The following is a 136,469-nucleotide window of genomic DNA, read 5'->3' as shown; positions in this document are numbered from 1 at the left end:
GCCGAATAACACCCTCTTCTCCTGTTTTCTGCCATATATTTTTGGCCTAGTAGAAACTAGCAGCAAGCATGATCATTGGCATCTAATATGATAGCTGATACGTTGATTTTGACTTTTATGCTGGAGTTTTTGCAATTTCCGTCATTTTTCCGTTCCCGTATTTTTTAAGAAATTTGTATGGGGATGCAATTTTTGACAATTCGCTCTTTTTTCTAACACTTACCATTAAAAAAGTACGGGAACACAATGAAAAATTGCATTGTAACAAAGTAATTTAAATTTTTTTCACATTGTTTACAATTTTTGATACTAAAATTTTTTGTTGCAGCAATTGGCCATCTACCTTGTTTATTGTTATACGTGAAATGTGTTGCAACTTTTGGTACTTTTTTAGGCAAAACAGGGTTGTATATCATGTGTACTGTGATTTCGATGTTGATTTCGCTGAAATCGCGAAATGAGATGATTTCATTTTTGTGAATGCGAAATCATGATAAATTTTGCATGATTCCGCGCGAAATCACGAAACGCCTTCGAAATCACGAAACGACGATGAATGTAAACCAAGCACTATACTATGCCAACGTTCCCAAGAAAAAACTTGACTTGACGAATTGAACCCACGTTCCTAATAAAGCGGATCAAATTTATTGTAGGATTTATCAGAATGTTCCATTTTACTAAACTTAACCAAAAAATTACGCAATATTTGCATGGGTAGTACAAATTTTCAATTTTATTTGATTCAAACCTATTCTGATGATCGCAAAAATTGGACACTTTTTTGTAAATTTTTTATTAGAATTGGGATATTTTCCGTAAATATGGCAACACCGTCAAGTTTTTTCTTGGGAATGTTGGCATAGTATAGGACTCTCAAAAACTAAGTAGTATGGATCTGTAATACGAACACATCAGAAGATACCTTAACATATAAAAAGAAAAAAATCAAACCTATTCAGATGACCGCTAGTGTACGTAATAATATGACGATAAAATTTGTGAGAAACAAAAGCTTATGTCATTCTGGATATGTCGTGTGGCTTTAACGATTGTTTTGAGTTATTTATGTGCCTAAAGTGACTCCAAACTTTTTTTCAAAAAGCTCATCTATAAAAATTTTAAAGCTTTTTGTGCGTGAGCTTTTTTCCATCGAATCACCTTGCAATTAAGATTTTATCTAATCTTATGCAAAAGCTCATCAAAATATGACACGGGGATGTGAGGGTGTAAAAAAGTCATAACCTTATTATTTACATTTTTCAAATAACTGTAAACACAAACACACAAAAACAAACAGAAGCGGAAAAATAGAAAAAATATTAAATAAAAATAAAATGGACTAATCTTTGATTTAATATAAATTATAAGCGAAATATTTTTCACTTGCAAATAATTTCAGATCATTAAGCTTAACTCTAAACGAGAAAATTAATAAAATCATTAAAAAAATGATCTTCGCCCTAACAGGCAAAATTTCAAAAAATAAAAAATAGGCTGAGCCCGGCTGGGATTTGAACCCACGTCCTTGAAAACATATCAAAAAAATGTTGTCACGGCGTGTTAGCGTTCAAAGCCAAAACTCATAACTTCAAAGGCATCGCAAAAAGCGGTTGTTGTGAAGAAAATACATTTCAAAACGGCCAAATATCCGTTAATGTATAAAAACACATTTGCATTTGAAAAACGATAAGTTCTAGGACAGAGAAGCCATTACATAGTCGATACGTCCGAAGATTTGCTTTACCACCAATGAAACCAGGTAACGTAATTTGGTGACTATGTGGGTTCGAGTCCATGGCTTTCCTTTTTCACTTGCAAATAATTTCAGATCATTAAGCTTAACTCTAAACGAGAAAATTAATAAAATCATTAAAAAAATGATCTTCGCCCTAACAGGCAAAATTTCAAAAAATAAAAAATAGGCTGAGCCCGGCTGGGATTTGAACCCACGTCCTTGAAAACATATCAAAAAAATGTTGTCACGGCGTGTTAGCGTTCAAAGCCAAAACTCATAACTTCAAAGGCATCGCAAAAAGCGGTTGTTGTGAAGAAAATACATTTCAAAACGGCCAAATATCCGTTAATGTATAAAAACACATTTGCATTTGAAAAACGATAAGTTCTAGGACAGAGAAGCCATTACATAGTCGATACGTCCGAAGATTTGCTTTACCACCAATGAAACCAGGTAACGTAATTTGGTGACTATGTGGGTTCGAGTCCATGGCTTTCCTTTTTCACTTGCAAATAATTTCAGATCATTAAGCTTAACTCTAAACGAGAAAATTAATAAAATCATTAAAAAAATGATCTTCGCCCTAACAGGCAAAATTTCAAAAAATAAAAAATAGGCTGAGCCCGGCTGGGATTTGAACCCACGTCCTTGAAAACATATCAAAAAAATGTTGTCACGGCGTGTTAGCGTTCAAAGCCAAAACTCATAACTTCAAAGGCATCGCAAAAAGCGGTTGTTGTGAAGAAAATACATTTCAAAACGGCCAAATATCCGTTAATGTATAAAAACACATTTGCATTTGAAAAACGATAAGTTCTAGGACAGAGAAGCCATTACATAGTCGATACGTCCGAAGATTTGCTTTACCACCAATGAAACCAGGTAACGTAATTTGGTGACTATGTGGGTTCGAGTCCATGGCTTTCCTTTTTCACTTGCAAATAATTTCAGATCATTAAGCTTAACTCTAAACGAGAAAATTAATAAAATCATTAAAAAAATGATCTTCGCCCTAACAGGCAAAATTTCAAAAAATAAAAAATAGGCTGAGCCCGGCTGGGATTTGAACCCACGTCCTTGAAAACATATCAAAAAAATGTTGTCACGGCGTGTTAGCGTTCAAAGCCAAAACTCATAACTTCAAAGGCATCGCAAAAAGCGGTTGTTGTGAAGAAAATACATTTCAAAACGGCCAAATATCCGTTAATGTATAAAAACACATTTGCATTTGAAAAACGATAAGTTCTAGGACAGAGAAGCCATTACATAGTCGATACGTCCGAAGATTTGCTTTACCACCAATGAAACCAGGTAACGTAATTTGGTGACTATGTGGGTTCGAGTCCATGGCTTTCCTTTTTCACTTGCAAATAATTTCAGATCATTAAGCTTAACTCTAAACGAGAAAATTAATAAAATCATTAAAAAAATGATCTTCGCCCTAACAGGCAAAATTTCAAAAAATAAAAAATAGGCTGAGCCCGGCTGGGATTTGAACCCACGTCCTTGAAAACATATCAAAAAAATGTTGTCACGGCGTGTTAGCGTTCAAAGCCAAAACTCATAACTTCAAAGGCATCGCAAAAAGCGGTTGTTGTGAAGAAAATACATTTCAAAACGGCCAAATATCCGTTAATGTATAAAAACACATTTGCATTTGAAAAACGATAAGTTCTAGGACAGAGAAGCCATTACATAGTCGATACGTCCGAAGATTTGCTTTACCACCAATGAAACCAGGTAACGTAATTTGGTGACTATGTGGGTTCGAGTCCATGGCTTTCCTTTTTCACTTGCAAATAATTTCAGATCATTAAGCTTAACTCTAAACGAGAAAATTAATAAAATCATTAAAAAAATGATCTTCGCCCTAACAGGCAAAATTTCAAAAAATAAAAAATAGGCTGAGCCCGGCTGGGATTTGAACCCACGTCCTTGAAAACATATCAAAAAAATGTTGTCACGGCGTGTTAGCGTTCAAAGCCAAAACTCATAACTTCAAAGGCATCGCAAAAAGCGGTTGTTGTGAAGAAAATACATTTCAAAACGGCCAAATATCCGTTAATGTATAAAAACACATTTGCATTTGAAAAACGATAAGTTCTAGGACAGAGAAGCCATTACATAGTCGATACGTCCGAAGATTTGCTTTACCACCAATGAAACCAGGTAACGTAATTTGGTGACTATGTGGGTTCGAGTCCATGGCTTTCCTTTTTCACTTGCAAATAATTTCAGATCATTAAGCTTAACTCTAAACGAGAAAATTAATAAAATCATTAAAAAAATGATCTTCGCCCTAACAGGCAAAATTTCAAAAAATAAAAAATAGGCTGAGCCCGGCTGGGATTTGAACCCACGTCCTTGAAAACATATCAAAAAAATGTTGTCACGGCGTGTTAGCGTTCAAAGCCAAAACTCATAACTTCAAAGGCATCGCAAAAAGCGGTTGTTGTGAAGAAAATACATTTCAAAACGGCCAAATATCCGTTAATGTATAAAAACACATTTGCATTTGAAAAACGATAAGTTCTAGGACAGAGAAGCCATTACATAGTCGATACGTCCGAAGATTTGCTTTACCACCAATGAAACCAGGTAACGTAATTTGGTGACTATGTGGGTTCGAGTCCATGGCTTTCCTTTTTCACTTGCAAATAATTTCAGATCATTAAGCTTAACTCTAAACGAGAAAATTAATAAAATCATTAAAAAAATGATCTTCGCCCTAACAGGCAAAATTTCAAAAAATAAAAAATAGGCTGAGCCCGGCTGGGATTTGAACCCACGTCCTTGAAAACATATCAAAAAAATGTTGTCACGGCGTGTTAGCGTTCAAAGCCAAAACTCATAACTTCAAAGGCATCGCAAAAAGCGGTTGTTGTGAAGAAAATACATTTCAAAACGGCCAAATATCCGTTAATGTATAAAAACACATTTGCATTTGAAAAACGATAAGTTCTAGGACAGAGAAGCCATTACATAGTCGATACGTCCGAAGATTTGCTTTACCACCAATGAAACCAGGTAACGTAATTTGGTGACTATGTGGGTTCGAGTCCATGGCTTTCCTTTTTCACTTGCAAATAATTTCAGATCATTAAGCTTAACTCTAAACGAGAAAATTAATAAAATCATTAAAAAAATGATCTTCGCCCTAACAGGCAAAATTTCAAAAAATAAAAAATAGGCTGAGCCCGGCTGGGATTTGAACCCACGTCCTTGAAAACATATCAAAAAAATGTTGTCACGGCGTGTTAGCGTTCAAAGCCAAAACTCATAACTTCAAAGGCATCGCAAAAAGCGGTTGTTGTGAAGAAAATACATTTCAAAACGGCCAAATATCCGTTAATGTATAAAAACACATTTGCATTTGAAAAACGATAAGTTCTAGGACAGAGAAGCCATTACATAGTCGATACGTCCGAAGATTTGCTTTACCACCAATGAAACCAGGTAACGTAATTTGGTGACTATGTGGGTTCGAGTCCATGGCTTTCCTTTTTCACTTGCAAATAATTTCAGATCATTAAGCTTAACTCTAAACGAGAAAATTAATAAAATCATTAAAAAAATGATCTTCGCCCTAACAGGCAAAATTTCAAAAAATAAAAAATAGGCTGAGCCCGGCTGGGATTTGAACCCACGTCCTTGAAAACATATCAAAAAAATGTTGTCACGGCGTGTTAGCGTTCAAAGCCAAAACTCATAACTTCAAAGGCATCGCAAAAAGCGGTTGTTGTGAAGAAAATACATTTCAAAACGGCCAAATATCCGTTAATGTATAAAAACACATTTGCATTTGAAAAACGATAAGTTCTAGGACAGAGAAGCCATTACATAGTCGATACGTCCGAAGATTTGCTTTACCACCAATGAAACCAGGTAACGTAATTTGGTGACTATGTGGGTTCGAGTCCATGGCTTTCCTTTTTCACTTGCAAATAATTTCAGATCATTAAGCTTAACTCTAAACGAGAAAATTAATAAAATCATTAAAAAAATGATCTTCGCCCTAACAGGCAAAATTTCAAAAAATAAAAAATAGGCTGAGCCCGGCTGGGATTTGAACCCACGTCCTTGAAAACATATCAAAAAAATGTTGTCACGGCGTGTTAGCGTTCAAAGCCAAAACTCATAACTTCAAAGGCATCGCAAAAAGCGGTTGTTGTGAAGAAAATACATTTCAAAACGGCCAAATATCCGTTAATGTATAAAAACACATTTGCATTTGAAAAACGATAAGTTCTAGGACAGAGAAGCCATTACATAGTCGATACGTCCGAAGATTTGCTTTACCACCAATGAAACCAGGTAACGTAATTTGGTGACTATGTGGGTTCGAGTCCATGGCTTTCCTTTTTCACTTGCAAATAATTTCAGATCATTAAGCTTAACTCTAAACGAGAAAATTAATAAAATCATTAAAAAAATGATCTTCGCCCTAACAGGCAAAATTTCAAAAAATATTTAATAGCAATTTTTCAGATTAGGAGGGTTGGCGTTTTTTTTTTTTTTTTGTTTGGGATGACGACTTCTATTTTGTTTTGCAATATAGTCAGGCTTAATCCCATAGTCGTTGTTTTAATATTTTATTAAAACAACTTTAATTTATTATTTTCAGATTATTTTTTGCAGTATTCCATTCCATTTTTAATTTTCAAGCATTTTTTTTTTGCAAATTCGCGTATGTATACGTAAACAAAGATCAGCTGACTGGCATCTTATATCATTTTAGACTAGTCTAAACAACTAGGATTTGAAAGTTGGATTTAGAAATCGAGTCGATTTAAAATGACTAGTCTAAACGGGCTATAGCCCACCTGATTGTTATCTTTGTTGTCAAAAACATTATTGTGATTTAAAGTACGAAGAAACTCAAATCACAACAATATAAAATCTATTATGTTTGTTGTCAAAAGTAGTTAACAGAACTCTGAATGGCCGACCTTCTATAGGCCTTGGACTAAACATGTTTTTTACATGGTACAATTATTACAGGTAAAAGCAAGTCCCAGCTGATTAGGTTCACCCGTAATACTAGTGTCAAATACAATTGGTCTGTTCCTTTACTTTTGAATATAGTAAAACCGGCAAAAGTAGTAAAAGTTGTAAAATGCTCCCATATGAATTGTATTGTGTCTGAAGTAAAGGAACGCTTTTCGAGTAAAAAGTGGTAAAACTTGAAGATTCTTGCACGTAAAGGAACAGAGCTAATATGTATGAAGTTTATGAAGTTGTTCTTTTCGATAATTGTCAATTAATATTTATATTTTTTTACTTTCTGATAAACAAACATTAAGCACATATTTTTGAAGTTATAGACTTTACGAGTAATATGTACGTGCGAACTTCGAATAAATAGATCCACAGGATGCAACTTTCGAATAGTTCAGCAATCTGTAAGGATGGTGTAAGGGAACAAAAGGCCGTGTAAAATGGTGTGTCAGGCATTGGCGGATACAGGTCAGTGCTATATTTATTTAGGGTCAAGTGGGTATTTATGCACTTAAAAATATCTCATTGCAGACAAGGATCTGATGGAAACATGAATGAAATCGCAATATATTGGATGCACTGCGAATTATACGGAATAAGATAATTGCAGAGTATGGTTAAACTTCTATTATGGAACCTCAGTCGTGTTTTTTGGTTATGACGAAGCAGATTTGTTCAAAATATCCCTAGTATGCCCCTCTTGCTAAGGAAGAATTATCAGAACAGCAGTTTCGTCTCAAGTGTTGCTGTGGTTGGCATCACGAAACCAGTCCTATGTGGTTGTTGTTTTTAGCTCGCTTTTTTAGGAAGTGGGTCTCTGAAGTTGCGAAAATTCCATTGCTAAAGGCCGGCTACTTAGAGAAAAATTTACAATTTAAAAGATATTTTGTTCCCGTGCCTGAAGTTAATTTTTTAAATTACCAGCTATTGGTTTTACTTAAAATTTGTGATTACTAAAGGGAGTAACTATTGAAAAACTGAAAAAAAATTATGCCTAAAAGACCTCAAGAGGTCTTCCGATGTCATATCAAAATCTCAAGAGCTATTCTGTTCCCATAGAAAACCACAAGAGTTGTGCTGTTGTCTATGGAAGACCTCGAGAGGTCCTCCATTGCCCTTAGAACACATCAAGAGGTATACTGATGTCTTTTGAAGACCTGAAGAGGTCTTCTGTTGCCTATATAAGACGTCTACATAGTAATCTTCTAATGACCTTAGAAGACATCAATAGGCCATCCTATGGTTTAGAAGACCTGAAGAGGTTTCCGATGCCCTATGGAGACTTCAAGAATTCGCACTATGCCCTTAGTAGATCTTAAGTGGAGTTCTGTTGCCTACAGAAGACCTCAAATGATCTTCTAATGCCTTTAGAGGATCTCAAAAGTTTTCTGGTGCCTTTAAAAGACCTCAAGAGGGCTTTTGCTGCCCATAGAGAACACAAAAGGGTTTCTGGTGATTTTAGAAGACCTCAATAGGACTTTTGTTGTCCATAGAAGACCTCAACAGGTCATCCTATGGTTTAGAAGAACTCAAAAGGTTTTGTGGTACCTTAAGAAGACCTGAAGAGGTCAAACGATGCCCTTAGAACACTTCAAGTGATCTTCCAATGCATTTAGAAGAACTCAAAAGGTTTTCTGGTGCTTTTAGAAGACTTCAAGAGGTCTTGTGTTGCCCATTCTATGCTTTAGAAGAGCTCAAAAGGTCGTATGTTGCTTGTGGAACAGCAATGGATTAAACAGAACATAAACCCACGTTCAGATTTCGTAAATCTGAACTTACTATAAGGCACGTTGAAACTCTCCTTTCGTTACACCTGTAGGATGAAAATAGTGAACCCATTTTGCATCTATGAACTTTAGCCAACAATTTTTGGGGATAATGTCCAAACACACTGATTTTATTTAAAACATACATATGTACATACATAGAAGAAAATATATTTTATATATCGAATTGAGATGTTTCATTTGTTTATGCCGCAAATAAAGGCCTCGGCACATACGGCGCGTTGAGTTTCGCGATGCGTTACGCGCTGCTATGTCACACGCGTTAGATTTTGCTAACGCACATGAGACGCGCCACCAACACACCACCAAAAAACATATGTTTTCTGAATGCAATAGTATGTGTGACGCGCTGACAATTAAAAATTTGTTTGAAAAGAATATCTGGAAAATTATTTATCTTGATGGATATTTTAAAAATACGCAATTATGCAAATATTGCCTACGGGTTATATGAGTCTTTGAAATGTCTACCAAGACCATGAAGGTTTTGGGTGAGGCCTCTCTTTGAACGTAGGGATGAGGACGGCTTCTTTGCTCTGGACTTTGAAAGACTATACAATACTGACTTGGAACAATTTCAACTTTTGGTAAGAATGACGCCCGCAGTATTTGATGTCCTCTTCAATATATTGGAATCTGAATTAACCAAAAATTCAAATAGACCCACAATTTCTGCAAAGTGTCGTTTGTTTTTAACGCTAATGTAAGTTAGTAAAATATTTTCAGCCAGTTTCTGTATGTCGAAAGAAGAATGTGTGCGAATGAAACACGCCCGAACTTTAGTTTTCGAAATAGTTTTACCTTTGCTTTTGCTTCAAAACAAAAAACAAATTTGAAAAAAAACACAAGAGTTTGGACGTGTTTCTTTCGCACACATTCTTCTTTCGACATACAGAAACTGGCTATTTGTGTTTTTTTAGTATAACTATATGTACTTACTTTTCCAGATATCTGGCAAATGGGGATAGTGTAAGCTATTTATCCGTGACATTCAAGATTGGAGCCTCAACAGTGAGATATATAATAAAAGATACGTGCCAAAAGATTTGGGAAAAACCCTCGACTCAGTACCTAGAAACTCCATTGACAGCAGACTGGTCGAAAATGGCGGAAAGGTTTGAAGAAGTATGGAATTTTCCACATTGTGTAGGGACGATTGATGGAAAACATGTATACATAAAACCCCCCCACACAATTCAGGATGAATGACGTTTGAGCTATGGAATTGACAGTTGAAATCGAGTCGATTTCGTAAATGTAAACTTAGCATAAGGCTAGGAACAGTTATAACGATATACATTTTTTTATAAAGTTCAATACATGATATGTATTTAAATAAAAGGTAAAACAAACAGAAGATCGACCAACTCTAGTAAAAAAATCATTGCTCAAATTTGTCTGTTTTTAGGAGGGAGATGATGGTGTACTAAAAACTGACAATTGGAATAATGTATTATTGGTTTACTTAAGTTTTAGAGAAACAGTCATCTAGGCAATAAATATTTACTTTAATGGTATAAAAAGTAACTTAAAAAAACATTATATATAGTCAGTCCATTAGTATATAAAAGGTACAAGTTCAATTCAAATGATATGTTTTATACTAATGCTTGGTTTACATTTACGAAATCCACTCGATTTCAACTGTCAAATCCATAGGATAAACGTCAAATGAAATCCAGATGAGAATTCATTTGACGTTTGAGCTATGGAATTGACAGTTGAAATCGAGTGGATTTCGTAAATGTAAACTTAATCTAAGTCTATTAAATATATAATATATGTATTTATTCTTTCTGCAACAAGATTTATTATTTCAACTTCTATTATGCTTGTTTTACATTTATGAAATCCACTCGATTTCAACTGTCAAATCCATAGGTTAAACGTCAAATGAAATCCAGATGAGATTTCATTTGACGTTTGAGCTATGGAATTGACAGTTGAAATCGAGTGGATTTCGTAAATGTAAACTTAGCATTATCCTTCTAGATTTGTCATCCATCGTTTTTAACATGGAATCAATATACCTATAAAATCCATTATTTGTTAATTCTCCTTCCATGTTCACTTTGACTACGCTATTAAGGTTTCCCATTACTTCGCAAAATTTCTCGTGGGCTTCATCGGTTTTACGCTTCTTATTTTTTGGAAGTTCAGTAGGAGAGGTTTCTGGAGTTGCCTGCGGCAACACTTCAAATTAAGTTTCATAAGAACTTTCAAAGTCCTCAGTTAAATACTCTTCTACTTGATAGGAATCGAAATTGCTTGTTGTTCTAGAAATACATATAAAAATATTACATTTCAAAAATATAGAAAACATTGTAAATACTTGCATTTAGGTAGTAAAAAATCATTTAATAATGCATATACAAAGGATTTGGGAAGGATATAGTCGACGATGCCGACTACGTTGACATTGAACTGATGTTAACATATCCATTATTTAATTTATTTCAATTCAGGGGCCTAATTATGTGATTCGATATCGAGTTGTTTCGACCTGAGTACTCGAAAGTTGGGATGACAACATTCGTTATCGAGTAAAATTATCGAGTAATTGAGCATAAATTTGAGAGTAATTTCTCGAGGCCAAATTACCTATCGTAAACAAATAAAATGAAAGATTTCCTTATTGTATTTTTGTTTAAAATGTAAAAATTGTTGTTTGTTGTCGTTTAATAGAAGAAAAACGATGTTAGTAAATAATTGGCAGCATTTTTTAACAAGAGAAATTGGGAAAGTCCTTTGCAGTCGTTTTGAGAAATTGTGATAAATTTAGAATTAAAATGCATGCAATCATTAACCAAAAATTACTTTTGCAGTTGTTAAAAAATAATTTGAAAAATAAGCATTTCTGGAAAAAAATATTTAATATTAATAGCCTTTATTGTATAAGGGAAGTACATTTTAAACATTTCATCCCCCGTTGTTTACCAAAGGAAATATTCTCTCAGAGAGGTTAATGCAAAACATCCACCAAACTCTCTCTCATTTATTTTGAGAGAGGATTATTAAGGTAGATGTATCAGCAATCCGTTACAACAATGTCAAAAAGATTTTGCAAGAATTAATAATTTCCTTATTTTCATAGTGTTGGCGTGATACCACTGACCGTCGATAGCTCAGGGATGAAAAGAGAAGAAAATAAAAGACAAACACGAGTGTATAAGTTTCAAATATATTTTCGGTTTATTGTTGGTATAGGGTTTCTGCGAATGAGAAACATTACCTTTTGTATGTGAAGCTACGGACGAAAGCAATAGGAGTGTGACTCCTTCGAAAGTTTAATAGCAAGTGTAGTTGCAGGTGGGCAGAATAACGTTCACAAGGCCGTGACATCAACTACGACTGCAGCATTGGAAAGCGCCCCTCTGCATCCGAACTGAGCGAATGTGACTTTTAGGAGAGAGTGTGGGAAAGAATGAATATTCTCTCCCAGCATCCGAACCAGGCGAATATGACTCCTAAAAGAAAGGCAGAGAAGATTTCCCCATTGAGCTCGAAGAGCGGCCAATTAATGCGGTTAATTGTAATACTGCAGAAGGGGAAACAAAGTATCGAACGTATACATTGGCGTAACCAATGTATCGAACTTATACATTAGCCGCCCACCTTGACGCGCTATCTGCAAGGCAACAGGGTTAGACTAAATTCGCGAGCAAACTTAAACTAGAGTTAGTAGGTTGTAAGGTGTGATTTGATTTAGAGGTACGTAAATACAGTTTCAATTGAGCATTTGAAATTTTACAAGTGAGTGCGAGTTTTCGATATACTAAACAACGATTTTGTTAAAATGGTTCGCTTTGATCGTCTATATAAGTCTACTATGAGGTAGTGGGCCGGTGAGAATATAACCGAATATAGTTTTCTGAGCCACCAGCGAATTCGAAACGATGTGAGGCGACTCAGGCGACAAAATTTTGGAGTAGAGATCAGCGCCCAATAACAAATCTATTGGCTTGTCTTCGAATGTATCTGCTAATTCGTAGGGAGACAATTTAGTACGCAGATTCGAACTGGAAGACAACGACAAGAAGTTTTTCGAGATGTTAGGTGAGACCAACACATCCGTATGTAGGATACTTGCAGAATTTTTGGGTGATGTTAAATTCAAGGAACAAATTTCGTTTGAATTACTATTACTGTTTACTTCAGACAGAGTGACATTAGCAGGACGTGTTTTAACTCCAATTGTTTCCTGTAGTCTCTTTGTGACAATAGAGACTTCCGACGAAGGATCAATTATTGCTCGAACAGAATAATTCTTACGATTATGGACGACATTTACAATGACAGTTCCCAAGAGCGCATCTCTATTTCTTGTTGAGTGCAGAACTTGCCGGTTGACAAAACAAGATTTAGAATTTTGAATGGAATATAATCTACTAGAAGTGGAGTCCGAAGGAATAGAAGGATTGGATGAGGGAAAAATCAACGAGTTTGTCGAAGTGTTAAGATGTTTGCCACGATGGAGTAGCGTGTGATGCCTACCTTTACAGACCGAACAATTATGTTTGCTATTGCATTTTTTAACTTGGTGTCCATTCGAGAGACAGTTAATACAAAGGCGATGTTTTTTAACAAACGAAAACTTGTTCTCAAATGAAAGTTTTTGAAAGCGAGAACAGTGTCGAAGCAGATGATCTTGATTTGTGCACATCACACAATAATGGTTCAACAACGATTTCGGGGAACTTTTAGATGGGAACTTTTTAGAAATTGAACAAATAATTGTTGATTTTTGTGGAGATCGACGAGGTTGAGAATGTGATTTCTTATGAGGTTCGACACCAATTATACTATCAAGACACGACAAGGTTTGAATTCTATCGGTAAGGAACGAATCTAGTTGTTTCCATGTAGATAGAGAAGATTTGTCTTTGATAGTTTGTTCCCAGAGAGCGACAGTGGTTTTTGGTAAACGTTGTAAGCAAAAGTAAACTATTATTGGATCCCAATGATCCGTTACAACGTCGTAAACAGACATAGCGGAAATGCAACTATTGATTCCGCGCTGAATTGTTTTAAGACCAGAGATAGATTCCTTTTCTATTGCGGGAAGGCCGAAAAGAAGATTAATGTGAATATATACGAGGATACGTTTATTATCATACGCAGCCGACAATGCCTTCCAAGCCAATTCGAAACTACGCTGGGTGAGAGGAAATTTCGAAACAATTTCCCGAGCCTCACCGCTGGTTTTTTGAACTAAGTGACATAATTTCTCAATGTCGCTCAAGCGAGAATTTTTGATGAAAATTGTACTAAAGAGGTCTCGAAAGGTTGGCCAAGAAATAAAATCTCCACTAAAGACTTCGATGTCGATAGGAGGCAAAACTAAATTGTGAGAAGGTGGATCGATATGAGGGAGACGACTAATGGAGTGTGGTTGGGTTGAAAGCGATGATGCGAGTGATTCGCTGGGATGTAAAGGAGAAGTTTGGCTTTCTTTACAATTATTTGACACAAAGGGTTTTGTGTTCAAACAAGTCGATCGGGGAACAGACGTACTCACTGGGAGTTCCTCCGAAGGTGAAAGTGGTTGAGGAACCATTGGTGGACTGTTTTGTGGAGTTGGTCCATTCAATGATGGAGAAGACTTGGACGATATTAGCTCGTCTAGCTTCTGATTTATTGCCGAAAGGCAATGTTGATAAGCCCGAAAGGAGCTGTCGTATTTACCCTCGACGACATTTTTGTCAGAGGGTTGAGGACTCTGTGATGTCGCCAGATGGTCAAGACACTTCTGATGAGTGCTTTTGAACGTTGTCCATAATTGATTAAGCTCGGAACCGTATATTTCGAGATTAAATACGGTGTGCTTATCAGGATTAAGTCGTTCGAAATACGCATCAAATTTAATAAGAGCGTCGGCAGCTCGAATGAAACGTACGAGGGGAGTTATGGACATAATTGCAACAAATTTAGAGAATGGGGACGAAAGAGGGAAACGAATCAGTTCCAAAAAGGTATGTGGGCTCAGATGTTTAGGACAAGACTAACGAGTCCAAGCGTCGCAATTTTAGAAAAGCTATAACTATGGAAATACTTGAAGACTACTAGAAAATGCGAATCCTACTAATTGGAAAGAAAAAACCAAGGAAGTACAAACGAGTGTGAATACTCAACCAATGAAAGGGTCGAAAACTATTCTAATTTGCGACAATGAAATATAAAATGCAAAATTCCACCAGTAGAGTACGCGAGTAGACAGCAAAGTTCCAAGAAGGATAAGAAATTGAACACAAGTTCCGAACTGGGACAATTTGCCGACTATAGAATATAGAAATTATCGATATTGTTTCTAAAAGAATTGAAGAATGGCGACAGATATGTAATTCCCAACTGAGAATTTAGCGCAAGCAACGAAAGGCAAGAAGAAAATCTCCAAAAATTGCAAATTTTGCCAAATGTTGTACCCAAACCTAGCGTGCAGGGTGTAGGGTACAATGAACAAGACGTCAAAAAAGCCAAACAAATTTCAAGAACGAGATTTCTAAACAAAAGCAGCGGATAAAAATCGAAAAATGATTAAATTGGTGGATTTTTTAAAGTTATTTGCTTTGACCAATGATAAAATGTACCAGTACCGACTGTAGGGTACACGATTTGTAGATGCAAGATTTTTTTTCAAAAACGACTAATTTGTATAAACAATATAGATAAATAATATCGATATTATTTGCAATTCAATTCAACCAAATTTAATATAATTTTATTTTTGTATGGCAAATCTGGTCAGATTTGACCAGATTAAGCAATAAATCCTCATAAAGTGAGTTAACCCGGCAAAAAACTGTAGTGTAACCGCACTATAAGATCGATTCGGTGAAAAAAGTTTCCGCGCCGATTGTAATTACTAAAACCCTTTTGATATTTTTTCTACTTATAATTTTAAATTTGCTTTGTTTGAATAAATATTCATAGAAAAAATACAATTCTCACAGGCAAAGTCATTAAAAACGGTCTGTAACTTTCGCGAATTTGTTGCAAATGACACCATATTCTCTTGTCCAATAGGTACAATAAATATAAACATAAAATTCACGAGTTTATAAAGAAAAAACAAAAATTGCAATAGTGTGAAAAATTCCTAAAATGCTCCGAAATGGCGCGATTTGAGAACAAATTGGTCCAGAACGCTTTGATAATGATTTTAAATTAGATTACAAAAAAATAAAAATTTTAATTAAAAACTATATGTTGTCATAAAAGCTAAAATTAAAAAAATGCATTACTGAATTTCAATGCATTTGATGCGGAAACTTTTTTTGCGATAGAGAAAAATTTACACCGTATTTCATAATAGTTTTCCATGCTCTACACAGCTATGTGGTGGTATTTTTGATATTTGCAAAAAAGTGCAAAAAGTTATATCCCTAATATACACTAGCGATCATCTGAATAGGTTTGAATTTTTTTCTTTTTATATGTTATGTTACAGTTACACCACAGCTTTTTGCCGGGTTAACCCACTTCATGAGGATTTATTGCTTAATCTGGTCAAATCTGACCAGATTTGCCATACAAAAATTAAATCCTCTCACGGCTGGGTTTATTTTAAATCCGGCACAAATCCATCAAAAATACAGTGTTGTATTCGGTATTTTTTAAAAAAAATCCAACTCTTCTCAAAATTACCAAAAGTTGCAACTGTTTTTGCAACAGAGTTTGTCGTGTTTTACACGTTTATGATTGGTCGCATGAGATTTTATGGAGTTAATAAAACTAAGTTATTTGGAAATCATAAAATTATTAATTTTTTTTCATTAGACACTTTTTTAACAAAAAGTACGATTGATACCACGAAACAAAAATGTATCCCTAGGTGTAAAATATACCATTATGAGCAAAGAGGGGACGATATCTCACACGAGAAATTGTAAAAGTGTAACACACGACTTTATTAGTTATTTTGTATGTATACGTAAACAAACATCAGCTGACAGTTTATATCCTCGAAAAGCTAAGTGTAACCAGCAAAGATTAACCCACTGGATCTATTAAACCCAGTGGGTTAACCTTCAATAGTGTAACCGGGGTATTAAGGTATCTCCTGATGTGTTCGTATTGCTGATCCATACTATTTACTTTTTGAGAGTCCTATGCCAAGTTTACACTTGCGCTCTAAAATCCACTGGATTTCACGAAATCCTGAAATACACCCCGGTGTTTACACTTATTTTTTGTTGATTTCGAACATATCACAATGATCAAGGTAGATGCATATGCGCAGCTGATCGAACATGAATTTTAAAAACAAGTTGTTGTAAATTAAATTAATCATCAAAAATATACGACAATATAGAACTTTACAACCTTATTTGGAAAATAATCTTAAAATTATCTATATATCGTATTAATTGTGTATAGTACTAACAAATGAAAAAATAAAAAATAGCTTTATCGTTGAGTCATCATAATAATAAATGTTGATAGATAAAAGTTGTGCTCAGAACCTGCACAATATTAGTACTTGCAGTAGTTTTCCCGTTTAGTGCTAAAAATGCGTTCCCGTACTTCGAAATCTAGCAAGACTTGCACTCTCTTTAAAGCAGAGAAGAGCTTCTTTGCAAAGAAGTATAGTGAGGGCGCCCACTGAGTTGTTTTTGCATTTGCTTCTCTCTCACTTACAGTGTACGTGAATTAAAACACACGATATATATCATGTGGTTGTTGTTTTCTTCACACATACTAAAACATTGATGGAAATTCTAGGGCGACCATGCTTTAAAGAAAAATAGCGCCGAATAACACCCTCTTCTCCTGTTTTCTGCCATATATTTTTGGCCTAGTAGAAACTAGCAGCAAGCATGATCATTGGCATCTAATATGATAGCTGATACGTTGATTTTGACTTTTATGCTGGAGTTTTTGCAATTTCCGTCATTTTTCCGTTCCCGTATTTTTTAAGAAATTTGTATGGGGATGCAATTTTTGACAATTCGCTCTTTTTTCTAACACTTACCATTAAAAAAGTACGGGAACACAATGAAAAATTGCATTGTAACAAAGTAATTTAAATTTTTTTCACATTGTTTACAATTTTTGATACTAAAATTTTTTGTTGCAGCAATTGGCCATCTACCTTGTTTATTGTTATACGTGAAATGTGTTGCAACTTTTGGTACTTTTTTAGGCAAAACAGGGTTGTATATCATGTGTACTGTGATTTCGATGTTGATTTCGCTGAAATCGCGAAATGAGATGATTTCATTTTTGTGAATGCGAAATCATGATAAATTTTGCATGATTCCGCGCGAAATCACGAAACGCCTTCGAAATCACGAAACGACGATGAATGTAAACCAAGCACTATACTATGCCAACGTTCCCAAGAAAAAACTTGACTTGACGAATTGAACCCACGTTCCTAATAAAGCGGATCAAATTTATTGTAGGATTTATCAGAATGTTCCATTTTACTAAACTTAACCAAAAAATTACGCAATATTTGCATGGGTAGTACAAATTTTCAATTTTATTTGATTCAAACCTATTCTGATGATCGCAAAAATTGGACACTTTTTTGTAAATTTTTTATTAGAATTGGGATATTTTCCGTAAATATGGCAACACCGTCAAGTTTTTTCTTGGGAATGTTGGCATAGTATAGGACTCTCAAAAACTAAGTAGTATGGATCTGTAATACGAACACATCAGAAGATACCTTAACATATAAAAAGAAAAAAATCAAACCTATTCAGATGACCGCTAGTGTACGTAATAATATGACGATAAAATTTGTGAGAAACAAAAGCTTATGTCATTCTGGATATGTCGTGTGGCTTTAACGATTGTTTTGAGTTATTTATGTGCCTAAAGTGACTCCAAACTTTTTTTCAAAAAGCTCATCTATAAAAATTTTAAACCTTTTTGTGCGTGAGCTTTTTTCCATCGAATCACCTTGCAATTAAGATTTTATCTAATCTTATGCAAAAGCTCATCAAAATATGACACGGGGATGTGAGGGTGTAAAAAAGTCATAACCTTATTATTTACATTTTTCAAATAACTGTAAACACAAACACACAAAAACAAACAGAAGCGGAAAAATAGAAAAAATATTAAATAAAAATAAAATGGACTAATCTTTGATTTAATATAAATTATAAGCGAAATATTTAATAGCAATTTTTCAGATTAGGAGGGTTGGCGTTTTTTTTTTTTTTTTTGTTTGGGATGACGACTTCTATTTTGTTTTGCAATATAGTCAGGCTTAATCCCATAGTCGTTGTTTTAATATTTTATTAAAACAACTTTAATTTATTATTTTCAGATTATTTTTTGCAGTATTCCATTCCATTTTTAATTTTCAAGCATTTTTTTTTGCAAATTCGCGTATGTATACGTAAACAAAGATCAGCTGACTGGCATCTTATATCATTTTAGACTAGTCTAAACAACTAGGATTTGAAAGTTGGATTTAGAAATCGAGTCGATTTAAAATGACTAGTCTAAACGGGCTATAGCCCACCTGATTGTTATCTTTGTTGTCAAAAACATTATTGTGATTTAAAGTACGAAGAAACTCAAATCACAACAATATAAAATCTATTATGTTTGTTGTCAAAAGTAGTTAACAGAACTCTGAATGGCCGACCTTCTATAGGCCTTGGACTAAACATGTTTTTTACATGGTACAATTATTACAGGTAAAAGCAAGTCCCAGCTGATTAGGTTCACCCGTAATACTAGTGTCAAATACAATTGGTCTGTTCCTTTACTTTTGAATATAGTAAAACCGGCAAAAGTAGTAAAAGTTGTAAAATGCTCCCATATGAATTGTATTGTGTCTGAAGTAAAGGAACGCTTTTCGAGTAAAAAGTGGTAAAACTTGAAGATTCTTGCACGTAAAGGAACAGAGCTAATATGTATGAAGTTTATGAAGTTGTTCTTTTCGATAATTGTCAATTAATATTTATATTTTTTTACTTTCTGATAAACAAACATTAAGCACATATTTTTGAAGTTATAGACTTTACGAGTAATATGTACGTGCGAACTTCGAATAAATAGATCCACAGGATGCAACTTTCGAATAGTTCAGCAATCTGTAAGGATGGTGTAAGGGAACAAAAGGCCGTGTAAAATGGTGTGTCAGGCATTGGCGGATACAGGTCAGTGCTATATTTATTTAGGGTCAAGTGGGTATTTATGCACTTAAAAATATCTCATTGCAGACAAGGATCTGATGGAAACATGAATGAAATCGCAATATATTGGATGCACTGCGAATTATACGGAATAAGATAATTGCAGAGTATGGTTAAACTTCTATTATGGAACCTCAGTCGTGTTTTTTGGTTATGACGAAGCAGATTTGTTCAAAATATCCCTAGTATGCCCCTCTTGCTAAGGAAGAATTATCAGAACAGCAGTTTCGTCTCAAGTGTTGCTGTGGTTGGCATCACGAAACCAGTCCTATGTGGTTGTTGTTTTTAGCTCGCTTTTTTAGGAAGTGGGTCTCTGAAGTTGCGAAAATTCCATTGCTAAAGGCCGGCTACTTAGAGAAAAATTTACAATTTAAAAGATATTTTGTTCCCGTGCCTGAAGTTAATTTTTTAAATTACCAGCTATTGGTTTTACTTAAAATTTGTGATTACTAAAGGGAGTAACTATTGAAAAACTGAAAAAAAATTATGCCTAAAAGACCTCAAGAGGTCTTCCGATGTCATATCAAAATCTCAAGAGCTATTCTGTTCCCATAGAAAACCACAAGAGTTGTGCTGTTGTCTATGGAAGACCTCGAGAGGTCCTCCATTGCCCTTAGAACACATCAAGAGGTATACTGATGTCTTTTGAAGACCTGAAGAGGTCTTCTGTTGCCTATATAAGACGTCTACATAGTAATCTTCTAATGACCTTAGAAGACATCAATAGGCCATCCTGTGGTTTAGAAGACCTGAAGAGGTTTCCGATGCCCTATGGAGACTTCAAGAATTCGCACTATGCCCTTAGTAGATCTTAAGTGGAGTTCTGTTGCCTACAGAAGACCTCAAATGATCTTCTAATGCCTTTAGAGGATCTCAAAAGTTTTCTGGTGCCTTTAAAAGACCTCAAGAGGGCTTTTGCTGCCCATAGAGAACACAAAAGGGTTTCTGGTGATTTTAGAAGACCTCAATAGGTCTTTTGTTGTCCATAGAAGACCTCAACAGGTCATCCTATGGTTTAGAAGAACTCAAAAGGTTTTGTGGTACCTTAAGAAGACCTGAAGAGGTCAAACGATGCCCTTAGAACACTTCAAGTGATCTTCCAATGCATTTAGAAGAACTCAAAAGGTTTTCTGGTGCTTTTAGAAGACTTCAAGAGGTCTTGTGTTGCCCATTCTATGCTTTAGAAGAGCTCAAAAGGTCGTATGTTGCTTGTTGAACAGCAATGGATTAAACAGAACATAAACCCACGTTCAGATTTCGTAAATCTGAACTTACTATAAGGCACGTTGAAACTCTCCTTTCGTTACACCTGTAGGATGAAAATAGTGAACCCATTTTGCATCTATGAACTTTAGCCAACAATTTTTGGGGATAATGTCCAAACACACTGATTTTATTTAAAACATACATATGTACATACATAGAAGAAAATATATTTTATATATCGAATTGAGATGTTTCATTTGTTTATGCCGCAAATAAAGGCCTCGGCACATACGGCGCGTTGAGTTTCGCGATGCGTTACGCGCTGCTATGTCACACGCGTTAGATTTTGCTAACGCACATGAGACGCGCCACCAACACACCACCAAAAAACATATGTTTTCTGAATGCAATAGTATGTGTGACGCGCTGACAATTAAAAATTTGTTTGAAAAGAATATCTGGAAAATTATTTATCTTGATGGATATTTTAAAAATACGCAATTATGCAAATATTGCCTACGGGTTATATGAGTCTTTGAAATGTCTACCAAGACCATGAAGGTTTTGGGTGAGGCCTCTCTTTGAACGTAGGGATGAGGACGGCTTCTTTGCTCTGGACTTTGAAAGACTATACAATACTGACTTGGAACAATTTCAACTTTTGGTAAGAATGACGCCCGCAGTATTTGATGTCCTCTTCAATATATTGGAATCTGAATTAACCAAAAATTCAAATAGACCCACAATTTCTGCAAAGTGTCGTTTGTTTTTAACGCTAATGTAAGTTAGTAAAATATTTTCAGCCAGTTTCTGTATGTCGAAAGAAGAATGTGTGCGAATGAAACACGCCCGAACTTTAGTTTTCGAAATAGTTTTACCTTTGCTTTTGCTTCAAAACAAAAAACAAATTTGAAAAAAACACAAGAGTTTGGACGTGTTTCTTTCGCACACATTCTTCTTTCGACATACAGAAACTGGCTATTTGTGTTTTTTTAGTATAACTATATGTACTTACTTTTCCAGATATCTGGCAAATGGGGATAGTGTAAGCTATTTATCCGTGACATTCAAGATTGGAGCCTCAACAGTGAGATATATAATAAAAGATACGTGCCAAAAGATTTGGGAAAAACCCTCGACTCAGTACCTAGAAACTCCATTGACAGCAGACTGGTCGAAAATGGCGGAAAGGTTTGAAGAAGTATGGAATTTTCCACATTGTGTAGGGACGATTGATGGAAAACATGTATACATAAAACCCCCCCACACAATTCAGGATGAATGACGTTTGAGCTATGGAATTGACAGTTGAAATCGAGTCGATTTCGTAAATGTAAACTTAGCATAAGGCTAGGAACAGTTATAACGATATACATTTTTTTATAAAGTTCAATACATGATATGTATTTAAATAAAAGGTAAAACAAACAGAAGATCGACCAACTCTAGTAAAAAAATCATTGCTCAAATTTGTCTGTTTTTAGGAGGGAGATGATGGTGTACTAAAAACTGACAATTGGAATAATGTATTATTGGTTTACTTAAGTTTTAGAGAAACAGTCATCTAGGCAATAAATATTTACTTTAATGGTATAAAAAGTAACTTAAAAAAACATTATATATAGTCAGTCCATTAGTATATAAAAGGTACAAGTTCAATTCAAATGATATGTTTTATACTAATGCTTGGTTTACATTTACGAAATCCACTCGATTTCAACTGTCAAATCCATAGGATAAACGTCAAATGAAATCCAGATGAGATTTCATTTGACGTTTGAGCTATGGAATTGACAGTTGAAATCGAGTGGATTTCGTAAATGTAAACTTAATCTAAGTCTATTAAATATATAATATATGTATTTATTCTTTCTGCAACAAGATTTATTATTTCAACTTCTATTATGCTTGTTTTACATTTATGAAATCCACTCGATTTCAACTGTCAAATCCATAGGTTAAACGTCAAATGAAATCCAGATGAGATTTCATTTGACGTTTGAGCTATGGAATTGACAGTTGAAATCGAGTGGATTTCGTAAATGTAAACTTAGCATTATCCTTCTAGATTTGTCATCCATCGTTTTTAACATGGAATCAATATACCTATAAAATCCATTATTTGTTAATTCTCCTTCCATGTTCACTTTGACTACGCTATTAAGGTTTCCCATTACTTCGCAAAATTTCTCGTGGGCTTCATCGGTTTTACGCTTCTTATTTTTTGGAAGTTCAGTAGGAGAGGTTTCTGGAGTTGCCTGCGGCAACACTTCAAATTAAGTTTCATAAGAACTTTCAAAGTCCTCAGTTAAATACTCTTCTACTTGATAGGAATCGAAATTGCTTGTTGTTCTAGAAATACATATAAAAATATTACATTTCAAAAATATAGAAAACATTGTAAATACTTGCATTTAGGTAGTAAAAAATCATTTAATAATGCATATACAAAGGATTTGGGAAGGATATAGTCGACGATGCCGACTACGTTGACATTGAACTGATGTTAACATATCCATTATTTAATTTATTTCAATTCAGGGGCCTAATTATGTGATTCGATATCGAGTTGTTTCGACCTGAGTACTCGAAAGTTGGGATGACAACATTCGTTATCGAGGCCAAATTACCTATCGTAAACAAATAAAACGATGTAATCGTAGTACTACCTCTTTGCTGATTGGCTTAACTGACAACATAAGAAAGAGAATTAGTGATGGCGGTTGTTGTGTGCTGTTGTCGCTTGACCTTGAAAAGGCGTTCGACAAAATTAACCATGCTGCTTTGGTTGAAAAGCTTTTTGAACATTTTAAGTTTTCGTCTTCTGCATGTATGCTTATGTATTCGTATTTGTGTGGTAGAAAACAGTATGTTGCTGGTAAGAATTGTATGTCTACCGTTTTATCTGTGAGTAGTGGGGTACCTCAAGGTTCAGTCTTAGATCCCTTATTGTTTATAATGTATGTTAATGACGTGTTTAGTCGAATTAGCAGTAGAAATTGTATGTCCTTTGCGTTTGCTGACGATCTGCAGCTCCTATTTGTTGGTGATTTTGTCTTCTTGGATGTTCTGCAAAATACAATAGATTTTACTGTCAGTCTCTTAGTGGAGTGGATGTCCAACAATGGCCTGAACATTAATACAGGAAAAACTAAGGCGATGTATTTCGGTCACATACCAGATGGTGCAATTTCGGTTACCATTTATAACAATCTTATAGATGTCGTTAGCAAAATAAATTGCTTGGGTTTAGTGATTGATAGTAACTTGACATTTGAAGCCCACGTCAACTCGGTGGTGTCTAAGGTTAACTTTTCTTTGAGAAAGTTATACTCGTTAGACATAGTGTTGCCCCGTGAAATAAGAGTACGGGTGGTGCATTCATTGGTGATGCCAATATTTCTGTATGGCCTTGAGATTTTTAGTGGTTGTCGTGGTTATGTGTTACGTAGATTGCGTTTACTGTTCAATAGGGTCATTCGTTATGTTTATAATTTACGTAGGCAGCAGCATGTTTCATCATATGTTGAGTGTTTTCTTGGATGTAGTTTTAGAAATTTTGTTTGTATTAGAAGTATTTGTTGTTTTTATAAAATAATTAAACAGCAGGCCCCATTATCTGTAGTAAGTTTATTTTCTTTTGGGAGATCTACAAGGAATATGCTAATTATGTTGCCGCGTTTAACCTCTATATTGGAAAGATCATTTCTAGTAAGAATTGCTCGCATGTTTAACGTCCTTCCGCCACCCCTTAAGGTGTTTAATTGTTCCTTAGGAAGTTATAAGAAAAAGCTTTTTTTGTATGCTCAGGTGATTGAGTTTTAAATGATTTTATGCTACGGATGAATGTTATTGTTATAATGTTTTTACTGCAAAGCTGGGTTCAATTTAATTTTTTTAATTTTTCTTCTCTCTTGATCGTAATCTTGGTAATAGATTTAATTTGTTAGAGTAGTAAGACATTTGTTTAATTTTATGTAGTACTTTTATTATGATTCAATTTATATTTTATCAATTAATTATGTGCACTTAATTTTTATTTTAGATAGGCTGGAAAGGAGTCAGTTTTTTATTGTATGTATACTATTGTTACTAATGTTGGTTTTATTCCGAAGAAATTTTGTTATATATTTTTTTTCGTCTAATGTTATAGTTTAAGCTAGGCTTCAGAGTAGTTTAAGGTTTCGTCGTTTTGCGTAACTTGTTATGGCCTATTGAGGCTTTGTTACAATGAAATGTGGAAAATAAATAAAATAAATAAAAAGTTAAAACAAAATACGTATTATTAAAACATAGACTTGACAAAAAGTTGTTATCGGTAGAAAAATTTCAATTTCATATAGTTCAAGTTTTTCTTTTGTCATTTTAGGAAGACCGACTTTCAAGAAAAACTTATAACTTACACACTGTGTCAAATTTGAAACCAAATTTATTAAAGTTATGTATAATTTTTTTCCAAATACAAACTATCACAACGAGTTTTTATAAAAAAAATATTAAGATCAACCTAAAATTTAAAAAATATTAAACCGAAATTAATTTTACAATTTTGTTTTTTCTTCTTATTATAGATTTGCTTAATCCTATGTATATACACATACAATATATATTCATTATGTGTAATACATTCGCTTTATACATTTGAAAGATTTCCTTATTGTATTTTTGTTTAAAATGTAAAAATTGTTGTTTGTTGTCGTTTAATAGAAGAAAAACGATGTTAGTAAATAATTGGCAGCATTTTTTAACAAGAGAAATTGGGAAAAGTCCTTTGCAGTCGTTTTGAGAAATTGTGATAAATTTAGAATTAAAATGCATGCAATCATTAACCAAAAATTACTTTTGCAGTTGTTAAAAAATAATTTGAAAAATAAGCATTTCTGGAAAAAAATATTTAATATTAATAGCCTTTATTGTATAAGGGAAGTACATTTTAAACATTTCATCCCCCGTTGTTTACCAAAGGAAATATTCTCTCAGAGAGGTTAATGCAAAACATCCACCAAACTCTCTCTCATTTATTTTGAGAGAGGATTATTAAGGTAGATGTATCAGCAATCCGTTACAACAATGTCAAAAAGATTTTGCAAGAATTAATAATTTCCTTATTTTCATAGTGTTGGCGTGATACCACTGACCGTCGATAGCTCAGGGATGAAAAGAGAAGAAAATAAAAGACAAACACGAGTGTATAAGTTTCAAATATATTTTCGGTTTATTGTTGGTATAGGGTTTCTGCGAATGAGAAACATTACCTTTTGTATGTGAAGCTACGGACGAAAGCAATAGGAGTGTGACTCCTTCGAAAGTTTAATAGCAAGTGTAGTTGCAGGTGGGCAGAATAACGTTCACAAGGCCGTGACATCAACTACGACTGCAGCATTGGAAAGCGCCCCTCTGCATCCGAACTGAGCGAATGTGACTTTTAGGAGAGAGTGTGGGAAAGAATGAATATTCTCTCCCAGCATCCGAACCAGGCGAATATGACTCCTAAAAGAAAGGCAGAGAAGATTTCCCCATTGAGCTCGAAGAGCGGCCAATTAATGCGGTTAATTGTAATACTGCAGAAGGGGAAACAAAGTATCGAACGTATACATTGGCGTAACCAATGTATCGAACTTATACATTAGCCGCCCACCTTGACGCGCTATCTGCAAGGCAACAGGGTTAGACTAAATTCGCGAGCAAACTTAAACTAGAGTTAGTAGGTTGTAAGGTGTGATTTGATTTAGAGGTACGTAAATACAGTTTCAATTGAGCATTTGAAATTTTACAAGTGAGTGCGAGTTTTCGATATACTAAACAACGATTTTGTTAAAATGGTTCGCTTTGATCGTCTATATAAGTCTACTATGAGGTAGTGGGCCGGTGAGAATATAACCGAATATAGTTTTCTGAGCCACCAGCGAATTCGAAACGATGTGAGGCGACTCAGGCGACAAAATTTTGGAGTAGAGATCAGCGCCCAATAACAAATCTATTGGCTTGTCTTCGAATGTATCTGCTAATTCGTAGGGAGACAATTTAGTACGCAGATTCGAACTGGAAGACAACGACAAGAAGTTTTTCGAGATGTTAGGTGAGACCAACACATCCGTATGTAAGATACTTGCAGAATTTTTGGGTGATGTTAAATTCAAGGAACAAATTTCGTTTGAATTACTATTACTGTTTACTTCAGACAGAGTGACATTAGCAGGACGTGTTTTAACTCCAATTGTTTCCTGTAGTCTCTTTGTGACAATAGAGACTTCCGACGAAGGATCAATTATTGCTCGAACAGAATAATTCTTACGATTATGGACGACATTTACAATGACAGTTCCCAAGAGCGCATCTCTATTTCTTGTTGAGTGCAGAACTTGCCGGTTGACAAAACAAGATTTAGAATTTTGAATGGAATATAATCTACTAGAAGTGGAGTCCGAAGGAATAGAAGGATTGGATGAGGGAAAAATCAACGAGTTTGTCGAAGTGTTAAGATGTTTGCCACGATGGAGTAGCGTGTGATGCCTACCTTTACAGACCGAACAATTATGTTTGCTATTGCATTTTTTAACTTGGTGTCCATTTGAGAGACAGTTAATACAAAGGCGATGTTTTTTAACAAACGAAAACTTGTTCTCAAATGAAAGTTTTTGAAAGCGAGAACAGTGTCGAAGCAGATGATCTTGATTTGTGCACATCACACAATAATGGTTCAACAACGATTTCGGGGAACTTTTAGATGGGAACTTTTTAGAAATTGAACAAATAATTGTTGATTTTTGTGGAGATCGACGAGGTTGAGAATGTGATTTCTTATGAGGTTCGACACCAATTATACTATCAAGACACGACAAGGTTTGAATTCTATCGGTAAGGAACGAATCTAGTTGTTTCCATGTAGATAGAGAAGATTTGTCTTTGATAGTTTGTTCCCAGAGAGCGACAGTGGTTTTTGGTAAACGTTGTAAGCAAAAGTAAACTATTATTGGATCCCAATGATCCGTTACAACGTCGTAAACAGACATAGCGGAAATGCAACTATTGATTCCGCGCTGAATTGTTTTAAGACCAGAGATAGATTCCTTTTCTATTGCGGGAAGGCCGAAAAGAAGATTAATGTGAATATATACGAGGATACGTTTATTATCATACGCAGCCGACAATGCCTTCCAAGCCAATTCGAAACTACGCTGGGTGAGAGGAAATTTCGAAACAATTTCCCGAGCCTCACCGCTGGTTTTTTGAACTAAGTGACATAATTTCTCAATGTCGCTCAAGCGAGAATTTTTGATGAAAATTGTACTAAAGAGGTCTCGAAAGGTTGGCCAAGAAATAAAATCTCCACTAAAGACTTCGATGTCGATAGGAGGCAAAACTAAATTGTGAGAAGGTGGATCGATATGAGGGAGACGACTTATGGAGTGTGGTTGGGTTGAAAGCGATGATGCGAGTGATTCGCTGGGATGTAAAGGAGAAGTTTGGCTTTCTTTACAATTATTTGACACAAAGGGTTTTGTGTTCAAACAAGTCGATCGGGGAACAGACGTACTCACTGGGAGTTCCTCCGAAGGTGAAAGTGGTTGAGGAACCATTGGTGGACTGTTTTGTGGAGTTGGTCCATTCAATGATGGAGAAGACTTGGACGATATTAGCTCGTCTAGCTTCTGATTTATTGCCGAAAGGCAATGTTGATAAGCCCGAAAGGAGCTGTCGTATTTACCCTCGACGACATTTTTGTCAGAGGGTTGAGGACTCTGTGATGTCGCCAGATGGTCAAGACACTTCTGATGAGTGCTTTTGAACGTTGTCCATAATTGATTAAGCTCGGAACCGTATATTTCGAGATTAAATACGGTGTGCTTATCAGGATTAAGTCGTTCGAAATACGCATCAAATTTAATAAGAGCGTCGGCAGCTCGAATGAAACGTACGAGGGGAGTTATGGACATAATTGCAACAAATTTAGAGAATGGGGACGAAAGAGGGAAACGAATCAGTTCCAAAAAGGTATGTGGGCTCAGATGTTTAGGACAAGACTAACGAGTCCAAGCGTCGCAATTTTAGAAAAGCTATAACTATGGAAATACTTGAAGACTACTAGAAAATGCGAATCCTACTAATTGGGGAAAGAAAAAACCAAGGAAGTACAAACGAGTGTGAATACTCAACCAATGAAAGGGTCGAAAACTATTCTAATTTGCGACAATGAAATATAAAATGCAAAATTCCACCAGTAGAGTACGCGAGTAGACAGCAAAGTTCCAAGAAGGATAAGAAATTGAACACAAGTTCCGAACTGGGACAATTTGCCGACTATAGAATATAGAAATTATCGATATTGTTTCTAAAAGAATTGAAGAATGGCGACAGATATGTAATTCCCAACTGAGAATTTAGCGCAAGCAACGAAAGGCAAGAAGAAAATCTCCAAAAATTGCAAATTTTGCCAAATGTTGTACCCAAACCTAGCGTGCAGGGTGTAGGGTACAATGAACAAGACGTCAAAAAAGCCAAACAAATTTCAAGAACGAGATTTCTAAACAAAAGCAGCGGGTAAAAATCGAAAAATGATTAAATTGGTGGATTTTTTAAAGTTATTTGCTTTGACCAATGATAAAATGTACCAGTACCGACTGTAGGGTACACGATTTGTAGATGCAAGATTTTTTTTCAAAAACGACTAATTTGTATAAACAATATAGATAAATAATATCGATATTATTTGCAATTCAATTCAACCAAATTTAATATAATTTTATTTATAAACTGCAAAAATGCCGAAAGTAGGGTGCCTTAACCGAAGATAAACAACAACAAATGGTATTGTAGCACCACACGAAGTAAAAAGCAAAAAAATCTAATCGAAAATATTCAACAAAAAATATAAGAAAAAATAAATATTTTGAGACGATATGTCCCACTGTGCGAGTGTCGACTACGAATACCTCACAAAAGGTAGTAAAACACAAGCAGAGAAATGGCTATGCGTGGGCAGCGAAGCTTCCACTCATGTACCGACGCTACAAACGACCAAACAGTGATCGACAGCATCCCAGCAAAATGTTCGATGCCAAAGATGCTATTCAAGAATGGGTGCAAGTGAAATGGAATGTCATTTTTTCAGCATCTTCACTCATTCTTTTTACAAGAGCGTGACCCCCAAAAGATGCAATTCATTTTCAGATCCTAAGCATGTCATCTTTACTAACTCGATGGAATGGCATCTTCAACAATTCTTTGGAATGGCATCTATACCAATCCTTTGGCATGCCATCTTAACCAATTCCCAAGAATAGCATTTTCACTTCTTTGGCATGTCATTTTCACCAACCCTTTGGCATGTAATTTTCACGTCTTGTTTGGAAAATGGAAAATGCTGTATTGGAAAATGATTTTAATTTTTTTATTTTATTAATTCAAAGGAATTAATGAAATAACTATAATTTATTTATCATCATAAAGTTTACATCTATATTTGCAGTTTGTTCTCGTTGTTGTAACAGTAGTTAATATGTTTGTATTCTCATTTTTCTGCTTAATCTGACTCTTGGTCTATCAGTCGTAAGAATGTGGCTATTTCGCTATTTATATGGTTTGGTAGGGCAATTGAAAAGGAGCAGTGTGTCGTGGGGGCCTGTGCTGTATGCTGGGCAGATGTTTTCCACGGTGTCATCAGTACTTGCCCTATAGAAATTTTGACGGCTGTACCATCCCGAGCGTATTGTCCCAAAACTACTCTGGTTTGTCCTGACAGCTGGCGCTTCTCAGCTGCGATAGATGGTGGATGTTCTCCAAGGACCGCATTCACACGATAACTGTTTACTGCATCTGCGACTGCATTCGTGTGAATGCTACTTAAACCTGGTTGAAAGGCTTGTTGATCAAGAGGTTCTCTCTTGTAACGTTAGACTTCTCTTTCTAGATTATGAAGACCCCCTGACTGCCTGGGCCTGTGGTCTGAATTCTGCTATCATCGACCATGACATTCAACTCTATTGTTCCCAACTCGGCCGCCCAGGTAGTGAACAGAGAGGCCGTAGATTTATTGGCTGGTATTTGCATATTCCTCGCGTGGAAAAAATGGTAAGATCAGACAAAAAGGAGCTCAGTCTTTCACAAATGTCGTCAGGGAAGGCACCTGACGCCAAGATAGTACAATCGTTCGCATACGTTACGATCTCAATGCCGTCTGCAGCGTTTGGAATTCAGAAGAGGTTTTCTTCACTCTACGGGTCTTGGACTTCTTGATCCTAATTTTTACGTACTACTGTCATCCACACTTAAAATTTATTATCCAACGTTTCAAACTTGGACGGTGCGTAGTCTGCTCGATGACATCAAACAACGAGGGTGCTTGACAATATCAAAGGGCTTTGCTAAATCAAGTGTCACTATCACTGTTCTATCATACAGCTTGCTCTGAGTGAGTCTTCGGCTAATATGGAGATGGCCTTCAGCGCAGTTGTTGTGCTGCTTATGGATCCTATGCTATTGATCGGCAACTGGAAAGTTATTTCTGATGGTGGAAGAACTAAAGCCACAAGGGTCCTTGCTACGGGCGACAAAATCGGCCTGTAAGATTCACCTTTGCTGGCATCCTTTTCGGGCTTCAGTAGCTGGCCTATTTTCCAGACTTCGGGAACGATGTGTTTGGCAAGCGACAGGTTGTAAATTTAAGGGAGAAACTTGACTTTTGGCTGTCCCAGCTGTGGCAGTCTAAATTTAATTTGTAATTTTATAACAAAATTTTTGGAAATGTATACACTTTTGTTTTGATGTCGCTACATGTAGGGATGTACAAATCGACTTGTTTTTTTTTTTTTTTTGTAGTGATCTGTACAAATGATTCAAATGCTGATGAAAAGATCGGATCTTTCACGACTTCCTTTGCATGGGTTTAAATTCTAATGAAAAGATCGGATCTTTCTCGACTTCATTTGAACCAATGCAAAAGATCCAGTGAAATCATGGCATCTCATGGAACCACTTCCATAAAATTTTGCTGGGATTTTGTTGGTATGTTTACAATGTAATCTAACCGACGCTTTATAATTGTGCGTGGAAAGATGTACGTTGTTATTGCAATTAGAATGCAAATTCTCAAATAGGAATATCAATACTTCCAGGAGAATAAAAACGAATGCGTTTGGTTGGTGAAGAACGAACTATACAACAAATAAACCAAACGACCGTATGACTGTAGCAATGTGTGTTGTTATTGCAAATTTGCTAATGCAAATTCTCAACTAAAGGGCTTCGTTAGAAAAGACCTTGGGGAATAACAACAACAATAACAACTAATAAAAGATAGTGCAAATTGGGTTAGAAACGAGATTTCAAAAATAGCAAAGTACTTGGAATGCGATGTTATTTCTCACTCCTGGCTGGGGATATCAACAAGAAAGCGGGGGTGTCATAGACACTTTGAGTGAGAAATAAAACGAACGAAACGTATAGCGGATAATTGTAGTGAAATTGTTGTAATTATTTCTCTGAAAGGGTTTTGCCTTAGAAAACAGAACCAAACGAGAAAAGTAGAAAACAACAAATTCAAAGGAACAGCACTGCTAGAACTGATCTCTGAAAAGATCAACGATAAATGGAAATTTGTTGTTGTGTTTACTATTAAAGTGTTTTATTTTCGAAAATAGAACCGAAATAATAAAGGGACAACAACAAATTGAAATAAGCAGCACTGTTGGCGAGGATCACTACAATTACTGCTACGACTAAGTGAGTGGACTGTATATGATTTGAAGCAATGGACAATTTTACAAGGCGACCAATGCGCGATGTAGCGAACAATTTTAAACCGAAAAAATATATTTTTTCGTGCGACTTGGAATTCAAAAACAACAACACTCGCGGGTTTGCTCAATTTTTGCACAGAAACTGATTTACGTACCTGTGTTTGGTTGATGGTAATGAGAGATGATGTTGTGATGACGATAGCAAATTGTTGTAAGGACAACAACAACGAATTTAGTTATCCAAGATTCTTCTCTCCTTAAACAAATGTAATTTGTTCAGCGGGCAACAACAAATGGCTTCGACTGGAACAGATCCGGCTCGATTGGATCAAAATGTTGGCGTGATACCACTGACCGTCGATAGCTCAGGGATGAAAAGAGAAGAAAATAAAAGACAAACACGAGTGTATAAGTTTCAAATATATTTTCGGTTTATTGTTGGTATAGGGTTTCTGCGAATGAGAAACATTACCTTTTGTATGTGAAGCTACGGACGAAAGCAATAGGAGTGTGACTCCTTCGAAAGTTAAATAGCAAGTGTAGTTGCAGGTGGGCAGAATAACGTTCACAAGGCCGTGACATCAACTACGACTGCAGCATTGGAAAGCGCCCCTCTGCATCCGAACTGAGCGAATGTGACTTTTAGGAGAGAGTGTGGGAAAGAATGAATATTCTCTCCCAGCATCCGAACCAGGCGAATATGACTCCTAAAAGAAAGGCAGAGAAGATTTCCCCATTGAGCTCGAAGAGCGGCCAATTAACGTAGTTAATTGTAATGCTGCGGAAGGGGAAAACAATGTATCGAACGTGTACATTGGCGTAACCAATGTATCGAACTTATACACATAGCACAACTTCATTCCGAAATTATTATTGAATGTATTGTTCAACAAATTCCACAAATATTTAAATTTTTCATTCATAATTTTGTTTTTCTTTTTTGGTTCTTGCTTTCAAAAAACACCTAGTTTTACATCTACCTTCATAATATTCCCTATAGTACACATAGGTTTTCATAGTTCGATTACCGGTTACTCTCGAAACATTCGATTAACGATTTCGATCGAATCTCGTCATGCCGCTTTTTTATCGTGTCGAAATCTTTTTAACGAGCAAATACTCGATCGAATCGAATCACGTAATTAGGCCCCAGGTTAGGTTCAAATCATGGTAGAACTACCAGGTAGTGGTATCACACCAGCTGATCGAATATGAAAAGTCAAATCCCTTTATAAAAAAATTATTTTTGTTGTAATTTCTCCAACAACATAAAGAAAGTTTTGACATAACATATTCAAAATTTTACGATGCCATACCTGGGGCTCAATTCTGTTTCTATGAAAATGTGAAATGAAAACTTTTATAAAGGAGAAAACTGTCGAATGAAAAAAATTATAAAGAAAATATTTTTCATTTCAAATTTTCATAGGACAAGAATCCAGCCCCTGGGTAATTGTGCCATGGTTCAAATGCAAACATTCAAAATTGTAACCTTTACCTCTCCTGTGTTCAACCCCCTCCAGAATTGAGATCGTAACGTATGTGTACGTACGATCTTGATGTCATTTGTGGAAGGCTGAATTCCTATTTGACTGATCTTACCATCTTTTTCCACGCGCGGAATATGCAAATACCCACCACTAACCACATGGACGACAGAGGTGAGAACAGGGTTGAATGTCACGGTCGATGGTAGCAGAATTCCGACCACAAACTATCCCAAAATTCTAGGAGTCACATCCGACAGCATGTTCCCGTCGTCCGTGCATAACACGACTATTTGTGACAAGCCAACGATACAAGAGAGAATCCCTACATCACAATGGAAAAATATTCAAAGCTGTCACAACTACAGCAGGGTGCCTCCTCATGTCTGCCTTGGACCATCTACATGAGGAGACAAAGATTCTTCCTGTATACAACGAAAGCATACCATTGTGATGGTGGGCGCTACCGTGAAAGCCATCCTAATCACCGCATGGTTGATATAACACCCCACGTTTGGCTCAATTACGATCTGGATGGTGCAGACGTCTTACTAGGCGTTTACACCAGACAGTTTGTCTTCAAATACAACTCTGATTTACTAACACATACATACATTTGTCGTTTGTCTCCCAGCTGTCCATCATTTTTTCACAGACAGTAGGGAAGACAAATTTTTTACATTTTTGTGAAAAAGAAGTGGGATGATAATTCAAATGTGCTGAAAACAAAAGAACATGTACAAAAGCAAAATATGTAAACGGAAAACAAAAAGAAATCGACGATTTTCATTCAAAATTTTACAACTGTTTTTGCAGTTGTCGGGACGAATACGTCACACAGGCAAGTTGTGGGATTTTGACAATCAATACATGAAGTCAACTGTCCTGTCATTTGTAAACGCAGGGTTAGTATTGGATTGCTGACACCGTACAAAAGCATGCGGAAGATGCCCGCGCGTTACTCTCCACCTTTTCAACTGCCTTACTAAACCTACTCAACTATCTCCTGTGGAATTGAGTCACAATTCATCATTGTTTTCAAAATTTCACATCTGAGGAATGTTGGGAAATGGATTCAAAATCCTCCTACATACACATGTATTCAATTTTGCCCATCAGATAAATACTCCAATTGTTTTAAAACTGTCGCAGTGTCAGCAGCATGTTTCTTCGTCGAGTTCTTGTGATCTTCGATTATGGTATTGATATCAAAACTTTTTGGTATGTTCGATTGCTTCTTTCCAGAAGCTCTCTAAAATCAGCTTCCGATGAATCACTTATATTGTCCTTAACCACCGTTACAGCATGACGCAAATTTATAACTTTGCAATTTAGGTAAATGTGGCATTTCCAAAGTTTTCAGTGCACGCAGATATTGATAATACTGCTTTTTGGAAGCCTGCTGGAAAAAATTATTTAGCATTCTAAGGAGAGCTGACATTATTGGAGAGCATCTATGGCCGAGGCCAGATTTGACTCAACTTGTCTTGCCTTAACAAATTCATTGATCTGTTGTAATGATTTATCCACGTTTGCTCCTCCACGGCCAGCAGATAGAAACCCTGATATGAAAGATTACAAATTCTTTCTATTTCTTTAACTTTCTTTAACGTAACATTTGACATATTTTCCTATTAGTCCATGAAATTATGCGTCTATAGATCGAGTTCCATAGAAGAGTAAAATCATGAAATTGCTGTAGTGGGGAATTCAACCTAAGAACACCTAATTTCATGAAATTTTTTAATGAAATTCACTCTAGTGTGGACCGGGACTTACAAAAAATTTGTAAACATCTGCGTAATTTCGGAACGAACAGTTCAAATTAATTATTCCCAAGAAAAAATTATTGGAACTAAATCTGGCTCATTCGTTCATCTAGTTCCTTCAATTTCGGAACCAAGGCCTGTACAAGGGCGCACCCACCTTTAGTCGAATCTTTAACTTAATTCTTGAGTTTCCGACAAAAATCGGTAACATTAAAACGCAAGATGCACAAAATTCCAAAAAGCTTTAATATAAACAGTTGCTCTGTTCCAGAACCTGCAAGAAGCTACTATTTTTTTTTGTTCGTTTAATCAAAATGTGTATAAATTGTTACTGGATGTTGTTCGTTTACTCTACAGTACAATACAAAAGACCTTAGTTGTTTACAAGAAGTTACTGGACATGTACAAATTATTGATTAAACGACACACCTATTGTCTGCCAAGTCATCGCGAAGTGTGGTACGTGTGAAATCAATCGGTTCATCTTTTCAAGGTCTAGTGAGTTATCACTCACTCACTATGCCAAGTGATCCAAAATAAATGGCAAAGAATCTGCGTAATTCTAGGACAGTGGAATGTAATTCAAGTGACGGCAATAAGTTGGACAGAAAACAATATTACTTTGTTCTATATATATAGTAGCACCCTTTCTTTTAGAAAGTGGGCCTAGGGCGAATATTTCGCGCTGTCACGTACATCGGCAAAACAAACTTACGGTCTCGGCTGCAGATGATCGCGTAGGAAGGACATCGAGGCGGAAAACTTCCAATCCATATATTCGGAAGCTTCACTCCCCGAAGCCAGCTTCAACTCTTCCTTCACAAACCGGTCCCTCAGACTCTTCCACCTTGTCTGGCACTGTTTTACTGTGAAAATAAACAAAAATAATAGAACAAATTTTAATAAATTTTTCAGCATTTGCCACAGCGTCCCATGCCTTTTCCTTCGAGAATTTATTTCTATATGCCTTTGAGGATTTGTCGTATATGCATGTGTGTTGCTGGACGGCATTTATCAGGGCTTCTTCCATTTTCAATTAAATTATTTGTTATTTTTCCTTAAAAATACAAGCGAAAGGCAGAAAATGAAATGAACAATAACTACAACAATTTCCAATTTACGCCATTTTGATTTGTAGCATATGATCACAAAATGTAAACAAACAAATGTCAAAAGTGAACGCGCGTCGTAACGCATGGAGTTAAAAAAATGTTAACTTCCGTGCGTTTCAAATTGCGTTGATCAGTGCAACCATATGGATTTCCATAGTCGATGGTCAGACTAGCAAGGTTTCTTGAAACCAATTTCGTTAAAATTTCTTTTCAAGTTTCGTTAGTGTCCACACACGTTAACGTGAAATTTCAGATTTTTTCGTGTCCTCTTTATTTTACCATTCGCGTTTGTTGTGTTTCTCATACCAATAAAAACAAAACAAACATAAATAAACTAAAAACAGCACAAAATAATTAACATTTATAATTAAATTAATATTAATACATAGTTAAATTTTCACTATTTCATTAATTTAATGTTTTTATTAAATCTTTTTATGCTTGCTTTGTTCTTAACGTTTGCTTGAGAAAATAAAAATGAAAGAAAATGGAAGAAAAAATCTTGCAACGAACAACAAGAAGAGGCAACACAACAAACACAGAAAACCATCTACACGGGTTTCACTACTTCATACCCCTCGCCTATAAACTTGACGTCGCCATGTTGAAATCGTGCTAGTCTGACCATCGACATATTGTTTAAAATGCCGTGCGTTAACGCGTGACATGAAATAACGCTGACGGACCGTATGTGCCGAGGCCTTAGTGGGTTAATGTGAGAAATATGTCAGGTTTAACTTAAATTGTTTATGCTATTGATTGCTATAATGTGAAGTTGAAATCAAATATTGTGCTAAACCTATCTAATTTGGCAACAATTTCATTTTTATGCCTAAATTCAAGGTTCCTACTCCAATTAACGGCTAGAATATGTTTCTTTTTGTAAATTTTAGAATCATTTTTGATTATTAAATAGAAAACATATTCCTTTTATGCATAATGTTGATATTTGAGGAGGAAGTATGGTAAATGCCAGTTTTAGTGTCCGTTGATATATGTCCTGTGTCGACATTTTTAGACATTTTGTAAATTATCAAAAATAATATTTTAAAAAGAAAATTATAATCATTTATATATCAAAACTTATAGTCAAGATATGCTAATATTCTTACCAAAAATAATATTTGAAAAAACTTTAATGATGTCGATATGAGAACATTTTGAACAAAAACGTGGCGAAGGCGCCCCATGTTACCATATATTATTGATCAGCATAAAATTCTTGTCGGTATCGATCCATGCTTTCATATAGCCCCCATAGAACGGTACCTCCCGATTTTCGGTGTTTTGAAGGTTTTAGCTTCATTATCACAGAGAAATGGCTGAAATTTGGTACTTAGTCTACGTTGGTGGTATAAAACTTTCCCCCAGAACTTCGTCGGTATAGGTCCATGCCGTCAGAAAGTCCCCATAGAACGGTACCTCCCGATTTTCGGTATTTTGAACGTTGTGGCCTCAATATTCCACCGAAATGGCTGACATTTGGTATTTAGACTTCGTTGGGGGTACTCAAACTTCCCCTTTAAATTTGTCGGTATAGGTCCACGCCTTCATATAGCCCCATGGAAAGGTACCTCCCGATTTTTCGTATTTTGAAGGTTGTGGTTTCAATATTCCACCAAAATGACTGAAATTTGGTATTTAGTCATCTATGTGATATAAAACTGTTCGCCAGAAATTTGTCTGTACAGGTCCACGCTTTTATATTGCCCCATTTCCGACTAAAATTCGTCGGTATAGGTCCACGTTTCGATATAGCCCCCTCAGAACGGTACCTTCCGATTTTCGTAATACTGAAGATTGTGACGTCAATATCCCACCGAAATGGCTGAAATTCGTTATGTAGTCTTCCAAGAGTTATAAAATATTCCAGAAGAGTATTATGTTGCGTGGCTTATCAAATTCTCAACACTTTTTTTTGCACGTCTACACTCTAGCAGCCACAGATTTCAAAATGAACCCGGAAACGGCTAGTAGCTGGTCTGGAGGTAAAAAGATAATGCCAAGTTCAGGGTTGTATTTGAAATCACCGCCTTTATTTTAGACGGGCGACAAAAAAATACAACTCTGCTTCAGGATGGGGTTAAGTAGTATAGGTACCAAAGAAAAACAAATAAATTTTGAGAAAAATACGAAAAATCTAGGAAAAAAAGGAAAATGCGCGTCCTAGGTCCTATAAAAGCAGCAACATCAAGAAAAAAGCATTCATTTGGATTTTGGTGCGAGAAAAGTAAAGCCCGTTTACACCTGTATTTGAAATAACCTAGATAAAAAAGTACACTTTTATTGTGACGGATATTTTTTATTGAAGATTGGAGAAAACGTTTGTTTTAATGTACATGTTTTGTGTGATAAATCAAAGAAGTAAGTTGAGTGAAAGCCAGTATTATTTTTATGTGGATGTTGACCGGGTTTTTATTTATTTTAAGTTATCGCCAACATCGCAAAAAGACCACGATCGTCGGCCTCCTCAACAAACATCTTAGAGGGGGTCGTCCGAAAATTTTCCTGTGCTACAATTTTTGTCACTGCTGGGAATTTGTTCATGACGGGAACCAATAGTGGGGAATCCCATATAAACCCTGGTGAGAAGATCCCGTAAAAAATCTGGTACGACCACAATATTTGATCCTTGAGACCATAGCTGATGTGGTTAATCGCCAAAACAAAAGAGCCCCAGGAAAGAAAACAAAACACAGACATTAACTTTTATGAAGCCAGGTAAAAAAAGAATGATTAATTTACCCACCTGATTTGTTTGAAATATTATTTTCGTGAACCCAATATAAAAAGAAAAACTGAAAAGAAAAAAAAAAACAAGAAAATTCGTTAGTGAAATGTACTTATAAGGAAACAGGCACCACAATCCTAAATACCAGACTAACCTAAATTTATATATATTCGAGACTTTATTTTATTATCATTTATTTTATTATCTAAGTAATATTAAATTTTTTCGTAGCTAATTTAACTTGTAATTTTTTTTTATTTTGAGGATTACACTGTGATACAAAAGTGGACAAAATTTTTTTGCAGGATTTCTGATGCACAAATTCGGTTTTGTGGGAGTCCATAGAAGACGAAAATACCTTTGGTTTCTTTGGGTCACTTCGGGTTTTGATTTTATAACGGTAAATGTAGTGAAAAATGGACTTTCTTGGATTTTCAAATTTAAACGGACATTACTTCTTTTTCCCACAACCGATTTGAACACAATGTTTTTCATTATAAAGGGGAGAGTAATGCCTTTCGAACAAGCCGTAGATTTTTAAAATCGGTTAACAAATGGCTAAGTAATAGTGGTTTAAGTGTAACAAAAACGCATTAAAAAACAGTAAAATGTTTTTTCTTGTGCTCTAGGCTGCGTAAAGACACCTAACGGTACAATTATTTACTGTTAACAAGTAGGAAATTTAGTTTGCTTTCCAAAATGGGAAAAACCAACGAAATCGGTTGAAAAATAAATGCGTTATGGCATTTTTTGTGTTTCAACTTTTTTCATATTTTCATTTATAAAAGATGGGTATTTATAGCATGTATGATTCTAATTGTGATTATCCTGCTTAACAATTACGTGCAAGGTATCAATGTTTTATAAAGGAAAATATGAAAAAAACCAAAAGGTTGAAACACAAAAAATGCCATAACGCATTCATTTTTCAACGGATTTTGTTGGTTTTTCCCATTTTGGAAAGCCAACTAAATTTCCTACTAGCTAACTGTAAGTAATTGTACTGTTAGGTGTCATTTACGCAGCCTAGAGCACAAGGAAACACATTTTACTGTTTTTTAATGCGTTTTTGTCACACTTAAACCACTATTAATTAGCCATTTGGTAACCAATTTTAGAAATCTATGGCTTGTTCGAAAGGCATTACTCTCCCCTTTATAATGAAAAACAGTGTTTGCAAATCGGTTGTGGAAAAAAGAAGCAATGTCCGTTTAAAGTTGAAAATCCAAGAAAGTCCATTTTTCAGTACATTTACCGTTATAAAATGAAAAACCGAAGCGACCCAAAGAAACCAAAGGTATTTTCGTCTTCTGTGGACTCCCACAAAACCGAATTTATGCATTAGAACCCCTGCAAATTTTCACTGTAGCACAGTGTTATTAACAACCGAAAGTTCCTTATAGTGAGAGTAGGGTTACCCTAATTACTGAGAGTGTTGGTTTTGTTGTTTTGAGTATGTTGATCATCCTGTAGGACAATAAGTGAAAATCCGTATCCCTTCTAAGAGAGCTTCTTTAGGCAGGCGTTAAAGGAAAGTTAATATACCCTATAAAAGCTATTAGAGAATAACTCTGAGTAAGCAGAAGGTTATCCGAGTCAGTGGCTCACAACAACAACATTTAGAATCGGTGTTAATGTTTTAATTTAAAAAAAATGATAACTTTAATATACAATGATTTTTATGTTTGATTTGATGAAGACAAAAATGATTTGCTAGATCATTAATGAGAGAAGGAAATAGGGAGGTATGTTAATGTAAGGTAAGTGTAGGTGGGGTAAGGGGCCCTTAAAAATGAATGATACCCGGAACCAAGGGTCAAGGTTGGGTTGGCAGAGTGGGGGAACAAACCCAGCAAGTTCCCTGGTCACATGTGTGTGTAGTGTTTGTGTTGTATTTGTGTATGTTTCTTTTGTTAAATCCCCCTTTCAATTGTGCATCCCCGTGTGCTTGGTGGTAGGGTTGGAACCGACCCTGGGAAGAGTTGGAAGAGCTATGAAGGCCACCACCAGAGCAGGTTTAGAGGCGGTATGTAACAATATGGCGCCCAAAGAAAAGATAAGGCATAATAGCCAATAATTCGTAGCAAAATAACAACAGCCAACTTCCAAACGCGTATAGAACACTGAAAATCCCAAACGAAATGGTCGTAATGTCAGAAAAAAGTAAAATTTTTGTAATCAGTGCAATAATACCTAAGCACGTAGCAATAACCCATAGAAAAACAATATATAATAAAAGTTTATCGCATCTTCTAATGCGGCTTGTAAATGTTGCAACCATTATTTCACATAGAAATAATGTTAAAAGTGCAATATGTAGTCTTAGGGATTAGAAGATTAGGATATGCGTTCCATATTTCTGTGTCAGGGCAATATCTCTTGTTTCGTATATTGTAACAATGATTGTATTGTTTTTATGACCTGTTTTTTTGTTTACGTTTAATTTTTTTTTTGTTAGTGTGTTTCCAGTCAATAGTTAGAAGTAGCACCCTTTCTTTTAGAAAGTGGGCCTAGGGCGAATATTTCGCGCTGTCACGTACATCGGCAAAACAAACTTACGGTCTCGGCTGCAGAAGATTGCGTAGGAAGGACATCGAGGCGGAAAACTTCCAATCCATATATTCGGGAGCTTCACTCCCCGAAGCCAGCTTCAACTCTTCCTTTACAAACCGGTCCCTCAGACTCTTCCACCTTGTCTGGCACTGTTTTACTATGAAAAAAAAAAACAAAAATAATAGAACAAATTTTAATAAATTTTGGTTTGTCTTTACCTGGTTTACCGACAGCATTTGCCACAGCGTCCCATGCCTTTTCCTTCGAGAATTTATTTCTATATGCCTTTGAGGATTTGTCGTATATGCATGTGTGTTGCTGGACGGCATTTATCAGGGCTTCTTCCATTTTCAATTAAATTATTTGTTATTTTTCCTTAAAAATACAAGCGAAAGGCAGAAAATGAGATGAACAATAACTACAACAATTTCCAATTTACGCCATTTTGATTTGAAACATATGATCACAAAATGTAAACAAACAAATGTCAAAAGTGAACGCGCGTCGTAACGCATGGAGTTAAAAAAATGTTAACTTCCGTGCGTTTCAAATTGCGTTGATCAGTGCAACCATATGGATTTCCATAGTCGATGGTCAGACTAGCAAGGTTTCTTGAAACCAACTTCGTTAAAATTTCTTTTCAAGTTTCGTTAGTGTCCACACACGTTAACGTGAAATTTCAGATTTTTTGTGTCCTCTTTATTTTACCATTCGCGTTTGTTGTGTTTCTCATACCAATAAAAACAAAACAAAACAAACATAAATAAACTAAAAACAGCACAAAATAATTAACATTTATAATTAAATTAATATTAATACATAATTAAATTTTCACTATTTCATTAATTTAATGTTTTTATTAAATCTTTTTATGCTTGCTTTGTTCTTAACGTTTGCTTGAGAAAATAAAAATGAAAGAAAATGGAAGAAAAAATCTTGCAACGAACAACAAGAAGAGGCAACACAACAAACACAGAAAACAATCTACACGGGTTTCACTACTTCATACCCCTCGCCTATAAACTTGACGTCGCCATGTTGACATCGTGCTAGTCTGACCATCGACATATTGTTTAAAATGCCGTGCGTTAACGCGTGACATGAAATAACGCTGACGGACCGTATGTGCCGAGGCCTTAGTGGGTTAATGTGAGAAATATGTCAGGTTTAACTTAAATTGTTTATGCTATTGATATACCACGCTATAATGTGAAGTTGAAATCAAATATTGTGCTAAACCTATCTAATTTGGCAACAATTTCATTTTTATGCCTAAATTCAAGGTTCCTACTCCAATTAACGGCTAGAATATGTTTCTTTTTGTAAATTTTAGAATCATTTTTGATTATTAAATAGAAAACATGTTCCTTTTATGCATAATGTTGATATTTGAGGAGGAAGTATGGTAAATGCCAGTTTTAGTGTCCGTCGATATATGTCCTGTGTCGACATTTTTAGACATTTTGTAAATTATCAAAAATAATATTTTAAAAAGAAAATTATAATCATTTATATATCAAAACGTATAGTCAAGATATGCTAATATTCTTACCAAAAATAACATTTGAAAAAACTTTAATGATGTCGATATGAGAACATTTTGAACAAAAACGTGGCGAAGGCGCCCCATGTTACCATATATTATTGATCAGCATAAAATTCTATGTCGATTTAACCATGTCCGTCTGTCCGTCCGTCTGTCTGTTGAAATCAAGATACAGATCGCAATTTTAAATATAGAGAGTCAATATTTAGCCCAGAAGTTTTTATTACTGGTTGGTATTGAAAATGGGATATATCGGTCCACGTTTTGATATAGCCCCCATAGAACGGTACCTCCCGATTTTCGGTATTTTTAAGGTTTTAGCTTCATTATCCCACCAAAATGACTGAAATTTGGTACGTAGTCTTCTTTAGGGGTATAGAACTTTGTCGGTATCGATCCATGCTTTCATATAGCCCCCATAGAACGGTACCTCCCGATTTTCGGTGTTTTGAAGGTTTTAGCTTCATTATCACAGAGAAATGGCTGAAATGTGCTACTTAGTCTACGTTGGTGGTATAAAACTTTCCCCCAGAACTTCGTCGATATCGGTCCATGCCGTCAGAAAGTCCCCATAGAACGGTACCTCCCGATTTTCGGTATTTTGAACGTTGTGGTCTCAATATTCCACCGAAATGGCTGACATTTGGTATTTAGACTTCGTTGGGGGTACTCAAACTTCCCCTTTAAATTTGTCGGTATAGGTCCACGCCTTCATATAGCCCCATGGAAAGGTACCTCCCGATTTTCTGTATTTTGAAGGTTGTGGCTTCAATATTCCACCAAAATGGCTGAAATTTGGTATTTAGTCTTCTATGTGATATAAAACTGTTCGCCAGAAATTTGTCTGTACAGGTCCACGCTTTTATATTGCCCCATTTCCGACTAAAATTCGTCGGTATAGGTCCACGTTTCGATATAGCCCCCTCAGAACGGTACCTTCCGATTTTCGTAATACTGAAGATTGTGACGTCAATATCCCACCGAAATGGCTGAAATTCGTTATTTAGTCTTCCAAGAGTTATAAAATATTCCAGAAGAGTATTATGTTGCGTGGCTTATCAAATTCTCAACACTTTTTTTTGCACGTCTACACTCTAGCAGCCACAGATTTCAAAATGAACCCGGAAACGGCTAGTAGCTGGTCTGGAGGTAAAAAGATAATGCCAAGTTCAGGGTTGTATTTGAAATCACCGCCTTTATTTTAGACGGGCGACAAAAAAATACAACTCTGCGTCAGGATGGGGTTAAGTAGTATAGGTACCAAAGAAAAACAAATAAATTTTGAGAAAAATATGAAAAATCTAGGAAAAAGAGGGAAAATGCGCGTCCTAGGTCCTATAAAAGAAGCAACATCAAGAAAAAAGCATTCATTTGGATTTTGGTGCGAGAAAAGTAAAGCCCGTTTACACCTGTATTTGAAATAACCTAGATAAAAAAGTACACTTTTATTGTGACGGATATTTTTTTATTGAAGATTGGAGAAAACGTGTGTTTTAATGTGCATGTTTTGTGTGATAAATCAAAGAAGTAAGTTGAGTGAAAGCCAGTATTATTTTTATGTGGATGTTGACCGGGTTTCTATTTATTTTAAGTTATCGCCAACATCGCAAAAAGACCACGATCGTCGGCCTCCTCAACAAACATCTTAGAGGGGGTCGTCAGAAAATTTTCCTGTGCTACAATTTTTGTCACTGCTGGGAATTTGTTCATGACGGGAACCAATAGTGGGGAATCCCATATAAACCCTGGTGAGAAGATCCCGTAAAAAATCTGGTACGACCACAATATTTGATCCTTGAGGCCAGTGCTGATGTGGTTAATCGCCAAAACAAAAGAGCCCCAGGAAAGAAAACAAAACACAGACATTAACTTTTATGAAGCCAGGTAAAAAAAGAATGATTAATTTACCCACCTGATTTGTTTGAAATATTATTTTCGTGAACCCAATATAAAAAGAAAAACTGAAAAGAAAAAAAAAAACAAGAAAATTCGTTAGTGAAATGTACTTATAAGGAAACAGGCACCACAATCCTAAATACCAGACTAACCTAAATTTATATATATTCGAGACTTTATTTTATTTATTTTATTATCATTTATTTTATTATCTAAGTAATATTAAATTTTTTCGTAGCTAATTTAACTTGTAATTTTTTTATTGTGAGGATTATTAACAACCGAAAGTTCCTTATAGTGAGAGTAGGGTTACCCTAATTACTGAGAGTGTTGGTTTTGTTGTTTTGAGGATGTTGATCATCCTGTAGGACAATAAGTGAAAATCCGTATCCCTTCTAAGAGAGCTTCTTTAGGCAGGCGTTAAAGGAAAGTTAATATACCCTATAAAAGCTATTAGGGAATAACTCTGAGTAAGCATAGTAAGTAAGTAAGTAAGAAGGTTACCCGAGTCAGTGGCTCACAACAACAACATTTAGAATCGGTGTTAATGGTCCATAATTTTTGGATATAAGTGTTTATATGTTTTAATTTAAAAAAATGATAACTTTAATAAACAATGATTTTTATGTTTGATTTGATGAAGACAAAAATGATTTGCTAGATCATTAATGAGAGAAGGAAGTAGGGAGGTATGTTAATGTAAGGTAAGTGTAGGTGGGGTAAGGGGCCCTTAAAAATGAATGACACCCGGAACCAAGATCAAGGTTGGGTTGGCAGAGTGGGGGAACAAACCCAGCAAGTTCCATGGTCACATGTGTGTGTAGTGTTTGTGTTGTATTTGTGTATGTTTCTTTTGTTAAATCCCCCTTTCAATTGTGCATCCCCGTGTGCTTGGTGGTAGTGTTGGAACCGACCCTGGGAAGAGTTGGAAGAGCTATGCAGGCCACCACCAGAGCAGGTTTAGAGGCGGTATGTAACAATATGGCGCCCAAAGAAAAGATAAGGCATAATAGCCAATAATTCGTAGCAAAATAACAACAGCCAACTTCCAAACGCGTATAGAACACTGAAAATCCCAAACGAAATGGTCGTAATGTCAGAAAAAAGTAAAATTTTTGTAATCAGTGCAATAATACCTAAGCACGTAGCAATAACCCATAGAAAAACAATATATAATAAACGTTTATCGCATCTTCTAATGCGGCTTGTAAATGTTGCAACCATTATTTCACATAGAAATAATGTTAAAAGTGCAATATGTAGTCTTAGGGATTAGAAGATTAGGATATGCGTTCCATATTTCTGTGTCAGGGCAATATCTCTTGTTTCGTATATTGTAACAATGATTGTACTGTTTTTATGACCTGTTCTTTTGTTTACGTTTAATTTTTTTTTTTGTTAGTGTGTTTCCAGTCAATAGTTAGAAGTAGCACCCTTTCTTTTAGAAAGTGGGCCTAGGGCGAATATTTCGCGCTGTCACGTACATTGGCAAAACAAACTTACGGTCTCGGCTGCAGAAGATTGCGTAGGAAGGACATCGAGGCGGAAAACTTCCAATCCATATATTCGGGAGCTTCACTCCCCGAAGCCAGCTTCAACTCTTCCTTCACAAACCGTTCCCTCAGACTCTTCCACCTTGTCTGGCACTGTTTTACTATGAAAAAAAAACAAAAATAATAGAACAAATTTTAATAGATTTTGGTTTGTCTTTACCTGGTTTACCGACAGCATTTGCCACAGCGTCCCATGCCTTTTCCTTCGAGAATTTATTTCTATATGCCTTTGAGGATTTGTCGTATATGCATGTGTGTTGCTGGACGGCATTTATCAGGGCTTCTTCCATTTTCAATTAAATTATTTGTTATTTTTCCTTAAAAATACAAGCGAAAGGCAGAAAATGAGATGAACAATAACTACAACAATTTCCAATTTACGCCATTTTGATTTGAAACATATGATCACAAAATGTAAACAAACAAATGTCAAAAGTGAACGCGCGTCGTAACGCATGGAGTTAAAAAAATGTTAACTTCCGTGCGTTTCAAATTGCGTTGATCAGTGCAACCATATGGATTTCCATAGTCGATGGTCAGACTAGCAAGGTTTCTTGAAACCAACTTCGTTAAAATTTCTTTTCAAGTTTCGTTAGTGTCCACACACGTTAACGTGAAATTTCAGATTTTTTGTGTCCTCTTTATTTTACCATTCGCGTTTGTTGTGTTTCTCATACCAATAAAAACAAAACAAAACAAACATAAATAAACTAAAAACAGCACAAAATAATTAACATTTATAATTAAATTAATATTAATACATAATTAAATTTTCACTATTTCATTAATTTAATGTTTTTATTAAATCTTTTTATGCTTGCTTTGTTCTTAACGTTTGCTTGAGAAAATAAAAATGAAAGAAAATGGAAGAAAAAATCTTGCAACGAACAACAAGAAGAGGCAACACAACAAACACAGAAAACAATCTACACGGGTTTCACTACTTCATACCCCTCGCCTATAAACTTGACGTCGCCATGTTGACATCGTGCTAGTCTGACCATCGACATATTGTTTAAAATGCCGTGCGTTAACGCGTGCCATGAAATAACGCTGACGGACCGTATGTGCCGAGGCCTTAGTGGGTTAATGTGAGAAATATGTCAGGTTTAACTTAAATTGTTTATGCTATTGATATACCACGCTATAATGTGAAGTTGAAATCAAATATTGTGCTAAACCTATCTAATTTGGCAACAATTTCATTTTTATGCCTAAATTCAAGGTTCCTACTCCAATTAACGGCTAGAATATGTTTCTTTTTGTAAATTTTAGAATCATTTTTGATTATTAAATAGAAAACATGTTCCTTTTATGCATAATGTTGATATTTGAGGAGGAAGTATGGTAAATGCCAGTTTTAGTGTCCGTCGATATATGTCCTGTGTCGACATTTTTAGACATTTTGTAAATTATCAAAAATAATATTTTAAAAAGAAAATTATAATCATTTATATATCAAAACGTATAGTCAAGATATGCTAATATTCTTACCAAAAATAATATTTGAAAAAACTTTAATGATGTCGATATGAGAACATTTTGAACAAAAACGTGGCGAAGGCGCCCCATGTTACCATATATTATTGATCAGCATAAAATTCTATGTCGATTTAACCATGTCCGTCTGTCCGTCCGTCTGTCTGTTGAAATCAAGATACAGATCGCAATTTTAAATATAGAGAGTCAATATTTAGCCCAGAAGTTTTTATTACTGGTTGGTATTGAAAATGGGATATATCGGTCCACGTTTTGATATAGCCCCCATAGAACGGTACCTCCCGATTTTCGGTATTTTTAAGGTTTTAGCTTCATTATCCCACCAAAATGACTGAAATTTGGTACGTAGTCTTCTTTAGGGGTATAGAACTTTGTCGGTATCGATCCATGCTTTCATATAGCCCCCATAGAACGGTACCTCCCGATTTTCGGTGTTTTGAAGGTTTTAGCTTCATTATCACAGAGAAATGGCTGAAATGTGCTACTTAGTCTACGTTGGTGGTATAAAACTTTCCCCCAGAACTTCGTCGATATCGGTCCATGCCGTCAGAAAGTCCCCATAGAACGGTACCTCCCGATTTTCGGTATTTTGAACGTTGTGGTCTCAATATTCCACCGAAATGGCTGACATTTGGTATTTAGACTTCGTTGGGGGTACTCAAACTTCCCCTTTAAATTTGTCGGTATAGGTCCACGCCTTCATATAGCCCCATGGAAAGGTACCTCCCGATTTTCTGTATTTTGAAGGTTGTGGCTTCAATATTCCACCAAAATGGCTGAAATTTGGTATTTAGTCTTCTATGTGATATAAAACTGTTCGCCAGAAATTTGTCTGTACAGGTCCACGCTTTTATATTGCCCCATTTCCGACTAAAATTCGTCGGTATAGGTCCACGTTTCGATATAGCCCCCTCAGAACGGTACCTTCCGATTTTCGTAATACTGAAGATTGTGACGTCAATATCCCACCGAAATGGCTGAAATTCGTTATTTAGTCTTCCAAGAGTTATAAAATATTCCAGAAGAGTATTATGTTGCGTGGCTTATCAAATTCTCAACACTTTTTTTTGCACGTCTACACTCTAGCAGCCACAGATTTCAAAATGAACCCGGAAACGGCTAGTAGCTGGTCTGGAGGTAAAAAGATAATGCCAAGTTCAGGGTTGTATTTGAAATCACCGCCTTTATTTTAGACGGGCGACAAAAAAATACAACTCTGCGTCAGGATGGGGTTAAGTAGTATAGGTACCAAAGAAAAACAAATAAATTTTGAGAAAAATATGAAAAATCTAGGAAAAGAGGGAAAATGCGCGTCCTAGGTCCTATAAAAAAAGCAACATCAAGAAAAAAGCATTCATTTGGATTTTGGTGCGAGAAAAGTAAAGCCCGTTTACACCTGTATTTGAAATAACCTAGATAAAAAAGTACACTTTTATTGTGACGGATATTTTTTTATTGAAGATTGGAGAAAACGTGTGTTTTAATGTACATGTTTTGTGTGATAAATCAAAGAAGTAAGTTGAGTGAAAGCCAGTATTATTTTTATGTGGATGTTGACCGGGTTTCTATTTATTTTAAGTTATCGCCAACATCGCAAAAAGACCACGATCGTCGGCCTCCTCAACAAACATCTTAGAGGGGGTCGTCAGAAAATTTTCCTGTGCTACAATTTTTGTCACTGCTGGGAATTTGTTCATGACGGGAACCAATAGTGGGGAATCCCATATAAACCCTGGTGAGAAGATCCCGTAAAAAATCTGGTACGACCACAATATTTGATCCTTGAGGCCAGTGCTGATGTGGTTAATCGCCAAAACAAAAGAGCCCCAGGAAAGAAAACAAAACACAGACATTAACTTTTATGAAGCCAGGTAAAAAAAGAATGATTAATTTACCCACCTGATTTGTTTGAAATATTATTTTCGTGAACCCAATATAAAAAGAAAAACTGAAAAGAAAAAAAAAACAAGAAAATTCGTTAGTGAAATGTACTTATAAGGAAACAGGCACCACAATCCTAAATACCAGACTAACCTAAATTTATATATATTCGAGACTTTATTTTATTTATTTTATTATCATTTATTTTATTATCTAAGTAATATTAAATTTTTTCGTAGCTAATTTAACTTGTAATTTTTTTATTGTGAGGATTATTAACAACCGAAAGTTCCTTATAGTGAGAGTAGGGTTACCCTAATTACTGAGAGTGTTGGTTTTGTTGTTTTGAGGATGTTGATCATCCTGTAGGACAATAAGTGAAAATCCGTATCCCTTCTAAGAGAGCTTCTTTAGGCAGGCGTTAAAGGAAAGTTAATATACCCTATAAAAGCTATTAGGGAATAACTCTGAGTAAGCATAGTAAGTAAGTAAGTAAGAAGGTTACCCGAGTCAGTGGCTCACAACAACAACATTTAGAATCGGTGTTAATGGTCCATAATTTTTGGATATAAGTGTTTATATGTTTTAATTTAAAAAAATGATAACTTTAATAAACAATGATTTTTATGTTTGATTTGATGAAGACAAAAATGATTTGCTAGATCATTAATGAGAGAAGGAAGTAGGGAGGTATGTTAATGTAAGGTAAGTGTAGGTGGGGTAAGGGGCCCTTAAAAATGAATGACACCCGGAACCAAGATCAAGGTTGGGTTGGCAGAGTGGGGGAACAAACCCAGCAAGTTCCATGGTCACATGTGTGTGTAGTGTTTGTGTTGTATTTGTGTATGTTTCTTTTGTTAAATCCCCCTTTCAATTGTGCATCCCCGTGTGCTTGGTGGTAGTGTTGGAACCGACCCTGGGAAGAGTTGGAAGAGCTATGCAGGCCACCACCAGAGCAGGTTTAGAGGCGGTATGTAACAATATGGCGCCCAAAGAAAAGATAAGGCATAATAGCCAATAATTCGTAGCAAAATAACAACAGCCAACTTCCAAACGCGTATAGAACACTGAAAATCCCAAACGAAATGGTCGTAATGTCAGAAAAAAGTAAAATTTTTGTAATCAGTGCAATAATACCTAAGCACGTAGCAATAACCCATAGAAAAACAATATATAATAAACGTTTATCGCATCTTCTAATGCGGCTTGTAAATGTTGCAACCATTATTTCACATAGAAATAATGTTAAAAGTGCAATATGTAGTCTTAGGGATTAGAAGATTAGGATATGCGTTCCATATTTCTGTGTCAGGGCAATATCTCTTGTTTCGTATATTGTAACAATGATTGTATTGTTTTTATGACCTGTTCTTTTGTTTACGTTTAATTTTTTTTTTGTTAGTGTGTTTCCAGTCAATAGTTAGAAGTAGCACCCTTTCTTTTAGAAAGTGGGCCTAGGGCGAATATTTCGCGCTGTCACGTACATTGGCAAAACAAACTTACGGTCTCGGCTGCAGAAGATTGCGTAGGAAGGACATCGAGGCGGAAAACTTCCAATCCATATATTCGGGAGCTTCACTCCCCGAAGCCAGCTTCAACTCTTCCTTCACAAACCGTTCCCTCAGACTCTTCCACCTTGTCTGGCACTGTTTTACTATGAAAAAAAAACAAAAATAATAGAACAAATTTTAATAGATTTTGGTTTGTCTTTACCTGGTTTACCGACAGCATTTGCCACAGCGTCCCATGCCTTTTCCTTCGAGAATTTATTTCTATATGCCTTTGAGGATTTGTCGTATATGCATGTGTGTTGCTGGACGGCATTTATCAGGGCTTCTTCCATTTTCAATTAAATTATTTGTTATTTTTCCTTAAAAATACAAGCGAAGGGCAGAAAATGAGATGAACAATAACTACAACAATTTCCAATTTACGCCATTTTGATTTGAAACATATGATCACAAAATGTAAACAAACAAATGTCAAAAGTGAACGCGCGTCGTAACGCATGGAGTTAAAAAAATTTTAACTTCCGTGCGTTTCAAATTGCGTTGATCAGTGCAACCATATGGATTTCCATAGTCGATGGTCAGACTAGCAAGGTTTCTTGAAACCAACTTCGTTAAAATTTCTTTTCAAGTTTCGTTAGTGTCCACACACGTTAACGTGAAATTTCAGATTTTTTGTGTCCTCTTTATTTTACCATTCGCGTTTGTTGTGTTTCTCATACCAATAAAAACAAAACAAACATAAATAAACTAAAAACAGCACAAAATAATTAACATTTATAATTAAATTAATATTAATACATAATTAAATTTTCACTATTTCATTAATTTAATGTTTTTATTAAATCTTTTTATGCTTGCTTTGTTCTTAACGTTTGCTTGAGAAAATAAAAATTAAAGAAAATGGAAGAAATGCGTTAACGCGTGACATGAAATAACGCTGACGGACCGTATGTGCCGAGGCCTTAGTGGGTTAATGTGAGAAATATGTCAGGTTTAACTTAAATTGTTTATGCTATTGATATACCACGCTATAATGTGAAGTTGAAATCAAATATTGTGCTAAACCTATCTAATTTGGCAACAATTTCATTTTTATGCCTAAATTCAAGGTTCCTACTCCAATTAACGGCTAGAATATGTTTCTTTTTGTAAATTTTAGAATAATTTTTGATTATTAAATAGAAAACATGTTCCTTTTATGCATAATGTTGATATTTGAGGAGGAAGTATGGTAAATGCCAGTTTTAGTATCCGTCGATATATGTCCTGTGTCGACATTTTTAGACATTTTGTAAATTATCAAAAATAATATTTTAAAAAGAAAATTATAATCATTTATATATCAAAACGTATAGTCAAGATATGCTAATATTCTTACCAAAAATAATATTTGAAAAAACTTTAATGATGTCGATATGAGAACATTTTGAACAAAAACGTGGCGAAGGCGCCCCATGTTACCATATATTATTGATCAGCATAAAATTCTATGTCGATTTAACCATGTCCGTCTGTCCGTCCGTCTGTCTGTTGAAATCAAGATACAGCTCGCAATTTTAAATATAGAGAGTCAATATTTAGCCCAGAAGTTTTTATTACTAGTTGGTATTGAAAATGGGATATATCGGTCCACGTTTTGATATAGCCCCCATAGAACGGTACCTCCCGATTTTCGGTATTTTTAAGGTTTTAGCTTCATTATCCTACCAAAATGACTGAAATTTGGTACGTAGTCTTCTTTAGGGGTATAGAACTTTGTCGGTATCGATCCATGCTTTCATATAGCCCCCATAGAACGGTACCTCCCGATTTTCGGTGTTTTGAAGGTTTTAGCTTCATTATCACAGAGAAATGGCTGAAATGTGCTACTTAGTCTACGTTGGTGGTATAAAACTTTCCCCCAGAACTTCGTCGATATCGGTCCATGCCGTCAGAAAGTCCCCATAGAACGGTACCTTCCGATTTTCGGTATTTTGAACGTTGTGGCCTCAATATTCCACAGAAATGGCTGACATTTGGTATTTAGACTTCGTTGGGGGTACTCAAACTTCCCCTTTAAATTTGTCGGTATAGGTCCACGCCTTCATATAGCCCCATGGAAAGGTACCTCCCGATTTTCCGTATTTTGAAGGTTGTGGCTTCAATATTCCACCAAAATGGCTGAAATTTGGTATTTAGTCTTCTATGTGATATAAAACTGTTCGCCAGAAATTTGTCTGTACAGGTCCACGCTTTTATATTGCCCCATTTCCGACTAAAATTCGTCGGTATAGGTCCACGTTTCGATATAGCCCCCTCAGAACGGTACCTTCCGATTTTCGTAATACTGAAGATTGTGACGTCAATATCCCACCGAAATGGCTGAAATTCGTTATTTAGTCTTCCAAGAGTTATAAAATATTCCAGAAGAGTATTATGTTGCGTGGCTTATCAAATTCTCAACACTTTTTTTTGCACGTCTACACTCTAGCAGCCACAGATTTCAAAATGAACCCGGAAACGGCTAGTAGCTGGTCTGGAGGTAAAAAGATAATGCCAAGTTCAGGGTTGTATTTGAAATCACCGCCTTTATTTTAGACGGGCGACAAAAAAATAGTATAGGTACCAAAGAAAAACAAATAAATTTTGAGAAAAACATGAAAAATCTAGGAAAAGAGGGAAAATGCGCGTCCTAGGTCCTATAAAAGAAGCAACATCAAGAAAAAAGCATTCATTTGGATTTTGGTGCGAGAAAAGTAAAGCCCGTTTACACCTGTATTTGAAATAACCTAGATAAAAAAGTACACTTTTATTGTGACGGATATTTTTTTATTGAAGATTGGAGAAAACGTGTGTTTTAATGTACATGTTTTGTGTGATAAATCAAAGAAGTAAGTTGAGTGAAAGCCAGTATTATTTTTATGTGGATGTTGACCGGGTTTCTATTTATTTTAAGTTATCGCCAACATCGCAAAAAGACCACGATCGTCGGCCTCCTCAACAAACATCTTAGAGGGGGTCGTCAGAAAATTTTCCTGTGCTACAATTTTTGTCACTGCTGGGAATTTGTTCATGACGGGAACCAATAGTGGGGAATCCCATATAAACCCTGGTGAGAAGATCCCGTAAAAAATCTGGTACGACCACAATATTTGATCCTTGAGGCCAGTGCTGATGTGGTTAATCGCCAAAACAAAAGAGCCCCAGGAAAGAAAACAAAACACAGACATTAACTTTTATGAAGCCAGGTAAAAAAAGAATGATTAATTTACCCACCTGATTTGTTTGAAATATTATTTTCGTGAACCCAATATAAAAAGAAAAACTGAAAAGAAAAAAAAAAAAACAAGAAAATTCGTTAGTGAAATGTACTTATAAGGAAACAGGCACCACAATCCTAAATACCAGACTAACCTAAATTTATATATATTCGAGACTTTATTTTATTTATTTTATTATCATTTATTTTATTATCTAAGTAATATTAAATTTTTTCGTAGCTAATTTAACTTGTAATTTTTTTATTGTGAGGATTATTAACAACCGAAAGTTCCTTATAGTGAGAGTAGGGTTACCCTAATTACTGAGAGTGTTGGTTTTGTTGTTTTGAGGATGCTGATCATCCTGTAGGACAATAAGTTAAAATCCGTATCCCTTCTAAGAGAGCTTCTTTAGGCAGGCGTTAAAGGAAAGTTAATATACCCTATAAAAGCTATTAGGGAATAACTCTGAGTAAGCATAGTAAGTAAGTAAGTAAGAAGGTTACCCGAGTCAGTGGCTCACAACAACAACATTTAGAATCGGTGTTAATGGTCCATAATTTTTGGATATAAGTGTTTATATGTTTTAATTTAAAAAAATGATAACTTTAATAAACAATGATTTTTATGTTTGATTTGATGAAGACAAAAATGATTTGCTAGATCATTAATGAGAGAAGGAAGTAGGGAGGTATGTTAATGTAAGGTAAGTGTAGGTGGGGTAAGGGGCCCTTAAAAATGAATGACACCCGGAACCAAGATCAAGGTTGGGTTGGCAGAGTGGGGGAACAAACCCAGCAAGTTCCATGGTCACATGTGTGTGTAGTGTTTGTGTTGTATTTGTGTATGTTTCTTTTGTTAAATCCCCCTTTCAATTGTGCATCCCCGTGTGCTTGGTGGTAGTGTTGGAACCGACCCTGGGAAGAGTTGGAAGAGCTATGCAGGCCACCACCAGAGCAGGTTTAGAGGCGGTATGTAACAATATGGCGCCCAAAGAAAAGATAAGGCATAATAGCCAGTAATTCGTAGCAAAATAACAACAGCCAACTTCCAAACGCGTATAGAACGCTGAAAATCCCAAACGAAATGGTCGTAATGTCAGAAAAAAGTAAAATTTTTGTAATCAGTGCAATAATACCTAAGCACGTAGCAATAACCCATAGAAAAAAAATTTATAATAAACGTTTATCGCATCTTCTAATGCGGCTTGTAAATGTTGCAACCATTATTTCACATAATAATGTTAAAAGTGCAATATGTAGTCTTAGGGATTAGAAGATTAGGATATGCGTTCCATATTTCTGTGTCAGGGCAATATCTGTAACAATGATTGTATTGTTTTTATGACCTGTTTTTTTGTTTACGTTTAAATTTTTTTTTGTTAGTGTGTTTCCAGTCAATAGTTAGAAGGGATAACGTAGGGGAATAAGTGCAATGACTTTTGCGATGGAGGCTTCGCAGAATGCGTTGTACCAAAGTACTCGAACACTAGATCTTTTTTCTGTTAAAATATTAGGAAAATTGCCGTGATGTTGACCCTCTGTATGTTTGTGCTCGTAAATGTTAAGTCCATTAATCAACACACAGTGACAACCTTTGCGCCACTTTTATTTTTTTAGTTAAACTATGATTGGACGAATGTCCGACAATTAAAAGATCCACACACTTTACCTTACAATACAACTGAAAACACTCCCTATAACCTCTCAGTAATAAGATTAAATACCGAAAAGTTTTTGTTGACGAAATATTATTAGAAACTTTATGTTCGTTGTGTTTTATTGAATATTTCTGTACTCTTTTTGCCTTACTATCAGATTTTTTTTATAATTTTGATTCTTACTCTCAATCTACAAATTCTGGCGTTCTGAACTAAATTTGTGAAACCAAACGTTTTCAATTTTTCTTTGGTTATCTAAAGGATAGCTTAAATCCAATCCTTTATGACATTCTGGTGTTGTATTGCTACCAACCACACCCAATGAGCTATTATACGACTGGAAAGAGACGCAGCAAGAGAAATAGGTCGCTAGCCTTTGATATTAGTAGGATTTCGGTACATACCCCCAGACCAAATATTAAGAAAACGCGAGGGGAATATAGAATGGAAGAAGCAGGTATGAATATGGATTCCACAATCAGGGATTTGTCCAGTACAATTAACATGCCTAATCCAAGCACCAGCATGGCTGCCACAGCAGCTATGGATGCTCGGAACCAGGTTCCAAACCAAACAAATCGACCGGTTGAGATAGATCAAATTGTCCGAGATATGGTGAATGAAAGTCTAGACGATGCCAGGTTGAATATAAATTCAGTGGTAGGACAATCTGTTAGTCGAGAAATGGAAAAGGTTTATGATATGATTAACAAATTAAACGAAACAGTGTCCAAACTATCAAACAATGTTCCCAATGTGTCACAGCCGGCTCAGTTACCGCCAGCAGAAAATCCACCGCAAAGACAACCACCGTTAATAAATCCTAACAGTATAAATCTTAATGCAGAAAATCCTCCCTTCGATTAATGGCATCGGGGGAAATCAAGGAATAAGGGTAGAGCGTTTTGGGATAAATTTTTCGGGAAAGCCTAATAGTTTGTCTGTAGAGGACTTTATATATAGGTTGGAATATTTCCAGAAACATTATGGGTTATTGTGGGAAGATATACTAAAAGAATTCCACATTCTATTGTCTGGGCCAGCCAATGAATGGTTCTGGCTACAACAAAAATACAATAGCATCCTAACCTGGGAGTACTTAAAGCACTCGTTATTAGAAAGATTCAAGACAAGAAGGAACTGTTTCGAAGAAATGCGCGACTTATTGGAGAGGAAACAGATGCCCGGTGAATCCATTGATTCCTTTTTCCAAGAGGTGAGCCTAATGAGATCGAGATTAGAAAGGCCTGTTTCCGAAATAGAAATGATATCCCTAGTGAAGAAAAATTTGCGTAAGAATTTATCCAGTATCGTTTATTCATTGAATGTTTACTCACTGGAACAATTGCGCATTGAATGCCTCGAAGTTGAAAGGACATTCTTTCGCAAAGAATCAACAGCACAACAACCAATGATTAACAAACCAATGCGTGTTAACTCCATCCAACTAATGGATGATGAAGATATGGGTAATCTCACCACGTCGGAAGAATGTGAAGGACTGGGAGAAGTGGCAGCGATTAACAACCCAATCACATGTTGGAATTGTCAAAATCCAGGGCATGGTTTTAGAGATTGTCCAGCTACGCAGAGGAATGTGTTCTGTTTTAAGTGTGGAAACCCTAACACCATTACTCCCAAATGTGTAAATTGTATATCGGGAAACTACCGGAAGAGCGTGGTTGCCGCGGGGAACCATCGTTCCTCCGAAACTCCCCAGGTAGCGAACCCGCAAAAAAGTCAGCAACTGAGGATGACGGAAATATAAATTATGCTTCCATCCGCCATTATCTACCACTTACAGATAGACAACAGAATTATGATTTAGTAAGATCCAAAATTTTCAATGAAAACTATAAAGGGGAAAAGAATCAGGAGGAAAATATCCCCAATAAAATAATTAAAAAGAGAGAAAGAATACTCAAATTAAGACAACGACAACAAGACAATAAAAGGTGCAGGAAAAGTATATGCGAGGCAATTTCAAGATGCCAATTAAGAACGGATCCAAGACCATATGTAACGATTAGAATCGAAAATAAAGAAATAAGAGGCCTGTTAGATTCCGGGGCAACGGTCAGCCTTCTCGGGAAGCAGTGTAGAGAGGTAGTTGAGGAGTTAGATGTAGAAATCAGTCCTTATATCTCTAATGTAAATACGGCTTCAGGGCAGAAAAATCGGATATTAGGAAAAATCGAAGTCAATGTAGAATATAAAGAGCAAATTAAACCGATAACTTTATACTTATGTCCCGATTTGGAACAAAATCTCTACTTAGGTGCAGATTTTTGGAGACTATTCAACATAGCTCCAGAAATCTTCACGGCCGAAGAGATTGACATAGAACTCCAAAAGAAAATACATTGTAATTCGTCCAGTGATGATTCAAAAATACATCAACTGACAGAGGATCAAAAGAAAATATTAGATGAAGTTATACAAAAATTCTCTACATTTGAACAACAAGGTTTAGAGGCGGTATGTAACAATTATCAGTATAGGTCCACGTCTTCCTATATCCTCATAAAAGTGTACTTCTTAATTTTCGGTATTTTTTAAGTTTTAGACACATTCTCTTTCCGAAATATAGGAAATTTGGTATTTAGTCTTCTTTGAGTCTAAAAACTTTCCGTCAGAAATTTGGCGGTATAGATCGACGTTTTGAAATAGCCCCCATAGAACGGTGCCCCACATTGTTTTACCGAAATTGCTGAAATTTACAAATTTTTCAAAGAGTATGGGAAAGAAAAATTACAGAAATTGCAAAAACTCTAGCAGAAATGTTAAAATTTCTGTTTAGTGAAATGTGTTAGTTTATCCGTCAGTGTGATAACGTATTAGACGAGTAGTGAATAGTGACTACGTTAGGTTTATTCGTTAGTGTAGTGATAGGCACACAGAAAAAGACTGTGTTAGGCCGATCAATAGTGTTAGTGACTAAGTGGCTACGTTAAGTTTCTAACTAGTGTATATAAGAAACAGAAAAAAGTTAAAATTTGTTTTCTTCAAGCGCACAATGTATTATTTCGTCAAGATGAATTTTGGAGAATTCATTCAACATCAAAATATGTTGGGGGAATATATTGTGTCGCTATATTTAGATATGAGCAAAATTGCTCAAAGAAGTGTTACCAGGGAAACAAGGGAAAGGTTTTTTAAAATTGTTAGTTCCTTCACGGAAGTAAGAAGGGATTTTTTAGACAATGATAGGGAGCTCCGCGATATGGGAACATGTCCATATGAAATACATAGCCTATTCGCCTCAGGTGTGCGGTATGCAATAAAAAGTTTGATTTGCTATATCGTCAAGTTAAAACAGATATGGGTGTAGAGTCAAAGAGGGATTCGTTGGAGTCACGAATTCCTTCTAGATATAAATATATAGCTGAGATGGACAGTTAAGTCCATTGGAACAGTATGAAAAAATATACATACTGCGCCATTCAACATTGAATTACTTGGAAACAAAGATCAGTGGCTCAATTCTTGTTCTATGAAAATTTGAAATGAAAACTTTTATAAAGGAAATAAATATCAAATGAACAATTTTATAAAGAAAATATTTTTCATTTCAAATTTTCATAGAACAAGAATTCAGCACCAGGACAGAGTTTCCGAGTGTAAAATATATGACAGACAGATACGATACTGCATCGATGGAATATTTGAGGGAAGAGGGTGATATCGTTGGGAATTTCAATTTTTTAACAATTTGTTACCGCATCGTGAGAAGTGGGAAAATTTCTAAAGTAACAACTAAAGAGGTGAAAGTAATGAATGAATAAATTAAATAACTTAATGTAATTGATGATATTTTAATTTAATTTTTTGTTATTAACTTCTGTATAAAGTAAATAATCAATTTGTATTATGTTAACATTAAGTACAAATTTAGTATATATTGCCAACTTTAAGTCTCTACAATGTCTGCATGGCGCTGAGGCGTAGATTGTAATATGCGTATTATTATGTACTTATTATATATCTAATTATATTAATATTAAGTACTGAACAGTATTATAAATAAATAACAAAATTGATTATGAAGAAATGAAAGGGAAATGGGTTCCCAAGTTAAATACTAGACAGGCAGATAGTAATTCAATTAGGAAAATTGAAAATGTGACTATTCTTGAATTTAATAAAACAGTAAAGTTTTCAGGTAGTGTAGGGTTCACTCAGAATGTTGGTGGGGACACTGTTGAACTGCGTTCAACAACTTAGGTTAAGAAAATGAATTAATACTTGATTATTACAAATTTGAATTTCCGTTACAAGTTCAATCTGAATTACAATACAACTTTTAACATCTTTGATATGGTAACCTTTTACTCATGAAAATCGAAGAGCTTTCACTCATGAGATAAAAGGCTACCATCGCTCTTAATTAATTCCCTTTGTTCATTTTTTCTGAAGTCTTACAAAATGTCTACGACAAAAGAAACAAAATTGTATTACTTCACTTGTATAAAATCCGCCTTGTCATCAAGAACAAAAACATCAATAAAATATAACCTTTTATTTGTTCACCCGCAACAAATTAATATTAATCTTGCCGCTTTTCATTTGCCTTAGCTGATTACAATTCTGAAGCAGTTGGTCACCGCTAACCTTCAACCGCTACAGTCCATTACAAGACTAGCTACTACAGAATTGTACATGGTCCTATCGAGCCTTCGAAGAACTTGAAGGAAGAAAACTGTTGAATTTGCGAATTGTCCGCCGCTATTTAATTCCCTTTTATTGGACACCAAATTTTATATAAAAAATGGAAAAGAGGTACGTAGATTATATGAAACTGTGAGCAAATAGGGTTATTTTTTGTTTGGGAAAATTGCAGTTTGAATTTAAACGCTAAATTCAAACGCTTGTTTAGAACACTGAAAGCTCGATCGAGTCCAAGTCGTTTTACATAACCGCAAATAAAATCTCTTCAGGAAGAGTATTCTACCCGCATATAGCAAAAAGCAAAAAAAGGTAAAAAAAACATATATTTCTTCACTTTAAGATTACACAACAAACATACGTTGTTGTTGTGTAGGGTTAACTCTTAAAATAATATAACAATTGGTTTTCTTTCGATAGAGTTGCTCTGGGTTTTTTGTTTCCATGCTGTAGGTCGTTCCCCTTTTCTATTGCAACTTTCTCTTTGCCTACTGCTACAAGCAAAGGTTTCAAAGGAAACCAACAACGAAATCTCGAAAAAAAAAACAAAAAAAGAGCATCGACTGAGTGCAATCGAGATCCCATAACCGCCACTATACAAACAACCAAACACACAAAAGTGTTTGGTCAGAGGAAAAAGCCGCGAAATTGAAAACATCTATGGCTCATTGTCCAAGTATATACATAAACTCTTAACTCAACAGACATCTATGCCAGCATTGCCCGGGAAAGAGATAATTTCAATTACATTTCCCAAACATAATTAACATTGCTCCAACAGACAACACCGGCTAAGCGACTCAGATCAATCTCCTTATTCAATGGTTTATCTGTGCCAACACACAACACTGCACCACGAATTAACATCATTAACACTTAATTTAACAGTCATCGAGTGTTAGAGAGATTGAACTAACATTTGGCGCATTTACATTTCGTACATCTGTGTGTATAACACACAGTCTCCCATCAACGATAGGCACGCTCTTAGTTACAAATAGCTTTCAACACAGCTCTTAAACATCACTCTCTCTGCATTGCCATACACCTGTTCGTTTTTGCGTAATATATACAACGCACGGTAGGCGCAGTCAACCGCTCTTCATTACATTTGTTTGTCAGTGTGTGTATGTATTACGCACTGTTCTGCAGTTCTGTCTTCTTCATGTGAACACGTCATAATCAACCACTGTTAGGCAGCTCTGCATTGATCTCTTTATGGTGGCTGACTGCATAGATGCAACAACAATAAAACCAACGAAACACTCAGCTGTTAGGCAACGTTTGTACCGCCAACCCCATCAAAAGAGTTGTTCTAACATCATACCACCAGTTAAAAATTACTGCAATAGAGTGAATACGCTAAATCTTTACTTAAATTCTGTGACGGCGATTGCAAGTCGCCGTACATTCGTACTTTGCAATTAAAATGTCAATATAAGGAGAAAAAACTCGAAATCGCATTCGGAATAAAGAAACCTGAGGAATTTCGTTAGTTTTTCAATTTATAATTTATTTAATTGGAGAAAAGATTATCGTATTTTGCATTGCTTTTTCCCCTCGCCCAAAACAAAAAAAAAAAACGTGCCATTTCCTAAAAACAAGATCGAAGAAGAATGAGAAATAAAACTGAAAGGCAAAAGAAAAATATTACAAAAAAGAGGCTTCATCACTCCAAAATAAACAAAAGAATTTATTATTGGTGATTAATAAGATTTTAGCTCAACAAGCCCATAAACCAACAATTGTTCAACGAGTTTATGGTATAATTGATTCCGAATATAATTAAACGGAGGAAACACGTAGAGTTTGCCAGTATGCAAAATTGAACTGAATTGGAACTGCACAAGAATTTGCAACGGCACTGTTACAAACAGACACGCACAATTTGCGAACAAGGGGAAAAGTGAAAGAACTGGTTTGGAATTTGTTGGTACAGAAACAAAATTAAAACAACAACACAATCATCACCGCAAGAGGACTGTCCAACAAATTCAACCCACGGAAAACAAACAAACTGCTGGGACAGTGCATCAAGCACAAATGCTATGAAATTGTTTAGGTGTGAAACAGATGTTAGTCAAAATAAACCACAGGAAAGCCGTATCATTAAAAATGGATTAAGTATTCATCAAATATCTTCAACAAAACATATCTTAAACCATAATTTGCTTATTTTTTCTTTAATACGAACATAACTTCGCCTACGTTGTGTGGTGTGCGACACTTAGATGACTAACTATGAAAGTAAGAAGAAGAAGAATTCAGTTTTTGGTATTCACCAAAACAGCTGTTTTGTATAACAGAGTCATATGTCAGTAAGGGGAAATAAAGTAGAGAGGAGAAAAATGACAAAATGAGGGAAAAAGAGGTATGATGACAATTAGAGGAAGGAAAATCTGTCCTTTTTATCTCACCTGGAACGAAGATTGGATGTGTGGCTCATGTTACCGAACCAAAGAAAAGACCAATGTTAATGTTCAGTGGGCATTTTATTGAATAAAAAAAAGCTCTATGCTACAAATTGAAAATAAAACATAAAAACTAAAGACAATTAGAAAATAAACCCTGAAAGAAAATTTTAAATAAAAAAGAACAATTTTTAAAATAAAAGATTTTATGAACTAAATTTTAAATAAACTAAGATCGAATAAACATGTAACACTGATGTACATACAGATGTCTAATTATTAAACATATAAAAATAAAAATACGTAAACTGAAAGTTTTGAAAACCAACACTCTTTGAGCCACACTCATCGCGGATCCAATCCAACGAGGGAGGCGCTGATTTACGGCATGGCCAGACAGGCATGTCGCTGGTATAATTTCCCAATAGACACTTATTACGTTGAAACTCCGGACAGACAGACGGACGACAGGCAAAATAGTTAGATTCCGTGGTGTTCATGAAAAGAAAATAAATACAAAATTAGAAGGAGAAACAAACGAGATTAGTTGTCAGTTTTACTTACCTTACGTTGGGTACCGTACCCCTACTCCGAACTGAGCTCATTTCAGGGTTAGGTTACATCATTTCACTCTGCCCGCCTTGTTAATGTGAAGGCGATTCTGCGACGGTTGTTTATCCTTTCCTGAAAGAAAAAGAAAAGAAAATATAACTATTAGTTTTTTACAATCCGGAATGTAATTATGACGCTAATACTATAAACACTAGACATACTTACATATTGGGAAAAGCTTACAGATAAAAGCCAGCAGCCAGTTACCTTGAGCCTTTCATCATCCTTTTGTCCAGTCGGTGTTGCTGTAACGAGAAAGAAGAAAATTGCTGTTATCTAAATCTACTCAATGTTTTGAATTTCTGCTAAACATCAAATTTTCCAGTTTAGATTAATACATGCCATTCCTATGATATTTATTATTATGTTTTTTTCTTCTTCCTTCCTCATAGTAGCATGAATTTGATTGTTTGTTAAAATGGCTCAAATAAAACCACATTTTATAATGTTTGAATGAAATTTTGAAGAGTTTTTAAAATGGCATACTAAGTTTTTACAAAGGTAAGAAAACGTAGTTAATAGCAGGTGGGAGAAGTAAGGGGTATCCCACTGATTATTGGAGAGCAGGGATACCTTGGTGGGGAGGGAATTTCTCCGGCACAAATAACACCTAATTAGTGCCAGATTAACCATTCAACTTCTGTCGACAGAAAGTATACTAGTGTGCAGATATTGGTGCTTCGTTTATGTCATCCAGCTGGCAATAGGAATTTAGTTTTTTGTCCACCCTAACGAGGTCTACTGTCACTGGCAAGAACTGCGGCCCCACAGACTGAGCTACCGCCGTGCAGATATGTCAGCCAGCCAGCACCGTCAGTGACGTAGTTCCCACTCCAAACGTTGGGGGTCCCTAGGTCAGGACAAAAATGGCGCCCGCAACATGGGGCCTGAGTTTCAGGTATCCAGATTCAAGTTTTTAAACCATCCCCAGCGCTGTTCTACGTCTTGAGGTTCGGATACTTTAGACCCGGGAATAGATTTATTGGAAGCCACACCCGAGGGCGAAGTATTCGGACTTATGGGGGTAGGATGGGGTTGGGATGGACCTTTTTCCGCTTGGAAGATTCGTAAGTCACATCTAGCTTAACTTCTTAAGTATAGGGATGTTAGCGACGATTCGGGAAAGAGGGAAATAGGAGAATTAGTTTCAGTAAATAGAGGAAATAGACCAAATTAGTTTGCGTACCTGTCCGTCCGATAAAAGCAATTGTGATTGCCCATTTCCAGGCTTGGGAGTCGGGATAGTAGTCTCTTGGCGAGAAGTTATCCAGTGTCCCCGAGTGTACGTCCGTGTGGTAGTGAACTAATACCAGTTTCATTCAGTTTAGAGGCAACGAATCATCTGAAAAGAAGATATATTTACGAATTGGAGTATTAGTAAATGTTTTAAAATATTAAATGAAAGATGTTGATTGGTTACTTACCCACCTGCTAATAGTCTACGTTTTCGAATCCTTGTAGTTCAATTGTTGTTTGGCATCCAGTGATAATTTAGCTAGAGAAAGAGGCATAGAGAGGAGTACATTAATAATTTAAGTTTTAATACGTTGTTTTTTTTTTCTTCACTTTAGAAGTACGTTCGTGTAAGCAAAACTACGTCTGAAAATAGAAGGGAGAAATATTATAGTAGAAGTGTATAGTGAGGGCATATTTGTCTAGTTTTGGGTGATGAAAACAAGGTCTAAGTCTTACGAGGACTCAAACTGCTCCGAAATGCCCACTACTGTGGCTACTACAGCGACAGCCATTGTTACCGACACCACGTCGGTGTCGGCGACTGCACTAACAACGACAACAACGGCAGCTTGTACAGCACCTGTGAGAGAAAATGGCGGTGGTACGATGTCTACTGGATCGAGCCCAGCGCAATCGTTGGAGGAATCGATTTCGTTAAGCGGAGATACTACGCCCGATACGCCACGGTTTAGTAGCGTCACAGCCCAGAATATCCGCCAGGAGGCGAGAGACAGGGGGATCCAATGGCAACAAGACCAGCCTCATGCCACAGCGGCGGACCCACAGTTAAGGGGGATCATTAATTCGGCAATTGAGGCGGAAGTGGCACGGCTAGTTAACGAGAGGTTGTGTCTATGGGTACCACGGCTAGTACAAAACAGCCTAATACAAATGGGAGGTGTTCCCTATAGTCGACAGCAGAGCTCACATGAAGTCCCGCCACTGAACACGCAGCAGAATCAGCCACAAATCCTTCAGGATAATCGGCCATCAGTCCCGGTTTCAAATCCGCAGCCGAATCAGCCACAAATTCCTAAGGAAAATCAACCACCAGTTCCACAGCCAAATCCCCCGGATTATCGACCACCTGTTCCGGCACCAAATCCGCTGCAGGATCCGCAGCAAAGATGGCCACCAATCCCTGCACCATCTCCGCTGCAGGATCCGCCGCAAAGATGGCCGCCAAACCCGCAGCAAAGATGGCCACCAATCCCTGCTCCATACCCGCTGCAAGATCAGCAGCAAAGATGGCCACCTGAGAAATATCCACAACAACCTCATGGCAGTGGAGAGCACTGGGAGGAGCCACAATTCCCAGGCAATGCATCGGGGTCGGCGGGTAGAAATCAATACCCTGCCTTCGGTCCAAGACGAAATGAAATCGAGAAATGGAGACTGAGATTTGACGGCACGTCCAAGTCTATCACTGCCGAGGATTTCATTTTTCGCTTAGAGCACTTAAAGATGGATTATGGTTGCAGTGATGAAGAGGTTGCAGTGAAATTTCCGCAGTTGTTAGAGGGCCCAGCAGAAGATTGGTTCTGGATGCAGAGGCGTTTAGGTAGGCTAAGCAGTCTTAGTGACATCAAGCAGGCGTTTTTGTCGCAATTTCGAAAATTTGAGAGCGATTTTGATGTCCAGCGACGTATGATGGACCGCCGCCAAGGGTCCCAAGAACCGTTTGAGGACTTTTACAATGCCATGCTCCGATTACATCATCAGCAGCGTGTGCCCATGGACGAAGGCATGCTGGTAGATATGATGAAAAATAATTTGAAGCCGTCCATGGCCTCGCTGGTCTTTCCCATGAAGATTTACGGGCTCCAGCATTTCCGGGAGGAGTGTCGGAAAGCCGAGCAATTATTAGCGAATCAGAGGCAAGCCTCGCAGATACACCGGCAAGCATATAATCCCAGAGTTAACGCGTTAGAATATGAAGTTCCGGAGGAGCTTGAGGTGGATGCAATATCCAGACAGGCCAACTACGTATGTTGGAACTGTAAAGAGAAAGGACATGGCTTCATTGAGTGCCCATCGACCAAAAGAAATCTTTTCTGCTATGGTTGCGGCTTGGAAAACGTGACTAAGCCCAATTGCCCGAAGTGTCAGGGAAACCGGCAGTCCGGCACGATGAAGGGGATAACTCGTCCGGCTCAATCGCATCCCCAGAAGTGAAGCATGAAGAGCAGGAGGGTGTTCAAGTCAGGGTTTTGGAGAATAGAGGTAGTAGAGTGGTAGCAACAGAGAATCGTTTAGGTAGAATTAAGGAAATAAGACCCTGGCATATACGTCTACGCGAGTATGAGACGGCTAGGAGGAGAATTTTTAATGGAGTACTAGAAAGTGAAGTAGATATTAGGAGCCATGAAGGCGAAGGGGATGAATTAGATATTAAGTGCCATGAAGGCGAAGGAAATGAATTAGATATTAAGTGCCATGAAGGCGAAGGAAATGAATTAGATATTAAGGGCCGCGAAGGCGAAGGAAGTGAATTATTTAGTAAGCGCGATGAAGTCTGCGAACAACATTTAGTTAGTAAGGAGATTGGATTTGATGAAGCATCAGAAGCAAACAAAATAGGAGTAAATGTTAGGTTTAAGAAATGTGTATTGGATTTTAGTAATAAGAATTGGCGGAAAAGGATAGAGAAGGCCAGAAGAAGATTCAAGGCAAGGAAGAGCCTTAGGCGTCAGAAAGATGAGGCTATGTTGTATGAAGGTGAAGACACCCGATTGTATGCCAGGATTAAGATTGGGAGCACAGAAGTCGAAGGCCTTTTAGATAGTGGTGCTACAGTTACCTGCCTGGGTAAAGGTGCAGTGGAGTTGGCCGATAGAGAAGGTATACCAATCTTTCCGTATAGGTCGCTGATTAGAACCGCCGATGGCACACCCCATCAAGTAGTTGGTAGGATCAGAGCCAATATTAGATTGAATAAAATAGAGAGAGAAGTTGAATTTTTTTTAGTCCCTACTTTAGGCAGAGTTCTTTACCTCGGTATTGATTTTATGCGCGCATTTAAGTTATTAGCCGCCGTAGAATGCCTCTCGATAGAGGACGAAGCCGAAGCGGAGCCAGTCGATCCAATCGCCCACAACCTCTCCGAGGAAAACAGAAAGAAACTGCAAGAGGTCATACAGCTCTTTCCGTCGTTCGCTGTGCTAGGATTGGGTAAAACGGAACTGGAGACGCACATTATCGATACCGCAAATGCAGAGCCTGTCAAACAGAGGCACTATCCCGTCTCTCCTGCAGTCCAGGCTCTCATGTTTGCGGAGTTGGATAGGATGCTGGACATGAAGGTCATTGAGCCAAGCCAGAGTCCCTGGAATAGTCCTGTAACCTTGGTGCGGAAAGGTACTAAGAACAGGCTATGTCTGGACGCCAGGAGGCTCAATGCCCTGACTGTCAAGGATGCCTATCCTCTCCCAAACATCGAGGGTCTGCTCAGCAGGCTAGGAGACACGCACTACATCTCGAGTGTGGATCTAAAGGATGCCTTCTGGCAGGTCCCGCTCGAGATGAAGAGCAGAGAGAAGACGGCTTTCACGGTCCCGGGGAGACCCTTATACCATTATACCGTCATGCCTTTTGGGCTGTGTAATGCGGCCCAAAGGTTATGTCGGTTGATGGATAAGGTCATCCCTGGACATATGCGGGAGAGAGTATTCGTGTATCTCGATGATTTACTCATTGTAGCCCCCGACTTCGAGACGCATATCGACCTTCTTACACAAGTTGCACATCATCTGAAGAGAGCTAATTTGACCATCAATGTGGGCAAGTCAAAATTTTGCTTCCGTGAGCTACGCTATCTGGGATATATCGTGGGTGGAGGCCAGTTGAAGGTGGATCCTCAAAAAATTGCAGCAATTGTTGAATGTACGTACCCGAAAAATGTGCGGCAAGTCCGAAGATTCACAGGGATGACCGGCTGGTACCGCCGCTTTATAGCCGATTATGCCACCTTAGCAGCACCAATTTTCGCCACGCTGAAGAAAGGTCGAACATTTGAATTCGGAAAAGAGGCGCAGGAGGCGTTCGATAAACTTAAAGTTGCCCTGACACAAAGCCCGGTATTACAGCACCCGGACTTTAGCAAGCACTTCTTTGTGCAGTGTGATGCCTCGGATCTAGGCATTGGCGGGGTCCTATTTCAGAAAGATGAAGATGGGGGCGAGCATCCGGTGGCGTATATGTCGCAAAAGCTGACATCAGCTCAAAAAAATTACTCGGTAACCGAGCGAGAGTGTCTGGCGGTCGTAATGGCCATCAAAAAGTTTCGTCCATATATCGAGTTGATGCCCTTTACGGTGATTACCGACCATTCATCGCTCAAATGGCTGATGACAAACAAGGAACTGAGTGGACGTCTAGCCAGGTGGAGCCTGCTCTTACAAAGCCACTCATTTGATATAGAGCATCGCCGAGGTATTCAAAATGTGGTGCCAGATACACTGTCCCGTTACAACTTGGAGGAGCTGGTGGACCATATGGAAAGCGTAGTTGACCTAATGTCCGAAGATTTTAAAAGTGAAGACTATATGGCAAAAATTCAGACTATCCAGCAGAATCAAGAATCGTTACCGGATCTGCTAGTCAGAGAAGGATACATTTACAAGAAAACGGTCCCAGCTACTGTGGACATTCAGCATGAAGATTTTACTTGGAAGCTCTGGGTACCAGCCGGTTTGACTTCGGAAGCTATCAGAAAAGCCCACCATTCAATAACAGCAGCGCATGGGGGATACCATAAAACTCTGAAAAGACTGAAACAGCTTTACTACTGGCCCAATATGAATGCACAGACGAGAGATTTTGTAAGCAACTGTGAAACCTGCAAAGAAGCCAAAGCAAATTACCGGAACATGCAACAACCCATGGAGTCCACTGTAATGTTCGAACGCCCGTTTCAAAAAGTGTACGTAGACTTCTTAGGACCCTATGTTAGATCAAAGGCCAATAACTCATACATATTCATAGTACTCGATCACTTCACGAAATATGTGTTGTTGAAGCCAATGTCCAAAGCAACGTCCCGTAACGTGATTAAGTTTCTAATGGATGAAGTGTTTCATAAGTTCGGGGTGCCTGAGGTGCTGATGTCAGACAATGGACAACAATTTGTTGGTAAGGATTTCACAAGCTTCTTACAGTCCTATGGGGTAAGGCATTTCAAGACGGGATTGTATTCACCACAAGCCAACCAGTCTGAGAGGGTGAATCAATCCATTCTAGCAGCGATAAGATCATATCTCAAAGAGGACCAACGCGATTGGGACGAGAATCTTTCTGCCATAGAATGCGCTCTTCGATCATCGGTTCACTCATCAATTGGCATGACACCCTACTTTGCTTTATTCGGCAATAATATGATAACACATGGCAGTGTATACAGGTTAGCGAAACAACTAGAGATAATGAGTGATCCCGAGTTCAGTGCTGTTCCTAAGGCTTCGAAGCTAGAACTTATACGCAATGAAGTGAAGAAGAACCTACAAAGAAGCTTTATGGATCGGTCGCGGAAATATAACGTGCGAACGCGTAAAATTAGGTTTATCCCGGGACAGGAAGTATACCACCGCAATCACCAGTTAAGTGATTTCGGTAAGAATATAAACGCGAAACTGTGTAAGAAGTTTATAAAATGCAGGATTTTACGGTCAGTTGGAAGTTGTCTTTATGAGATTGAGGACCTGAAAGGGAAATCTCTAGGGGTGTATCATGTTCGAGATCTTAAGCAATAACCAGAAGAAGCAATACGACGTTTAACAATAACATAATATACAACTAAATCATTGATAACTTTCGATAAGTAAATTTTTTTTTTCCAGATCCCAAGATTTCGATGCATTTGATCCTCCTCATCAATTCATAGCCTTCGTGCAATCGTTATTGCCGATCTTTAGGGCAGGTTGTGTGCTTGTGTGTGGGACAGTTTCACTGTTGCAGGATAGAAAAGGAGAAACTTGTTTGCATTGCTTCATCTGCACCTACGAAATATTGCAGTTAACGAGAAGTCCACAGGAACCCATAGGTAACAATATAAGGCTTTTAAGCATTGGTCGTTGTATTTTAGTAGGGTGGCGCTATTATTTCTGTCGTGAGCAAGATCAGAGGAGAGATCTGTGTATAATTCAAACAGTAAAAGTATCCTAAATCATCGAATTCAAATCCAGAGCAATAGGCTATTTCGACAATCTTCGGAAATTTTGAGTTCCAGGAAAAAACTACTTATTTCTTCACCGAAAAGGAGCCATTCCACTGAACACATCGGCAGACGTCCGAATTGGGAGGTCAGAGTACGAATATAAGCTTCCCTGGCTTGCAGACCGGCACTGTATTTACGACTCCTGAGCAGTCAGCTTGTGACTGTCGTTGACCCTTATGTACCCGTCCCGTATTTATATCGTACACACATAACGTTTGTATATATACATATAGTATATATACTACATAATGCGTGTAATAGCAGTACCCATTTGAAACTAGTGACACAAGGCTAGGACTGCGGTACAGAGTCGCGGAGCTGTCAGTGGTCGATTTATGGAGTGAAAGTCTGAAGGTAGGGAAGACAACATCAAGTACACCTAAATGTATTTGAAGGAACAACGTATCCAACCTTCGGACGGGTCGCGGTTCTAGTGATTGGTACCCTGGGATGAAGAAAGTAAGCAGTAGTGTTAGGAACTCACAGTGCTTCCTATGATCATTTACGGAATGAATCTCGCCAGTAGATTAAACATGTAAACACACTTCAATTCGTTGCTAAAGTTACATAGTTTTAGATAAAAATTTAAATAAGGATAAAATTTCGCCATTAAACTTTCACCGGTCTTTATGTGAGTCCCACAGATTACACCGCAAGTAAGAAATTTCAACAGGCTTATTCGAGGATACGGAAAATGATAGCCTTCCATAGGAAATAGGCAGAATAATACGGCATGCATTTCAATTTTGTTTCGTTTTAATCTTAGAATGATCTTGAATCGAGTGCTTTGATTGTGGGGCAACATAGATAAATGGGAATTCTTACCTTTTCTCATCTTCCTTGATGGGCAGACCTCCAAGGAATAGCCCTTCCCATTCAGATCTTTACACATACAGCTCGAAATCCCGATATGTTTTGCACAATAACCATTTTCATTTCAATTTTCCATCCATGATCAAATAATATTAAAACGCTCCTTTAGATATATCAAGAATTTTATAAAGAACACAAGGTAGCGAAAAAAGGAAAGAAACATGTAATTACCACAATCACTATTTCAGTTGGAGCAATCGGTAATCATTTCGATGCTAATATATCATTTAACAGACTTTCTCTATTGGCTATCGAACTTAAAAAGGTACACAATTTTAAATTATTATTCAAAACACAGATTTCAAGCAATTTCTATAAGATTATTTGGAGTAGAAAACTAAACTCGTATACACCAGCCCTCATTCATAAATTGGTATTGATCAGGCAGTTAATTTTGATTTTATTTTTTTTTCAGTAATCACAATCACGACTCTCATTACATTGACAAAATAAAACCACTTTATACACCATTTTATCTGGAAACCGATTATCTGATTTGAGATCATTGTAGTTAGGAATCCCGGATTTTATTCTGTTGAGCCAATCATTACGATTTGATCAGGTATTGATGTTATTTTCATTAGCAAAATTAATATTGGCGTATAAAAAACACGGGAATCGAACGAAACATCATGTTAACCATTTATTTAAACACTACGGAAATGGGATATAATGGTTGAATTATATGAATATCTTCCACAAATCTTATGATAATCGATTTTGATTTTTGTATTTTCCATATTTCTTTTCAAAACATTACACATTGACACATTCACAAGAAAATTAGGATCAGCCCTTGATTAGACCTTGTTAATTATAGCACACCCCCATTATTAAAAGTCTTCTTTGGTTAAAGTATGGATTTTACGAAAAGATTTATAGCGTTCCGGTTAACTTAAGCTTGAAATGGTCATTATATTTCAAAGAGCGCCTTCTTGCTATTAACTTTTAACTTCAAAGTTTTATTTTGAATTTATTTTGTGTTATCAAATCCATCCAATAGTAAAAGAAGACATTTAATAGTGGCCTTAGGGTCATATTATCTCCTTGGCCCATAAAGGTTTTCATTATAATCAGCACACATTTTTTTTCCGAATTTCCAATTTTTTTCACCGAATATCACTATTCTTCCTATATTGTTTACATTTTCGAGCTTTGTTGACATTAATTATTTCTTTTGCTTCTTCACTATTTTGACACCAGATCTTTTCACCATTTGTTTTGATTTTGATTTTCTCTTTTGATTCATATTCACTTCTTCATTCATTTCTCTATTTCTATTCTCTTTTCCGTTTGCTATTCTTACAATCGCCGTTACTTCGAAGTTACATGGACTATTTTCGAATTTCCGCCAAAATCACGTTTTTGGTGAATGAGTGCACTTTTCGAGTGAAGCGTCTTCTCATTCAACCACTAATTTGCACACTAACACATACACACACATGCATGTATTGATAAACTTTTATAGGTTAGGTTAATTTTTCCAATAATTTTCATTTATTTCTTTCTAGGGGAATTCTTTCTTTAATTTTCATTGGCTAGGAAATCGCCAGATTATACTTTTTTGCATGTAAGAATTTACAATGAATTCACATACAACCCGCCAACCCGCACTGTATGTTTTAATGAAACTTCCTTTCATTTCTTTTCACGCACTTTATCAACTTTTTACGCACACGATACACGATTCGATTTACTAGTTAGCATTTCTTTTTTTTTTAACACTCCACTTACCATAATTACCAGCCGACCGCCTGTACGATTCCACCGCCATTCATACATCATTTGTTTTGTTTTATACATAGAGATTTTTTTTGCCGGCCTTTTCATAGTAGCCGCACACACACACTAGTAGCTTTTTCATTAATGCAATTTTCCTTACCGATCGATTCAAATGTTTTCCGCGAACCCGAAACACGTAATTATACCGTTTAATTTATTCAACTATTATTCGTATTTTACACAATTCACCTTCAAATTAAAGTTATTTACACAACTCACCCACGATAATATGTCCGTCCATACGAGAAAAAACGCGAACTGATTGCTTCTTCTAGTCTTGATGACACTAGTGGCCACTATTGATTGATAGCACGAGCCAATTTGGGAATTAGAGTAGTTCGCACCATCTGATTTTTATAAATCGCACTAATGATTTCAATCACGCTAGGTTTACACAGAGCATAATCACGTTAAACCAGGTTTACATCAATGTAAATAAATGTTTATAGTTTTCCTGAATTTTTTTTGTTGGAAAATGGAAAAATGAGTTGGAGGGTTGCCAGACTATGTCAGTGTAGGAGTGCCATATTAAACTCTATCTTATTCAGGCCCAAAAACAAAACAAAATATGATCAGTTTATTTATTGTCGCTTTTTTCCCTCCTATCCTTTGATAAAGGATATCAGCAGGATAGTGGGGTTTGTGGTGTGCGACACTTAGATGACTAACTATGAAAGTAAGAAGAAGAAGAATTCAGTTTTTGGTATTCACCAAAACAGCTGTTTTGTATAACAGAGTCATATGTCAGTAAGGGGAAATAAAGTAGAGAGGAGAAAAATGACAAAATGAGGGAAAAAGAGGTATGATGACAATTAGAGGAAGGAAAATCTGTCCTTTTTATCTCACCTGGAACGAAGATTGGATGTGTGGCTCATGTTACCGAACCAAAGAAAAGACCAATGTTAATGTTCAGTGGGCATTTTATTGAATAAAAAAAAGCTCTATGCTACAAATTGAAAATAAAACATAAAAACTAAAGACAATTAGAAAATAAACCCTGAAAGAAAATTTTAAATAAAAAAGAACAATTTTTAAAATAAAAGATTTTATGAACTAAATTTTAAATAAACTAAGATCGAATAAACATGTAACACTGATGTACATACAGATGTCTAATTATTAAACATATAAAAATAAAAATACGTAAACTGAAAGTTTTTGAAAACCAACACTCTTTGAGCCACACTCATCGCGGATCCAATCCAACGAGGGAGGCGCTGATTTACGGCATGGCCAGACAGGCATGTCGCTGGTATAATTTCCCAATAGACACTTATTACGTTGAAACTCCGGACAGACAGACGGACGACAGGCAAAATAGTTAGATTCCGTGGTGTTCATGAAAAGAAAATAAATACAAAATTAGAAGGAGAAACAAACGAGATTAGTTGTCAGTTTTACTTACCTTACGTTGGGTACCGTACCCCTACTCCGAACTGAGCTCATTTCAGGGTTAGGTTACATCATTTCACTCTGCCCGCCTTGTTAATGTGAAGGCGATTCTGCGACGGTTGTTTATCCTTTCCTGAAAGAAAAAGAAAAGAAAATATAACTATTAGTTTTTTACAATCCGGAATGTAATTATGACGCTAATACTATAAACACTAGACATACTTACATATTGGGAAAAGCTTACAGATAAAAGCCAGCAGCCAGTTACCTTGAGCCTTTCATCATCCTTTTGTCCAGTCGGTGTTGCTGTAACGAGAAAGAAGAAAATTGCTGTTATCTAAATCTACTCAATGTTTTGAATTTCTGCTAAACATCAAATTTTCCAGTTTAGATTAATACATGCCATTCCTATGATATTTATTATTATGTTTTTTTCTTCTTCCTTCCTCATAGTAGCATGAATTTGATTGTTTGTTAAAATGGCTCAAATAAAACCACATTTTATAATGTTTGAATGAAATTTTGAAGAGTTTTTAAAATGGCATACTAAGTTTTTACAAAGGTAAGAAAACGTAGTTAATAGCAGGTGGGAGAAGTAAGGGGTATCCCACTGATTATTGGAGAGCAGGGATACCTTGGTGGGGAGGGAATTTCTCCGGCACAAATAACACCTAATTAGTGCCAGATTAACCATTCAACTTCTGTCGACAGAAAGTATACTAGTGTGCAGATATTGGTGCTTCGTTTATGTCATCCAGCTGGCAATAGGAATTTAGTTTTTTGTCCACCCTAACGAGGTCTACTGTCACTGGCAAGAACTGCGGCCCCACAGACTGAGCTACCGCCGTGCAGATATGTCAGCCAGCCAGCACCGTCAGTGACGTAGTTCCCACTCCAAACGTTGGGGGTCCCTAGGTCAGGACAGTTGACACAAAAATCATTTGGAATCGTTTGTTATATGGAGTGTTGACACGAAGGAGCTAAAATGAAGAGATATTTGTAAGTAAAAATACGTTTTTTTCTCATAAATGTCTCTCAAAACAATTTTTGTGGGTAAAAATCGTTTACGTATCTCGTCTTAACACAAAAATATGGTATATCACACTATTTTAATTATCGCTAAATCGTTTCTGCATATGTACACTTATACGACTAGATAGTGTGCGCATCAGGGTAAAGACCTTTGTACAATGTCATATACAGTATCATAGTTTAATTGTATTTTACCTAAGATTACAAGCAATCTTAATCATAAAGTCAATCGATAAAGATCCCTTTCCGCATCAAATGGTCTCAAAAGTTTAATTTATCGGCTATTTGGACGCTTCTTTGAAATCGATGCAAACAGATATATATCTGAAAATCGGTTTTAGAGTCATACAACACAACCAAAATGACGCATATTTTTGTTCCTTACTAATTTTATCATCATATCATTACATACAAATCATTTTATATCACACTGTGCATTCCTGCAATTGATCTCTTTTTCTCGAATTTGAGTTAAAGGGTTGACAAAAATTCGAAACTTTTCAAAATAATAATTGTTTTGTCAAAACCCAAGTCTGAGTGATTGGAAAGTAGGTGAGATTCATCGTATTGATAGGGCGTTGAAAGTGTCTAAAATAGACAAAAACACATATCACACGAAGTCTCTTTTGGGAACGAAGAAACCACAACATTCTGAAGGAATTACTAACAAAAACATGTATTTGTTAAAATTGTGAAGAAGGAAACGACAATAACAGAGGGCTCTTGGAAAAAAAAAACAAAAACCGAACAAAACAATAACAAGAAATAGACTGTGTGTACAGTACTCAAACTATTTCAAAAATATTATCTCGCTGTTCATACGTTTCCTAATAATTTATCGGCATTACGATTTGTTTACTGGATTGCGATTGATCTAAACCTAAATGGATGTTCTTTGGAAAGGTTACGTAAAAGCATGAGTTTTTATTGTACACCATTATACTCACTCGATAAGTTTTTATCATTCTCTAAAGGTTTTTTTTAGCATTTAGAGTTTCTGACGTTTGCTAATCCAAATACGATTTGGCCAACCTCTCTCAAGACTAAATTGTTTTTCGTGCACATTCCATACTCAATTGGGAGGTCAATGTTGTAGATGCCTCCATAAGAGAATACAAAGTGGTCTCTTGGGCAACTCAGAATAAGAACAACAGTCAACCAATATAAGAAACATATAAGAGAGTACAACAACACTGCTCGCACATCAAGATACTTTTGTAACTACGAAAACACATGGATGGTTTTATGTACCCCTTTTGCGAATAAATTGAAGCGATCTTGGGTTGGCTTCAAGTTCTTTTTTGTTGTTGTTGTTGTTAAAGACAACAAAAACAATAATTTGGAAATACATGAATATGTTCATTTGTCTAACTCCCTCCAATTTAGTTCCACTTCAACACGCTTAACAAAATCAACAATTGGTTAACCAACTACATCCAATACATAGTCCATAAACTGTACTACAAGGCCGTCTGTTTAAGGTTTTGCTGTTGCTTGTTTTTTCATACACTACTACCGTTTGCTACCATTTCAGTCATAACCATACGTCACCGTATGGTATGCCACCGCTCTTTTTTCTTAAAACGCTCAACAATTCAATTCTGGATAACACCCTCAGCGTTGTATAGAGTGAAAGTTGGTAAACCTTTACATACAATTCCTTTATTCGCCATCCAAACAATACCACGCTTGACGAGCTCTTGTGTAAATTCTGGACTATACTGGTGTGTTCGAAGTAATATAAATCTATCCAAACATATTGGTTGTTATAAACTCACATAGTAACTTCAAAATTGTGTGCATTTCTTCAAAAACCCATAGTTTGCAATCATAATTTGTTTGCTGACGTCATTGAATATAAACCAGGTATCGGCGGCTGTCAAGAAAAGAGAGTTTCCCTCTTCGCTCATACCATTCAACCCATTAAAAACCCATGCATTTACACATTCAATGAACTTTAACGTATACAACAAAATATTCTGTTGTAACTTGATATAAATAAAATTCATCGGACGAGCTCATCATCAAAATCCAAACTTGTTTCATTTCCTGCTGTCTGTTGGTTCCTAAGAGTTTACGAAAAAAAGCCAGTTGCGGCCTTACAAACCTCTCTTCAGTTCGACTGAAATATAATTTATCGCTAGTGAAAGCTATAAATACCTCCCACAATAAGTACTGCCAATCCAAGATTTTCTTGTCAGTTTGTCTGTTAGGACAAACAGTTGCTTAGAGAATCGAGTGTTAACATTTTGTTCTGTTCTTGCTAAGAAAGTTGAAGGTTCATCAATTTGGAATATTTAGTCTGAATATTTCCCAACTATTGTTAACTTCAACTATTTGAACAAAAGTTTGGTTGTAAATTTATTGGCAATCTTTCACTCTTTACAATGGCTACAAATACCGATGCAGTAGGAAAACCTCCACAAAAATTCATTTTCTTCTCCGATCAAGTGGTCACATTTTGCGCCAACTTCCAACAAACTCCTATAGAAGACCATACGGCTTCTAGTTTGCAGGTGGAGTTGGATGACCTAGAAAGACGATGGAAACAACTTGTTCACATATATGAAAGTCAAATGACGTCCGAAGACGCCACCTTAACGAAAGACATGAGTGACTCCATTCATTCCAAATTTAATGAATCCTGCAAATCATACAAAGATTGCAAAGCTTCTATTCTTGATCTTATACATATTGAGAAGCAAAAATTGGAAAAAATTCAAACACAGTCTAATGTTCCCAAGAATAGCTGAAATGAAACAAACTTTTAACTCAAAGTACCACCATGCGACACTGAGATATTCAGTGGAGGCTATGATAAGTGGCCAAGTTTCCGCGATATGTTTTCGGCAATATATTCTAAACACTCACAATTGTCTGACGCTCAAAAGCTCTTTCATTTACGGGCAAAAACCAGAGGTGAAGCCAGCCAAATTGTCAAACAATTTCCATTAACAGATAGTAATTTCCAGCTAGCCTGGGAGGCTTTACGTCAGCGCTATGAAAATAAACGTATTCTGATTAACCACCAATTAAGGAAAATTTTTGAAATCGAACATGTTACTTCTGAAAAAGGTAAAACCTTTTACAGTATACTATCAATAATTGCTTGTCTGTCCTCCGGACCTATAACATATCCGTAATTTCGTGGGATCTATTGGAAACTAACGTTATCCTTTTATGTTAATGAATAAAACAGTGGTGTGCTTTTTTATTATAGATTGTGAAAAAATATTAAAATGTATTTAATGTTGAAAGACAGAATTCGGAATGAATAAATATTTTTTCATGTATCGATACCTTATTACAGAAAGAACAAAATGCTACTATGTAACTATTTTATAAAGTGTTTATTCAAACAAGTTAGATAAGTTCAACACCCCTTCTCAATTTAAAAATAGTTCCATATCTAAGTGAGGCCAATCATTTTAATAAATTTTGTTATCTTGATATTTTGTAATGGTTTTGTTAGAAGATCAGCTAGCATGTCTTCAGAAGGACAATACTCAAATTTTACTTGTTTGGATTGCTTGATTTCTTTAACAAAATAATATTTAACATCAATATGTTTTGTACGAGGATTAATTTTTTCAGCATCTAACAGTTTTAAACAACTTTGATTGTCTTCTTTTAAAGTAATGTCAGCAATATCGATTCTCAGATCTTTAAACATTCGTCTTAACCAAATTAGCTCTTGAGTTGCTTCAGCCAATGAAACAAATTCAGCTTCGGTAGATGACAAAGTAACGTTGTTCTGTTTTCTGCTGGCATACGAAATTGTTGCACCGCCAAGTTGAAAAACGTATCCACTTGTAGATTTTCTACCTCTTATATCCCCGGCAAAATCAGCATCAGCGTAACCCTTTAATTTGAGATCCTTGCAATTAATGCACAACTTAAGATTTTTAGTGCAAATGAGATATTTAAAGACTCTTTTAACTTCGTTCCAGTCTCTTTTTGTTGGAGCTGATATTTTACGGCTTAGTATGGAAACAGCAACGCTTATATCTGGTCTTGTATTATTTGATAAATATAGTAAAGAACCAATTGCACGTCTATATAAGTCATTTGATTCCAAAACATCTTCACTTGATGGGTATTCTTTTATATATCCGACATCTAAAGGGACTTTTGATGGTTTAGAACTTGCCATATCATAATCATTCAAGATTTTATTTATATACTGCTGTTGGTGTATGTAGAACTTTTTGTCTTCTTTTTCAACTTGCATTCCAAGATATAATTTCAAAGGACCCATATCTGTGATACTAAACTTTCTTGAAATGTCCTTTACTGTGTCATCAATATATTTTTTATGCTTCGTAAAGATCAGTAAGTCATCAACATAGACAAGCAAATAAATTATGTTATCATTGTCTCCTTTTGTATAAAGACAACAGTCAGCATCTCCCCTTCTGAATCCTAAACTTACTAAAAATTCGTTAAGTTTTTGATTCCAACATCTGGCTGACTGTTTTAATCCGTATATACTTTTGTTCAATTTGCAAACTAAATTCTGTTTGTAAGTAGTCTTGAAACCTTCAGGTTGTTTAAGAAATATTTCATTATCCAAATCCCCATTTAAAAAAGCAGTTTTAACATCAATGTGGTGTACAATCAAATTTTTGTACGATGCCACAGCCAAAAGTGTTCTAAATGTAGATTGCTTCACCACTGGCGCAAAGATTTCATCATAATCTTGACCGAATTTTTGGCAAAATCCTTTAGCTACCAAACGAGCTTTGAATTTATGAGAACCATCGGATAATGTTTTTATTTTGTATACCCACTTACATTCTATAGCTTTTTTTCTTTTAGGCAGTTCTACCAATTCCCACGTATTATTTGCATACATCGATTGCATTTCATCCTCCATGGCAGCAATCCATTTTTCTCTATCAGGGCTCTGAATTGCTTCTTTATATGTTGATGGCTCGCTCGACGATACAATTTTGCATTCATATCTAGCAGGTAATTTTCCCTTGTTTACTCTTGTCGATTTTCGAATGACAGGTTCTGTTTCAGTTTCTCCTGATTCTTGACCATTAACTAAAGTATCATCTGCTATTAGGCTATTACTGGAACCTTCAGTATCGCTATCAGCCGTATCGTAAATATCATGATCATCACAAATACCAATATTTTCAATATCATCACAATTATCTTCTTCAGCTAGATTTGACAGCCGTATAGGAACCTGTTTAAAATTATCTTTGCTTTCAGATATGTTGCCGCTAAAATTTTCTTCGAATTTCACATCTCTTGAAATTATGATCTTATTAGTGTCGTAATCCAATATCCGATATGCTTTGGACTCGTCACAAAATCCAACTAACAACCCCTTCTTTGAAACATTGTCCAGCTTTTGGCGAAACTTTTTATTAATATGGTAATACGCATCGCAACCAAATGTCCTAATATGTTTCATACTAGGTTGTTTAGAGAACCACAATTCGTACGGAGTCTTCTTAACCGATTTTGATGGCAGCCTGTTTTGCAAATAATTCGCTGTATTTACTGCTTCGGCCCAATACTTTAAATTAATACCGGATTGAACAATCATGGTGCGAGTCATTTCGATTAAACTTCTGTTCTTCCGTTCGGCCACACCATTTTGTTCAGGTGTGTAGGGCGCTGTGAATTGTTGACGAACCCCTTTACTTTTCAAATAATTGTCCATATTCTTATTCATAAATTCACTACCCCTGTCTGTTCTTAATATTTTTACTCGTTTTTGAAAGAGAGTTTCGACATATTCAAGATATTCTTTTATCTTCTCAAATGTTTCGTTTTTACTTTTCAAAAAATATACAACACAGTACCTGGTATAGTCATCAATCATCGTTAGAAAATATTTATTTCCACTTGGAGTAACTTCCTGCATGGGCCCGCACAAGTCAGCATGTACCAAATCCAAAATTCCTTCTGTTCTATTTTGAGTTGCTTTCGGAAATTCTTGCCTTGTCATTTTGCCTTGTGAACATGCACTACAGTTGTTGGAACAACTACAACTTTTCAATTTCACATTTGAAATCAAATTATTATTAATGGCATATTTTATTGTATTGATTTCACGATGACCGAATCTTCGATGAAATGTGTGAACGCATTCAACTTCGCTTCCTTTTGCAAGATTTGCACGATGTTCTTGTTGAAGAATGTACAGATTGTTAGCCAGTTTAGCTGTTGCCAACACATTTTCGCCATTCAAGATTTCACATACCTTTTCTCTGAAAATAACTTGTAATCCATTTTTGACCATTTTTGACACTGATAATAAATTTCCTTCGAGTTCAGGTACAAATAAGACGTTTTTATTAGTCAATTTCCTTCCACAACTATAAATGACTCCTTCTCCACAACCTTGAGCGTTTATATTTTTACCATTTGCCAAATAAATGTTACCACCAATTTCCGTATTTAATGATGTAAAGAAATTTCTGTTACTACTCATATGACTACTAGCACCAGAATCGATTTACCATTCATCTTGACATAATTTTTCACCAGAGTTCAAACAATATTCAAAATTTTCGTCAGAATCATATTTTTCAGATGTTTTCTTGGCTTTGAACTTATTAGTTTTGTTTCCAGCATTCTTGTTAAATTGACACTCACGTTTTATATGTCCATATTTACCACAGTTAAAACATTTTAACTTTGCTTTAGTCTGCAACTTCAAGGCAAGATTTGACGAGCTTATTGTTTGATCCCCTTCTTGCCTACGTTTATGTTCCTGAATCAGCTTCTCTTTGACAAGATCTAGAGTCAAGTCCGCATCCGCCCGAACTTCTAAAGCAGTAATTATAGAGTTATACTCATCCGGAAGGCTTCCCAATAAAAATGCCACTTGAAGATGATTTGCCAAGTTCTCACCCAGTCCATTTAATCTATCAACCGTTTCTAGCATCTCCGATATGTGTCTTTCCATATCCTGGCCACTCCGTAATTGCATACGACACAATTTCTTTAACAACATGACCTTGTTTGACAATGTCGCTTTCTCATGCACCTTTGACAATGCTTGCCAGTACTCCCCAGCAGTTTTTAAGTTCCGAAGATGTACCAACTGAGAGTCTTCTACCAAAAGTCCTATGGTAGCTCGTGCTTTTCCGTCTTTCATTGTCCAAGATGTAGTTGGGGGATCAGGCTTTTCTTTGGAAACTATATCCCACAAATCCTCTTTTATAAGCAAGAGTTCCAATTTGTATTTCCAAATTTGGTAATTTTCCCCATTTAATTTCTTGACACACGATTTCACGTCTTCCATTTTGCAGTGTTTTACAGCACAAATTTTCACAAATCAATTCTTAACCACAAACGGACGAAGGCCCATAACCTTTTGGAATTAACGCTATCCTTTTGGGTTAATGAATAAAACAGTGGTGTGATTTTTTATTATAGATTGTGAAAAAATATTAAAATGTATTTAATGTTGAAAGACAGAATTCGGAATGAATAAATATTTTTTCATGTATCGATACCTTATTACAGAAAGAACAAAATGCTACTATGTAACTATTTTATAAAGTGTTTATTCAAACAAGTTAGATAAGTTCAACAGGATCCCATCTTGATATACTGGGTTTCCTCAAAGCTTCCTGAGGAAACATTGACCGCTTGGGAAAGTTCACTTTCAAATCATAAGGAAATGCCATCATGGGATCAACTAGACGATTTTATTTCCAAGAGATTAGATATGATAGAGTCGATTTATGATATGAGGAAACCATCCAACAACAACCACAGTTCCCACAAAGTCAATACATACAATGCATCTACTGACACTTCTCATAAGGCATGCAAAGCATGTCACCAGGATCATTCTTTAAGATCTTGCTCTAAGTTTCGTGAGTGGTCATATTCCCAAAAAAGAAAATTTGTTTTTGACAACAAAATCTGCGAGAATTGCTTGTCATATGGACACACTTCAAAAAAATGTAAAAGTAAATACTTGTGCCAAACCTGCAAGAAACAGCATCACACCCTGTTACATTCTGACGGAGGCAATCAATTCAAACCAATAACGCAAAGTCCAAGATCTGCATCCGCCTCTTACCACATTGAGACTTACGACGATGAATTACCTTCTACGTCCGCAGCTGCGTACTCCAATACATTGAATACTCAAAATCATTTTTCACAATCGGGACAAAGGACAGTTTTACCGACAGCCTTAATGGATGTAGAACACCAAGGCATTTGTTTCACAATTCGAGCATTCATCGACCAAGGATCACAAGAGTCGTTTGTTGCTAGCCGCATTATAAATCGTTTCAAAATTCCGACAAAGAAGTCACATACGGTGATTTCAGGTCTGGGGGGAACTATTCTGGACAATTCCTCCAAGACATGTGAACATTAAACATTAAAGTCTAGGAAATCAGATTTCAAGGTGACCGCTTCCGCTATTGTGATTTCAAATCTGAATCACTTAATGCCCGCTTCCCCAACCGCTATTCATGATTTTACTCACTTGAAATCTCTAGAGTTAGCTGATCCTAACTTCTTCAAACCCGCTCCTATTGGTAGTGATATACTACCAGCAATTATAAAACCTGGACTTGAAAAGAATGTGTCTGGAAATTTGTTGGCCCAAAATACAGAATTTGGGTGGATCATTAGTGGCAAACCCGCATCGAACACTGTTGTTTCTTTTGCCTCATGGACGGCAACTGTTGATCCACTTAATCAAGAGTTACAAAGGTTTTGGGAGATAGAAAATGTCTCTAATGAAAAAACAAGGTCCGCTGATGACTTGTGGTGCGAAGAATTCTATAAAAAGACAGTATACCGTAGACCCGATGGCCGATACGTTGTCAAACTACCGTTCAAGCAAAACCTAACTCCAGAGCAATACCTTGGTGCTTCAAGACCTGCTGCAATGGGTCAATTCTTAAGGATGGAAAAACACTTGATCGAAATCAAGAGTTAGCTACCGAATACAATAAAGTACTTTCAGAATACATATCGCTGGGCCACATGAGGCAAACTTCAAGTACAGAAATTTTTAATAACAAAAACTTTTCCTCCTATTACCTGCCACACCACGCTGTAGTCAAACCAGAACGACATTCGTTAAACGACATTCCTTACACAGGGCCTACTTTACAAAATGACCTGATGAACGTTATACTAAAATGGAGATTTCTTAAATATGTTTTTAGTGGCGACATTCAGCAAATGTACCGCCAAATTCTAGTTCATGAAGACGACCAACAATTTCAAAGGATTCTGTTCCGGACTTCTCCAAAAGAGAAAGTTCTAGATTACTGTTTACAAACTGTTACCTTTGGGGTAAACTGTGCGCCATATTTGGCGATTCGAACGCTGCTACAACTCAGTGAAGACAGTCAAGTGTCACACCCAACTGGGTCTGACATTCTGAAAAGTCACATTTACGTGGATGATATTCTATCCGGAGCCCATTCCTTAACAGAAGCAAGATCTTATCTTCACGAACTAATAGAATTACTTAATTCGGCGGGCTTTCCACTCAAAAAGATAACTTCAAATCATCCACAGATTCTGCAAAATCTCCCCCCCGAGGATCTTCTGAGCAAAGAATTTCTTCAAATTGAAGATGTCAGTGAAACGAAAACTTTAGGCATTCAATGGAATGCACTAAAGGACTATTTCTTTTACAAGGTGACGCATATAGAATTACCAACTGTTTCGATAACAAAACGAAAAGTTTTGTCTATAGTAGCGAAGTTATTCGACCCTGCAGGGTGGTTAACTCCAATTATAGTGGTTGCCAAAGTCCTGATGCAACAATTATGGATCGATGGAACTAATTGGGATGAAGAAATTAAGTCACATTCCTTTGAAAGGTGGAATTCCTTTATTTCGAACTTTTCCGATATACATCACATACAAATTCCTCGTTGGATTTATTACTCTCCCGAAAATAAAACTCAAATACATGGCTTTTGTGATGCTTCGGAGAAGGCATACTGCGCATGTTTATACATACGATCCACTTCCGCACAAAATGTTACATACACTAATCTTCTTGTTTCAAAAAGTAAAGTAGCACCACTAAAAACTGTTAGCCTGCCCAGACTTGAACTGTGTGGAGCAGCAATGTTGTCAAAGTTGGTAAAAAGTGTCATCAAAAATCTCAATGTTGCAACTCATGAAATCTATTTATGGACTGATTCCACTATTACACTAGCATGGATCAGTAAACCACCTTATCATTGGAAGACGTTTGTAGCCAATAAAGTTTCGGAAATTCTAGATAATGTCGGCAATGCCAGTTGGAGACACATTTCATCCGCTGATAATCCTGCTGACATTGGTACTCGCGGATGTTCTGGCACCGAATTGAAATCCAGTAACTTGTGGTGGCATGGGCCAAAATGGCTATCCGAGGACCCCCAACATTGGCCAAAACAAACAAAGTTTCAGGAAGTTATCCATGAGAAAAAGGTTATCGCACTTCATACCCAAGTTAATGGAGACTCACTACTCGAACATTTTTCTTCCTGGAGTCGAGCATTACGGGTGTTTGCATATGTGTTCCGATTTATACATAGATGCAAAAAGAGTCAAGCGGCCGTCCTGCGAAAAAACATTCTAACAGCCTCTGAAATCTCATTTGTCAAATACAAATTCATCAGACTAGCACAAATGTCTCACTACGCCTGGGAGTATGCGGCTCTGGAGTCAAACCAACCGATTCAAAAAAAAAGCCGATTACTTACCTTAAATCCATTTCTAGACAAACATAAGATACTTCGCGTAAATGGTCGCCTTGCCAATGCTGATGCCAGTTACAACGAACGACACCCAATAATTCTACCAGAAAAATCTTTATTCCGTAAACTATTCATAGGATTTATACATCAACTTCTTTTACACGCAGAACACCAAGTAATGCTAAGAGCAATTCGTCAAGAGTTCTTCATAGTCCGCTTAAAAAGTGCGGTTCGTTTCTGTATCCGTAAATGTCACAAATGTATAATCTAAAAACACCGCACACAACATCAACTTATGTCCGCACTACCGCCTGAACGATGCACTTTCTCCTTACCTTTCACAAATACTGGTCTTGATTTCGCGGGTCCTTTCGACCTTAAGACATCTCGACTTCGCAATGCCAAGCTGCAAAAAGGTTACGCAGCTATCTTTGTTTGCCTTTCAACAAGAGCAGTTCATTTGGAAACTTGCTCTGAATTAACCTCTGATGCATTTCTCGCAACATTCAATAGATTTGTTGGACGAAGAGGCCTTCCAAGTCAAGTCTTTTCAGACAACGGTACCAATTTTGTCGGCGCCAGTCGTACCTTGTCCCATGAGTACAAACAGTTCTTACAGTCAGCTGAACAAAACATTGTGTCCAAGTACAACTTACACGGCTTCACATGGCACTTCATACCGCTCCATGCCCCACATATGGGTGGACTTTGGGAAGCGGCAGTGAAGAGCATGAAATCTCATTTAAAAAGGTCGCTGGCAATGTAAAATATACCTACGAAGAGTTTTCGACATTACTTGTTAGGATAGAAAGTATTCTAAACTCAAGACCCCTCTCTCCTCTAACTGAAGAACCAAACGAACTCGTACCGCTAACTCCTGGTCACCTGCTACGCGGAGCACCGCTTGTCGCAATACCCGAACATTTCTCCGACAATTTGTCCCTAGTGAATAGGTGGAAACGCTTAAAAACTATACAACTTCATTTTGCCAGACGTTGGAAAAACGAATACATAACCGAACTTCAACGCAGATACAAATGGAAACGAGTTCAAAGAGACTTAGTTCCAGATGACTTTGTTGTTATCAAAGACGATAATCTTCCTCCAACCGAATGGCGACTTGGACGAGTAATAAAAGTGTTCATGGGAAAAGATTCTAAAGTTCGCGTTGCAGAAATTCGCACGCAAAATGGAATCATTGTTCGCCCTCTAGTAAAACTCTGTATCCTTCCCAACTGTTAGTCTTCCACCCTTATGCTCACATTTCATATAATCTTATGTCTAGCAATATTTCTAGCGTACCAAAGTGCCGCATTTGCAAAGAACGGCATTTTATAAAGTCATGCCCTACTTTTTGCGCAATGGACGTCACGAGACGAAGAGCTGAAGCTCAACAGAAAGGATTCTGCTTTAACTGCCTATGCACGGCCCATACTCGTGAATGGTGTCCTAGCCGCAAAACCTGTTTGGTTTGCGACCTAAACCACCATACAATGCTTCACATAGATGCCAAGAAAAGCGCTTACTCTTCAGCAAAGTACTCCACCTCTAGACGGCCGTCATCACCCAGAGCTAGCCCAGATACAAACCGCACCAAACCTCAGCAAAGTCGGTCCGACCGAAAGAAGCCCAACTCTAAACATTCCGAACAAAAGCCGTCCACTTCGTCTGCTACCAAACGTCATCGATCCAACGTCAGTGACCGGTTATCTTGCCGTGCAAAACGTCACGTATTTGTACCCACGGCACTTGCGAAGGTGGTTACCGTTGAAGGATGCGACAAAATACGGCTACTGATGAGTTCAGGAACCACACAAACTTTGATTTCCACCCAGTTGGTCCAACGAATTCAATTACCAACAACACAAAGAGCTGGCAAGACCTTTGCCACTTCCATGACCATACTGTGAAGGTCCAAATCACTGGAGAGGTCCGATCTTCCCTCAACACTTCATTTGCCGACTCCACCAAAGAAAAGCGTCTTCAATCCCTTTATAATCACCTGACCGATCTAGCGGACCCCCATTTCTACAATCCAATTAACATCGAGATTTTACTAGCCAACGACCACATCCCCAAAATATTAAGAGCTGGATTAATCCAAACTGGTTCTAACATGCCCATCGCTCAAAGCACTGTTTTTGGATGGATGATATCCGGAGCATGCGAATATTAAGTTGCGTTAACGCAAGAGGCGCCGCTATGTTGAACTGCGTTCAACAACTTAGGTTAAGAAAATGAATTAATACTTGATTATTACAAATTTGAATTTCCGTTACAAGTTCAATCTGAATTACAATACAACTTTTAACATCTTTGATATGGTAACCTTTTACTCATGAAAATCGAAGAGCTTTCACTCATGAGATATGATCGCTCTTAATTAATTCCATTTTTCTGAAGTCTTACAAAATGTCTACGACAAAAGAAACAAAATTGTATTACTTCACTTGTATAAAATCCGCCTTGTCATCAAGAACAAAAACATCAATAAAATATAACCTTTTATTTGTTCACCCGCAACAAATTAATATTAATCTTGCCGCTTTTCATTTGCCTTAGCTGATTACAATTCTGAAGCAGTTGGTCACCGCTAACCTTCAACCGCTACAGTCCATTACAAGACTAGCTACTAGAGAATTGTACAGACACGGAAACTATGAAAGCAGAAAATGAAAACGTTCGCGGTGACGTTTCGCGGAAGTATAAAAGTGAAATAAATCGAATACGTGAAGAAAATGAGCAATTGAAGGCCAGGATGGATAAAAAAGCCATGTGAAGTCCATACTTCCCGAGGTATAGACCTACAAAGTTCCAAAAAATATATATGTTTACACCTTTATTTTTTAGCCGACATTCCGATTTTTCTGTATGCATATATCGTCTGGGGGAAGTCCATACTTCCCGAGGTATAGGCCTTGAAAGTTCCAAAAAATATAACAATAAAACAATTCAGGTACAAAATTAAAACAAAACAACAATCCAGGTACAAAATTAAAACAAAACAACAATCCAGGTAAATTAAAAAAAAAAAAAACAAAACAACTTCAATCAAAAACATAACACAGAACAACTAACATGCTCGCCGTCTTTTGGCCACAGTTTCCTCGCACTCCTCGTCGGAACTCTCGGATTCTTCCGAACAACTTAAATCCAAAAATACGGGCCTTTCTAAGGCGCCCATTCTTACGTCCTCCGATCTGCTGTCAGTTGCAGGCTTAGTTGGGTCATACAACTGGCCAGCAAACCGGACGAATTGTATGAATGGGTCCTTTTTATTCGCCTTACACCATCTCAAAAATATAAATTTTTGGATGTATCCATTAAAAAATATTTTACGTCGGTTAACCCTTCAATGGTATTTGTGTGCTGGACCGTCACTTTCTACATAAACTATAAAGCATTGATTACTCCCTCTTTCAACGCCGCCGAAAACCCACTGACCTTCCACATGGTGACCACGGTTGTATTTACGCTTCCCTATATTCGACTCGTCAGGTCCTCCAATTTGAAGGAGAGACTGAAAGGAGCTGAATATCGCCACTTCTCGGCAAAAATTGTTCCAATCGACGGCTGTTGATTTATTAATGCCAGTTTCAGCGATAATGTCACTCAAAGTACCGCTTCTTTTTACCCACAAAAATGAAAACAAAATGAGTTCGTAAATACTCAAATGCGATCTTTCAAAAAATGTTCCAATTCGTATGGAACGTTTGAAAGAACATCTACCCTTTCGACATCCCCCTTAGATCTTATCGCATTTGCAAAATATATAAAAATTACAAGAAAAGTAAAAAATTAAATTAACAAAATAACCTCCAAATCCAACCATCAATGCATTCATATGGGCGAAGTTGTAAAGCATGTCCCTTACTACATTTTTATACTCCCAATGACGGCAACAAACCCCACTCATGCAATTATTCAATAACCGACATTTCAATCGGACCACTTTCACAATAATTAAATATTTTGGCTGTATCTAACAGTTTTTAAATTCCATTTTTAATATTGTATTATCACCCACAATTAATCGCTAATTCACAAATTCCACAAATGAATGTAACGGTTCCATTCAAGAAGCAGAACGTAACCAAAATAAACATCTGTTTGGAATATGTTATGTCAAAATTTTCTTTATGTTGTTAGGAAAATTACAAACATAAATAAAAACCACGGACTATTCAAAACGTTTTTGGTCTGTTCCAAAACAGCAAGAATCGATTTTTTACAATTTTGTTCGATGACATGAAGGAAAAATGGTTATCGTAGTAAAAACTAGTAACTTATTGCAGGTTCAGGAACAGAACATTGATTTAAATAAAAATTTTAATTCACTTTCAAACTACAACATTATATATTGTGCAAATCTCGGGAACGGGAACAAAATGTTCTTTTAAGTTATAAAGTTTCCTCTAAATAGCCGGCCTTCGGCTCCTCCAAAATTTATAAAAAAACTAATTTAGTAGACTTTAAAAAAACACATTTTTGGGGAACGAATAGCAATCAAACTAAATTAGATATTACAACTCTATAAACGCCAAATAATTATAAAATTGTCAAGAATTATAACACCGACAAAAAATATAGTCAGTTAGCTCATCATTTGTTTTTATACCTCTATTACTTAAGCAAAGCTAGAAGCAATTTTTAAGACAAATAAATATTGTAAAACAAAAGTACAACTTTTAAGTGCATTCTAGTTGTTTGGCGGGGTAAATAAAAAAACTGAATATGAGGCATGTGTCATGGGATACTTAGCAATAGATCACATTAATAATATTGTAAGTTCTATGTACTTTAATTTTTGAGTAAAGTTCCACTAAAGTTCCCATATTTCGCACTGTGGAACGGGAACAAAATGTTCTTTTAAATTACAAAGTTTCCTCTAAATAGGCGGCCTTCGGCCCCGGTTTTAAGACTTTCTCCTATGGACAGGTGCAAATCTCGGGAACGGGAACAAAACGTTCTTTTAAATTATAAAGTTTCGTCTAAATAGCCGGCCTTCGGCTTGAGATTTAAGACTTTTTCCTATGGACAGGTGCAAATCTCGGCAACGGGAACAAAATGTTCTTTTAAATTATAAAGTTTCCTACAAATAGCCGGCCTTCAGCCGGGATTTAAGACTTTCTCCTATGGACAGATGCAAATCTCGGAAACAGGGACAACATTTTGTTTTGAATTATAAATTTGTCTTTAAATAGGCGAAGCACAAAATTTTCTTTATAAATCCAAAATTACGTTAAAATAGTCGATATATATGGCTTAATTTTAAAATCACAAAACCCGTAAAAGTCGTGGCAAGAGGATTCGATAAGCTTTAAAACAATACGAACATTTTTAATATCTGCTAAGAAATGAACAAGCTATGAAGTATGGACTTCACCCAGAGGATATATATATATATATATATATATATATATATATATATATATATATATATATATATGTGGTAGAAAATTGGAATATATATATTTTTGGAACTTTGAAGGCCTATATCTCGGGAAGTATGGACTTCCCATGGACGATGTATATATATATATATATATATTTGTGTTCATGCTTCTGAGGTAGTAAATTTGGAAGCTGAATTGCAACGTTTACGTGATCAAATGGTACAACAACAGCAAGAGTATCAGGAATTTATTGGAGGTTGAAGTTCCTGCCTATTCCAGCAGGTAATAGCCAACCGGAATATAACCAGCAGTGATTACATTGAAGTTTCCAAATGTGAGCTGAAGGTAACGGTACAAAACAAAGGTACCAATGAAGTGGGAATGGGTTGGCAAATTAAACGTAGAGACAAGACGTTCTATTGCCCTCACTACGTAAAAATGGATGGCGGGCTCCTCATATGTTACGGGCGCAACACATGAACCACCAACCAAAGATGGCAAAGTGGAGAGAACATAGAGATGTCGCTGAATAATACCGATGGTGAAGAAGGAAATGATGCCAGAAGTAGTTTTCGAAGTTTTTCTGGTTATGATGATATAATCAATAAAGCAATCGCAATTAAAAAGAAATGCCCTACCAAACGAAAATGGATATACTATGCAATTCATCGATGGAAGAAAGATCCACGTCGTCATAGCTGATCGCTAAAGGTGTTGGGTGCCATCACCTAGATTTAAGTCATTATAATTTTTTATATTTTTTATTATAAACTTAGAAACAAAGTAAAGGCCTGGGTACATAAGCTGCTTCGCCTCGTTGCCTTGCTTTCCTGCTTCATTTCTGACATAATAAAAATAAAAGAATAAAGAAGGCCGAGCAAATTTCGAACTGGGTCGCCCTTTTCTTTTTTATTCTTTTATCAGAAGTAAGTCCCAATTTACATTAGGCGAGTTTACTTGCGGCAATTGTCAGTTTGATGGAGAGAGAGATGAGGCATATGGTAACCCTTTGCCTCTCAGCCCCCTCTCTCACCTACAAACTGACAATTGCCGCAAGTAAACTCGCCTAATTTAAATTGGGACTAAGCAAGTTAAGCAGGCAAGGCAGCTTATGTACGCAGGCCTTAATGCCTTCAGCTGCTTGAAAATGAAGGTAGTTGAGAATGAAAAGTAATTGTATTAATATCAAAAATGTCTAGTTGTAAAGAAGATAACATACTTACATTTCTGTTAAAAGATTAGAATACTTTAAGAACTGACCTGAAGTGTTTAGTTTTGTATCTAAACTAATTTATGTAAATGGAGTCAGATTAATAGCAAGTAAGAAAATGTTCAATGACGGACCTGCCCTAACTGTTAAAAGATTAAGATCTTTCAAGGCGGGGAGTATGGAGAATTTTGTAGAAAAGTTTTTTTCTGTGTAAATGGAGTCAGATATATTTCTTTTTAATGCATGTTTGCTAAGAAACTATGTTTAAACATAACAATGCCGGTCATAAATAATGTAGCAAATGTCTTGTCCAATATAGTAAAGAAAAGAAAGGGTCTATATTTAAAGATAAAAAGGCTGACGGCCATAAATTATGTATTTTTATTACCTGCAACACTTATACCTGCTGTGTGGTTAATGCACTTCAGAGATAGCGCTTCTATGTACAGCGTGCATTACTAATGTGCGTCGAATTATTATTAGGTTCTATTTAAGGTAAATATTTTGTAGGAATGAAATGAGTCTCTCTTAAGCAACGCGGCGTGTTTGTTTTTAGTTTTCCTTAGGTTGCACGAGGAGTCAGTCTCATCAACGACCCGAAACATTTTTGCAAGTATTCTACTTTCTGCGAGAAATTATGCATTTAGTGGAATGATATGGTAACATTCAAATTGAAAATCTAACGAGTTTTCATTCATGGTTTTCAAAATATTTAATCAAATGTGAAAATTATTAGTTTTTTAAATTCCAATAATTTATAGACATTTCCTTGTTTTGTTTACATATGTATAAGTTGACACTAAGGTTTACAAACAAAAACAAATTTCAATGTGGTTGTTGTTGAGTTGTATTTGTTGTAGTATTTACTTTACCTTATACCATGCCTTGTATTATACCCTAGACAGACGGCAGCGTTAATTTGCATTAACTGCCTTAATTTAAATTAATTCGTGCATTATCCACATTCTTATGCTTGGTTTATATAATAATAATTGTTCCACAAACATCCCAGGCGGGACAGGGGAGACTTCTCTCATATCAATGAGTGCACCCCGATTCATATTAGCTCAACTGTTTATCGCCGAGTCAGAACGGCGTGTCTAAAACACCACTTGTAGAGAAGTTGTACAAGGCTGAAATACTCAGAAAATGTCGCCAACATTACAGAGGGGTATTTTGCCGCCGTTGAAAAGTGTTTGATATTGACTGGCCGGGGAATCGAACCCACGACCTTCAGCGTGCAAGGCGGGTGTGCATACCATTGCACCGCGGTGGCACCCTTATGCTTGGTTTACATTTACGAAATTCACTCGATTTCAACTGTCAATTCCATTGCATAAACGTCAAATGAAATCCTATGGATTTCAGATGAGTTTTCATTTGACGTATACGCAAGGAAATGACAGTTAAAATCGAGTGGATTTCGTAAATGTAAACAAAGCATTAATGCACAAAATCAAACTGAATTTAAAGCGGGGTACACACCATCAGTTTTGCTCAAATAATCGGTTGGTTGCTAGTGTGGCCACTCACTTTTGTCACGACGATTTTCATTCATAATTTTACAACTGTTTTTGCAGTTGTCTAGACGCCTACGTCACACAGGCAAGTTTTGGGTTTTTGACAATCAATAAATGTACTCAACTGTTCTGTCATGTGTAAACGCAGGGTTATGCCGGAAAAACTGTGAATCGATAGTCAGTGTTTGAATTTGCTACTAGTTTTTCACAGCACAGCACAAGGTCTAAAAGTAGCATAGCACATACACTGAAAGAAAAAGCTTCATAATATAAACGAAATCTTACGTTCCATCAATGAAATTTGTCATTGATTTTGAGCCAACGTAGAGCTTCATTGAATAAACGAAAAAAGTTTCATTGAAGTAAAATTAACGAATTTGTTCATTATTGCAATGAAACTTCTTCATTGATGCAATGAAATCTCTTCATTAATGCAATGAAACTTCTTCATTGATGCAATGAAATATCTTCATTAATGAAATGAAACTTTTTCATTGATGCAATGAAACCTCTTCATTAGTGCAATGAAACTTCTTCATTGATGCAATGAAACCTCTTCATTAGTACAATGAAACCTCTTCATTAATGCAATGAAACTTCTTCATTATTGCAATGAAATACTTTCATTAATATAATGAAATGCTTTCATTAATACAATGAAATACTTTCATTAATGCAATGAAATATTTTCATTAGTGAAATGAAATACTTTCATTAATGTAAAGAAATACTTTCTTTAATGCACGTTGGCTCAAAATCAATGATACATTTCATTGATGTAATGTAAGATTTCATTTATTTTATGAAGTCATTTCATACTCACGTAATGCATAAAAATTAAGTCAACGCTAAATATGTTTAATTCATTTTATTGCAATTAGTTTTGACCATGGATACAATACGTAATTTTTGATTCCTTAGGTATTAACTAAATACATTAATGACACCATTGCACGATGGGGCCGATGATATGTTTTTGAGGCAAAAAATAACAGGGGCAAGCTAGACCTTCAAAATTTCGTGCAGATGTTTATAATCGGCCTAGAAGCTAATCTGCCAAATTTGGTTGATATCGGTTCATATATAGATATAGCTCTCATATATATGTTCGCCCGATTTCGAGTAATTGATGGACCAAATAACGAATTTGTTCATTATTGCAATGAAACTTCTTCATTGATGCAATGAAATCTCTTCATTAATGCAATGAAACTTCTTCATTGATGCAATGAAATATCTTCATTAATGAAATGAAACTTTTTCATTGATGCAATGAAACCTCTTCATTAGTGCAATGAAACTTCTTCATTGATGCAATGAAACCTCTTCATTAGTACAATGAAACCTCTTTATTAATGCAATGAAACTTCTTCATTATTGCAATAAAATACTTTCATTAATATAATGAAATGCTTTCATTAATACAATGAAATACTTTCATTAATGCAATGAAATATTTTCATTAGTGAAATGAAATACTTTCATTAATGTAAAGAAATACTTTCTTTAGTGCACGTTGGCTCAAAATCAATGATACATTTCATTGATGTAATGTAAGATTTTATTTATTTTATGAAGTCATTTCATACTCACGTAATGCATAAAAATTAAGTCAACGCTAAATATGTTTAATTCATTTTATTGCAATTAGTTTTGACCATGGATACAATACGTAATTTTTGATTCCTTAGGTATTAACTAAATACATTAATGACACCATTGCACGATGGGGCCGATGATATGTTTTTGAGGCAAAAAATAACAGGGGCAAGCTAGACCTTCAAAATTTCGTGCAGATGTTTATAATCGGCCTAGAAGCTAATCTGCCAAATTTGGTTGATATCGGTTCATATATAGATATAGCTCTCATATATATGTTCGCCCGATTTCGAGTAATTGATGGACCAAACACGAAAATTCTGTCCAATTATGATGATATTTGGAATATATGGCGGAATTTGGACTGGAAAAAAGTTTGCCAAGTTATTTTGAAATCGGTTCAGATTTGGATATAGCTCCCTTATATATTTTCGCCCGATTTGAGGTATTTCGTGCAACAAACACGCAATTTCTGTCCAATTTCGAAGAAATTTGAAACGTATGTCAGGATTTGGTCTAGAAATATGTTTGCTAAATTATATTGAAATCGGTTAAGATTTGGATATAGCTCTCATATATATTTTCACCCGATTTTAGGTATTTGGTGCAACAAACACGCAAATTCTGTCCAATTTCGATGAAATTTAAAATGTTTGAAGAAATTACGTCTAGAAAAAAAGTATGACAAATTATATCGAAATCTGTTTAGATTAAGATATAGTTCCCATATATATTTTCACCCGATTTTATGTATTTCGTCCAGCAATCACGCTATATATGTCCAATTGTGATGAAATTTAAAGTGTGTGACGGAATTTGGTCTAGAAAACATTATTGAGACATCATATTGAAATCGGTTCAGATTTATATATATCGTTCATAAATTTTCTCTGTCGAAGCTAATTGTTTTCTCAATTTAGTTGGTTGATACCGAACTTCCTTGAGAACATAGTTTAAATATTTTTCTTTTGACATATTGGACGAAACAGAGGCGGCATGAATCAAGGGTTTGGTATTGTTGCCGTGTTCATAGCAGACTTCCGAAGCAAGTTTTCTTCCTTCACTATAATCCACATTAGGGCGCCCTCTCTTCTTTTTATCATTACCTTGTTCTAGCGTAAATACTGTGTCGATAGCTAGCCATAAGCTTTCAAATTGTAATATACGACTTTTTGACCTCCAATTTTTTATCCATTTTTGGTTAAGGTGTGCCCAAATATTATAAATTTGCTTTTTAACTTCCGTCATGAAGTTGTCTTTGACACCTCGATTAAATTTTGCAGAAATCCATTCTATAAGGTGTTTAGGTTTTCGCTGATTTTCCAACCAAAAATTAAAAATATCCAAATTTGGAAGTTGATAATTTTTTTATTCGCAAGTATACGCAAAAATTCTTTTAAAAATCTGTTAGCCGACATTGTCACCTTTCACCAGAAAGTTCTACTCCAAAGAACACATGGACGATACCACAGACTACATCAAAAACCATCACTTACTGACACAACAAATTATTGACCACATCTAATATTACATTTACACTTTTAATAATAATCTTAATTAACATACCATTACCCGTATTTTCCATTTTTAAAAAATAGATAATATCAACAGATCAGGTTTTGGAGCCAAAATACTTAAATTGTTTAATTACCACTGAATGTCAGAAATAAACGGAATCATAATTATGACATCTTTGACAGCTTGGCATGTCGCCGTGGGTCGTTGCCAGATTGTAATTTTTTGGTTTTGGAGGTTTGAAAGTGTTAAGAATATAATTCAGTCATTATTTGATTTCAATCGCTGACTTGAAAAAATGACTTTTTGCCTCAAAAACCTGTCATTGGCCCCATCGTGCATTGGTCGTTGTCATCTGTAAGTAAAATTGAAAGAATAAACAATTTGTTACTAAATAACTGGTTTTCTACACAATAACTTACCTTCATATTTTGCCGCTCAGTCATTCCCTGTGTACTTCCATGATGTTGGGATACATCATACAAAGTTCACATAAAACAACTGTACATATAAAAACTACATGAAAGAGTTTTAGTTTAATATTTGTATTTTCTTTTCACATTAAACACTTCATACCTACTTTCAACGAAGTTTATGATCCTATTGGGCGTTGTCACCATTAAGTAAAATTGAAAATCATAAAAACTGTTAGTAATTTATTTGTCTTTATTTTTCGCTGGACACCAAACTCTTGGCATTTTCTCCGTCATTCCATTCTTTTTTAGATTTTCTATTGCTTGCATCTATTACAAAGAGAAAAACCAAATAAATGTAAATTCACTTATATAAACAAATGAATACATAACACTTAACAGAAATAGTTTGTCCAATATTTACATACTTACTTTTCTAAGTTAAAAACACGAATCGTAAAATTTTATTCATCCGCACATTTCGGCGTTATAATGTCAACTAAAACAATGTTGTTGACAATTTGCTGATCAACTTTTTGGCAGACAGGGTTGTTTTGCCTAGTCTTGTTTTCTGCTTGTTAAACGCACACACGCACATTCACACCGCACAGCTGGAATTTACTTCATAACAACAATGAAATACATAGCAAGGAACGACTAAGAATAATATACCGAGAGAATAAGCCTTGAACCCCAAGTAGAAAAAATGAGACAAACATTTTAATGAGAATGAATATGTATGTATATCACTGTTGGGTAGAAATGCTCGGCCTCATACACAAAAGTATAAAAAATCTCGCAATTTGCCCTCCATTGATGTATATCAAAGCCAATCGCTAGTAAAGCAAGTAAAGAATTTTTGTACAGTTACGCTTTTAGAGACGCTTCTGCTAATATTCGTACATACATATGTATGTTTGATGTATGTGATTCTATACACACATATGTATGTACTTGGCAGATTTATAAATGTGTACTGTTTATGATTGTGGAAAATTTAAAACATTTGTTTAAGAAAGAAAAATAATTAGAAGAAAAATGATGATAATATAGATAAGATTTCAGACCCTTTTTTCATTCCGCAAAATAGTATTGGGAACTTCAGAAATGTTTCAATTATTTAATGAAACTCTTGCATTTATTTAATGAAAATGTTTCATTTATTCAATGAAACTGTTTCATTTATTTAATGAAACTATTTCATTTATTTAATGAAACTATATCATTTATTTAATGAAACTATATCATTAATTTTTGGAGCCAACTAAAAACATCAAATATATCCAATTTTCCACCATTTTCTTAAAAGATGTTTGAATACTATTTTTTTTAAGCACATACTATTTAGCACAGTTTCAATACTCACATATTTTTCAAAATTTAAAGAAATTAGAAGTTTCATTGCATCAATGAAATACGTTTCATTTATTCAATGAAACCAAAAATCATTAAATTTTAGTTAACGTAAGGTTTCATAGCATTAACTAAACATTACATTGTATTAATGTAACATTTCATAGCATCAATGAAAAATAATCAATGAAACCCGTTCATTGATACAACGAAGCATTTTTCTTTCAGTGTAGCATAGTCATGAAATTGAAAAACGATTGCTGTGCTCTGCTATGCTGTAAACATAGCTCTGTTCCAGAACTAAAAAGTTTTTACAATTTTTACCACTTTTACACATTTTGCGTTCCCGTACACAAAATTTATATGAAAATCGTTTACGACTTTTACAACTTTTACGACTTTTACCACTTTTTTAAGTACGGGAACAGGCCACATTTCTACATAGCATAGCATAATTAATGTTAACCCAGCAAACTCACTAACCCCCATTATTATAAACAACCCTTCTTTGGTTATAGATTGGATTTTTCGATCAGATTTTTTAGCGTTCCGGTTAAAATAATATTAAAAGGGATCCTTCAATTTCAAGGAGAACTTTCTTGGCATTAACTTATAATGTGAAAATTATATTTTTAATGTCTTCAAATTCGTTCATTTTGCGTTTTCAAATACATCCAATAGTAAAAGAAAACTTATAATAATGACCCTATGAGTTGTTCTGTGTTGTTTATTGCTTACAAGGTACATAGATGGTACTTTTTTATCGATTGGATAATAAATGTGGTCTATAGAGTGATTTTGTGAAAATTCGCCTTTGGCCCTATAAAATGGGGACCAATTTTAATTTTAATTCGAATTTTCACAAAATCACTTTACAGATCACATTTATTGTCCAATCGATGAAAACAGTTTACAAGTTGCTAAACAAGTAATCCCACAAACATTTTTGAAAATCGGGTCAGATTTTAATTTTGGCTATTTAAAGGGCCCATGGAAACTTTGAGGGCACGTGTTAACATACTCCGATTGAGCTCAAAAATTCCAACATTGATTTTTAAAACCACCCTAATACATATATTAAAAAAGGTACAAGTGGCAATAACATGCATTTAGAAACTCGAAATTCGCTTCCATAAGCCATGGACCACACTAGCGAGAATTTTATTAAATTTCATGAAATTAGGCGTTCTTAGATCAAATTCTCCACTACAGCAATTTCACGATTTTACTCTACTGTGGACCTTGATCTAGAAACACAAAATGTTAAATTCTTTAATGAAATTCATGCTAGTATGGTTCCCGACTAAATAAATTAGTTTCAAGAAACTATTGTTACTATATTTGTATAATATGTTGTGTCAAATTTGTTATATTTTAGCGGTCTTTCGAAATGTTTTTATATTTGTCCTAAGAACATTTTTAGAACGATCAATTATTATTCAATGTCTTCTTTGAAATTTTGTTATCTATAACAAGAATTACCTAAGGTAAGGTCACATTAGGCAAATATTTGCTCATGCGAAGTGTGCGCTTACTGAGAGCAAGTGAGTGTAAATAATGCATTGAAATTTATGCTCACTTGTTCTCAGTACGCGCGCACTGCCGGTCACTGGAGCAAATATGTATTTGCATAATGTGACCTTACCTTTAGTTGCAGAACTTACAGGAATGTTTGGGCTTTTTAAAGTCGAGCAATAATAATAATAATAATCAGCAAATTTTCATGGGGTTTCTTTCCTTATTTCTTAAAATTTTCATTCAGGTAAAGAGATTCGTAACAATTTCACACAAGAGATTTTTTGGTACTTTAAAAAATTATATATTACTGTTTTGTCAATAAACAGACATAAAAGTTCATTTTGTATATTTTCTTAAGACAATCTTGTTAATGGATGTTTTTATTTTAAAGAGTACATCTGTCGTCATAATGACTAAACAGTTTTTATTAGAGTTTTCTGGGATAAACGGTTTATCTAATCCAAAATACTTTGCAAGATTAATTAATTAGAGTATACAAAAAAACTAGTTTTTAAATGATGAATTTTAAAAAATAGTAAACGTACGCTCTTTCTTTCATTTCTTTGTAAATTAACTTAAAACCAAATGTGTAAATTCGCACAATAACATTTGATAAATCTACAGCGGTTCAAATACATAAATACATTGTCGTAGCAACATATTTGTTCTGTTCCTTTACGTGCCTGAGGTTACCATTTCTTATAATTTTTAACCTGCAAAGGAACGCTTACTTTAGAAAGGATACAATTTATATGAGCATATCATTTTTACCATTTTTTGCCACTGTTACCATTTTATAAAGTAAAGGAACATACCAATTGATAGTACGTTTAGATTTACGAAATCCAATCGCTTTCAACTTTACGTAAATGTCAATTGAAAACTCGTCTAAAATCCAGTGGATTTCATTTGACGTATAAGCAATGGAATTGACAAATCGAGTGGATTACGTAAATGTAAACATACCATAACTTTTTCTTTGTCAGCAGATGTTTAACAGTGGCATTTTACTCTCAAAAATTCTCTCTCATTGTTTTTGTAGTCCGTTATTTTCTATTGCTATTTGTTTCAATCTTCGTAAGGTATTAGTTGTCAAAAATGGCAAATAAGTCGAGTTTTTTGCAAAATATTGCTGGTGGACTTGTTTATAAATGAATTGTATGTGTGTTCCCCTACGTTTTTAATTGTAAACGTTGCAAAATGAGTTCAACAAACATATTTGTCCAAAACGTATGGTAATGTAAAAATAGAAGAAACGTCAAAAAAAATACATACTTCTCTGCCATCAAACATTTTTCTGGGTTATGTTTGATACTATGCTGTTGATTTTGTTCCATGGCACAATTACCAGGTAGATGCATCAGCAAACAACTACAACAAAAACCAGTTCAGTACTGTGAACTGTCAAAAATGTTTTCCAAAAATAAAGCGATTCACACAATTTTTTCAACAAAATGTTGTTAGGCAGATATTAATAAACGAACTATTACAAAAATCCACCAAAAATTCACAATTTTTCGTTTAAATTTTTGTTTTTTAATTTTATGTTTTCAATTACAACAACTTTTTTGACAGCTTGCAGTACATCAGCTGGGCTGATGCCGGTACCTGTATGATTGTGCCATGTTTTGTTCATAGCACAGTACAGCAATAGTTTTCGTTTTTGTTTTCTTGACTGCGGCTGTTTACTATGCTGTTAAAATGTCTGCAGCACAGCATAGCAATAGCATTCGCTTTTGATTTTGATGACTATGCTATGCTGTGTGCATGGCCCAATAATAGGTCCTCCATCAAGCGAATTCAAAGAAAAACGAAGATTTTAAATGTCAAAATTCATAAACAGAGGCGAAAAAATTTTTGAGGCGAATTTCTTTTCTGTCAATTCAGGTAGATACTCTTGAGTCAGACACTGAAAATAACACATGAAAATATTTTCGCTTTTAGGAGAGAGCGGAGGTGAAGGAGCTCCCTTTCTCCCTTCTTACCCATAAGCTCAAAACATTTTCATGAACATTTTCATAGTCTGGCACAAGACATACATACCATGGCCCAATAACAGGTCCCCCAGCAAAATCAGATGATTTCGATTTGAGCTGTCAAAATTCATATTTGTCATTTGAATTCGCTGTGAGGTATAGAAATGTTAAACTGTACAGAAACAGGTAGATGTATCTCGAAAAAAGAAAATAAATAAACCCCAATGTTGTAGACGTAAAATGTCAACATTTTTGTGTTATGTATGAGAATTTAATTTACAATAACTTATTTTAGCAGTTCAAGTTCGATCAGATGGTATTTTCTGTTTCGTCAAACAAAAATAACTCTTTTTCAACTTTTTCTCGGAAAATGTTTTGTATGTATCTACCTGAATTGACAGAAAAGAAATTCGCCTCAAACAATTGTTCGCTTCTGTTTATGAATTTTGACATTTAAAATCTTTGTTTTTCTATGAATTCGCTTGGTGGAGGACCTGTAATTGGGCCATGATACATACAAAACATTTTCCGAGAAAAAGTTGTTACCGTAGTTATTTTTGTTTGACGAAACAGAAAATACCAGCTGATCGAACTTGAACTGCTAATATAAGTGATTGTAAATTAAATTCTCATACAAACACAACAAATGTTGACATTTTACGTGTACAACATTAAGTTTATTTGTTTTCTTTTTTCGAGATACATCTACCTGTTTCTATACAGTTCGACATTTCAATACCTCACAGCGAAATCAAATGACAAATATGAATTTTGACAGCTCACATCGAAATCATCAGATTTTGCCGGAGGACCTATAATTGGGCCACACAGCACACAGCCCTTCGCAGATTTCAGAAGCACAGCATAGACCATGTGCTGTGCTACTTGTATGTTCGCAGCATAGCACAGCAACAGTTTTCGATTTTGTTTTTGAAAACAGTGTAGCATGTAACGTTGCATCATTTGTAGTTGATGGAGTTGTGGAGCATTAATGTACCTGCACGCATTGCCTCCGGCCTTGTGGCTCGTCGGTGGGGGGGTTCTTTGGGCACCAATGCACATAATACCACTGTGCTACATGAAATTTAATTAAGTTGTTATTATTGCGTGCGAAAAGGTAAACAGTAGAGACGGGGAAAGATATAAAGGAAAAAAACAAGAAGGAAACGGAAATAAGAAAATTATGTTCTGCTGTATGACAGAATACACTACCTACACACAAACAGAACATAGAAGAGAGTAGCAAAACAGAAGGCAAGAAGAGAAAGCATTTAAGAGAAAGTGATTAAGAGAAAGTAGGAGAATGTAGAAAATCAAAAGACTTAAGCAACAAGATAACTTTAGTTGCCAACGTTGCCCTCCCAACCTTGGTCAGCACCAGGTAAACATGTCCTGAAATAGATATTTTGGTGAGACCCCAAAGATGACACCAGCCTCTACGATCGAAAGAAAACAATCAGATCATGATCGAAATTCACTCAGAATTCATAATGAGTTCATGTATATTTAAATGAAAAAGAGAGAACAGTATAAATTCATGCATGCAAAATTATTGCTTAAACCTAAACAAGCCAAGTTGTGGTAAAGGTATAGGGTAATAAGGTAGATGATAATATTAGCTCTAGGTTTTTATAGTTAAGTATAATAATCATAATATATTCTTACATATTAGCATAAAGATTTTCAGACAGTGTGTGACTGATGACTATCTTCAAGATAATGATCTTAATATATAGTGGATAACAAATTACTGCATAATCAATATTCACATTGAATATTAATTATTACAGGTAGCTGAACAAAAAGATGTAATGCAAGTAATGCGTATGAAATTGAAATAGGATTGTTTCTTTTTGTAACTGACGGTAGTTATATATGGTTAAAATGCAATAATGGAATAGAGTGCATTATAGAATTTTATTGCAAAAGAATAATTTCTAATATGGGGTTTACACTTCTTTTATCCATATTATTGTGGGGTTTTTTCCCCAAAAAAGTGTTTAATAATTAATAGAAAATTCAGAGTACCATTTGCAATGTGATATAAGGGACAACCCGAAGAAAAAAACAGTGACTAGCTAGCAAATAATTTTCAACATCTGCAGCTGGTAATTAGAATAATTGCAATGAGCAGTGTTGTGAATCTCGTTTTTTTTTCTTTTTCTTGTCACAGTTTTTTTTCCTTCCTCTCTATTAAAACAAGAAAGTGGTTACCCTTATCGAATGATATCAATATCCACAAGGAAGAGCATAACAAAAGATAACAATAATCAAAACAAAACAGTCACTTACTTTTTTATTGATCCCACGACGAAAGCGCTTTCGTAGAGATGATGATTGTGGCTGCGCTGCATTAAGCCTCTGCCATGCTGTAACTGATGTTATTAAATTTGTGATGCTCTCTAATGTAAGATTGCAGATAGTGAGAGATTTTGACTGAGGTTGCTCTGGTAAACTGTTATAAATCTTGCATGCATCTGTATTGGCAAATGGTGTCAGAGTTATGAAATTAACATGATATTAACACCCAAAGTATTAACATTATGTACATTTACCGTCAACATTCGCATGTACAAGCGATCATTTTGTAATTATTAATACGTATGATTGTTTGTACCGTGGTCAAAGAATTTGCAAATGCTAACGGTATCAACCATTCAATCGTTTTTGTTCTTTTTTTTCTTTCTCAAAAAAATTCTTCATGCACTTTACTCTTTCATATCAATTCTTTTGCACAATTAATTCAAATTATTTTTTTATAATAATAAGTAGGTGATGAAACTTTTAAATTCAGGCACCAATTGAGCCAAGAAGGCAATATAGGACAAATCTAATTTAAAATTTAACACGAATTTGGGTTATGACACTAGCAGTAAAATTATGCGTTTGTTAATGGCAATTTAGATATGGATGTTATGTCATGCCTTCACTTTTCCAGTTCTTTCTGGATGTTTATTTAAGCACTATACCGTCTTCGATACAATCGTTCCACAAAGCGTTTTCTTCTCAGACCGCTTCGGCTTTAAGTAGTTCCAAAGGACATACCTCACAGGACGACCGCTCCGTTTCTTCGCACTACTTTGGACTTAAGGATTTACTCATTCACGGTTATTAAGAGCTATGTGGCATCTAAAGGCATTCAAACGATCATTCTTCAGGAATTTTCCAATTAATACCGGCTTGTAAAGACTGACGATGTTCTCCTCACTTCAACACTGTTTAATTTGATGACCACAGACAACTGAGATAACGTTGTCGCGTTAACAAAGCAATGAGGCAATCATAACAACGAAAGAGATATCGATGTTTTGTGGTTTATGTTTTGTGTCGTATTCCAACAAAACTTTTATGATTGAACAGCATCTCCCTAATTAAGAATTTTGATTATATGAAGATAAACAACAAAAGTGAGAATTTAAAATTTGTTACCTCTGCAAAAGCTTTATTCTTAAAGAAGTGCCACACAAACCGATGCACTAACAATATAGGGATATTCTCTGGGTTGCAGAAAGCAATGATTTCAAAGTGATCTGCACAGTAAAGGGTTCTAAAGAAATCATTGTAAATAAATTATATGCAAATGAATAAGCCTTGTCCGATCTTACCCACAGAAGATAATGAAGGGGAAAATGGTTCGCAGAAAATAGTTTGAAATTAGTTTCACGAATTTTGTCAGGAATTCGCCACGTATTATCACAAAATTATAACCGTTGCAAATATTGAACGTTTCTGATAACTGGCTTTAAAGGCTTCAGAGGACAAAATGGACGAGTCATTCGAGCTCTTTGCAATTGAAACCTTGAAGATGACCATGAATCAGCCATTTTTCTTCCAGTTAAAAAGGAAAGCCCTTAATCAGAATATAGGAAAAACGTCAACGAGGGGATAGGTAAGTTGTTACCAAAATGAAGAACTTCAAGTGTAGATGGCTCTGAAAATCAGGTTAACAATGAAATTAAAGACATGTAGAGGAAAAAAACGGTCAATTTTCAAGTGCAAGCGCTATTACAACAGCACATCATAGCAATAGCATATTTTTAGTGATTTCAGTGCTGTGCTGGTTAGAGCTGGCAAACCATCGATATTCCCAACATTAGATATTTTCGATATAATGTTTTAAAATATCGATTGCTATCGATATTATCGTTATGTTGTCATCGCCATTAATTTGGAGATGAAAATGGCGGAAATGTCAATGATTTTCTTGAAATTATGCAAAAGTAGTTTACAGAAATGTAAAGGAGAATAAACAAATGCTTTTATTTTATAAAAAATTTAAAAAAATACATTTTATTTTGCCGAAAAATGTGTACGTGTAACTACGGACTTACTTTCTTACACACACGTAACCGAAAAGCAGCGAAATTTCTATATATTTCAATGGATTTCAGGTTAGGGGTTTTTATTCCGATAATATCGATAGCAAAACTATCTATCGATATTGAATTTTTAAATAACAATCGATATTATCGATAGTGCCATCGATTTTTTGCCAGCTTTAGTGCTGGTAGCAATTCAAACACTGTCGATAGTGACATTTTAAATAAAGAATCGATAGTGTCGATTATAGCCCGTTTCCACGGTACGTCGTTCGTTCTCTATTCGTTGTTCGACCCATAACTACGAATAAATTACTTATTTCCCCACACAAAATTCTATGAACGAACGACGATTTTTCTACGTTGTTCAAGTAGAAATGCTCTCTGAACAACGATAAAATATGTCCCATCCCTAACAAATGAGAGAATTTATCGAACAAATTAATTATGACATGTCTAAATTCTAAATTGAAAAATTTTTTGAAAACACAAAAATTTTTAGAAAAAGGGAAAAAGATGAATGAGAATTAATGAACTAAACATTTTATATAGATGCAGAAGGAAGATGGTTGTGTTTCCTTTTTAATTCCACACACATTTCTTGTCCATTAGTTGAAAATCGCGTAAAAAATCAGAAACAAAAAGGAAACAAATAACTGAAAGTCTGTATACACAAACATTGTTTTGACATGCCTCTCTCTCTCTTTAGTTTTGAAAATAGAAACATATAAAAATATATTAAAAATACAAAATTATTCAGAATTTATGCAAAAAATTAATGAAATGTGTGTAGTTAAATATAGAAGATACATTTGAAGGAAAGTCTATTGTTTTTCCTATTCATTTGGTGTATATTTTATGTGTTTTCGGTTCAAATTTTCGTGAAAACAAGGAAACAAAAATGAAGGAAATTTTGTTTATGTTTCTGTTAATTACGAATGGTGTCGTGGAAACGGGTTAATTCGTGTACGTCGTTCGACAGGCGAACAACGTAATTGAATCGCTCGTGTGAACATGACATTAGGCATCTCCAATGTAGAGCTGGAAAAATATCGATGGCACCATCGATAATATCGATTATTTTTAAAAATACAATATCGATAGATAGTTATGTCTATCGATATTATCGGATTAAAAACCCCTAACCTAAACTTCACTGAAATTAATAGAAAATCGAGGATTTTCGATTTTGTGGATGTAAGAAAGTAAGTTACACGTACAAATTTTTCAAAAAAGTAAAATGTATTTTTATTAAATAAAAGCAATTGTTTTTTCTCCTTTTTGATTTCTGTGAACTTTTTGTGCAAAATTTCAACAAAAGCGCAGACATTTCCGCCATTTTCATTTCCAAATTAATGGATAGCACTCGATTTTTTAAACTATTATATCGAAAATATCTAATGTTGGGAATATCGATGGTTTGCCAGCTCTACTCCAATGCCTAATGTTTGCCATCTCTAATCCAACCAACGTCACACCAGATACAACAATGCAATTAAATAGTAATGGAAGCTCCTGAAGATAAATTGCAAAAATACCGTAACAAGAAAAAGCGGGAGGAAAAATGGAAGAGAATCATATTAAAAATTAGAGATTTTCTAACTTTCGACAAAAGAGTCTCTAATTGCAAGGAAGAAATGGAAGAAGTAAATAATGTACAGCGCATTTGTTTATAAATAACATACGTGTTGTTTTTTTAGGTTCTTGAGATAACCAATGTCAATGGTTCTACTGGAGAAACTCGATCCTGGGATATAATTTTGCGTTACTCACTGCGTGTTGCCTATGTATCCCTCTGGATTATTTTATATATTATCGCCATTGAAATGCAGTTTGGAATTGTATATCTAATGCTCTCCGGACTCGTTGTTATGTACTTAAACACACGCACGGGTCCAAAGAGTCCCGGTGAAATCAGTGCATATAGTGTTTTTAATAAGGATTTCAAAAGCATTGACGGTTCTTTGAAAGCGGAACAGTTTGAACGCGAAATGGGAATACGATGATGTTTTTAATCCTAGGCAAGCTGGCGTATGTGTTCTGTTACTACCGCTCCATTCAGTTGGGCTGACTTCTGAAACGTCAGTTGCTTTATAGTCGCGCATGAAACTAGGGGTTCTTAGATCGAGTTCCCCACTACTGAAATTTCTAAAATGACACGATCTAATAACACTTAGTTTCATGCACGACTACAAACTGACGTTTAGGAAGTCAGCCTTGGTATTAAAACATAATTTCACTTACATACATACGTATATACTATCTAATATAAAAAAGCCAATAACTTATATATTAGCAACATACAAATAGTTCCAGTACTGCAAGAATCTACTAATTTTAACTACTTTTTCGATATCATAACGGAAAAAATGTTACCGTAGTAAAAATTAGTAGCTTCTTGCAGGATCTGGAACAGGCATAAAGTTAACGACTGAAAATGGCTGACTTCCAAAACGTCATAAATCTGCTTTGGTTTAATTATTGGTCGTGCATTGGAAAAGTACAAGCCATTGCAAAATCTACCTAATGCATCAGTTAACTACCTGATGCTTATTTTGTATGTATTCTGCGTCTCTCTAATGTGGTCCTCGGACTTCAAAATTATGAAATATGAATAAATCTATATATATAAATGAGCTTGGTGATAAGTGATTGACTGACTGACTGACTCATCATCAACGCCCAGCCAAAACGGCTAAAGCTAGGAGCTTGAAATTTTACCAGTGGGTCACTGTTGATGCAAATGTGCGAGATAAGGCCGGGTTTTAGAAAATTCGTCCTGGAACCACAAAAAATAACAACAACAAAAATCCTTATTTTTCATTACTATTACGTACTTATTCACTTAGTTGGCCCTCTGCAAGACATGTGTAAAATTAACAATGCCATAACTTCTTGATATCGTAAGAGATCACACATAATTTCAAATTTTGTAGTTTACTTCTAGGCGCACTTATTTTATCGTAAACCACTAAATAATAGAAAGACAAGACATTTGTTATCTTCCATTGCAACAGATGTCGCAGTTGGTGATAATGGTGTATAAACATCAATTACGCAAATGAACAAATGAGTTGCTGTTGAAGACAACATTAGGGGAATAAATTCAGAAATCGGCCAGAAATAACAACAACTAAAAACTGTATGGACCTGACTTTTTGGTAATAACTAAATGTTTGCAAATCAATGAAAGTGCAATAGAATTGTGCATATTACCACGATTTATTTGCAATTAAGAATTTTATCGTATATGGAGATGTACAGTAATAACTATTCAATTTTCAATTTCAAAATCTGTAATTTGAATGAAATCAATAATAGGCCCCAGGAATATAGGAATTTGGTATGGAAATCAAGGTTGGGAAGTGGTGCTTCTAAAAGGAAATGGTTTGGAAAATTACCAATCATGTGTACGAAAAGTACTAAATTTAGTACAATTTAGATTTGGGTGAACGTAAAGAGCTGGAAACCTGAAATTTGGAATTAAGGTTACTGTTGTAGTGTAGGATTGAGATATGAGGGTAGTTTTGGAAATTCGTGCTTATGTGTACGAAAAGTACTAAATAGTACTAAATTTGGTACAATAGGGATTTGGGTGAACGGATAGAGCTGGAATCCTGATATTTGGAATTGAGATTACTGTTGGAGTGTAGGATTGAAGAACTTTTGGAAATTCGTACTTATGTGTATGAAAAGTACTAAATGGTACTAAATTTGATACAATGGGGATTTGGGTGAACGGATAATAGCTGGAATCTGGAAATTTGGAATTGAGATTACTGGTGGGGTGTAGGATTGAGGTAGTTTTGAAAATTCGTACTTATGGGTACGAAAAGTACTAAATGGTGCTAAATTTAGTACAATTTGGATTTGAATGAACGGATAGAGCTGGAAACCTGAAATTTGGAATTAATATTACTGTTGAAGTGTAGGATTGAGATATGAAGGTGGTTTTGGAAATTAGTACTTATGTGTACGGAAAGTACTAAATGGAACTAAATTTTGTATAATGGGGATTTGGGTGAACGGATAGCGCTGGAATCTCTAAATTTGGAACTGAGATTACTGGTGGAGTTTAATATTGTGGAAGTTTTGGAAATTCGTACATAGGGTACGAAAAATACTAAATAGCACTAAATTTGGTACAGTTTCGATTTGGGTGAACGGATAGGGCTTGATTCCTCAAATTTGGACTGAGGATCACTGATGAAGAGTAAGAAAGATGCACCAAAGGGTTTTTGGAAACTTGAGTGTACGAAAAGTAATAATTGGTACTAAATTTAGTACAATTTGGATTTGTGTGAACGGATAGAGCTGGATTCCCGAAATTTGGAATTGAGATTACTGGTGGGGTGTAGGACTGGGGAAGTTTTGGAAATTCTTACTTATGTGAATGAAAAGTACTAAATGGTACTAAATTTGGGACAATGGGGATTTGGGTGAACGGATATAGTTGGAATCTCGAAATTTGGAATGGAGATTACTGGTGGGGTGTAGAATTGAGGTAGTTTTGAAAATTCGTACTTATGGGTACGAAAAGTACTAAATGGTACTAAATTTAGTACAATTTGGATTTGGGTGAACGTATGTATGTAGGTGGAAACCTGAAATTTGGAATTAAGATTACTGTGAAGTGTAGGACTGAGATATGAGGGTGGTTTTGGAAATTCGTACTTATGTGTTCGAAAAGTACTAAATTTGGTACAATAGGGATTCGAGTGAACGGACAGAGCTGGAATCCTGAAATTTGAAATTGAGATTACTGTTGGATCATAGGATTGGGGAAATTTTGGAAATTCGTATTTATGTGTACGAAAAGTACTAAATGGTACTAAATTTATTACAATTTGGATTTGGGTGAACGGATAGAACTGGAATCCTGAATTTTAAGTATCAAGGTTGGGAAATGGCGTTGAAATAAGGAAATGGTTTTGGAAGTTCGTATTTATGATTACGAGCAGTACTAAATTTGGATTTGGGTGAACGGATAGAGCTGGAATCCTAAAGTTTTGAATTAAGATTACTGTAGGGGTGTAGGATTGAGATAGTTTTAGAAATTCGTACCTTTGAGTACGAAAAGTACTAAATGGTACTAAATTTGGTACAATTTGGATTTGGATGAACGGATAAAGCTGGAATTCTGAAATTTGGAACTAAGATTACTGTCGGACAGTAGAATTGAGGTAGTTTTGGAAATTCGTACTTATGGGTACAGAAAGCACTAAATTCGGTACAATTTGAATTTTAGTAAACGGATAGTGTTGGAATTAGGAATTAAGATTACTGTAGGAGTGTAGTATTGAGGAAATTTTGAAAAGTCGTACGTGTGCGTACGAGAAGTACTAAATGGTACTAAATATGGTACAATGTGGATTTGGGTGAACGGGTAGAGCTGGAATCCTGAAATTTTTGTTTGGGAAAGAAATGGTACTAAATTTGATACAATTTGGATTCGGGTGAATTAATAGAGCTGGAGTCCTGAAATTTGGAATTACGATTACAGTCGAAGAGTAGGATTCAGTTGTTTTGAAAAAGCAAACTTATGGTTACGAAAAGCACTAAATGGTACTAAATTTAGTACAATTTGTATGTAGGTGAACGGATAGCGGTGGAATCCTGCAATTTGAAAGCATGATTATTGTAGCCCTGTTGCGTTGAGTTTGAGTACGAAAAGTACTAAATGGTACTAAATTTGGTACAATTTGGATTTGGATGAACGGATAAAGCTGGAATTCTGAAATTTGGAACTAAGATTACTGTCGGACAGTAGAATTGAGGTAGTTTTGGAAATTCGTACTTATGGGTACAGAAAGCACTAAATTCGGTACAAATTGAATTTTAGTAAACGGATAGTGTTGGAATTAGGAATTAAGATTACTGTAGGAGTGTAGTATTGAGGAAATTTTGAAAAGTCGTACGTGTGCGTACGAGAAGTACTAAATGGTACTAAATATGGTACAATGTGGATTTGGGTGAACGGGTAGAGCTGGAATCCTGAAATTTTTGTTTGGGAAAGAAATGGTACTAAATTTGATACAATTTGGATTCGGGTGAATTAATAGAGCTGGAATCCTGAAATTTGGAATTACGATTACAGTCGAAGAGTAGGATTCAGGTTGTTTTGAAAAAGCAAACTTATGGTTACGAAAAGCACTAAATGGTACTAAATTTAGTACAATTTGTATGTAGGTGAACGGATAGCGGTGGAATCCTGCAATTTGAAAGCATGATTATTGTAGCCCTGTTGCGTTGAGGAAGTTTTGAAAATTGGTACAAAATTCTAAATTGTTCTAAATTTAGTACAATTTTAATTTGGTTTAACGGATAGAGTTTGAATCCTGAAATTTGGAAGTAAGATTACTACTAAAGTGAAGGATTGAGGTAGTTTTGGAAAATCTTTCTTATGGGTACGAAGAGTTCGACTTGATACTAAGTTTGGTACAATTTGGAATTGGACGAACGGATACAGCTGGAATCTTGAGATTTGGAATTACTGTAATTATTATGGAATTTACTGTAATTATTTTGTATTAATGTCCGTGTATGGCTGAGATATGTCGTCGAAATACGTACCATAAGTATACGAAAATTACTTAATGGTACTCAATTTGTTTTTGGGTGTAGGGACAGTGCTGGAATTTTTATTTTTTGGAGTTAGGGTGTGTATTGGTGTGCAACGTTGATCTCGCTGTTAATGTGTAAGGGTGAGATACGGCTGATCTTTTTTAAAAACGAACTTAAGGGGTACGTACAGTACTAAGATAAAAATAAATATTGATTAAAATTGGTATTAGTGCGACCAAATTTTCAGTGTTTGTCATTTCCATATTATATATTGTTTATTTGTTTTTTTATATCCTTTCCGCATACGAAGTAGCGGGCATTTTGCTAGTATAAAATATAAATAAATGTGCATCCGTGACGTTTTGGATTGCAATATTTCGCATTAGTATCACAGCGGTATGGAATGGGATGCTTAAGACCATTACAGACATTAACAAAGTAGCTGACGTTACGGAAGTCAGTTAATATGTGTGTTCGTTTACTTAAAATTTGTACAAATTGTTACTGGATGTTGTTCGTTTACTCTGCAGTACAATGCAAAATACCTTGGTCGTTTACAAGAAGTTACTGGACTTGTACAAATTTGTACAAATTGTTGAGTAAACGAACACACCTAATATCAATTAAAAACAAAAAAAAAAAATAAATTTCTATCTATACAGTTAGACAACTATATTATTGCAAAACCAAAATCCTTACAAAATTTTAAATAAAACAACGAAAGAGAAAAACAACTTTCTATTGGTATAAATAAAAAATATTATTTATATAGTTAACAGTTTAATTCTTATACATATTAATAAAACAAAATAATTTCCACTAAAAATGTTATTTAAATGAACAAATAGGTAAACATCTTATTGTACTGTCAACTAAATAATTACCTCTTCAGTCTTACCCGGTATTTCTGGAAAATTTGGTTCTAATATTAGAACCAAAACGTCTAAGAATTGTATAAATAAGTTACGAAAGGTCATATTCCAATGGTATTTTTGCCATTCATCTTAAATGTATTTATTAAGTTGCTCCCATTATTTGGCGTCCTATTTCCGACTTCTTTTCAGGTGTACCCATAAATTTTCGATGGGGTTAATATCCGGACTTTGGGCTGGGTTGTCGACGACTTTGTATAAAAACCGAGTCCTACATAGGTTAGGTTTAAAGCGCAGCCAACTAATAGTATAGGTGACTGCTTCACTCAGACCGTTGGTCCATTGTGTTCATCCTGTGTAGGTTGCAGTTGAAGATTTAAAGATGTGAACGTTGATGCGGTATGGTGAGATGAGGATGATAGGGTTGAGATGATGGTGAAGTACAGAAGATGATGAGTTGATGGTGCAAATAGGATAAGGATGTAAAGATAAGAGGTTTGATGCCGAGGTATAGATGATATTGTGCTGGAAAAGTAGAAAAAGTATGATTAGTATTTAATAGTTAAGGACCTTTGCCAAGCCACAATAGATGTTTGGGAAAGTTGAGTAGAACAATTTGATCTATGTTAGGAAGGACAGAGTCTCTATCTCATATCTACCTAGTGTTCGGTATCTCGTTGTTTGCTGCAAGGAGCACCTACAAAGCGGATGTTCGACAGTCTCTATCTCCTCCGCATATTCGCATAGTCTGCAGTAGTCAATGCCACTGTCCACAGTGAACCACTTGTACGGAGAATGTGGCCAAAAATATGTCCAGTGCAAATAGTAAGCTGGTAACAGCTTTATGAAGATCTGAAGATTGTCTTAAGAAACCATGAGCGTAGTATTCTCCCCTCTTTCCCGTATACGGTAAGAATTGTTTTATGCTTTTAATACAAAATATCATGAACAAAAGTACAGATTACAGTGACTGTTGATAACTTGGAAACGAGTTAAGATTTTTGGGCCGATTCCGTACAGCGAGTCGTGTCGCGTTGCCAGTTGCAATTTTTCCATTACGTATAGTAAAAGTCGCACGACGACGTCAAATTTTGTCGCCGTAATGTTCATTTTCCGGCGACAACAAATTAGCTGTCGCCGTTCATTTTTACTAACGAATAAAAATAAATAAAAAAAAAATAAAAATAACTTGTTATCGACGATTATTTTCTATCGCTGTACGTAGTGCATTTTTTAAATTTTGTCGCAGAGACGATAGACGACGCGACATGACTCGCCTCGCCTCGCTGTACGGAATCGGCCCATTTTTAACAATTCAAAAAACAATTTTGTAGGCTGTAAAATTGTCTTTAAGATGGCATAAAAAATTGTATCCTTAATGATTCTTTATATATTTTTGGAAAATAACTTCAAAAATTAGACATTTCTACCCAAATTACCTACAAAGGGACATTAACTACAATCAGGCCAAAATTACGTCAAGAACATAATTTTTCCAATCGGAATCAACGGAAAAACTACTGAAAACGATAGGGAACCAACTTCTCCACCATTCTAATTACTAAAATGGCATAAAAAGCGAAAAATTTAGAAATTATTAAACGATTAGAAACTCCTTTCCTTTACCGACCCACCGCGGAAAATTATGAAAAAAAATTTCTTTTTATCCCGATTCCAACCATGTATTGCTTTTGTTGCGGAAATGTATACTTCCCGAGATATGGGCCTCCAAAGATCCACAAAGGCCCTAACCTATAACTTTGGCAAAACATCGCAGAAAATTATGAAAAAATATATAGCCATCGGACGGGATTTAAGACTTTCTCCTATGGACAGGTGCAAATCTCGGGAATGGGAACAAAATTTTCTTTTAAATTAGATATTTTTCTCTAAATAGCTGGCCTTCAGCCGGGATTTAAGACTTTCTCCTATGGACAGGTGCAAATCTCGGGAATGGGAACAAAATTTTCTTTTAAATTAGATATTTTTCCCTATATAGCCGGGCTTCGGCCGGGATTTAAGACTTTCTCCTATGGTGCAAATCTCGGGAAAGGGAACAAAATTTTTCCGCAACAAAAGCAATACATGGTTGGAATCGGGATAAAAAGCACTATCTGTGGTAATTTTTTCATAATTTTTTGAGGTGGGTCGGTAAGGGAAAGATAAGCCAACGATTATTGTGGGGCATCATTTTTAATGCTCAATTTAAAAATGACCATTTTTGATTTGTGGTACAATTTTAGTATAACGGTACTGTAACTCGTTTCCAAGTTATGCACATTTTACATTTTTTATTTCACGTTGCATCATTTTCAGTGACAGTCACTGTATATTAACATGCAGAAATCGGCATGGCAAAACAAAACAATCTCCAAAACAACATAAAAGGCAACCTTTTTGTCTAAAAATGGGTAAAATTTTTAATATTGATCTTATAGCGTTCTTCCTAGAAGACTCGTACCATCCTCGTAAGTCATATTTGGAGGAAGAACTCCTGACCTTTCTACTGATGCCAATTACTATTATATCGCCCGTTATAACGTCACTAGATCAGTAGTACTCACTCTGATACGGGTCCGATCCCTACGCTCATATGTTTTTCGAGACCCAGACTTCTGACCTTTGCTAATGAACGATATAACTGCACTCTGGGCTCTGAATTTTATTAAATCCTAAACTTAAGTGTCAAGAAATAACTATTATTTCTTAAGTTTCTGAATCTTACACCCATGGTACAATAATTCATAGGTAGGCCAGGTATGAGAATCGCCAAAAAAATACAACCCTGTCGCTATGGCTTAAAACGTCAAAATTGTTTTGATGAATGATAACGGATGAGTAAACAAAGAAGAAGAAGAACGAAATGTTGAAATGAAAACAAAACAGAGTTGAATTTTTTGATCAATAATAAATATCAACTCTGCATGTCAACACGGTTTTGACAGATTAAGCCATAACAAAAAAAAATTGTAATCAGCTGTTAGCTGTGGCCTACCTAAGAATTATTGTACCATGGGTGTAAGCATGGTACAATAATTCTTAGGTAGGCCACAGCTAACAGCTGATTACAATTTTTTTTTTTGTTATGGCTTAATCTGTCAAAACCGTGTTGACATGCAGAGTTGATATTTATTATTGATCAAAAAATTCAACTCTGTTTTGTTTTCATTTCAACATTTCGTTCTTCTTCTTCTTTGTTTACTCATCCGTTATCATTCATCAAAACAATTTTGACGTTTTAAGCCATAGCGACAGGGTTGTATTTTTTTTGGCGATTCTCATACCTGGCCTACCTATGAATTATTGTACCATGCTTACACCCATGCTCATGCCCCTCACCGATGAAGTACGTATGACTGATATCAGTTTTAAAAATTTACTCACTTTTAAACTTTTCAAAACAAAAACACAAATAAATGGAATCATATTAAAAATGATATTTTACAAAATATTGATGATTTTTGCATGAGATTTGACTCAGTTGCACATGTTTTGACCATTAAATTTTAAGGCGTTTTATGTATTTTTCATAATTCGTGTCAAAACTTTTTATTTTCTTAAGGCCCCCACTCATTTATCAGTCTGTGCCGTCAGTCCGATGAAACCTTTCTGTTGTGTGACTAACAAGTGTGTAGCACGAACCATCAGTCAAGTCTAAAAATCTTGAATTTCTCCTCCAAAAATGAATGAATTCTACGTTTTTTGTGTTCCAATACCAACATTATTTTCTGTTTATCAAAATTATTTATTGACAATTTGAAAATAAACACAATTCACCCAGACTGATGGGGGTTCATTTTGAAATCAAAACTATTTTGATTTTCATCAGTCTTGGAAAACTCACACATTCATTCTCAAAATTTCAAAAAATACACATACTACCATAAATGCTGGCAGTCAGACTGACTAATGAGTGGGGGCCTTTAAGCGGGGCACTCACCTATCAGTCTGCCCGAAGCATTTGTGATAGTATGTACATATAATTTTTCGAAAATTTGAGAATGTATGTGTGTGTTTTTGAAGACTGATGAAAATCAAAATAGTTTTGATTTTAAAATGAACCCCCATCAGTCTGGGTGAATTGTGTTTATTTTCAAATTGTCAATATACAATTTTCAAAAGCAAATAATAATGTTTGTGAAGGAACAAAGAAAAATTTAAAATTAATTCTTTTTTGACGGAAAATTTCAAGATTTCGGGAATTGACTGAAGGCTCTGCTACACACTTGTCATGCACACACATACATAAAGGGTTCATCGGCCCGACACACAGTGGAAAAAATACCGATTTAGCGCGCCAAAAGTCAAAAAAATCACATACGCCAATTTAAAAATGATTGTTGCAGTATTAATCTAAGGTGTCCACAGAATGCAACGGCATTTAAAATAATTTGTTTTGCATCAGTCTAAGCGGAATAACGGTCCGTTTTTGGTTGACATTTTTTGAACTAGTTTTCATAATATAGTTTAGTAGTCAATTTGTGATCGTCGGATGCATTCTTCCTACAAAGTAATTTTAAAGCTTTATTGAATTTAACATTTCGTGAAGCAGGTGATTTAAAAAATGTTGAATATAAAATGTTATTTATTGCAACTCGGATTTTACACTTAAAACATGTGACATCCGATTTTTTTCCAAATTGAGCACTTTGTTAAAGCTATTATTATGCTTGGTTTACATTTACGAAATCCACTCGATTTCAACTGTCAAATCCATAGGTTAAACGTCAAACGAAATCCAGATGAGATTTCATTTGACGTTTGAGCTATGGAATTGACAGATGAAATCGAGTGGATTTCGTAAATGTAAACTTAGCATTAAGGAGTGTCGCGGGATGGCGCGTTGATTTTTTATTTTATTTTTAGTACACATAGTTCTTAACTAATTTGTAAAATTTTAGCTGCAACAAACAGCAACATTTTATTTTATTACTATTTTTACAACAAAAACACAACAAACCCCCACGGAGACTATATGCCAAATCCTTGCCGTTTCGGTTGGATAATGTGGTAGAAATATTTAAAATACCGAAAATCGATAGGTACCATTCTACGGTAAAAATACAAATTTACCAAATATATTAATAAATGAAGTAAAATTGTCAATCTATAGCTGTTCATATCGAATTTATGGACAAACATACAATAAAACATAGACTTTTACTTTTGGCGCGCTAAATCGGTACTTTTTTCCACTGTGCGACAGCATGACTGATAGGTGAGTGCCCAGCTTTATACTTGAAGCATAGATCTATAAATAACTGCAAAAACAACTAAATTGTCTTAAAAAAATATTTCACATTTCTTATTCGATGCCGCAACATTGGAATTATTCCAAACTTTATAAAGAATTGTATGAAGAAAATCTCAAAAATCTTTAAAACAAGCCTACAACAATCAACACATTCTAACCACACTGAGATCACATATAGAAACTTTCCAAGGTTGTTAAACGAAAATAATTCACAAAGGAGGAAAGAAAAGAGCTAGAATATCATTGTAACAGGATCGCAGAAACAACAAAACGAAATACACATAGCCCAGAAAGTCTGCGTTCACCTTACTACTTTCCAAAAATGATGCTAAAACTTTAATAAATAGGTAAATGAGATCAGTTTTTCTTTCATAAGTATGTTATTGGCACTCTTTAGTACCAGAATAAAAAGAAAAATTCCAGAAAATATATTATTATTACGAAGATAACGGTAAAAAGTGTTACAACTGCTAAATTAGAGCCCCAAAAAGTCTGCGTTCACTTTGTATGTTTCAATAATACCGTTAGTTTTTTTGAATTTTTTTGAAGTTTTCTTCCATTTTAAGCAATATTGTCACAACTGGTCATTCTGTGAGGTCGTTTGCACACTTAACTTAAAAAAAGCAAGTTATTTCAAGAATGGAAAACAAGGGCAAAGAAATTGGCATCGATAAAAGGAAAATTCTAGGTAAATTATGAAAAAAGCTATCGAAATATTGGCGAATCTGTGGGTAGAACATACATATATAGAGTGATAATTAACTATAAACAAACCGGAATTTTTACGCCAAAACCCAGGTCTGGGCATTATATAGGAGCCAAAACCTTACAATCTCAGCCGTATGCTTTGAAGCGTTATGTTGTTGCAACCAAAATTTCGTAGCTAAGCCAAGTTCTTCTGCATTTTGGTTCAAATTGCCCTTCATGATGTTTAGGTAACCATACTTGTCCATTGTCGATTCAATAAATACAAGTGGGCCCACTCCAGAAGCTGCTACACACCCCCAAACCAAAACAGCACCCTCGCCATTTTTTACAGTGTAAAACAAGATTTTGTTTTTCAAGCTCTGTTCGAGCTTTCTTCAAACAGTTTGAAGTCCTTTCATTGCAAACATATAGAACATGCTTTCGTCCAAAAATATGCCATGATTCCCGAATACTGGAGGCTTGTTTATGTATTCATTAGCAAATTGAATAAGCTTCTGCCTGTTCACTAGTTATATGTACGGCTTTCGCCGTGCGACTATACCTTGATATCCAGCTTTATGCAATATTTTTCTGTCGGTTTGTGCACAAATACTTTTTTTGGATGCCATTTTCACATTTTCAACAATTTTCGAAGTAATTATCTGACTGTTTGTTTTAACTATATTAGTTATGTTACGCTCCTCCCGTTCTGATAATATTTTTGACCGTCCAAAACTGAGCTTTGACCGTCCAGATCTGGGCTTTGACTTCAAAAATTCCGATTTGTTTATAGTTAATTATCACTCTATGTATAGACTAATATATTCTACCTACAGTTTCGCCAATATTTCGTTAGCTTTTTCCATTATTTACCTAGAATTTTCCTTTTATCGATGCCTAATTCATTGCCCTTGTTTTCCATTCTTGAAATAACTTACTTCTTTAAGTTAAGTGTGCAAACGACCTCACAGAATCACCAGTTGTGACAATATTAATTAAAAATGGGAGAAAAAAAATCAAAAAAACTAACGTTATTATTGCAACATACAATGTGAACGCAGACTTTTTGGGGCTCTAATTTAGCAGTTGTAACACTTTTTTACCGTTATCTTCGTAATAATAATAATATATTTTCAGGAATTTTTATTCTGGTAGTAAAGAGTGCCAATAACATATTTGTGAAAGAAAAACTGATCTCATTTACCTATTCATTAAAGTTTTAGCATCGTTTTTGAAAAGTAGTAAGGTGAACGCAGACTTTCTGGGCTATGTGTACATTAAAGAAAATTCAACAAATTTTAAAAAACACTAACTAATGAACTTAGCATACAACAAAATGACCAGTGGTTCGTTAACAAGACCAACATTTCCTGACTCCGTCAAATGGTTTCTCTCGCTTGGAGATAAACACGGCATACCAAAACCAAGGACTGAATTCCCTCTATTTTAATTGATTGCTGACGCCGAAGACATAATACAGAGCAACAACGACAAGGAAGCTGTCAAAAAATTTGTTGTAATTGAAACACACAAAATTAAAAAACAAAAAACTGTGATTTTTTAAAAGAAAAACTGTGAATTTTTGACGGATTCTTGTTATAATGTGTTTATTAATAACTGCCTAACAAAATTTTGTTGAAAAAAATTTGTGAATTGCTTTATTTTTGGAAAACATTTGACACAGTACTGAACTCGTTTTTGTTGTAGTTGTTTGCTGATGCATCTACCTGGTAATTGTGCCATGACTATGATTGAAACACACAAACAAAATGAGAGAAAGCTGAAGAGACAAATGTATTATAAGCACAGTGGAACGAACCCGAAAATTTCTTAGACATAACAAAGACATATTAGCTTCGTTCCCGTACTTTTTAATGGTAAAACTCGTAAAAGAGAGAACTGCAAAAAATTTGTTCTTACACACAAGTTTTCTGAAATAGTTCGGGAACGGAAAAATGGAAAATACGTCAAAAAAACTGGAACAAATGTCAAAGTCGGCGTATCAGCCAATCAGACGCCGGCAACCACGTTACTATTTTTTTTACTCGCCCAAATTTTTCGTGTAAAAATTTTTAAAGAGAGCGTCATTCAGCGCCATTTTTGTTTAAAGAAAAGTGAACATTTTACAACTTTTTTGTGTACGGGAACGCTTTTTCGAGTAAAATGTGTAAAAGTCGTAAAAATTGTAAAAACTTTTTAGTTATGGAACACAGCTATTAATACTAAGTCTGTCTGGTTACTTTCCCAGCAAGAATTGTCCAGCAAGAACTTTCTCAGAGAGTAAGGGGTTTTTATTCTCTTTTGCTAGAAAATTGAAAAAAGTAAACAGACACCTTCCCAGCAAAAACCAGCAAGCAATCAGCTGACTTGCCAAAACAGAACAATTTGTCCGCCAACAATGGAAGCAAACACGTTGTATTTTATTAAAAATAAAACAAAAAAGTATTTTTCCACTTGACAAATTTGTTCTCCATAAAACAATACAATTAGACTATGTTATTTCCACAATAAAATTGTTTTTAATGTTCACAAACATAAATCAACAAAAAACTAAAAACGGCTGATTGATTGTTTTCAGGAAGAAGAAGAGCTTGCAAGTGCTTGCTAGAAGAAATTTGTCCAGCAAGAATTTGCAAGCTCTCAGTGAAAGAACTGTCAAAATGTCTCTCTCCACTTCCAGCAACAATTGGTACAAATTGTTACAAATTTTAGGGTAACCAGACACAGCTACTAAATGCAGACAAAGGTAACGTAACTGTAGCTTTAGAGATAGATATATAGATATGATGACATACCATCGTATTACTAAAGACCCAACGCCAGGATTAGAAAAGAAAGATAATAGTACGTTTACATATAACCGGATTTAACAAACCCACTTGCTTATATGTCAAACAAATCCTCATAAAGAAGGTTAACCCTGCAAAAAGCTCTAGTGTGTACGGAGTTTAAGGAACTAGTAGAAGAATTATTTAAAAACCAGGTCATAACAGCAGTGGAGAAAAAACGATTAAGACAGAAACAGCTACCGCACCGAGGATATATGGATTACCAAAAATCCACAAATATGGTTTCCCCTCAGACCGATTTGCTCGCCTATAAACTCACCGTCAATCAAGCTGTGTTAATACATAGTGAATATACTCAAATACTTGACTAAAGATTCCATTTACAACATAAAAGGTTAGGTGAAATTTAGAGATAAGATTAAAAAACATGACGATTTACGATGATAAAAAATAGTTTCCTTTGACGTGGTTTCGTTGTTTCCTAGCATATCAGTAGATTTAAGACTACAAATAATAGAGGATAGATGGAATGACTTTCAACAAAACATTTGTTCCTAAATATTGTAAAATTCTGTATTAAGGAAAACAGATACTTCAAATATGAAGACAAACTTTATATACAGAAAGTAGGCTTACCGATGGGCTCCCCAGCGTCACCCGTTATAGCCGAAACACTATTAAAATCTTTAATGCGACTACTTTCTACAAAACCAAAGATACTGGCGAAATACGTGGATGATTTATTTGCAATAGTAAGGGAATATGCAATTGAAGACACATTGACTACGCTGAATAATTTTCATAAAAACATAAAATTTACGCTGACGCTAGCATGACAGGCTTTGGCGAGGCAACCTACACAGGGGAGTCAAAGTCATCAACTGCCAAGATAGGAAATCAAAAGATTACCTCATCCGAACGCTTGATGGCTGGGGTACACTCTGGGAATGTTGCAAGCTAGCCGATGTGCCTATTAGCGAGATACCACGTAGAGCCACAGCATGGGTGTCACCTCCGGATCAGTATGTAGCAGATGTGCTGAAGATGATCCAGAAGCGGAATAGAGGTCGCTCTACTGCTAGCTGGAGAGCAGTGTACTCTTTGAAGGAAAGAGGAGGTACGGTGATGAAATTCGCCGTGGACAACAAAAGCGCCAGCTACATAAAGGATTGTGAGGGGGAACTGTACTTCGAGTCTGGTTGTCTTCGGTTCCGTGCCGCGAAGTTACAGTAGAGAGGCTCGGCAGCAAGGGCTCCGCGTGATGCAGATTAATCTGCATCATAGCAGGGCTGTGGCTGCCGAACTTCTCATCTCCCTCACAAAAACCGAAGTAGACATCGCTTTGGTCCAGGAGCCCTATCTTTATAAGAATGGGGTTTCTGGCATAAACGATGGGCGTTATTCTATATTCTCCGCACATAACGGGGAGAAGGTAAGAACCTGTATAGTAGCTAAGAAAAGTTTAAACCTTATTCAACTCTACAATTACAGTGCCGGAGATACGACTGTAGTGAGGCTAGAAGTAGGTTCTGGAAGAGCCTTGGTGCTAGCCTCAGTCTACATGCCGTATGGAGTAGAGCTGGCAAAAAATCGATGGCACTATAAAATCGATGGGAATATAAAATTTTCTTGGGGGACGGACCCGGTTACTCGGTTATTTGACCCGAAAGTTCGGGTACCCGGTACCCGCTTGTTCTACTGAACCGATTTTTACAAAATATCGTTGGAAAGCTTATGAACATTGCTTATATGTCAAACAAATCCTCATAAAGAAGGTTAACCCTGCAAAAAGCTCTAGTGTGTACGGAGTTTAAGGAACTAGTAGAAGAATTATTTAAAAACCAGGTCATAACAGCAGTGGAGAAAAAACGATTAAGACAGAAACAGCTACCACACCGAGGATATATGGATTACCAAAAATCCACAAATATGGTTTCCCCTCAGACCGATTTGCTCGCCTATAAACTCACCGTCAATCAAGCTGTGTTAATACATAGTGAATATACTCAAATACTTGACTAAAGATTCCATTTACAACATAAAAGGTTAGGTGAAATTTAGAGATAAGATTAAAAAACATGACGATTTACGATGATAAAAAATAGTTTCCTTTGACGTGGTTTCGTTGTTTCCTAGCATATCAGTAGATTTAAGACTACAAATAATAGAGGATAGATGGAATGACTTTCAACAAAACATTTGTTCCTAAATATTGTAAAATTCTGTATTAAGGAAAACAGATACTTCAAATATGAAGACAAACTTTATAAACAGAAAGTAGGCTTACCGATGGGCTCCCCAGCGTCACCCGTTATAGCCGAAACACTATTAAAATCTTTAATGCGACTACTTTCTACAAAACCAAAGATACTGGCGAAATACGTGGATGATTTATTTGCAATAGTAAGGGAATATGCATGATACAAGGTAGTCTTACGCTCACAACTCACAGAGTTGTATTCGCTATGCCGTCCCTTCATTGACAAAATGATTTTGACAAACTTTGTATGTATATGTTAAAACACACAAATGTCAGGTTTATTTATATTTCCAATTCCAAACAAATTTAATTTCTAATTTTTTAAACTTAAATTTTTCAGACAATTTGGAGTCGATTTTGCACTGTCTGTCCGTCCGTCTAAAGGATAACTCTCGGACGGATCACCTGATGTAGTTCAAAAATTGGTCCCCGTCATATTATTCAAAAATTTAATCAATAAAATGGTGTGTATGATAACTCACGAGAGGAATTACTGACTTTGTCTAAAAAATATTCGTCATTTTTTCCAGACATATGTAGATCCAGTCCTTTGAGTGCCTCCACACAAAAATTTCGTTTAAGGACTGTTAGGGAATCGTTTTTAAATTCCTTGGCAGCAGGGCTATACCGCGAAATTATGTGTTTCGTGATCAAGTGCAATCTTGCAGACATATTTGTCCAAAAGCTTCAAAGATGTTACAGTGCCCGGTATAAATGGCTGGTGGTCACAATAATTGAATAATTGAAAGAGTGAGAGACATTGGTCCAACTTTTGCACATCGGAATATTCCTTTCAAACATGGGCAAGTCCTTGATTCCTGACAAAATGACCCAAATCTCAAAAAATGCAACGGAGACAAACTAAAATGCTTGTTTGGCAGGACAACTGTCGAAATGTCTCCCCCAAATTAGATAGTCATGATTACGAGGACTACACAATCATGACTACAACATTTTATATGTATTTTTTCCCCATGATATATATATATATATATATATATATACTGTAAGCGATACGGCTGCAAAACTTAAGTTTATATATTCTTTTATATTATAATAAATCATACATTTTGTAAATGTAAAAGGACACAATGTTCTCACAAAGTTAAAAGGATTTCAAAAGTTTACATCTTCTGGGGGCAGCTGTGGTATTCTTCTTTCTGGCTTCAAAGGCCTTTTGTAACATTATAGGCAGTAGCTTTGGTGGCTTACCCAATTCAACGTTGTTTTTCTTGACGATAGCTTGGCAATGGTACGCTTGTCAGCAGCACGTCGTCAGAGAACTTCAGCATTAGCAATCAACAAATACCACGGCAGCGAGAAAAGAGTTTCGCCCAGCAGCTGCTAACGCACCAACAAACCTATACTGCTACAAAAATATCAGAATTCAACGTGATGAGTTGACAAACATTGGACAATGGATTCGACAGAACAATTTTTGGCAGCTACACAATTTCCATTTTTATTCCACCACCGATATCAATGTATCCATTGCCAATATGTGAGTCTTATAAATGGCATTTGTGGCCGACAAGGTATACTTGGACAACAGATTTGTTAGACTCTCAAATACAATACAAACCACAGTCATAGTTGATATAAAGCTCTGTTACAAAGTTTGGAATGCGCCATAGCTGTAGCAATTTGTCCAAAGCCGATTCACGCGATTGTCACTGGCAATAGTTTTTTGAGGTAGCTTTCTAACTGGAATTTTAAATGGCCTCTCATTGATCAAACATGAGGAAACAGACTTGTAAAACATGGTCAACCGTTCCGAGTTCACGAGCTTTAAAGAAAAATGTCACATTAATAAAGAAAATTGTAACTGACAAGCTATAAACCTACCGCAAATAGGTTGCGACATAAATCATACTTGACCAATTGCAATAATGAGTCATATTTCACCATTTGTCGGCTACCACTTCAAAGGCAACGGTCAGCAGACTCAAACCCATATGCATCATGGTATCGGTGTTTTGTTTGTCCAAGGGATTGCGAACCAATATCAAGAAACGAAACAGTTCTTGAATGCAGGGCAAACCGTATGGTACCAATGGTGCCATACCTTCGGACACGTCAACGGAATTTTGTTAGGTAAAACGTGCACCCACAGAATTAATGTATTCACTACTACCACCCTGAGAAAGCGGAGATTGGGGTCTGTTGTCTGGATTTTCATCTAGAGTGGTGTTTGTGGGTGGTGAAGCTGGTTCCACCGATATCGAAGGAGCATTTGTCACTGCGTTCGTTGTTGGAGTGGTTTCCTGGACCTCGCTATCCACAACACTAGCAGTGTTTATGGCCGATGTTGGGGTTTGGGTTATTTTACTCTGCAAATCAACAATATTACCAGCTGGTGTGGCCGGAGTCGTAGCCAGTGGTGGTGCTTTCAATTGATGCAAGAATTTAGTTGCTGCACCTCATCACCTGGAGCTGATTGTGTGGAAATTTTCCTTTGTTCTTCCACACCGACATTGGATAAATCGGATCCTTTATAACTTTGGCTGCGTAGTAAATTTTCTTGACTGACCGCCATCTTGGAAGAGCGTTTTCGTTGCTTCTCGTCCTTCCCAATGGCAGCCGCCATAATTTGGAATTTTTTCAACATGCCCGATTCAGTGCGATCATCTGCAAACTGTGGCAAACGCGCCTGTTCGGCGGAACGGCGCAGTAATTCATTGAGGCGAGGTTCGAAGCATATTTTAAAACAACTCAACATTACTTCACACACCGACTCATTGGTGAGCATGGAACCCTCGGGGCTGCGCATTAAGGTATGTAAGACTTCTACAACACGAAACAAGGTAACAACATCTGAAGATTGGCCAGTGCCAATGAAACGGGCGTGAGTAACAGCATCGGCAATATTTTCGATGGTCACAGCCAAATTTGGACAGGTGGGACTGCAAGAATGTTCATTGGTATTTAAGTTGTTTGGAGAAGAGGTATTTTTCAATGCTTACCTATCAAACCATAAGATAAAACTTTGTTTATGGCTGACAATGCCAAACTGGTCACAGCTCCCGTGGTCTCTTCGGTACCTATAACCTCCAAAAATAGTGCCAGGAACACATTTGGATCTATTATTCCCAAATCTTCAATGCGATTGAGAACTTTTCAGATCCATAAACAATTTCACAAAAACCGAAGTAGACATCGCTTTGGTCCAGGAGCCCTATCTTTATAAGAATAGGGTTTCTGGCATAAACGATGGGCGTTATTCTATATTCTCCGCACATAACGGGGAGAAGGTAAGAACCTGTATAGTAGCTAAGAAAAGTTTAAACCTTATTCAACTCTACAATTACAGTGCCGGAGATACGACTGTAGTGAGGCTAGAAGTAGGTTCTGGAAGAGCCTTGGTGCTAGCCTCAGTCTACATGCCGTATGGAGTAGAGCTGGCAAAAAATCGATGGCACTATAAAATCGATGGGAATATAAAATTTTCTTGGGGGACGGACCCGGTTACTCGGTTATTTGACCCGAAAGTTCGGGTACCCGGTACCCGCTAGTTCTACTGAACCGATTTTTACAAAATATCGTTGGAAAGCTTATGAACATAATAAGTATTTTCATAAGCTTTCCAACGATACTGATTTTGTGTACATCGGTTCAGTACAACCGGCGGGTACTGGGTACCCGGACTTTCGGGTCAAATAACCGGGTCCGTCCCCCAAGAAAATTTTATATTCCCGTGATCAGCGCAACAATATCTACCATTGCAAAACATTTGAAGTTAATCGGAGAGTTTTTACTAAACTAGAGTTAAGCCGTAATTTATTCGTATTTGAGGGTAGAACAACGAATAGAGAACGAACGACGTACCGTGGAAACGGGCTATTATGCTCCAGAATATTATTGCTAGATAAGTGTTCCAAAAATAGCAAAAGTTGTACCCAAAACTTATGACAGCGAAAACAAAAATGCCATTCTCTTATCTTCTACTTGAAAAGTTTGGCTGATCTAACATCGTGATTGCTGGTATCCGATTTGAAGATACGGCGACATTTCAGTTAGAAATTTTACCATATTTTTAATTTTTCCGTTCCCGTAATTTAGAACAAATGCAATAAATGTCGTTCAGTTGCAAGTATTACTGCATATTAAAAAATCAACCATTTTATTTAGCAAGGCGAATACAATTTCTTGTCCTTGTTTTCAATTTTATAATATAAGCTTTGTTCCTTTACTTTTGTTTAATTACGAATAGTTTCATTCTCTTTTCAAATTATGATATTTCATTTCTTCCGTTAGAACTTGACCATTTAGCAGAAGTGCAACTTTGTGTTTTCGCACAAAGTAGATGTCAAATTCTAATGAGAATGTACTAAAAATTGGCTCCACTTTGCAGTGTCCATCGTTTGTTTTTATTCTCTCTTTGGCTAAATAAAGAGTTGTCATTCGATCTTCGTCGATTAAAGAAATAAGTTGGATTTTCGTCCACCACAAATTTGGATATTCGTCCACAACAACTTTGTAAACAAAAGGTACAGATATTGTTTTCGTATAAACAAACAATATTTCTTAAATAAAGGATTAATCATTTTTATTATAACGAAATTGATACTGCTGTTGTTTTGTTTTTCTTTTTGGTTTTTTTCTTTTTATTGTCTCCGCAAACAACTTTTTTAATGGTAAAAGTGGTAAAAGAGAAAAGTGTCAAAATTTCTCAAAATTGCTCTCTCATGAACATTTTTACCAGAAGAGTAAAGGAACGGAAAAATGGTAGATCTGCTGGTAGCAATGTCAAAAAGAAACATAAAAATCAATTTTCGTCTTTTATTTCACAGTTTTTAATTTAGTTTTGTCATCGTTCGACTTTTTCTTCTGTTTTTCGTCCATTTTTTTCCTCATTGTGAAATAATCGTCAAACAAAAGTCGAAAAATCAGTTCTGCCATTTTTAACCTGCAGAAATTTTGCTGGTAGCCTGTGGTAGAAGAGAAAACCATTTTCGCTCTCTCCCCTCTCACACTCTTAAAAATTTCTTCCAGTTTTCCCACTTTTCGGGGTTAAGGAACGCTTTGCAGGTTAAAAATGGTAACAAATTGGGAAAATGGTAACCTCAGGTAAGTAAAGGAACACAGCTATAGTGTTAAATAGAGCTGGCAAAAATCGATGGCACTATCGATAATATTTATTATTATTAAAAAATTCAATATCGATAGATAGTTTTGCCTATCGATATTATCGGAATAAAAATCCCTAACCTGAAATTCATTGAAATAAATAGAAATTTCGCTGCTTTTCGGTTATGTGTGTGTGAGATAGTAAGTCCGTAGTCACACGTTCACATTTTTCGGTAAAGGAAATGTATTTTTTTATTTTTTATAAAATAAAAGCAAATGTTTATTCTCCTTTACATTTCTGTGCAAAATTTCAAGAAAATCATTGACATTTCCGCCATTTTCATCTCCAAATTAATGGTGATGACAAATTAACGATAATATCGATATCAATCGATATTTTAAAACATTATATCCAAAATATCTAATGTTGGGGATATCGATGGTTTGCCAGCTCTAGTGTTAAATCAGTTTTTTGTTAGAAGAATACACAGATGCATCTACCTTCATAATTGTCAACAACAGTAAAAAATGTCAACCATGCTTTTGACAGAATAGGCCATAACAAGAAAAAAATTGTAATCAGCTGTTAGCTGTGGCCTACCTTATACATTAGTGTATCATGGTTTATACATTGGAGCTTATTTTTTAGTTAATAAATAAATTTAATATTAATATTCGTAGCTATTTTCGTCTCCACAGTTGGAAAAAACGTATTTAGGGCAAATTTTAGGCGATTCGGTTACTTTTGTTATCGTTGCTAACTTTCGTTGAATCCAATTTCGTTAAAGTTTCTTTTCAAGTTTCGTTATGCCAAGTTTACACTTGCGCTCTAAAATCCACTGGATTTCACGAAATCCTGAAATACATCCCGGTGTTTACACTTTTTTTTTTGTTGATTTCATACATACCACAATGATCAAGGTAGATGCATATGCGCAGCTGATCGAACATGAATTTTCAAAACAAGTTGTTGCAAATTGAATTAGTCATCAAAAATATGACAATATAGAACTTTACAACTTTATTTCGAAAATTATCGTAAAATTATCTATATATCGTATTAATTGTGTATAGAACCCGTTCCCGCACTCCGAAGTCTAGCAAGACTTACACTTCTCTTTAAACAAAAATAGCGCCGAATAATACCCTATTCTCCTGTTTTCTGCCATACAATTTTGGCATAGTAGAAACTAGCAACATGTTCATTATCATCTAAATACGATAGCTGATACGTTGATTTGCTACAGTTTTTGCAATTTCCGTAATTTTTTCGTTCCCGTATTTTTTAAGAAATTTGTATGGGGAAGCAATTTTAGACATTTCGCTCTTTTTCTAACATTACCATTAAAAAAGTACGAGAACGCAATGAAAAATAGCATTGTAACAAAGTAATCTAATATTTTTTTCACATTGTTTAAAAATGTTGTTTCTAAAATTTTTTATTGCAGCAATTGACCATCTACCTTGTTTATTGTGATACGTGAAAAGTGTTGCAACTTTTGGTAATTTTTCAGTCACAAACAGGGTTGTATATCATGTGTACTGTGATTTCGACGTTGATTTCGCTGAAATCACGAAATGAGATGATTTCATTTTTGTATGCGAAATCATGATAATTTTTGCTTGATTCCGCGCGAAATCACGAAACGCCTTCGAAATCACGAAAAGACGCCGAATGTAAACCAAACATTAGTGTCCACACACGATAACGTGAAATTTAAGATTTTTGTGTGTCCTCTTTATTTTACCATTCGCGTTTCTTGTGTTCCTCATACCAATAAAAACAAAACAGACATAAATAAAGAAAGAAACAACACAACATAATTAACGTTAATAACACTGTGATACAAAAGTGGACAAAATTTTTTTGCAGGATTTCTGATGCATAAATTCGGTTTTGTGGGAGTCCATAGAAGACGAAAATACCTTTGGTTTCTTTGGGTCACTTCGGTTTTTCATTTTATAACGGTAAATGTAGTGAAAAATGGGCTTTCTTGGATTTTCAAATTTAAACGGACATTTCTTCTTTTTTCCACAACCGATTTGCACACACTGTTTTTCATTATAAAGGGGAAAGTAATGCCTTTCGAACAAGCCATAGATTTTTAAAATCGGTTAACAAATGGCTAAGTAATAGTGGTTTAAGTGTGACAAAAACGCATTAAAAAACAGTAAAACGTTTTTCCTTGTGCTCTAGGCTGCGTAAACGACACCTAACGGTACAATTATTTACTGTTAGCAAGTAGGAAATTTAGTTGGCTTTCCAAAATGGGAAAAACCAAGGAAATCGGTAAAAAAATGAATGCGTTATGGCATTTTTTGTGTTTCAACTTTTTGGTTTTTTTCATATTTTCCTTTATAAAAGATGGGTATCTTAAGCCCTCGGCACATACGGTACGCTGTGCGTTGCGTCACGCGTTAAAAACAACAACCACATGAAAAAAATGTAAGTGATGCCAAGTTTGTTCTTGAAGTTTTCATGTGGTTGTTGTAACGCGACGCACAACGTACCGTATGTGCCGGGGCCATTAGCATGTATGATTCTAATTGTGATTATCCTGCTTAACAATTACGCACAAGATATCAGTGTTTTATAAAGGAAAATATGAAAAAAACTAAAAAGTTGAAACACAAAAAATGTCATAACGCATTCATTTTTCAACGGATTTTGTTGGTTTTTCCCATTTTGGAAAGCCAACTAAATTTCCTACATGCTAACTGTAAATAATTGTACTGTTAGGTGTCATTTACGCAGCCTGGAGCACAAGGAAAACATTTGTTAACCAATTTTAAAAAACTATAGCTTGTTCGAAAGGCATTACTCTCCCCTTTATAATGAAAAAAAGTGTGTGCAAATCGGTTGTGGAAGAAAGAAGTAATGTCCGTTTAAAGTTGAAAATTCAAGAAAGCCCATTTTTCACTACATTTACCGTTATAAAATGAAAAACCGAAGTGACCCAAAGAAACCAAAGGTATTTTCGTCTTCTGTGGACTCCCACAAAAGCGAATTTATGCATTAGAACCCCTGCAAATTTTCACTGTAGCACCGTGTAATTATATTAATACTAATAGTTAAATTTTCACTATTTCATAAATTAAATGTTTTTATTAAATCTGTTTATGCTTGTTTTGTTGTTAATGTTTGCTTGAGAAAATAAAAGTGAAAGAAACTGGAAGAAAAAAAAACTTGCAACGAATAACAAGAAGAAGCAACACAACAAACACAGAAAACCATGTACATGGGTTTCACTACTTCATGCCCCTCGCCTATAAACTTGACGTCGCCATGTTGAAATCGTGCTAGTCTGACCATCGACTATGTAGAAACGAAGACTTATGCCAGACTATGAAAATTTATAGTACGTTTATATATAATCGGATTTAATAAACCCACTGGCTTTCAAATGTCAATTCCATTGGTTTTATGTCAAACAAATCCTCATGAAGAAGGTTAACCCGGCAAAAAAGCTCTAATGTGTACGGCGTTTTACATTAACATTAAAATGGGTTTATAGGTAAGTCTAGGTCCGCACTAGCGTGAATTTAATTAAAAAATTGCATGAAATTAGTCGTTTCTAGATCGAGTTCAATACTAGAGTAAAATCACGAAATTGCTGTATTGGGAAATTCGATCTAGAAACGCCTAATCTCATGCAATTTTTTAATGAAATTCACGCTAGTGTGGACCGGGGCTAAGAGGTGTGAAGGGAGTGACACGCAGTACACAGGGGTCTGTAATCGGTCAAAATATCAAAATTTTCATATGATTTCATATATAAAATAAAAATTTTAAAAGAGAATAACAAAGAATTTTCTAAAGAAAGTTTTTATAGCCTGGCATAAGACGAAAATCTGCTGTCAATTCCATAGCTCAAACGTCAAATGAAATCTCATCTGAAATCCATTGGATTTCATTTGACGTTTAACCTATGGATTTGACAGTTGTAATCTAGTGGATTTCGAAAATGTAAACTTAATCTAAGTCTATTAAATATATAATATATGTATTTATTCTTTCTGCAACAAGATTTATTATTTCAACTTCTATTATGCTTGTTTTACATTTATGAAATCCACTAGATTACAACTGTCAAATCCATAGGTTAAACGTCAAATGAAATCCAATGGATTTCAGATGAGATTTCATTTGACGTTTGAGCTATGGAATTGACAGCA

General features: G+C 35.7%; 6 protein-coding genes across 16 annotated transcripts; 2 read left to right on the top strand and 4 right to left on the bottom strand.

Moving 5' to 3' along the window:
- Positions 1–39,292: 39,292 nt before the first annotated feature.
- Positions 39,293–43,958, bottom strand: LOC141393006 (uncharacterized). Its single transcript, XM_073965961.1, has 4 exons — positions 42,497–43,958; positions 42,285–42,435; positions 39,744–39,792; positions 39,293–39,638 (listed from the first exon to the last, which is right to left on the bottom strand). Exons 1-4 carry the CDS (start codon positions 42,624–42,626, stop codon positions 39,477–39,479), a joined length of 492 nt encoding a protein of 163 aa, XP_073822062.1. The 5' UTR covers positions 42,627–43,958; the 3' UTR covers positions 39,293–39,476.
- Positions 43,959–45,288: 1,330 nt separating this feature from the next.
- Positions 45,289–48,220, bottom strand: LOC141393005 (uncharacterized). The gene is made up of 4 exons (XM_073965959.1): positions 47,434–48,220; positions 47,224–47,374; positions 45,737–45,785; positions 45,289–45,631 (listed from the first exon to the last, which is right to left on the bottom strand). The coding sequence occupies exons 1-4, from the start codon at positions 47,561–47,563 to the stop codon at positions 45,470–45,472; spliced, it is 492 nt and encodes a 163-aa protein (XP_073822060.1). The 5' UTR covers positions 47,564–48,220; the 3' UTR covers positions 45,289–45,469.
- Positions 48,221–50,203: 1,983 nt separating this feature from the next.
- Positions 50,204–109,924, bottom strand: LOC141394417 (uncharacterized). 8 transcript variants are annotated; one of them, XM_073968703.1, is made up of 8 exons: positions 108,087–109,924; positions 107,911–108,028; positions 107,527–107,848; positions 106,774–106,958; positions 52,368–52,524; positions 52,158–52,308; positions 50,673–50,721; positions 50,204–50,567 (listed from the first exon to the last, which is right to left on the bottom strand). In XM_073968703.1, exons 5-8 carry the CDS (start codon positions 52,495–52,497, stop codon positions 50,406–50,408), a joined length of 492 nt encoding a protein of 163 aa, XP_073824804.1. In that variant the 5' UTR covers positions 52,498–52,524; positions 106,774–106,958; positions 107,527–107,848; positions 107,911–108,028; positions 108,087–109,924; the 3' UTR covers positions 50,204–50,405. The 8 variants fall into 8 exon arrangements, 7 of the variants coding, with proteins under 7 accessions (XP_073824804.1, XP_073824805.1, XP_073824803.1 ...); XM_073968704.1 differs by having other exon boundaries at positions 106,774–106,856; XM_073968702.1 differs by lacking the exons at positions 106,774–106,958; positions 107,527–107,848; positions 107,911–108,028; positions 108,087–109,924 and adding exons at positions 74,807–76,379; positions 76,473–76,552; positions 76,881–77,184.
- LOC141394415 (uncharacterized) lies at positions 61,518–90,956 on the top strand. The gene is made up of 2 exons (XM_073968696.1): positions 61,518–61,843; positions 89,279–90,956. Exons 1-2 carry the CDS (start codon positions 61,833–61,835, stop codon positions 89,889–89,891), a joined length of 624 nt encoding a protein of 207 aa, XP_073824797.1. The 5' UTR covers positions 61,518–61,832; the 3' UTR covers positions 89,892–90,956.
- A 317-nt stretch (positions 109,925–110,241) lies between the features above and the next one.
- Saysd1 (SAYSVFN motif domain containing 1) lies at positions 110,242–116,190 on the top strand. The gene is made up of 2 exons (XM_073968705.1): positions 110,242–110,446; positions 110,501–116,190. Exons 1-2 carry the CDS (start codon positions 110,306–110,308, stop codon positions 110,804–110,806), a joined length of 447 nt encoding a protein of 148 aa, XP_073824806.1. The 5' UTR covers positions 110,242–110,305; the 3' UTR covers positions 110,807–116,190.
- Positions 116,191–128,211: 12,021 nt separating this feature from the next.
- On the bottom strand, positions 128,212–131,275 carry LOC141394419 (uncharacterized). Of its 4 annotated transcripts, none has more exons than XM_073968707.1 (4): positions 130,688–130,849; positions 130,190–130,485; positions 129,072–130,129; positions 128,212–129,012 (listed from the first exon to the last, which is right to left on the bottom strand). In XM_073968707.1, exon 3 carries the CDS (start codon positions 129,994–129,996, stop codon positions 129,616–129,618), a length of 381 nt encoding a protein of 126 aa, XP_073824808.1. In that variant the 5' UTR covers positions 129,997–130,129; positions 130,190–130,485; positions 130,688–130,849; the 3' UTR covers positions 128,212–129,012; positions 129,072–129,615. The 4 variants fall into 4 exon arrangements, with proteins under 4 accessions (XP_073824808.1, XP_073824810.1, XP_073824811.1 ...); XM_073968709.1 differs by lacking the exon at positions 130,688–130,849 and adding an exon at positions 131,253–131,275 and having other exon boundaries at positions 128,326–129,012; positions 130,190–130,496; XM_073968710.1 differs by lacking the exon at positions 130,688–130,849 and adding an exon at positions 131,052–131,063 and having other exon boundaries at positions 128,326–129,012; positions 130,190–130,401.
- Positions 131,276–136,469: the final 5,194 nt, after the last annotated feature.

This window comes from Musca autumnalis, unplaced genomic scaffold (genome assembly GCF_047663935.1).
Source record: "Musca autumnalis isolate F117 unplaced genomic scaffold, ASM4766393v1 scaffold_2, whole genome shotgun sequence".
NCBI lineage: Eukaryota > Metazoa > Arthropoda > Insecta > Diptera > Muscidae > Musca > Musca autumnalis.
This window is presented reverse-complemented; position numbering and strand designations above follow the sequence as displayed.

Excerpts from the sequence above, each read along its gene's own strand:
- LOC141393006 (XM_073965961.1), bottom strand. The coding sequence starts at position 42,626 with ATGGAAGAAGCCCTGATAAATGCCGTCCAGCAACACACATGCATATAC. Across the intron at positions 42,436-42,496 it reads AAATGCTGTCGGTAAACCAG|TAAAACAGTGCCAGACAAGG; the intron begins GTAAAGACAAAC and ends TTTTTTTCATAG. Across the intron at positions 39,639-39,743 it reads TAATATTTCAAACAAATCAG|CTATGGTCTCAAGGATCAAA; the intron begins GTGGGTAAATTA and ends TAACCACATCAG.
- LOC141393005 (XM_073965959.1), bottom strand. The coding sequence starts at position 47,563 with ATGGAAGAAGCCCTGATAAATGCCGTCCAGCAACACACATGCATATAC. Across the intron at positions 45,786-47,223 it reads AATCTTCTGCAGCCGAGACC|TTTTTCTTTTTATATTGGGT; the intron begins GTAAGTTTGTTT and ends TTTTCTTTTCAG. Across the intron at positions 45,632-45,736 it reads TAATATTTCAAACAAATCAG|CACTGGCCTCAAGGATCAAA; the intron begins GTGGGTAAATTA and ends TAACCACATCAG.
- LOC141394417 (XM_073968703.1), bottom strand. The coding sequence starts at position 52,497 with ATGGAAGAAGCCCTGATAAATGCCGTCCAGCAACACACATGCATATAC. Across the intron at positions 52,309-52,367 it reads AAATGCTGTCGGTAAACCAG|TAAAACAGTGCCAGACAAGG; the intron begins GTAAAGACAAAC and ends TTTTTTTCATAG. Across the intron at positions 50,722-52,157 it reads AATCTTCTGCAGCCGAGACC|TTTTTCTTTTTATATTGGGT; the intron begins GTAAGTTTGTTT and ends TTTTCTTTTCAG.
- Saysd1 (XM_073968705.1), top strand. The coding sequence starts at position 110,306 with ATGGAAGCTCCTGAAGATAAATTGCAAAAATACCGTAACAAGAAAAAG. Across the intron at positions 110,447-110,500 it reads GCAAGGAAGAAATGGAAGAA|GTTCTTGAGATAACCAATGT; the intron begins GTAAATAATGTA and ends TTGTTTTTTTAG.
- LOC141394419 (XM_073968709.1), bottom strand. The coding sequence starts at position 129,996 with ATGCGCAGCCCCGAGGGTTCCATGCTCACCAATGAGTCGGTGTGTGAA.